Raw genomic sequence first — 144,179 nt, 5'->3', positions numbered from 1 at the left:
GTGTCCTATGAAGGAGAGACTCTCACCTGTCGCTCACCACCGAGTCGGGGGCTGCAGCCACTACCGCTGGTCCTCGATCCCAATCCGCTGTAGGTGCGGCGGGCCGCTCCGGGGGGCGCACGGTGGGCGGTGAGCCCTCCGAGCCGCTGGCCGCTCCGGGGAACGCAAGGTGGGCGATGCAGCCTCGCCGTCCGGCCACCAGAGGGAGACGGCGCGCCGACGCCGGACGCTGGGGTCCGAGCGAAGGAGGCAGGACGGCGCCCCCCACACCGGTTCAGAGCCGCCCCCGGGCGCTGAGGCCCGGGTGGGAGCTCCGGATTCGCCGAGGGTAGGAAGGATGCCGGCCCGTGGGTGCCTCCTGAGAAGCTGGGTGCGGGGGGCAGCGGGCTGAGGGCTGGACGGGTTCAATGCGGCCACATCCGCCCGCCGAGCCCAGGGACCGCAGCTGCAGCGCGTTTGGTTGATTGTCCCGGGAATACCCGTCGTGAAACTGCCTTCCGTCCGAGGAGCGCGAGTCTCCCACACGTGCGTGCCTTTACTTTCTGAAACCCCCCGCCTTCCACACCCGCGGCGAGGGGGGGTGGCAAGTCGGGGAGGCGGCAGTGCCCAGGGTGTCCGCGGGGTGGCGCGATTGGATAAGAAAAGGCCGGCGGCGGGCGCCTTCCATACTGTCAGAGCAGTGGAGCTTGGACACCCGCGGACAGGAGCTGGGTGGGTGAGGCGTCCTTTACGCTAGGGTTGGGGCGTGCGGTGGGTGTGTCCACTTATTTGGGAGAAGGCAGGAAAGATTGCTCAGGCTTAATTCCAGAAACTTTAAAACTTTCTGCCCTTGATTCCAGTGAAGTTAAACTCTCTGCCCTTGAACTCGGCGCCTGGAGCTGTGATAGAAGAGTATATAGGTATATCCACCCAGCCCAGGCACTTTTTCCCTCCTCCGGGCTGCTGACGCCATCCCGGTGTCACCGCCACACCACAATCAGGACGCAGAACATTTCCATCACCCCCGAAGTGTTCCCTCCTGCGGGGATGTTTCTGAAAGACTTAGGGGAGAGGAAGCACCACCCCTTTGCTGCTGTTGCACCTTGTAGGGTGAATGGTGGGAAACCCGGTTCTCTGACCTCAGCCCCATTCCAGGAGGTCGTGGCAACCACCGTTTACTGAGTATCCGCTGCTGCCTACTTCGTGTTATACATCTTATACTGTTCTTCCTACATCGTCTTATCCGATTATCACCCCTAACCTGTGCTCCTGCAGATGAGGAAACTAGGTCCCCATGAAGTACCTACCCCTAGGAACCAGGCAGTGTCCTGGCAAAGAAGTGGTCCAGAGGGTGGAAGGAGGTGTAGCAGGTGCTTTGTGCTACTTCAGGAGAGGAGGGGTGGGGTGGGGGTGCCCGGAGGCTCCCTCCTGTTCTGCAGAAAATGGCTGGGTGGCAAGCTCCTCCACAAAGCAGAGTTTGGGGTTTCCAGCCCGCAGCCAGCCCTCAGGTCCCAGCCCCTTGACTCCCTCAGAGAAGCCAGCACTGCAGCTCCCTCCCTGGGGCCATCCTGGGCCAGCAAGTGTGCCCCAGGAACTGAGGGAGAACAGGCTGGGGGTCCTCCCTGTGAGTCTGTTCTCAGCTCCAGGCCTGTGGCCTGCTATCTCCCCAGTTCTGGTGACACAGCTCCCCTCTGCACACTGCGCACCCCCAGACTGATGAAGGGTACAAACGGCAATTGATTTTCAATTGCCGAAGGATCTTCTCTTTGGGTTTCCCTGATAGCTCAGTTGGTAAAGAATCCACCTGCAATGCAGGAGACCCCAGTTTGATTCCTGGGTCAGGAAAATCCCCTGGAGAAGGGATAGGCTACCCAGTCCAGTGTTCTTGGGCTTCCCTTGTGGCTCAGCTGGTAAAGAATCCACCTGCAATGTAGGAGACCTGGGTTCCATGCCTGGGTTGGGAAGATCCACTGGAGAAGGGAACAGCTACCCACTCCAGTATTCTAGCCTGGAGAATTTCATGGACTGTATAGTCCATGGGGTTGCAAAGAGTCAGGCAGGACTGAGCAACTTTCACTTTCATATTTGTATCTTTAAATGATTATTCATCTTTTACCTGATGTGTGGGAAACAGAAAATAAGTTATGTTCTGTGGTTCTGGTGCTGGTCTTAACCTGAGAAATTTACAAGAAGTATTAAAGGCATTTTACTTAAGTGTTTGCTTCCAGACCTCTCCATGTTTCTTTAGCTCTGCAAGCTGCAACATAAAGGAATGGCCTTGGCATATACCATAAAAAGTTGGGAGGATGGGGGTAGATATACAAGGCGAAGCCCAAGGAATCTGATTTTTGTTTCAGACACCAGATAGTTCAACTGTGAAAGCACCTTTCAGAAATGGCTGGCCCTTCTCCAGCAGTCATATAGCCAGCTCCTTCCAACCTGAAATGCTGCAGTTGAAGGTCCTGCTCTGGTGGGTCTGAATGGAGGGAGTGGCTCCAGGGACTGCTGCAGGTGCCAGCACCGCAGGTCACATGGGTGAGGCGTCCAGGTCATGTGGCAGGAAGAGCAGGAGAACGCTAGAGCCCAGGATGCCAGCCAGGCCTGGGGTCACCAGCTCCCCTCGGTGGTGGTCTACGCAAGAAATCAGCCCCCTTCCATCTCTCCCACCACTTCCTGATGGTCCTCCCAGGGCCTTCTCCCTTATTAACTATTTGCACATGAATCTTTGTCTCAGGGTCTAATTTAGGGGACCCCACACTGTGCTACCCTGGTGGCTCAGAGGGTAAAGCATCTGCCTGCAATTCGGGAGACCTGGATTCGATCCCTGGAAATAGAAACCCACTCTGGTACTCTTGCCTGGAAAATCCCATGAACGGAGAAGCCTGGTAGGCTATAGTCCATGGGGTCACAAAGAGTCAGACAGGACTGAGTGACTTCACTTTCACACTGCACTACACTTACTTGAGCTCTCAGGGTACCTTCGTTCTGGAACAGGCATTGGCCTCTCGGGACTACCCTTGACCTCTGACTCACCCCAGTGGACTCTTCCTTGGGGTGACCACTGCTTGTGCATCTTTCCATCCTAACTAGACGTTAGGATGCCACCTCTAGAGTTTGGGATGGCAAGAAAACTGTGAGCCAGGCAACTGTGTAACGAGGGACCTAGAGACTAGACACCAGCTGCCCAGTCACTCTGGCTCATCAAGGCCAAGCCCAGGGCAGCTGAGGAGAATGACAGCGCTTGTCCCCCTCAGGACCTATCTTCAAGACCAGCAACTCGGTCTCACCCATCAGAAAGCCTGACTCCCAGCGACTCTGAGCTCAGGCCACATTTCTGCCCCCACCCCACCCCCCCGAGAGGGGTCAGGGAGGTGCCCTGTAGTGTGCAGGGTACCCACTGGGCAGGTTCTGGGGCTAAAACACCCAAGAGGCAGTTGGCTTCCAGCCTTCATGGTGACTCTTGATCCAGGAGCACAGGACACCGGATGGCCACGTGTGGCAGAAGCCACTAAGATTCCCAAGACGGCTGTGCAGATGGACCAAATAGTGTCCCCAGATTTACATGTCGTCGTGGTCCCAACCCCCAGGCCTCAGGGCATGACTGTTTAGAGACTGGGTCTTAAAGAGATCGTTTTAAACATGAGATTGTTAGGGTGGGCACTCGTTCAATATGACTGCTGTCCTTATAGGAAGAGGAAGCCAGGATGCAGACATGTGCAGGGGGACAACCACGAAAAGGACGTGAGAGGGCGGCAGCAGACAGAGGCCTCTGAAGAAACCAGTGCTGCGGACCCCTTGATCTCAGAGCTGTAGCCTCCAGAGCTGAGAAGACAAGCTTCTGTTGTTCAACACACACGTCTGTGGGACGTTGTCACGGGGCCCGAGTGGCTGATCACAGAGTCTCAGCCTTGTCATCTTTCACTTTAAACTTCACTCTGCCTTCGTTAGACATTTTTATCCTGACTCCCACCTGGTCCTGTCTTCTAGGCTAAAATAGCCACTTTCGGAGGTTCTAATCTGATGGATTAGAACTGTCCAGCTCTTTTTTCCCACACATGGAAGACAGTGGGTCTCTCTAGGTCTCTGGAGGGCCCCAGGGGTGGTGTCTCCTGAGGCCGTTCAGTGCCTGGCAGCCACATTGCCCAGCATCCACCTGATTCCTGTGTATCCCACAGACCCAATTTCTGTCCACAACTTCACGGGCATCGCAGAGCCTCGGTGCACATGGGAAGGCCGCGCCCACCAGAGAGCTTCCGTGGCAGCGTTAATTAGATGGAAGAACGGGGCTGGGAGTGGATCCCAGAGCCCAAAGTGCTCTCTGTACATGTGCTCACGTTTTTGGGACAGATGTAGGAGGGCGTGGACTCCTGCACAGGGATGGGCTCAGACCCTGAGGGAACCCCCACTCCTGACTCCCTCCCCAGAGCCAAACTGGGAGGATTTGACAAGCTCCCTGTGTCCGCTTGGTCCCCTGGAGGCAGATTTCTGTTGAGTTGCATTTGTCCTTATCCTGGGGCATGGATGAGAGTTCTGCAGACTTTGAGAAAACCAATCCCCTGAGATTTGGAGAAATGCAGCTTCTGACTTGGCAGGTGGGCAGGCTCCAGGGGGAGGGAGACTGGAGCTGCTGCTGTAGGAAGTCCTGGGTGGGAGGCCTGGATGACAAGCCCAAGTGTGTCACCAGGTGAAAAGTGAAAAAGTCACTCAGTCATGTCCGACTCCCCCATGGACTATTCAGTCCATAGAATTCTCCAGGCCAAAATACTGGAGTGGGTAACCTTTCCCTTTTCCAGGGATCTTTCCAACCCAGGGATCGAACCCAGGTCTCCTGCATTGCAGGCGGATTCTTTAACAGCTGAGCTATTAGGAAAGCCCAAAGCCCCTATCAATTATCCATTATCCATTTATTATCCATTATCCAATTATTCCATTATCAACATGATGACCACTGGATGGGGGGGCCACCCCAAATACGAGGGCAGGAAATCTTAAAATAGTCTTTGAATCATTTGAGAAGAATAAAAAGTAATCCATATATGTAAAAAGTTAATCCAAAGTTTCTGTGGACCGAATGGAAGAAATGTTAGCCTCATTTTGTAGAAATTCCCTCCCTGGAATTTCAAGATGAGAAGCCGAGGCCCAAGGAGGGAAGCAGTCTGCCCCGTTGCACAGCCCAGGGGCAGTGCCCACACACTTCCCACCTCGATCCACACGGCCCTCGGGGGGCTCCCCGTCTTTCAAACCAGGACTGTGTGACTGTGACGCATACACAGACTGAGGAGCCTGGACCCAAAAGCAGGAGATGGCTGTGTCTGTGTGCAACTTCGGACAGGTTGGTTATTCTCTCAGGCCTGTTTCCCCCCCGATTACAGCTGACCTGCCCTTCTGAATCCAAAGGGCATCACAAGGAGGCTGTAAGGGTCATGCGTCATTTGAAAACAGTGGAGCTGGACACCTAGTGGGAGCCATCACATACAGCTCTTCATGCAAAGGACTTCAGCGAGGTGCAGGAGGGGAGGGTCAAACAAACACAGGAGTGAGGACCCTGAGAGTTTGGAGAGAAGAGGACAAAATGGACAGACAGGCCTGGGCTGGGCTCCAGATGAGCAGTGAACAGGGAAGATTCAGACCCTCCGTCTGGGGGGCTAAGTGGGCAGCGAGGGCAGTGCCCCCTGTCTGGCTCTCCAGTGTGGTTGTCACCAGCCCCATGTTGGCTGCCAAGCCCTGGGAGTAAAGCTAGTGAGTCTGCAGAACTGAGTTTTCCATTTTATTTAATTTTTACCAATTTAAGTTTAATCACATGTGGCCAGAGACTCCGTACAGGACCAGGAAGATCTGAACCACACCGATCTTCTGTTAGGAGGGAGCCGTACAGAGAAAAAAATATTTACCCCTTGATAAAATACTAATTAACACCTCTGCTCTCCTGAAACCTTCCGCTTGCTCTGAAATGAATGGCCGTGGCAGTAAGGGATGTGGAAGGGGTGAGGAAGGGATGGGCATGGAGTGGGAGTGAGGATGTGTGTTTATCCTTTCATACACTTTCTGCCTTCAGTCACAAAAGCTACAGGCTAGGTAAAATTCCATTAAAGAAAATAGAGGCTTTTAATATATATATACTAGGACAGTCTTGGTTGATTCCTAACTACATATTGGCTGGGGTGGGCTGGGCTGGGGTGGGCTGGGCTGGGGTGAGGACAGGATGGGGCACTCAGAATCCCCCATTCTTGCTTGGCTGGAGGGTGGGCTGGAGCCCCCACCCACAGGTTCCTGACCTTGTGTGGACCAAAGGCCCTTTGGACAGGCTTCAGAATCCTGTAGAACCTTTCTCAGAAGAATGAATTATATTGTAAAGGAAATTAGATTGGAATACAGTTCTGCGTCTCAGGGATGAGGAACTGCAAACAAAGAGCTCCTTAATTTAAGCCCTTTTCTTAGCCACCCCTTCTCTCCTACCAGCTGTCCTCTTCATCACCTCAGGGGGAATTAGGACGAGACTAGTCAGGATTGGCCTTCTTCCCTGGAAGGTGCATCTGGTGAGAGTGAGGGACAGCCTTGTCCCTGGCAGGATGGACGTGTGGGAGGGTGAGGGGCTCAGGGATGGGCTACAGACAGGGCTCCCTTGTCAGCCCCTCCCGACTCCAGGTTACTCCCTCTAGGGACATGATGTGTGCTGAAATGAGGTATGGGATCAGCCACAGGAGGGAATAACAAGGCAAACTGAAAGAGCACTCTTGATGCAAACATCCTTGCAAAGTTTACCACCCTGACCCCACGCAATTAGATAAAGCAATTATGAACACTGTTGTCAAGTGCCCCCAGCCTGGCCAGGAGAAGTGAAAGCTCTAATGGAGACTTGGGCAGTCCGGGTGGGGGCTCAAACCAAGTTGGAAGCTCCGTTAACTAATCCAGTGAGGAAATGGGATAAACATTCATCTTGCAACAGTAACCTAAAGCGAGGAAAGCAGAGGGTTGCAAGTACACAAGGCAACACTTTCTCCTCTGGATCGTTACTCCTAATGACTGAGTTGGAGGAAGAGCATGACAGAGTTCAGCCCTGCAACTGAGAAGTGGGAGGCGGCAGTGCTAATGGTGCTTTTGTGATGATCCCAGAATAATAAACCAGAGAAGACAAGGGCACCCCACTCCAGTACTCTTGCCTGGAAAATCCCATGGACGGAGGAGCCTGGTGGGCTACAGTTCATGGGGTCACTAAGAGTCCGACACGAGTGAGCAACTTCACTTTCACTTTTCACTTTCATGCATTGGAGAAGGAAATGGCAACCCACCCCAGTGTTCTTGCCTGGAGAATCCCAGGGACGGGGGAGCCTGGTGGGCTGCCGTCTATGGGGTCGCACAGAGTTGGACACGACTGAAGCGACTTAGCAGCAGCAGCAGCAGCAGCAACAGAATAATAAACAGGGAACGTGACATCCAACAGGAATTTTTCCATTCTTTGGGTTTTTTTTTTCTTTTTGTTCCCCCAGCATTTATACTATGCACATTGATGCCACAGTATAACCTTCATGGATTCTGATAAAGCTGGTCTTAAAAGCAAATTTATTTCTTTAAACATTCTAACGCCATATCAATTTCAAAGGTTCTTCAGATTTTACAAGGCATGAAAGTTATTCAAACAGAATTTACATGAATACTTTAATGTCTGTTTAGCAATGGTGGTGATGAAGCTGTTCACGGTTGTGTCAGGTGCTAAAAATCTACTTTTACATTAAATATCCACGTTGTAGAGCATTCTGCTGAAATTTTGATAAAGCCTGATCCTAAAAGCTATGATGGGTCACTCATGCTTAGTAAAACAACATATGCCATGTCATTTGTACACAATTCAATTTTTTTTTAAGCTTCACAATATGTACCCTTTCTAAGGAAATAGTTTTGATGTGGAACCAAAATCAGAGAGTGTCAAACATGGCAGGTTTGAGGAGGAGGACCAGGATATTTCAGCTTTTCTTTGCTCTCATCCCACCTTCAGCTAGGGTGGTGGTGACCCCGGACAGGAGCTAAAGCCCCAAAGGCCCTCCACAGTCTGTGGCTGCTGCTGAAATAAAATGAGAAAGTGCTGTGAAACCCACACAGCAGTGTGGGAATTGAAGGTGTTTGTTTAATGTCACTCTTACACAGATCTTTAGCCACTGTCGTGACAATGAATCCAGGATTTTTGCGGGTGACTCGGACTTCTTCCTGCATTGGTTTTGTCACCTAGCATGTATCTGTGAGAGCTCTGGTTTACCATGAACCTGAGGGAGAGACTGGGGCCAGCTCTCCTGCAGGAATCACTAGGGGTGAAAAGTGCAATCTTACAAAAATCTCTGGACCAGCTTTGTAAAAAACAAAATAGATTCATGGAAGCAACGTCAATGTCCCTGGACAGATAAATGAATAGAGAAGAGGCGGTACATGTATACAATGGAATATTACCTAGCCATTAAAAGGAACAAAATTGAGTCATCTGTAGAGAGATGGATGGACCTAGAGTCTGTCATACAGAATGCAGTGAGTCAGAAAGCGAAAAACAGATATCATATATTAATACATATATGTGCCATCTATTCATAGAAAAGTGGTACAGATGAGCCTGTTTACAGGGTAGGAACAGGGATGCAGAGGTAGAGAAAGGATTGTGGACACGGAGGGGAAGGAGAGGGTGGGACAAACTGAGGGAGTAGCATTGACGTACAGAGCAGGCGATGGCGACCCCACTCCAGCATTCTCGCCTGGAGAATCCCACGGACGCAGGAGCCTGGTGGGCTGCAGTCCATGGGGTCGCGGAGAGTCGGACACGACTGAGCAACTTCACTTTCCCTTTTCACTTTCATGCATTGGAGAAGGCAATGGCAGCCCACTCCAGTGTTCTTGCCTGGAGAATCCCAGGGACGGGGAAACCTGGTTGCTGTCTGTGGGGTTGCACAGCATTCTCGCCTGGAGAATCCCACGGACGCAGGAGCCTGGTGGGCTGCAGTCCATGGGGTCGCAGAGAGTCGGACACGACTGAGCAACTTCACTTTCCCTTTTCACTTTCATGCATTGGAGAAGGCAATGGCAGCCCACTCCAGTGTTCTTGCCTGGAGAATCCCAGGGACGGGGAAACCTGGTTGCTGTCTGTGGGGTTGCACAGCATTCTCGCCTGGAGAATCCCACGGACGCAGGAGCCTGGTGGGCTGCAGTCCATGGGGTCGCGGAGAGTCGGACACGACTGAGCAACTTCACTTTCCCTTTTCACTTTCATGCATTGGAGAAGGCAATGGCAGCCCACTCCAGTGTTCTTGCCTGGAGAATCCCAGGGACGGGGAAACCTGGTTGCTGTCTGTGGGGTTGCACAGCATTCTCGCCTGGAGAATCCCACGGACGCAGGAGCCTGGTGGGCTGCAGTCCATGGGGTCGCGGAGAGTCGGACACGACTGAGCAACTTCACTTTCCCTTTTCACTTTCATGCATTGGAGAAGGCAATGGCAACCCACTCCAGTGTTCTTGCCTGGAGAATCCCAGAGATGGGGGAGCCTGGTTGCTGTCTGTGGGGTCGCACAGAGTCAGACACGACTGAGGAGACTTAGCAGCAGCAGCACTGACATAAATACACTGCCATGCATAAAGTAGATAGCTCATGGGACGCTGCCGTGTGGCACAGGGAGCTCAGCTCAGTGCTCTGTGATGACCTAAGAGGGGTGAGATGGGGGGATGGTGGGAGGGATGCTCGAGGGCGAGGGGATATATGTATTCACGGATTATACAGCAGAAACTAACACAGCACTGTAAAGCAACTCACTCCAATAAGTAAAATGCACACGTTTGCCTGTGTCCCTCAAGGTCAGTACCCCAGTGGGTGTTCAAGCTGGTAACCAGGTTGGATGAGCCTTTGCTCATCTTGTTTTCCGGAATGAAGACAGCTTTAATGGAAGAAAACACTGCTGGGTTCCCCACAGCACTTTCCAAAGTCGCAATTTGGGATATTCTATGACAAGACATCTGTCAAATACAAAGTTCTTTTCCACACTGCTGTGATGCACTTGACAATACGCTAGTCTGTGATACGTCCACCAATCAAACAATGACACATTTTGTCAACAGGAAATGCCTTACTTTCAGGGAGAGTTTGGGAGCATTTCCATTTCCACCCGACCTAGATTCCTCCGAGGCGAACCTATCCCATCATCACAGAGTGATCAGCACCACCACGAGATGAACATCAGAACCAGACGTCCAACTACAGATTTTGCTTGGATTTCGCCACTTTTCCCACTAACATCCTTTTTCTGGCCCCAGACCGACTCCAGGATCCCACTTTCCATGTAGGTGCAAGGTCTCCAATCTGAGCAGCTGCTCAGCCTTTGTCTTTCATGACTTTGAAACTTTTAATTAAGAGTTCTGGCCAGGGACTTCCCTGGTGGTCCAGGTTAAGAATCTGCTTTGTTATGCAGGGGCTGTGGGTTTGACCCCTTTGTGTTGGTGTTACTCAGTCGGGTCACTCTTTGCAGCCCCGTGGACTGTAGCCTGTCAGGCTCCTCCGGCCATGAGATTTCCCAGGCAAGAATACTGGAGTGGGTTGCCGTTTCCTTCTCCAGAGGATCTTCCCAACCCAGGTATCAAATCCGGGTCTCCTGCATTGCAGACAGATTATTTACCATCTGAGCCACCAGGGGAGTCTCAGGGAACTAAGATCCCACATGTCACAGAGCAACTGAGCCTTCATGCCACAGCTAGAGAATTTAATTAAAAAAAAAGAGAGAGTACTTGTCATTTGCCTATGGGTGTCTTCCGGTTTGGGTTTATCTGATGTCTTCTCCTGAGACTGAAATTGTGCCCTTCGGGAAGCACATGGCAGAAGCGGAGCTGGGTTTCCTTCGATTCAGCATGTCAGGTCAGGGGGACAAGGAGTCGGTGTGTCTCATCACTAACGATGACCATCTGGGTGAAGTGGGGTCCTCCTGGTGTCTCTATGGCCGGGTTACCACCTTTCCATCTGTAATGAACAAGCATCTTATTGGGAGGGGAGTATGTAAACATTGCAGTTATCCTCCTCAAGCTTTTGCCAGCAGATTTTGTCATCCAGTGAAGGATCTTGCCTATGAAGATTTTTACTGCGATGCTGGCCTAGTGGTGATTTCGTATTTCTCTCATTCACCCTGGACACTTTTGCATGGATATGCAGATATCTCAGAACAGAGTTCTTGCACTTGGAGACCAAGTTCGGGGTGATCTCCAAAAGTACCTCCAAGGTCGGCTCTGGGAATCCCTTCCCCCTCCTCACCTGTGATCTCTCACGGTGGCAGTTTGGTCTTGATAAACCTAACGTTAAAGGCTACACCAAAGATGAAAGTCTATGAGAGTGACATGATGGCGGTGAGAGGGGCTGGAAGGAAGTGGAAAGCTGGGTGCTGGGTCACCCCCAGAATGCTCTCCCCTCCTCCAGCTTTTAAACGTTCTGGGGACACGTATGAGACGAGATAAATGAGATAAATGTAAAATATGCTGTTTGTATCTTCATTTGTGGGTATTTATCTTTGTGTTTATTGACTGGAAATTTATTTCAAAGCCTATAGCAGCTGGTCCTCAAAACAACTAAGAACGTGCCAAAGGTGGCCGCAGACTTCCGCTCTGCCCAGCTCCAGGATGGCTCCTGATACTCAGGCTCAAGGAGAAGACCTTAGTCTCTGGTTTCCCAGGAGAAATGTGGCCAAGGGGTGAGGGTCATTTCTTGGGACACAGGGGAAATATTTCCCCTGTTATTTCCACTTGGAAATAACAAAACTTTATAAGAAAGAATCCAAGTTACTCAAAACCCACAGGGAGAGTAAAGGTGGTTTTGATCTTCATGAGCTGATATTTGGAAAAGAAGCAGATTGAGAAAAGATTCACAACATGATCTGCCCAAGTCAGCTGAAATCCAAAGTCCTGATTTTGAAGCATCCTGTTGTTTCAGAGGGATCCTCACCTTGGCAAGGTGAGTTCTGGACATTGAAGAAGAGAAGTGATATGGGTGCTGATTTAAGCTTCTACATTGTGCAGGAGGCTGTGTCTTTTACTGTGTTTGTGAAGAAGGGTGGTGAGGTCACAAGTCAATTTTAGATGACAACAGTTAATCATTCTTTGAAAAAAAATAATAATTGTACTGCACATTTGTTAAGTATTTCCTATGTTCAGACCCAGGTCTCCCATATTGCAGGCAGATGCTTTAACCTCTGAGCCACCAGGGAAGCCCTCCAAGTGGTTAATAGGTATTAATTCATTTACTCCTCACTACATCCCTATGTGGGCTTCCCAGGTGGTGCTAGTGGTAAAGAACCCACCTGCTAATGCAGAAGACATAAGAGATGCAGGTTCAATCCCTGGGTCAGAAAGACCCCTGGGAGGAGGGCATGGCAACCCACTCCAGTATTCTTGCCTAGAGAATCCCATGGACAGAGGAGCCTGGCGGGCTACAGGCCATAGGGTCTCAAAGAGTCGGACACGACTGAAGCAACGTAGCATGCACACACACACATCCCTGTGTGGTTGGTACCACTTAGTGCACCCACTTACAGATGGGAAAACCGTATCGTGGGAATGTTTAAACTACTCACCTGAAATTGCATAGTAAAGGGCAGGTGTCAGTTTCAAACCTAAGAGCTGGTATCTTAGTCTTCCTGCTCTACTAGCCACAAAAGAAGTGGCTCATCAGGTCGTATCAAATAAAAGGCAAATATTATCTTTTACAATGTGAAGTATCAGAGAGGGATGCTCAGAAAAACCACCACCAGCACCGACTATCAATCAAAAGTCCAACCTAAGTTATTACAACTCTATCGCATAAGCATCACGCATGCCTCTTGGTGGGCTTCCCTGGTGGCTCAGATGGTAAAGAATCTGCCTGCCACAAGGGAGACCTGGGTTGAATCCCTGGGTCAGGAAGATCCCCCCTGGAGAAGGACATGGCAACGCACTCCAGTATTCTTACCTGAAGAATTCCACGGACAGAGGAGACCCTTCACTTTTCACACCTCTTGGTGGACGGCTCCTCTGGGCCACACTGAAGGCACGAAGCAAACGTACATTTCATACCTTCGTGCCAGCTCACCTGAAACATGACTCCAGTCCCCTCCCCCCCACCCCCGAAAACCCCACCGCCTTCCATGGAGGAGGGGGCATGGGGACCAGAAAGGATCCATTTGTCATCAGCAGCTCAGTGTCCTGATTGGCTCCAGACAAAACCAATCTAACCGAACACAAGGGCCATTCTAATGAAAGCAAACCTCAAAGCAGGCAAAAGTTCTTTTTTTATTTATTTAAATGTTATTGTTTTACTTTACAATACTATATTGGTTTTGCCATACATTAACATGAATCCATGAATCCACCACAGGTGTACATGAGTTCCCAACCCTGAACCCCCCTCCCACCACCCTCCCCATATCATCTCTCTGGGTCATCCCAGTGCACCAGCCCCAAGCACCCTGTATCCTGTATCAAATCTAGACTAGCGATTCATTTCTTACATGATAGTATACATGTTTCAGTGCCATTCTCCCAAATCATCCCACCCTCTCCCTCTCCCACAGAGTCCAAAAGTCTGTTCTTTACATCAGTCTGGGTCTCTATAGGGTTATCATTACCATCTTTCTAAATTCCATATATATGTGTTAGTATACTGTATTGGTGTTTTTCTTTCTGGCTTACTTCACTCTGTATAATCGGCTCCAGTTCCAATGAGGTGGATGAAACTGGAGCCGATTATACAAAAGTTCTTTTAATGCAATTATTCTGGAGGATAGTTGTGGGTAAGGGTGGGTTAAAGTGATGCTACCAGAAGTAACATGCATTCTTTACATGAGTCTGGAGTCTCTGGGAGGAATTTAATCGGCCCTGGCTGTGGCTAAGTGGGTTTTCCTGCAGGTGAATTCTGGATAGCAGCTGCAGCATTGCTGTCAGGGAGTCAGAACGGGAGGGCCCGTGTCCAAGGCAGGCTCCCAGCCCCAGGACCACCACCTGAGGGGCCCTCACCCTCTGGATGAGGAAAGCCCAGGCAGGGAAAACCCCACAAACCCCTGCTGAAGAAGGAACCACTGGAGTTTGCAAGGCATTGAAGTCCAGGACTCAGTGTCCTAGAGGACGAAGCAGGAGGGGAATGACAAAGGAGAGGCAGATAGAGGAGGAAAGCAGGTGGGGGGAGAGGTTGCCTGCCACCTCCTTCACAGGGTCCAACAAACATCAACTAGATTTCCACTCGTCCTCTAAAATGTTTTATTTTCCCCAGAGTAGCAGCTCTGAGTGTCAGGAGGAAAGCAGTATCATTGAAATAATTCATATCATGGACAGAACACCCACCACTGAGAGGACTCCAGTTCTCTCAAGACCCTGCCCTGGGCGGGCACTCCAGCCCCTGAGTTCCTACCTCTCTTCACAGGCTTCGTTCCACCTTATCAGCCCAGATTTCACTCTATGTGGACTATAAAAACAAACAGGGACTTCCCTGGTGGTCCAGTGGCTAAGACTCCATGCTCTGAATGCAGGGGACCTAGGTTCAATCCCTGGTAAGGAAACTAAATCCCACATACCACAACTAAGACTTGGCATAGCCAAGTAAACAAATGTTTTAAAACAAATGAATGCAAAGTAACAAAACAAACCAAGCCAAACAAAAACAAATATGTAGGTACAGAGTATAGAGCAGTGGCTCCCAGGGTTGGGGGGGGGGGTTGGGTAGATGTGGAGGAGGGTGAAATGAATAAAGGGGCCAATTGCATGGTGATGGACAGAAACTAAAATTTTGATGGAGAGTAGCTTAGAATGTATTGTTGTTGCTGTTTAGTCACTGAGTCATGTTGGACCCTTTTGTGACCCCATGGACTGTAGCCCACCAGGCTCCTCTGTCCATGGGATTTCCCAGGAAAGAATACTGGAGTAGGTTGCCATTCCCTTCTCCAGGGGATCTTCCTGACCCAGGGATTGAAACCGCATCTATAGAAGCACAAATATAATGCTATACCTGTGAAACATATAAGCCAGGGTTTCCTCAACAATAAAAAGACACATTGTGGGGCCCAAGTCCTTCTGATCGAGGCCCAGAAAAAAAAAAAAAAAGACACATTGTAAGTGTATGACTTGGTGAATTTCTAGAAGGTGAACACATCGATGAAACCAGTATCCAACCAACAAAGGGAACATTTCCAGCATCCCTGCAAGCTCCCTGGGCCCTCTCAGTCACTACCCACCCAAGGGTGCCCACTATCTTGTCCTCTAACAGCAAAGATTAGTCTTGCCCAGTTTTGTACTTTATATAAATAGAATTCTATGCTATGTATTTTCCTGGGTCTGGCTTCTTCCACTCAAGATTATAACTGTGGGGGATTCCCTGATGGTCCAGTGGTTAGGACTCCATGCTTTCACTGTGGGGGGCACAGGTTTGATTTTTTAAAAAAAAGATTGTAATTGTGAACTTCATCTGCATAGTTACACATGGTTGTGGTCCATCAGTTCCACTCAGCTCCAGACATTCACCCAGCAGATGATAATACCACCTCCCTTCTAAATGCAACACCTGTGTAAGGCTGCTCTCAGCAGCAGTGCTGGTAAGGACACTCTCAGTGCTCACCAGCAGGACCCTGGACAGCTCCTTAAAATGGACTATTACATGGCTTTAAAAAAATAAGAATGAAGAGGCTCCCTGTGAATTAACATGGAAATTCTGTAGGACACACAATGAAGTGTAAAAATGCAAGTTGAAGGACACCACAGAAGGAAGATATAATATTTGTTTGAATTTATATATCAGGTCATCACTAATGCCATAGACGTGAGTTTGAGAAAACGCCAGCAGATGGTGGGGGACAGGGAAGCCTGGCATGCTGCAGTCCATGGGGTCACAAAGAGTTGGGCACCACTGAGAGACTGAACAACAAATATATCAGGCCCACACAAGACACAGATAACCGTCCTGGACAGTGGGGAGGAAAATGTGGGGACTGGGAAAGGGGAGATGAGTGGAGAATGTTCACTAAATATTCCTTTTGGAATATTTATGACCCCCGTTGATTTATGAGGGGCAATGTTTATGAGCTAGGTAATATTTTCTGTTAAGAAAATAAAGTCCCCAATTTTTCCAATAAGATTACATTTCACACAAATAAACACTTCTGCTCCAGAAAGGAAAGAAGGAATGGAGAAAGCAAGAGAGATGGAGAAAGCAGGGCAGGGACAGTGTAGGGGCAAAGGAGTCAGAAGGAGAGACAGAGGGAGAAAGGACCAAAGGAAAAATGAAAGAGCAAGACCCAGAAATGAGTCCTTGCTCAGCCTTTGGAGCGGCCGTCCACATCCTGAGTACAGAGTGAGTTCTTGAAACAGGGACTACTTTGAAGACTGATAAAGCTACTATGAAAGCCTGTGCTTTTTTTTTTTTTTTTTTGGCACGCTTAGTCATTCAGTCACGTCCAAGTCTTTGCAACCCTTTGGACTGTAACTCGCCAGGCTCCTGTGCCCTTGGGATTCTCCAGGCAAGAATACTGGAGTCTGTTGCCATTTTCCTCCTCTAGGGACTCTTCCAAACCCAGGGATCGAACCTGAGTCTACTGTGCCTCTTGCTTTGCTTGCAGATTCTTTACCCACTGAGCCATCGGGGAAGCCTCACTAGGAAAGCACTGGCCTCACAAACCCCTCCACTGGTAATGGCCAGGGCAAACACAGCAATGCCATTTGCCAAGTGGCCAAAAAGGAAAAAGAAAAGGAATTTTCATTCATACTCCTATCCCACCGTCTGAAATTCATCCTCGCAGTCTCTGAGTGTAAGTCGTGTTGGCTCTGAGATGACGGTGCTCTCCAGTGCTGCCTGAGCCCAAAAGAGGTGCCTTGAGAGTATTTGTTGCTGCTGCTTCAGAGGCTCAGAGCAATATGGAAACATAACAACCAAGAGTAGGTTTGTCTGGGAAGGACAGAAAATTCCAAATGACCATAGCTTATATCGGATACAGATTTCTTTTTCTCCCTCATGAAATAAATCTGGAGGCAGACAGTACATGATGGCAGGGCTGCTCTGCACAGTCCTTGGGAGCCCAGGCTCTCTGCAGTTCTCTGTCCTTCTGTCCCTATAATGACCCTAGACCTCATGATCCAAGATGGCTGCTGGAAGGCCATCCATCACATCCATGTTCTAGGCCCACTGACAAAGTAAGGAACAGAGAAAGACGTGCCTCTGCTCTTGAAGAGACCTCACACAACACTTTTACTTTCAACTCATTGGCCCAAACCAAGTCATATGGCCATGCCCATGTGGAAAGTTGAAAAACATCACCTTTCAGTGGATCACAAATTTGTCCTAAGTAAAACTGAACTTCTATTATAAAGGAAGAAGGAAAGAAGAGGTCAGTGGTAGGTAAACAGCAGCCGTCTGCAGAAGTCAACAGATATGAAAAGTTTACAACAATTTTATCCTCAACACATATTTATTAATACCAATAGAATTAGTTATATATATATTTTTTAAAAAACTCTTTATGACCATGCTGTTTGGAAAAGATGCTTTTAATTGTTTTGCTCTTAAACTGAGTCTATAGAGTTGAAGCTAGGGAATTGTCTTCATAACAGTACTGATAACAGTGAAGCTCAATATCAGCAAAACCCTTATATCCCTCTACTGTCAAAGGCTCATGCAGGGAAATGTAGCTTTGAGATTAAGGTAATATTGCTTTGGTCATGACTATGGCTTTAGCTGGTGGCACTCGTGGTAAAGTGGCACTCTTGGTAAAGAAACCGCCTGCCAATGCAGGAGATGTAAGAGACAGAGGTTCAATCCCTGGGTTGAGAAGACCCCCTGGAGGAGGGCATGACAACCCACTGCAGTATTCTTGCCTGGAGAATCCCATGGACAGAAGAACCTGTCGGACTGCAGTCCATAGAGTTACACAGAGTCAGACAAGACTGAAGTGGCTTAGCACCCACCCACACATGACTTTAACTAGAACCCATTTTCTCCTTGTGACTCATATGGTAGTTGAACAAAAGCCTAAATCAAGAGTTTCTGATGCTTTTCTCTGGGAGGCAGCCCTTGGTTAGAGTTAGCTGTAGTTTACTTTCCAGTAGCAGTTATTTATGATTCTTCCTATTTATGTTATTCCTCTTCTAAACTCTACTATTTAAGCAAATTTACTTTCAACTCTCAACTGAGTTCACCAAAGACAAGTAATCCTTCTGCAACTGGCAGGGCTGAAGATTAAGCCACCCTGGGCAATTAAGCGTATCCCAAGGTTCAGCTGGTGTGCTGCAGTTTACATTAATGACAGGCATTTAGCAAGGTTCTGCAGCTTACACCCCTCTCTGAAGGGGGATTTGTAGCCTTCATTAGCATCCTGTACCCGGCTAGGAAGCTGTGGTATATGCCACCGCCAGGCTGTGTCACAGTATTATGAGATTAGGGCTGCAAACTTCACCCTTCTGCCACCAGTGGAACCCTCTAGTACTTGGCCTCTGAGAGCAGCTGTGCCAGTTTTTGAAGGCAAAGCCAAAGAGGGTGCCAAGAAGGAAGCGCAAACAACCAGGGTTGATTAACACAGTTATGAAATTTGAAAATGGGTTTTGAATTGGGACCCCAAATGGGTACAAATGAACATGACTTTCAGGATGTCCAATCTGGTGTTTCTAAAAGGAGACTGCAAGTATGGAAGCAGTATCAGTTAACTCTTACTGTGTAATAAATGTTCTCAGGGAAGTCTCAGTGGCATAAATAAGCACTCATTTAGCTCACAAATCTGCATCAACCAATCTAGCCTGGGTATGGCTAGATGACTCAGCTGCCCACAGGACTCTCATTCTCCCCCCGGGGACTGGGAAGGTAGCCTAGGCAGTTCCTTCTCCTGATGATGGTGGATGCAAAAGAGCAAGAGCTCACGAGTGCTATCCACGAGTTTGCTTGTATCACGTCTCCTGACATCCCATTGGCCAAATCAAGTCATCTGCCCAGAGCCAAGATACACGGAAGTACGTCCTGCCCTGCAGAGTTACATGGTGAAGAGCACGGAAACAAAAGGGGATAAAGAAAGGAATATAATGTACCAGAGAGGACAAAGAGACTGGAAAAGACATACCTGATTAATGACAAAGAAAGGAAATGAAAATTGAAGTCCTGCATTTAAAAAAAAATTACTGATAGAAGACTGGCAGCTATATTTAGGACCTAGAAGGTCATATAATGTACAGCTGGAACTTCATTAATTTAGAGTCATCTAAACCAGTGGTTCTTAGCTTTCCTTGGGTCTGGATTCTTCTTACACATGTGTAACAACATGTAACATTTTGTAAGCCTTCTGGGGACTATCTGAAAACCATCTGTAAGCTCCTGGACATCCATAAGCCTCGGTTAAAATTGCATTTTTAACCAGATCAAACCAGTCAATCCTAAAGGAAATCAGTCCTGAATATTCATTGGAAGGACTCATGCTGAAGTTGAAACTCCAATACTTTGGCCACCTGATACAAAGAACCGACTCATTGGAAAAGACCCTGATGCTGGGAAAGACTGAAAGCAGGAGGAGAAAGGGACAACAGAGGATGAGATAGTTGGACGGCATCACCGACTCGATGGACATGAGTTTGAGTAAACCCCGGGAGTTGGTGATGGACAGGGAGGCCTGGTGTGCTGTAGTCCATGGGGTCACAAAGAGTCAGACAGGACTGAGGGACTGAACTGAACTGATTCAAAATTGTATTTTAAGTCGTTTGTTAAGGAAACTGTCTCTTGTGACAGGTTGGCAAACTGAGTTACATTATTTATGCTTCAGAGAGATCGCTTAGCTGGTGTAAAATAGGTGCACTTGTTTGGATTTGCTTTAAAGCCTCCAGAGGCATTCCTTCACAGGATGTGAAATCCCACCCATTCCTGCGGGCCTCAGGGCCTCCGAGAGCTGATACTTGCCCGCCTCACAGCCTCACCTTCATCTCCTGTCCTCCCTACATCCAGCCACACCACCTTCCATCCTGTCTCCTGCACCTGCCAAGTCTGAGGCCTGTGCAGTTGATGTTCCCTTTGCCTGGATCACATGTTTCCTGCAGATCCACACTAAATGAAGCGCTCCCCTGCTTCATTTAAGATGCTGAACAGAGTCTGTCTCTAAATGCTTCATTTAAAGTGCCATCTCTCAATCACTCTTGCCTTATTTATAAGTCTAGTCATTCGTTGTTTCTCTCTCCATCTGGGGGTCAGATCTATTACCCTGTAAGTTAAACATCCACAGAGAAACCAAGAGAAAACATGCCAGAATACATTCCACAACCAAATTGTAAGAGGGAGAGTTAATAGAACCCGTTCTTATGAAGAAAGTGGAACCCTCCCTACTAGTCTTCTGGATGGTTTTCCTTTAAGAATTTCAAAGTTTAATATCAAAGCAAATAAGGACAATTCCTTAAATCAAACTATTAGCTGTAGCTGACTAGCCCTCTCAAGGATTCTACAGGGTTTTTATTGAATGTCTTGCTGGTACCAGTGGGAATGTTGTCTGAATAAAGGTTTAGGGTATCAACTTGTAACTGACACACCAAGGGGCATATTGATCCCCTTATGGGAGGGTCCCATACGGCTCCATCTCTTGTATGGTTTTCTTCTGGATTATCAATTTGAAATTTGAAGCAAATTATAAAACACCAAATAGACATGATGAGTTGGCTGTGAGGAGGTTAGAAGCTGTCCTCAGCAGTGATTTATGGGAGCTCCGACTTCAGAGGTTAACAAAGATTTGCTTTGGGTTTATATGCCGTTTTCCAAAGTCATTCTGAGCTGAAAGATGAATATGTAGCCCTCTTTGCTGGCGCCTTTTATAGGTCGGTGCAGCTGGGTGAAAATCAGCTACAAAGGAGATCCTGGTGTTATCATTAACGGTGACTTTGTGTAACAGATGTTGTCTACATATTAGAGGAGGCTGCTTAATTTGTCTCTTGCAAACATGAAGCCTCTTAAAACTATTATGTACTAAACATTGTCGGGAAAATTCCATTCTTTTGTAACACAGTCCTCCTTCAGGAAGAGCAGCAGTTGAGAATTACAAGAATAAAAGCGAGACTCAAATGAAGGTATACTGTGCCCATTACATTTGTGTTCATCGTGATTAGGGCAGAGAGAGACCAACGGGGGAAGAAAGGCATTATAGCATTGCCAAAGGAGAATACGTGTATTAAAAACAAAAGTCTAAATGAATAGGTCCTGGGCAAACGATGACAAATTAGGGCGGAAATGGGGTTTTGCCGCCTGCCATTTGCAGGGAGGCATTGCCATTGACTTCACTAGCTAAGGACAGAGTCATGACAAATACCTAGAAATCTTGTGCACAAATGGCAGGAAAGTGACTTCATCTCACTCACCATCTGGTCAGCTGAGCCTGTTTTTCAGGCAGAAGAGTACCCTCTTGTTAGGTACATTAAGCCCCAACTCTCCACACTGCCCACCATGCACGCACGTGGACACTGTTGTGATGGTCCTGTACCAAACTTCTCCACCTTTTCTTCTCTCTACAGGTATGTACAAATTCCACTTTGATTCGGGGGCTTCTCTGGGGGACGTATCATGCATATCATCAAACAAGTTGCTTTCACTCTTTTCTCAGTAAATAAAAGGAGACTTTCACGAGACCAACAAAAGAAGGTTGTAGATGGTAGACTTATATACTGATTCAACCACTTTGGAAAGAAATTTGGCAATTTTATCAAGGACCAAAAAGACTTCAGTTTATAAAGCTATTAAACCACTGTCATATACCTGAAACTAATATAATATTGTAAATCACTACTTCAGTAAAAAACAAAAAAAAACATAAAGACTTCAAACATTGTGCCCCAAAACTTCACTTCTGGGAATCTGATTTTAAATAATTTAAAATAATAAAAAGACATGTCACAAAAAATACGTTTTTATCACAGCAAAAGTGGTGTTTTTATAATATTAAACTTGGAAGCAAGTCTAAATCCTTACATTGCTGCTGCTGCTGCTAAGTCGCATCAGTCGTGTCCAACTCTGTGCGACCCCAGAGACGGCAGCCCACCAGGCTCCCTTGTCCCTGGGATTCTCCAGGCAAGAACACTGGAGTGGGTTGTCATTTCCTTCTCCAGTGCATGAAGGTGAAAAGTGAAAGTGACATTGCTCAATTGTGTCTGACTCTTAGCGACCCCATGGACTGCAGCCTACTAGGCTCCTTCATCCATGGGATTTTCCAGGCAAGAGTACTGGAGTGGGGTGCCATTGCCTTCTCCAAAATCCTTACATTAGGTTATATTTAATAAATTACACTAAATTACCTGACAAAATATTTTTCAGCAACACAATTATGGCCATCAAAATTAATAACATGGAAATATTTATGCTGGATATTAATTAAAAATTGACAGCCTTGTAAAATGTGAATACTAAAAAGACTCTAGGGAAATATACCATTAGGATAAACATTTTTGTAAAACCAAGAAAGATATACAAAGGAAGCAGGGTGCAATCTTAAGAGTAATTATTTTCCTCAGTAAGCACCAGCTAGTATCTATCTCAGAAACAGTTTCCTGCATATTAAACTACTTTATTGTCATTCCTGGCAACACTTCTCCCAGTGGCCATATCATAAGTGTAAACAAAGGAATAAATGTTTGTATTAACACTAATTTCAGCACTAAAAACAGCACATTTGTTTCTTCTCTTGACTTGGAGGGGAGCATGTAGAAGTCCTTCCATCCTATTCCCAAGGAAAACATCCAAGAGTCTCAGAATAAAGGCTTTCCTAATGGTTCATCGGTAAAAAATCCACCTGCAATGCAGCAGACACGTGTTTGATTCCTGGGTTGGGAAGATGCCCTGAAGAAGGGCATGGCAACTCACTGCAGTATTCTTGCCAGGAAAAGTCCCATGGACTGAGGAGCCTGGAGGGCTACACTTCATGGGGTTGCAAAGAGTCAGACGCCACTGAGTAACTGAGCACACGGGAGAGTTCAGGCAGTACACTGTCTTTCATGGTTTCACCTAATTCACTCCTCAGCATAATGATCTCAAGGTGTGCAACTGCACTATCTACTCAATAGTAAGGACCTTTCCACCCTGCAATACCTTTCAGCATTCTAAATAGAGAGGTTGGTTGTTTGAAGAGATTAATAAGACTTCCAGAGGATTTCCCTGGCAACACAGTGGATAAGAATCTGCCTATCAATGCAGGAGACACGGGTTCGATCCCTGGTCTGAGAAGATCCCACATGCCTCAGAGCCACTAAGCCCGTTAGCCATAGCTGCTGGGCCTGCACTCTAAAACCCATGCAACAAGGGAAGCCACCGCAAGGAGAGGCCCATGTACCACAAGAGTGCAGTGGCCCCCGCTCACTGCAACTAGAGGAAGCCTGAGCATGAAGACCAGCACAGCCAAAATTAAATAACTACATAATTTAAAAGAGGGGAAAAAGGGGCCTCCAGGACTGCTCACTCTTAGAGGGTCAATACAGAAACACCTGACACCCATGGGCCCTAACCATTAACATGGCTGCAAGGAGCGCCAGTGACAGAATATCTGTGGGCTCAGAGATGACAAGACTCCGAGTCAAACATAACCTTCTAAAATTATAAAGTAGCTTACTTCTTGTTGTTGCCAGTGTCAAGTACTGTAAATAGCTTAGCTGAGAAATGTATTTGTTTTATAATAACCTCTCCCACCTCAGAAGTCAGACCCTAGTTTAAAACGAACAAACAAAACCTGCATCAGCTACAGACTAAGTAGAAATTAAATACAGCCCAGAAAGTACGTGGGCAGAAGCCAGCTGGAGAATATCTCCTCCAGAAAGCACATGTCTGAAGGTCCTCTTCTATGTCCAGCACAGAGCTGGCCTCTGGCTGCTTCAAAAGCATTAGGATCACTCCCTGCCCTCAAGCACCTTAAAATCTGGTGGAGGGGTGTGATACATGAGTCACTGATGATGAAATTGTCCCTACTTGTAGGTCATGGAGAGAAATTGTTTTTTCTCCAGCCTCTGCTTCCAACCAGGCTGCATCAGATGCCCCTATTCTGGTCCTTAATGTCTTCAGTCCATCACAAAACTTCCCTAGTCCAGCCACTGTGGAAAACAGTACAAAGGTTCTTCAAAAAATTAAAAATAGAACTACCATATGATCCAAAGTCTCACTCTGGGTATATATCCAAGGGAAATGATAACAGGATATAGAAAAGATATCTGCACTCCCATGTTTATTGCCGCTTTATTCACAACAGCCAAGATATGGAAATGACTGAAGTGTCTGTCAACAGACGAATAAAGAAGATGAATAAAACAGATGAATAAAGAAGACGGGATACACATATGTGTGTGTGCGTGCTAGGTCGCTTCAGTGGTGTCCGACCCTTTGTGACCCTGTAGACTGTAGCCCACAAGGTTTTCTTGTCCATGGAATTCTCCAGGCAAGAGCACTGGAGTGGGTTGCCATGCCCTCCTGAAGGGGATTTTCCCAACCCAGGCACCAAGCCTGTACCTCTTATGTCTCCTGCATTGGCAGGCAGGTTCTTTACCACCAGTGCCACCTGGGAAGTTCCGATACATATGTACACAATGGAATATTATTCATTCATCGAAAAGAATAGGCTGCCATTTGCAAAAACATGGATGCATGTTGAGGGCATTATGTTAAGTGAGTTAAGTCAGGCTGAGAAAGACAAATATTGTATGATCTCCCTTATATGTGGAGATCTTATAAAGATCTAAATTTTTGGAATCTAAAAAAGCCAAACTTATAGAAACAGAGTAGAATGGTGATACCAGGAACTGAAGGTGGTGTGGGGGAATTGAGGAGATGTGGTTCAAAGATACAAACTTCCAAATATAAGAGGAATAACTTCTGGGACACAGTATTATAATTATCAGTTCAGTTCAGTTTATTTCAGTTGCTCATTCATGTCCAACTCTTTGCGACCCATAGACTGCAGCACACCAGGCCTCCCTGTCCATCACCAACTCCCAGAGTTTACTCAAACTCATGTCCATCAAGTCGGTGATGCCATCCACCATCTCATCCTCTGCCATCCCCTTCTCCTCCTGCCTTCAGTCTTTCCCAGCATCAGGGTCCTTTCCAATGACTCAGCATTCTTCAGAGCTGCTAAGAAGCTAGATCTTAAATGTTCTCTCCCCACAAAAAAATGATAATTATGTAATGTGATGGAGATGTTTAGTTGAAGCTACAATGGCAATCATGTTACAATATATAAATGGATGAAATCAATGCATCCTGCACCTTAAATTTAAACAACATTCTATGTCAATTATATCTCAATTGAAACAAAAAAAAACCTTTCCCAGTTGCTTCTATTAAACTCAGTACATATAATTCTATTGAAATTTCATTGTCCATGACAATTTCAGTTTTTTTATATTTGGCATTTGGTAAAATGCAAACATAATGTGCTGTATTTCTAATAAACCAAATCACGACACTTGCTGCTATGACAACAATAATGATAATACTGCAGTGAACAACCCTGTATTTCTGACTGAATTTTGGATAATTTGTCAGTAATCCTACTCTGGGTTCACATTGCCAAATCCTTTTCCAGATTATTTGTACCAGTTCACACTCCCACCAGCCATTATAAAAGCCCCAATCTTAAGTGAAACTGCTCAGTCTTCTGAGACTCTTACAATCCCATGGACTGTAGCTTATCAGGTTCTTCCGCCCATGGAATTTTCCAGATAAGAGTACTGGAGTGGGTTGCCATTTCCTTCTCCAGGGGAACCTCCTGACCCAGGGATCGAACCTGGGGCTTCCACATGGCAGGCAGACGCTTTACCCTCTGAGCCACCAGGGAAGCCCCAATCTTAACACAGCCTCAATAACATCATTGATTTTCAATCTTTCATAATTCCATCGGCAAAATGGTATCTCATAGCTGTTTTGATTGACATTTCATTACAGATGAGTCTGAATTCTTTCAAAAATTTATTTTTTACTTTTATTTTTTAATATTATCTATTCTTGTTCTTTAGCCATGAGTTTATTAAGATTCTACTGTATGAACTTTTTATAATTTAAAGTCATATTAGAATGTCATATTTTTTCATACATTTTGCTTACTTTTAGTATTTTATCATTTCTTAAGCATAGAGATTAAAATTTATAAACTCAAAAATACTGATATTTTCCCTTGTGACTTTTCATTATGTTTAGCAAATGGTCTTTTCTTCTAGAGATCAGTTACATATTTATCGATTTTTTCAAATACTATTACTTAATTTTCTTAAATATTTAATTATAAATTTATCTGAAATTTATACATAAAGTTTTGGTAGAGAAGGAGAATCTATATTTTCCTTTGCTATTTCTGAAAATAGCTTGTCAACCTTTTCAAACCACATATTGAATTATTCTTCTTATACCTACTGATCCATGATGCTTCTCTTATCAAATGTTGTTTTCAAGTACAATTACAATCATGTAGCTAGCTGTTCTGCTACACTCATCTATTTGAATGCCTTAACCACTCTGTTTCAAATAGCATAGCTTTAACACGCTCTTGTGGTCCACTGGAGAAGGGAATGGCAAACCATTCAGTATTCTTGCCTTGAGAACCCCATGAACAGCATGAAAAGGCAAAATGATAGGATATTGAAAGAGGAACTCCCCAGGTCAGTAGGTGCCCAATATGCTACTGGAGATCAGTGAAGAAATAACTCCAGAAAGAATGAAGGGATGGACCCAAAGCAAAAACAATACCCAGCTGTGGATGTGACTGGTGATAGAAGCAAGGTCCGATGCTGTAAAGAGCAATATTGCATAGGAACCTGGAATGTCACGTCCATGAATCAAGGCAAATTGGAAGTGGTCAAACAAGAGATGGCAAGAGTGAATGTCAACATTCTAGGAATCAGTGAACTAAAATGGACTGGAATGGGTGAATTTAACTCAGATGACTGTTATATCTACTACTGCGGGCAGGAATCCCTCAGAAGAAATGGAGTAGCCATCATGATCAACAAAAGAGTCTGAAATGCAGTACTTGGATGCAATCTCAAAAACAACAGAATGATCTCTGTTCGTCTCCAAGGCAAACCATCAATATCACGGTAATCCAAGTCTATGCCCCAACCAGTAATGCTGAAGAAGCTGAAGTTGAACGGTTCTATGAAGACCTACAAGACCTTTTAGAACTAACACCCAAAAAAGATGTCCTTTTCATTAGAGGGGACTGGAATGCAAAAGTAGGAAGTCAAGAAACACCTGGAGTAACAGGAAAATTTGGCCTTGGAATGCGGAATGAAGCAGGGCAAAGACTAATAGCGTTTTGCCAAGAAAATGCACTGGTCATAGGAAACACCCTCTTCCAACATCACAAGAGAAGACTCTACACATGGACATCACCAGATAGTCAACACCAAAATCAGACTGATTATATTCTTTGCAGCCAAAGATGGAGAAGCTCTATACAGTCAACAAAAGCAAGACCAGGAGCTGACTGTGGCTCAGATCATGAACTCCTTATTACCAAATTCAGACTCAAATTGAAGAAAGTGGGGAAAACCGCTAGACCATTCGGGTATGACCTAAATCAAATCCCTTATGATTATACAGTGGAAGTGAGAAATAGATTTAAGGGCCTAGATCTGATAGAGTGCCTGATGAACTATGGAATGAGGTTCGTGACATTGTACAGGAGACAGGGATCAAGACCATCCCCATGGAAAAGAAATGCAAAAAAGCAAAATGGCTGTCTGGGGAGGCCTTACAAATAGCTGTGAAAAGAAGAGAAGTGAAAAGCAAAGGAGAAAAGGAAAGATATAAGCATCTGAATGCAGAGTTCCAAAGAATAGCAAGAAGAGATAAGAAAGCCTTCTTCAGTGATCAATGCAAATAAATAGAGGAAAACAACAGAATGGGAAAGACTAGAGATCTCTTCAAGAAAATTAGAGATCCCAAGGGAACATTTCATGCAAAGATGTGCTCGATAAAGGACAGAAATGGTATGGACCTAACAGAGGCAGAAGATATTAAGAAGAGGTGGCAAGAATACACAGAAGAACTGTTCATGACCCAGATAATCACGATGGTGTGATCACTAATCTAGAGCCAGACATCTTGGAATGTGAAGTCAATTGGGCCTTAGAAAGCATCACTATGAACAAAGGTAGTAGAGGTGATGGAATTCTAGTTGAGCTATTTCAAATCCTAAAAGATGATGCTGTGAAAGTACTGCACTCAATATGCTAGCAAATTTGGAAAACTCAGCAGTGGCCACAGGACTGGAAAAGGTCAGTTTTCATTCCAATTCCAAAGAAAGGCAATGCCAAAGAAAGCTCAAACGACCGCACAATTGCACGCATCTCACATGCTAGTAAAGTAATGCTCAAAATTCTCCAAGCTAGGCTTCAGCAATACGTGAACTGTGAACTTCCTTATGTTCAAGCTGGTTTTAGAAAAGGCACAGGAACCAGAGATCAAATTGCCAACATCCGCTGGATCATCAAAAAAGCAAGAGAGTTCCAGAAAAACATCTATTTCTGCTTTATTGACTATGCCAAAGCCTTTGACTTTGTGGATCACAATAAACTGTGGAAAATTCTGAGAGAGATGGGAATACCAGACCACCTGACCTGCCTCTTGAGAAATCTGTATGCAGGTCAGGAAGCAACAGTTAGAACTGGACATGGAACAACAGACTGTTTCCCAATAGGAAAAGGAGTACATCAAGGCTGTATATTGTTACCCTGCTTATTTAACTTATATGCAGAGTACATCTTGAGAAATGTTGGACTGGAAGAAACACAAGCTGGAATCAAGATTGCTGGGAGAAATATCAATAACCTCAGATATGCAAATGACACCACCCTTATGGCAGAAAGTGAAGAGGAACTAAAAACCCTCTTGATGAAAGTGAAAGAGGAGAGTGAAAAAGTTGGCTTAAAGCTCAACATTCAGAAAATGAAGATCATGGCATCCGGTCCCAACACTTCATGGCAAATAGATGGGGAAACAGTGTCAGATTTCTTTTTTGGCCTCCAAAATCACTGCAGATGGTGACTGCAGCCATGAAATTAAAAGACACTTACTCCTTGGAAGAAAAGTTATGACCAACCTAGATAGCATATTCAAAAGCAGAAACATTACTTTGCCGACTAAGGTCCGTCTAGTCAAGGCTATGGTTTTTCCAGTAGTCATGTATGGATGTGAGAGTTGGGCTGTGAAGAAGGCTAAGCGCTGAAGAATTGATGCATTTGAACTGTGGTGTTGGAGAAGACTCTTGAGAGTCCCTTGGACTGCAAGGAGATCCAACCAGTCCATTCTGAAGGAGGTCAGCCCTGGGATTTCTTTGGAAGGACTGATGCTGAAGCTGAAACTCCAGTACTTTGGCCACCTCATGCGAAGAGTTGACTCATTGGAAGACTCTGATGCTGGGAGGGATTGGGGGTAGGAGGAGAAGGGGACTACAGAGGATGAGATGGCTGGATGCCATCACTGACTCGATGGACATGAGTCTGAGTGAACTCTGGGAGTTGGTGATGGACAGGGAGGCCTGGCGTGCTGCGACTCATGGGGTCGCAAAGAATCAGACACGACTGAGTGACTGAACTGAACTGAACTGAACACAAGCTTTTATATGGGATCGCCAATCACTGGCTTGACAATATCTTCCTTTTTATCTCTTTCAGATAAACTTTAGCGTTACTTCCTCAAGATCCTGAAAAACAGACCTTAGATCGCCTTAAATAAATGATCTAATTTGAGAAGAATTGTGTTTCATTACTCATGGCCACTCACCATCTTTCTCAGAAACAGTGTCTTCATTTATTTGAAGCTTTTTTAATATTTCCTTTTCATTACTGAGATTTCTTGTTAAGATTAGAGATTTATTTTTAAAATTAAGTATACTAATCCCATTATCTGCAATATTTTCAAATTAGATGTTATGTAAATAGGCTTGAAGCTTTAAAGGGTAAAATGATTTTCCTGGTTGGCTTGCATGTATGTGGTTCCATATTAATTTTAATAATGTAAACCTCTAATCATCTCTTTTGGATTCTATCTATACAGGCAAAATATAGTAAAGATGCAAATTGAAAACCAAAAGAAAATTTGCATGGATACTTCAGATAAAAGGGAAAGAAAGGAGAGTGCAACTATTTCAACTGGATCCTTGGTCCAGGTCTTGACTTAACTTTCCATACATAGACAAAGCTTATTCAAACATACACTACCGGAATTCCCCTGGGGTTCAGTGGTTAGGACTCCAGGCTTTCGTTGCCATGGCCTGCATTCAATCCCTGTTCAGGAAACTAAGATCCTGCAAGCCGTGTGGCAAAAAATAGAGAAAAAGATAGACTATTTAACTTTGCAGTGATTTTTCTAGCTTAATATTCATGTGTCTGTGTAGAATGTTATTTAACACAAAGTTAAATGTTCCAAGTGCTTGTTGAACATAACTTTTCTTCTGATGGCTTTAGGTTCCTGAAAATAATTCCTATACCACAAAGTTTCAAAAAACATTTGGGTTTTGCCTTATTTGAGCTGACTGAGACAAGTCTGAGTTAATTGGACTCTCTAATATTAAAGCTGCTGAAGAACACATTTCCTCCAAAATGCAGGGGTCCATGAGGAACTATAACACTGTATTATACGCTTGCCATTACTACTCTGTATTCATAGCCCCCCCCAAATAATTTTGCTTCAGGGAAGCAAATCCCCCCAGGGAAGCCCCTCAAACATTTTTTAACTCGAGAGGATATAATAATGTTTTTTTTTATATATCAGAAAACTTCCATTCTTCACATAGAAGAAACTGCTTTCCAAATGCAGGACACTTTCCATTTTGCTAAAGATGATGGCACATAAGAGAGAGTGTTTTATAGATAACACTGGTTTTTCATTCCACATGTTCGTAAGTTTGTGTAACTTAATATACATGGAGTTTAACTGCTGCAGGACCATGCTCCCACATGTCTCTTGATCTGCACTTGAATTTTCTACCTAGAGTTGCAGCACTTGCAACTCTTTCTTCAGTACTTGATCGTGGGGAGTGACTTTTGAGGTTTTTTAACGGTTTGCCTAAGTTTCCACTTCAGACACACCTCGAAAGACATCTGTATCAACTCTCCCCACTTCCCTGTGATGTTTTCTGAAGGACATTCACAAGTCTCAACCACAACTCTGCTCCAGAGATGGCTGAACATCAAGGTCATTGACCTAAACTCAGGAGATCTGGATGCTGCCCCATAGAGGTGAGTCCAATGATGGTATTTTTTTTTTTATCCAGAAGGCTAAGCAATTCTCTCAAAGAATTTTAAAGAGTCCAAGACACAAAGGTCTTCTTGTGAAGGCAGCTCTCAACCACATTGAAATTCCAAGTCATCTTTCTATTTGGCCATACTGCTAATACCGTTTTGAGTATCTATGACTAGTTCTTTGAATTTCCCCTTGATGAGGGTCTATTAGTTCATTTTCTTCTGAACCATCACCTTAGAGTCTACAGCAACTACCCCCTCTAGACAAATTTCTTCCCAATAAATAGTAGTGTTTGGTAGATGGCCAGGGCAAGTTCCATGCATGAAGCAGGGCTCCCAAAGCCGGTGCTCTGGGACAACCCAAACGGATAGGGTAGGGAGGGAAGTGAGAGGGGGGTTCATGGTCCGGGGGCACACATGCATACCTGTGGCCAATTCATGTTGCTGTATGGCAAAAACCATCACAATATTGTAAAGTAATTATCCTCCAATTAAAATAATTTTTTTAAAAGTACACATAATAAACAAGGGTATAGAGTATGCATGCTATCTTAAGGCCAGGAAACAGTTCTCTAATAATAGCATCTTCCTGATAGGATAATAGCCTGGCTTAAATGAATCGATTCATATAGCAGTACTAACCACAGGGTCTGATATGTCTTGAAGAATATTAATAGGTTTTTGTTTTATTCTACATAAATGTTTTTGAAGCAGCTGGGAATATTAAATAGTCAAAAGTCATTTCCTCAAATGACCTTATAACTACAAGTCAATCTATATACAATTCCAGAATGAAAACATCTTTTGAGATCTCTTACTCACCCAATGTCGTCATCATCAAAACCATCAACAAGACTCACAGACATCTGTGGTATGTTTCCTATGTGTCAGACCCTATGGTTAGTATTTATATAGATTAATTCATTTAAGCTACACTATTATCCTTTCAGGAAGATGCTATTATTTCCATTTTGCCAATGGGAGAAAGGTTGAGCTCTTGGCTGCACTTCTGGCAGGTAGGAAGCTAGAGGTGGGACATAAGTCCAGGTGGGTGAATACCTGAGTCCTCAGTCTTCATCACACATATACTGGCCAGCTTTCTGTCCTTGAGGTTCAGCCAGCAGCCAAACTTTGAATCTCCCTTTCCTCTGCCCCTCCTCTTCAATTACTCAAGCCCAATGGAGTCTAACCTGGCTCTCAAATCTCCATCCTCCCCTTGCTGGGCTCACCCTAGCTTTCAACAAATCTCTTGCATGGCTGCTATTGCCTCCTGCCTCAGTGTCCCCTGACTTGAGTTAATCCTTTGCATGGGCACAAAGCAAGGATGCAGTCAGCCCAGGTTCCACTTAACAAAGGCAGAGATGTGACGTGTTACTCCCCGCTGACGACAGAATCAGGTTTCAGACCCTGAGGTTGCCCTTTGGAGCTGTGTGTTCAGGTTCCAACACGACTTTCCTGTTGGATTTTCTACCACTTCTCCTGCCAGCCTCAGGTCTAGTGACCCGAAATTACCAATAATCACCCAGATGGGCCAGAGACTTCCCTGACTCCGTGCTTTTGCTTAAATCCATCCCTCTGTTTGGAATGTCCTTTTCCTCTCTCCTACCTCTAATCCTCAGTTTCTGCTAATCAAAGCCTATACCTTCCTCAAGGCCCTGGTCAGGTGCAGAGCCAGCCTTGACTCCTTGAGTTGGGAGGATTTGTTCTCACAGAACTGTTTACATAGGCGCCCCCCACCATTCCTTTATTCACAGTTCAGAAATGTAAAATACTTTGAAAGCCCCAAACTTCTTTTGATAACTTCCATGCAGACTTTTTTTGGTGGCCTCACCTAATCTGAGCTGACATGAGACTGTCATTTATAGTCAGTGTGAAATGTTACCTTTCTCTTTAGAAATGTTGGCTTCACTTTAGACATAGAAACTGGGCTGATTACCACGTGTTGCCCCAGATTCTGCTGGGAGTGGTATATAACACATGGTCTATGCACCATGCTTCCCTGTGTTCTGAACTCCATAGCACCTCTGGCCTCAGTGATTTCAGATGATGGATTGCAGACCTGTACTTAGTGCTTGCCACAGCATTTGGGATTAACAGTAGTTGTTACCACTCATCCTGCCAGCCACCTGCAGTTCCTCTTAACAGAACCAGGGACATGTGTGGCTGATGTCACCACATCCCTCATGTCCCCAGTGAGGGGCATCAGGAATGAGTCCCTGAACCTCCTGATGCAGCAACCCCCCACCTTTTCTTCCCTTCTGGTTTCACACTGCTGAGTTCCCACACCTGTCTAGGACCAGCTTCTTCAATCTGCATCTCCATCCCACTCCTTCTTTAGACTTGATGGCTCAAATTATCCCCTATTATTCCCTACATTACCTATCGAGTCTTTTCATTCCATCTCTAAGAAAATTCATGTCTGCCCACCTTCTTTCTAAAAACCTTCTTTATCCACACTCATATAAATAAGTTAATAGGAGCTCTCCTTTATAGCAACAAACCAACCAATAAATGCAGAAGGAATACATTTTTTTAGGAAAAAAAATCACATTTTATAACCATCATACTAATAACTGATTCAGGCAAAAGTCATCAATGAGGGGCTTCTCTGGTAGTCCACTGGCAAAGAATCCCCTGTCAATGCTGGGGACATGGATTCCATCCTTGGTCCACCATGTTTCCACATGGCGAGGGGCAGCTACTGAGCCCATGCCCTAGAGCCTGTGCTCACAATAGGAGAACAGCAACGAGCAGCCCACATGTGGCAACAAAGATTAACCCCCGCTCGCTGCAACTAGAGAAAGCACCAGCGCAGCAAGGAAGACCCAGCACAGCCAAAAATAAATAAATAAATATATCTTTAAAATATCATCAGTTCTGTTCAGTCACTCAGTCATGTCCAACTCTTTGCAACCCCATGAACCGCAGCAGACGAGGCCTCCCTGTCCATCACCAACTCCCAGAGTTTATCCAAACTCATGTCCATTGAGTCGGTGATGCCATCTAACCATCTCATCCTCTCTCGTCCCCTTCTCCTTCTGCCTTCTATCTTTCTCAGCCTCAGGGTCTTTTCAAATGAGTCAGCTCTTCACATCAAGTGGCCAAAATATTGGAGTTTCAGCTTCAACTTCAATCCTTCCAGTGAACACCCAGGACTGATTTCCTTTAGGATGGATAGCTTAGATCTCCTTGCATTCCAAGGGACTCTCAAGAGTCTTCTCCAACACCACAGTTCAAAAGCATCGATTCTTCAGTGCTCAGCCTTCTTTATAGTCCAACTCTCTCATCCATACATGACTACTGGAAAAACCATAGCCTTGACTAGACGGACCTTAGTTGGCAAAGTAACGTCTCTGCTTTTGAATATGCTGTCTAGGTGGGTCATAACTTTCCTTCCAAGGAGAAAGCATCTTTTAATTTCATGGCTGCAATCACCATCTGCAGTGATTTGGGGGCTCAAAAAAATAAAGTCAGCCACCATTTCCACTGTTTCCCCATCTATTTGCCATGAAGTTATGGGACCAGATGCCATGATCTTCATTTTCTGAATGTTGAGCTTTAAGCCAACTTTTTCATTCTCCTCTTTCACTATCATCAAGAGGCTCTTTAGTTCTTCTTCACTTTCTGCCATAAAGATGGTGTCATCTGCATATCTGAAGTTATTGATATTTCTCCCAGCAATCTTGATTCCAGCTTGTGCTTCCTCCAACCCAGTGTTTCTCATGATGTACTCTGCATATAAGTTAAATAAGCAGGGTGACAGTATACAGCCTTGATGTACTCCTTTTCCTATTGGGAACCAGTCTGTTGTTCCATGTCCAGTTCTAACTGTTGCTTTCTGATCTGCATACAGATTTCTCAAGAGGCAGGTCAGGTGGTCTGGTATTCCCATCTCTTGAAGAATTTTCCACAGTTTATTGTGATCCACACAGTCAAAGGCTTTGGCATAGTCGATAAAGCAGAAATAGATGTTTTTCTGGAACTCTCTTGCTTTTTCGATGATCCAGCGGATGTTGGCAATTTGATCTCTGGTTCCTCTGCCTTTTCTAAAACCAGCTTGAACATCAGGAAGTTCACGGTTCACATACTGCTGAAGCTTGGCTTGGAGATATAAGCATCTGAATGCAGAGTTCCAAAGAATAGCAAGAAGAGATAAGAAAGCCTTCTTCAGTGATCAATGCAAAGAAATAGAGGAAAACAACAGAATGGGAAAGACTAGAGATCTCTTCAAGAAAATTAGAGATCCCAAGGGAACATTTCATGCAAAGATGTGCTCGATAAAGGACAGAAATGGTATGGACCTAACAGAAGCAGAAGATATTAAGAAGAGGTAGCAAGAATACATAGAAGAACTGTACCAAAAAGATCTTCACGATCCAGATAATCATGATGGTATGATCACTAATCTAGAGCCAGACATCCTGGAATGTAAGTCAAGTGGGCCTTAGAAAGCATCACTATGAACAAAGGTAGTGGAGGTGATGGAATTCTAGGTGAGCTATTTCAAATCCTAAAGGATGATGCTGTGAAAGTACTGCACTCAATATGTCAGCAAATTTGGAAAACTCAGCAGTGGCCACAGGACTGGAAAAGGTCAGTTTTCATTCCAATTCCAAAGAAAGGCAATGCCAAAGAATGCTCAAACAACTGCACAATTGCACGCATCTCACATGCTAGTAAAGTAATGCTCAAAATTCTCCAAGCCAGGCTTCAGCAATACATGAACTGTTGACTTCCAGATGTTCAAGCTGGTTTTAGAAAAGGCACAGGAACCAGAGATCATATTGCCAACATCCGCTGGATCATTGAAACAGCAAGAGAGTTCCAGAAAAACATCTATTTCTGCTTTATTGACTATGCCAAAGCCTTTGACTTTGTGGATCACAATAAACTGTGGAAAATTCTTCAAGAGATGGGAATATCAGACCACCTGACCTGCCTCTTGAGAAATCTGTATGCAGGTCAGGAAGCAACAGTTAGAACTGGACATGGAACAACAGACTGTTTCCCAATAGGAAAAGGAGTACATCATGGCTGTATATTGTCACCCTGCTTATTTAACTTCTATGCAGAGTACATCTTGAGAAATGCTGGACTGGAAGAAACACAAGCTGGAATCAAAATTGCTGGGAGAAATATCAATAACTTCAGATATGCAGATGACACCACCCTTATGGCAGGAAGTGAAGAGGAGCTAAAAACCCTCTTGATGAAAGTGAAAGAGAGTGAAAAAGTTGGCTTAAAGCTCAACATTCAGAAAACGAAGATCATGGCATCCGGTCTCATCACTTCATGGCAAATAGATGGGGAAACAATGGAAACAGTGTCAGACTATATTTTTGGGCTCCAAAATCACTGCAGATGGTGACTGCAGCCATGAAATTAAAAGACACTTACTCCTTGGAAGAAAAGTTATGACCAACCTAGATAGTATATTCAAAAGCAGAGACATTACTTTGCCGACTAAGGTCCGTCTAGTCAAGGCTATGGTTTTTCCTGTGGTCATGTATGGATGTGAGAGTTGGACTGTGAAGAAGGCTGAGTGCTGAAGAATTGATGCTTTTGAACTGTGGTGTTGGAGAAGACTCTTGAGAGTCCCTTGGACTGCAAGGAGATCCAACCAGTCCATTCTGAAGGAGATCAGCCCTGGGATTTCTTTGGAAGGAATGATGCTAAAGCTGAAACTCCAGTACTTTGGCCACCTCATGCAAAGAGCTGACTCATTAGAAACGACTCTGATGCTGGGAGGGATTGGGGGTAGGAGGAGAAGGGGACTACAGAGGATGAGATGGCTGGATGGCATCACTGACTCGATGGACATGAGTCTGAGTGAACTCCGGGAGTTGGTGATGGACAGGGAGGCCTGGCGTGCTGCAATTCATGGGGTCACAAAGAATCGGACATGACTGAGCGACTGAACTGAACTGAACTTAATAGCGTGTGAGATGAGTGCAATTGTGCAGTTGTTTGGGCATTCTTTGGCATTGCCTTTCTTTGGGATTGGAATGAAAACTGACTTTTTCCAGTCCCGTGGCCACTGCTGAGTTTTCCAAATTTGCTGGCATATTGAGTGCAGCACTTTCACAGCATCCTCTTTTAGGATTTGAAATAGCTCAACTGGAATTCCATCATCTCCACTAGCTTTGTTCATAGTGATACTTCCTAAGGCCCACTTGACTTCACATTCCAGGATATCTGGCTCTAGGTGAGTGATCACATCACCGTGATTATCTGGGTTGTGAAGATCTTTTTTGCATAGTTCTTCTGTGTATTCTTGCCACTGCTTCTTAATATCCTCTGCTTCTGTTAGGTCCATATCATTTTTGTCCTTTATTGAGCCCATCTCAGTGAATACTAAACACTAATGGTAGGTGATTGTCTAATGAGGAGTAGGATATTTACATAGTCTCGAAGTATCTTTTCATAAATTACTCATTTTAAAAGGAAAATAGCTACTTCACAGTGGAGAAACATGGCAGACCATGCATTATCAAGTGATCAAAGATTCTGTCCCTGATAAGGGAATAAGACTTCATGTACCTCCTTATAGGATGTCATGAGAAAGACACATCGCTTCCGGGGCCATTCTAAAAAAATTAGAAAGCTTAATCAAGTCTTGAGGAAGCATAATCAAATCCACACTGAATGACATTCTATACAATAACCAGTCTGTACTCTTCAAAAAGTGTTAATGTCATGCAAGATAAGGAAAGGCTTAAGAACTCTTTCATTTCAAGGAAACCAAAAAGACATGACAACTCAATGAAATACACAATCCCGGCTTGGATCCAAATGAAAAAATAACTACAACAGGACTTCTTAGATACAGTTACTGAAATTTGAATATGGAATGTATGAAATTATTATTCTGGCCACTATTCTAATGGAAAGTAATGTCCTTATTCATAAGAAATCTACATTGAAATGTCATCTACTCCCACTGCTTCCTCCTAAGCAGATAATCCAGCCCTGGCTCTCTCCCAAATTTCAGAACCACGTTATCAATGGACTATGAGCTTCTCATGGATGTTCCAGACTTTACCAAATTGAATTTATTATCTCTCTCTTCAAACCTTCTTCTGCAGCCCATGTCTCAGTCACTAACATTCCTAAGCACTTCATCTCACTTGGAATGGCAAGGTGGCTGTAACTTCTCTTTCCCCTCTTCTATTGGGTCCCTCATTCTCTTTTCTCCTATGGCCACTTACGGTAGCTAGGCTTGGCCACCTAGACATCTGATGGAGCAGCTGGTTGTGGCCCAGATCCCTTAGCATGAGAGTCAAAGCACTTCCTAGTTCAGGTCAGCCTCTCTTCCAGCTTCATCTGCTCCCACCTCTACAGCCCTCCTTCTCCAGCTACACTCTGCCTCTCACTGGAACCAGGCATATCACATCATCTCGTTCCTTCACCCCTCCTCATGCTGTTTTTTCTTCTCTTCCCTAATCTTTCACCTGAGGATCCTACTCACCTGCCAAGGAGAGGCCAGTTTCAATACCAGCTCCATTACAAAGCCTACCTCTATCCCTCCCAGTTTGGTTGAAGCAGATTTAATTCTCTGAGTTCCCACAGCACTTGATTAGATGCTTGTTTTAGTGCCATCTGCAAACTAAAGTGTTGCTGATTGGTGGTATACATATCTGTCCATCCACATTCTAAACTCCCAGGAGAAGGCTATGTGTAAGTCACTTTTGGTTTCCAGTAACTCCCAAGCACACGGTAGGCTCCCCACAAGTGTTGGCAGGGACTCTTATGCCTGTTTGCGGCAATGATGGTAGCCTGTGAACATTTCTAACAAACGTCCGTGGATCTTACTTTGAAGCGCCTTTGTTGGGAGCCTGTTAGTCAATTAATTACAGCTCCTCAGTCCTTTCTCTTCTGCTCATTTTGGCTCCAGGCATAATCCTTGGCTTCCACTCTAGCTCCTACCCCTGCCCTGAATATCACTCAGGCTGATGGCCCACATGTCCTGATGTCCCATCTCCCTCTTTCCTGCCCTCTTCTCTGGAACCTGAGCTTCAGGAAGAGGTGGGGTTATAATTTGACTGGGAGGATGCATAGAAGTAACCATGCAATTCTCTTCAGAGACTTTCACTGTGTTCTTTTGTCCCCATAACCCAGTCCCTGCCAGGTGAGCTGTGTTCTGCTTTGGGTCACTCTGGGAACAGACATTGACTTTAAGCTCCCAGGAAGACCTCATGTAGCATCTGGTAGAAACCCTTCAACATGCAGATAAGAAAATTGAAACTCAGAGAGAGAAACAGACTCGGCTAAGGTCATCTAGGTAGTTGGCAGCAGTCTTTTGAGGGCATAGCTTTCCCCAATTTGCACCTGGGAAGAGGTTTACCTACCATTACTCGTGATTATGAAACAGTCTTCCCATAAAAGGCCATTTCACAGCACTGGCTCATTTTATTTAATACCAGGCAGTCATGTTCCAGTGTTTGATTGCTGAATATATTATATTTCTCTCTATTTGCTAAGTAGGTTTTCATGTATTGTAAATAACGTGGATGGACAAAGTCTCACGGATGGGAACTGACTAAATATTCGTCCTTATTTTGCCAGATAATTGTAAAATAATAACCACCTGGGAAAAAAATCAGATATAGTTTTCTATGCCATATTGTCTTCAATAACACTGGATTTGATTAACATGGGGAAAAAAAACCAAAGCTGAAATGAGAAAAATAAAGAGGGTTATTTACATCCTGCTTTGTTTGTGTGTCCTCAAAGAAGCTTTAATGCAGCACAATTTCAATGATTGTCAGAAAATTGGTAGTTCTCAGCAGCACCTAAGATTCTCCATTGACCTGATTGTTCCTAGGATTCATTATAAAAGAAAGATAAGGATAGTTTTCCTGGAATTGTTGTCAAGCATCTGATTGTATAAGCAACTACAATTTTCAGGTGTTTTGAGCCTAAAAGTACAACAAACAGAAGGCAGTGATTAAGATGAAATCCACAAAACCGTGTTATATTCAGACCGCCTTGTGTGTCTGTATTTGTCTTTAGAATTCAAAGAAGGCAGAAACTATTTATTTTCAGTTTCACTGATATTTAATACTACCTTTCCTGTAGCTTTTGTAAATGTTTTTTGTACTTGGCATGTACTAATTGCTTTTATGAAAATCTTCTAAACAATGCCTGAGCCATTTCCAAACTAAAATGTCTTCACCAGCACTTGAGTACATTCATTACAAATGGGAGTTTAATGATGCCCAGTATAAGTTTAATTACCCAACGGTTGGTGTGATGACTTGTCTTCCTCACTCTCCAGTAAGTGCCATTAAGTATCAATATTAACAAACATTTTGGTTTGGGTTCCTCCAGAAAGCGAAGTCCTGAGCTGAGGATTTTAGTGCAAGTGGTTTATTGGGGGGTGACCCCCGGAAGCACCTCTGGAAGTGGGAAAGTGATAGAGAAAAGAAGGAAGTAAAAAGAGGGTGTACTACTGAGTAGGTCACCACTATGGGCCTCTGGATTCAGTGCCACTGGGGACGTCTGGAATGCAATGTGGAATGTGCCTCACCCTTGTTCTCCTTGGAGATTTTCATACTAACCACCCCTATCTGGGTAGCTTGAGGGCAGCTGGGGCGGGGAGGCATTAACTAACTTTGCAGTATTTTTGTCCTGTGCCAAGTTGATTCAGTCATGTTTGACTCTGTGACCACATATTCTGTAGCCTGCAGGCTCCTCTGTCCATGGGATTCTCCAAGCAATACTGGAGAATACTGAAGTGGGTTGCCATGCCCTCCTCCAGGGGATCTTCCTGACCCAGGGATGGAATCTGCATTTCTTATGTCTCCAGGATTGGCAAGCAGGTTCTTTACCACTAGCACCATCTGGGAAGCCCCATTTATTTTGTCCTGAGGACAAATAAATCCTTCAGCAAAGAAGTCAAGATGCTGGTGTTTAGAAGCCAGTGTCAACATACACAGGGATGGTACAAGTGCAAAGGACATCTGGGCAGGGCACCCACAGCTGAGCTGTGATAGTTTATGCCTATTTAAAAAAATCAATGGATGTGTATTGAATAGGTAATACACACATGGTTAAACCTTTTTTTTTTTTTAAACTTAACCTTTTTCTTGAAGTATAGCTGATTTATAATACTGGGTTAGTTTCAGGTGTATAGCATAGTGATTTGCCTTTTGTTTTGTTTTGGAGGTTATATTCCATCATAGGTTATTACAAGATATTGGGTATAATTCCCTGTGCTATACAGTAAATCTTTATTGTTTATCTACCCTATGCCTGTTTTTCATCATCACTGCATCACCTACCAGACAGTGTGCCATGTGGTAGGTGCTCAATGTGAAAGAAAGGAAGGATGGAAGGAAGGAAGGAAAATGAGGGAGGGAGGGAGAAATAAATTGCCCTGCTAAATGCATATCCGATCTAAGTGTCACAATGAAACTGAATAATTGATGGATAGGCTGGAGAATCCCATGGATAGAGGAGCCTGGTGGGCTACAGTTCATGGGGTCACAAAGTAGGATGTGGCTGAACGACTAACACTTTTTTTTCCCCTCAACTGGAATGCTCATGGATGAGGCCACATCCTTCTCAGGGTATCACATTGGAGGCAAACAGTGTCGACCTGTCCCTTATTGGTGGACAGATGGCCAAGGCACTACCTGATTTCTCCGTTTTCCTTCACTGAAATAAACTTGGGTTTGTTTTTCACCTTCTAAGTGATAAGCAATCTGTGAGGTGATACATTAAGATCCTACAAACATACTACTCCTCATCAAAATTTCCCCTAGAGTTGGTACCCTTTGGTGATTCTTGTCTGACCCTATGTTTACTGTAACAGTTGAAAAACAATGAGGCTGGCAGTGGTGAGTGGCAACCGAAGAGAAGCTCCTGGAAGAGTCAGGCAGAGTCTCAGTAACAGGACTTCTAGGAGTCAGGGGCTTCTGTTTCTGTACATCCATCCATTCAGAGTCATAGAGGACCAAGGGCTGTGGCACAAAACCACGCTACTTCCCTGGAGCACAGGGCACTGGAGAAAGCTGCCACAGCTCAGTCACAGTCTGAGAGCTGCGCATGCCCATCAGCCACTTCCCCTGGGCTAGGTCTCAGGAGGAAGACAGAGGCCAAGCTATGGCAAGCATCCCCCACTCTGCTTCAGGACATTGAACTGGAACACAGTTGACCTTGTCCAAACATAAGTAAGGGATACACAAATCCATGTGGAGCTTATGAAGAAATACCATGACGAGAGGGAAAGAAAACTGCTTCTAAATGACCCGGAAGAAGATTCTTTCTCTGGGAATGACATAATTCAGTATACAGGGGAAAAAAAGGCTTTTAGTAATATTTTGTTACTGTGCAAGAATATATTACCTGTAGAGATGGTAGCAGAAATGTGTAAGGAAATAATAGGCTGAAATTAAAAGGCAACAGAAAGAGATGAAAAGACAGTGAAATAAAGTTTTAATAATGGCTGTCACTTATGGAGTATTTATGGAGTACACATTATCTGACTACTCCTAAAAAATAATCTCTACTCTAAAGACAGAGAGTTTGATAAGTAACTTGCTCAAGATCAAGCAGCTGTAAATATCAGAGTAGTGATCTGAACCCAGGTTTGTCTGTCTGACTCTAATGCCATGATATACAGGCTAACCAAAGGATAACTGCAAATAAATTATTAGAATTAATATATTCCGCAAATTTGTTGGATTTCTATATAGCTGTATTTCCATAATGAACAATCACTAGAAAATAAAAAATTTTGAATACTCCTTAAATAATACATTAAAAAATAATTTTCCTAGAATAAACCTAACAAAATATGTGCAAAAATCTTTACAAAATAAACTACTAAACATTGAGAAACCTAAACAAATGGAGAGATGTACTATATTTATAAACGGAAAACTTATCATAAATAAGTCAAGCTTTCTCTCCATTTAGTAGGCTGTCTTTTCTTTTTATGATATCCTTTGCTATGCAAAAGTATTTTATTCTGATGTAGTTCCACTTGTTTATTTTTTATTTTGTTGCATTTGCTTTTGGAACTAGGCCTAAAATAGTATTACCAAGACCAATGTCAAGGAGTTTACTGCCTTTGTGTTTTCTTCTTGAGGTCTTTTATATTTTAGATTATTTATTTTAAATTTACCAGTTGTAACAGAGTTCTCCAGAGGAAGAGAACCACTGGGATATATATAGAGAGGATATATATATATATATATATATATATAGAGAGAGAGAGAGAGAGAGAGAAGTTTATTTAAGGAATTGTCTCACAAGATTGTGGGGTTGGGGAAGAGCTGATGTTGCAGCCCTGAGCCAGAGTGCAGTCTGGAGGCAATATTTTTCTTCTGAGGACTTCAGTCTTTTCTCCTGAGGCTTTCAATTGACTGAAAGAGGCTCACCCACATTAAAAAGAGTAAAATGCTTAATAAAAGTCTACTGATTTAAATGCTAATCATATCTATTAAATAAAAAAATACCCTCTCCACAGGTATTTGACTGGAGTTTGACTAAATGATTGGGCACAATGGATTCGCCAAGACACATGAAATTGACCATGACACCAGTGGAGTTTTAGAATTTTAGAATAAAAGAGAATAGAATTAGTATGGATTCTATATACTAGAAACATACAAACATCGTGGTACTCCTAATTCCAGCCTCTCCAAGTGCTTTACTATGTCTTGCAATCACAAACTGAAATCTGATTCACTGATCAAGAGAAATCTGTGATTATTTACTAATATAGCAGTCCCTGAACAAGGCTTCATGATTTATTAAGAACTCATAAAAGGCAATAGAAACATTCTAATGGTGAGTGAGATAATATTAAATATTGCCATAGTATCTTATGGATTTAGGCATAAACTAGAACATCAAATAGTAATACTTGAAGATTATTATACCGTATTAAAGTTTAACATTTTAGACACCTTTTCTTGGAAGGTATTTCTGATTACACCTTTACAGCATTATTTCATTATCACATTAGTAGTATGCCTATTTTCATAGGGAGCAAGACATAGTCATCCTTCAATAATTGATGTGTAGTTATGCTGAATGTAATTTTCAGGGAAGATTATAATGGTTACATTGGTCATGTCATAGTGTAACTGCTGTAAGGATTGTATTGTACTTGCTCAAATTTTTCTGAGTTCAGAGCTTAGTGATTTAATTCCATTTGACTAAAGTAACAAATCTAATCCATGTTAATGTTGACAGCACAATCTCTTTGTATTTTACTCTCAAGTTTCTGGTTTACAGGGAGCAAACATCACTCTTTTGAATGGAAGATTTTTGTTCCATTTTAAGGAAAAATATACTCAACATTTTCCATGAAAACTCGACCAAGGACCCTTCCTATTTTTATTTTTTGAGGTTTCTATACTAACACTTTCTATATTTGTTAAATATGCCTAGTAAAAAATCCCTCACCTCAATGAACTTGATCTAACTGTGAAATTCCTGTTGATCTCTCATAAATCTCCAGAATTCCCACAAGCAGAAATGTGGAATTTAAAGGATTTATGCAGTGAAAGGCACTTCAGTAATACCTCAAAAAAAGTAAACTATTTGTACATACAATAAAAACCTAAGTTGGAAGCATGGATCAAAGAATTAAAGAAGATACAGTAGTATAAAAACAAAAGGAGAAGATACAAACTCTAAAAACAACTACAAATGGAATTCATGACAAGCTTTCACAGAAGGCAAAAATTAATTACATAGCATAGCATTAAATAGTGGGGGAGAAAGAGTAATACTTGGTTTTTCAGTTTTACCAACCAATCATGTGGGCCTTGAAAATTAGTATTGGACATAAAGCCCAATTTACCTCAGAACTAAATGTTCACAAACACATACATAACTAATCAAAATCAAAGAACCACTGAAATCAAATGGCCATTTATATTATCAACAGAAGCAAGAGTATCTAAGAAATAATCCACAATGTCAGTTGTGTATTGTTGAAAGTGCTTACCAAGAAAGCAGAAAATCTAAAAAGCAAGTCGTCAAGGGCAGTAACGGCTGTCTAAAGAGACAGAATGAAATTACTGACAATGATGAAGTGATTTCAGGAGGAAATGAGAAAATCACATATCAACAAATAGAATTTTTACAAAAGAAAATAGTTTATCCAAGCTTTGATACTCATCATACTAGAAATAAATGCATTGCTGACATCTGATTCATAGGATATTAGTAACTAAATCACCAAGTAATGGAAAAACTCAGGGCTGAGGCATTATCATCAGAGGAGTATAAGGTCATGTACATCAGTGTGGCTGAGGAAGTCATTTATTAATAAAATCTGTTTCAACATGAATATCTGGGCCATCAAGGAACCTGAGGTTAGATGTGATGAACACCCGCAACATGATTATCTGGAGTTCCAGACACACATTTTTAGCTTTCTAAAGGTATTTGGCTTGTTGACTATCTCCAGCTATCAGTAACTACAGAAAACACCTGAGTATGAACTAGAATTTTGTAGGGGTGAACTCTTGAATACACAAAGGTGCTCCCATCCTTCAGCACTTCCAGGAACCTAAGGATATGTAAATATAACTGTTCAGAGATTGGTGCTTACAATAACGATTGTGCCTTCTATCAGTTTTTAGGAGAAGGCAATGGCACCCCACTCCAGTACTCTTGCCTGGAGGATCCCGTGGATGGAGGAGCCTGGTAGGCTTCAGTCCATGGGGTCACTTTTAAGCCACTCCCCTCCCTCTGCTGAGGCTTAAATCACTCCAGACAGTGATTGCAGCCATGAAATTAAAAGATGCTTGATCCCTGGAAGAAAAGCAATGACAAACCTAAACAGCATATTAAAAAGTAGAGACATTACTATGCTTACAAAGGTCCGTATAGTCAAAGTTACGGTTTTTCCAGTAGTCATGTATAGATGTGAGAGCTGGACAATAAAAAAAGCTGAGCACCAAAGAATCGTTGACTTCGAATTGCGGTACTGGAAAAAACTCTTGAGAGTCCCTTGGACTGCAAGGAGATCCAACCAGTCCATCCTAAAGGAAATAGACCTGAATATTCATTGGAAGGACTGATGCTGAAGCTCCAATACTTTGGCCACCTGATGAGAAGAGTTGACTCACCAGAAAAGACCCTGATGCTGGGAAAGATTGAAGGCAGGAGGAGAAGGGGATGACAGTGGATGAGATGGTTGGATGGCATCACTGACTCAAAGGACACGAATTTGAGCAAACTCCAGGAGATAGTGAAAGACAGGGAAGCCTGGCATGCTGCAGTCTATGGGGGCACAAAGAGTAGGGAATGAACAACAACCACCTCCCTCTGTTGACACCAGAGAAAGACTTGAATCAGGCAAGGCCCTGCCCACATGTGGGAACCCTCTTCCCAGCCCCACCCCAGTCATGATAAACATGTATCTCCTTTCTTTACACTCTGGAGCCATTCTGGACCTCCTTGACTACCTGGCCTTGCTCTCCCTAGAGACCTCCTAATTAAGGACATAATTAAACTTTTCATACCCTCTTCATGTGTGTGTGCCACCAACAGTCTTAACAACTGAGACAAATTTTGAGAGAGTGTCCATTCTGTTTCTCAGAGTGGCTGTAATGGTGTTGTTCAGTTGCTGAGTCATATCCGACTCTTTGCAAACCCATGGACTACAGCATGCCAGGCTTCCCTGTCCTTCACCATCTCCTGGAGTTTGCTCAAACTCATGTCCATTGAGTTGGTGATACCATCCAACCATCTCATCTGACAGGGTGAGAAGGGGACAATAGAGGATGAAATGGTTGGTTGCAACAGTAATTAATAACACATTGCTTAGCCAGGTTTCTTTCCCATTATACAGAAAATTCTAGGCCAACTGGTTAGTGGTCTAAAATTATAAAGTTAGTACATATTTGGTCAAGGCTGGAAACAAAACATTAGTTCAACTTATTAACAAAAGAATCATAGGTTCTACCTTTCATTTACTTATGAAGCATTTGGGACGCTTGTATTAACTTTGTAGACACAATCAATGGCATCAAACTGGGCTCTTGGTTCTACTCAACTTCTCTGGAGCTCATGAGAGTCTGTTTCACCAGACCTGTAAAGAAGTGACTTTACACTCCCCTCCTCCATTCAGCCTTGGAAATCATGCTACAATATTCTTTCCTTTAATAAAACAGCTTCTCCATGCTTAAAAGATTTTTAAAAATTATTAGTGGCAATGCATGCATGAATGCTAAGTCACTTCAGTCATGTCTGACTCTTTTCAACCCTATGGACGATAGCCCGCCAGGCTCCTCTGTCCATGGGATTCTCCTGGCAAAAATACTGAAGTGGGTTGTTGTGCCCTTCTCCAGGAGATCTTCTGACCCAGGGATCAAATCTGAATCCCCTAAGTCTCCTGCATTGACAGGGAAGTTTTTTGCCACTAGCACCACCTGGGAAGCACCATTAATGGCAATAAATACAATTACATATTTTATAATCTATGCATAGGAAATGAGTGAAAAACGAGAAGCCACAAAAGAAAATACTGACACAGTTGGCTGTATACAAATTTAAAGTCCATTTAGCAAAAGACACTAGAATCAAAACTAAAAGACAAACAAACTGGGGGAAATACCTGCAATATACGCCATATACACACAAGACAAAGAGTTAATGCCTTTACCATATAAAGAACTCTTACAAATCAAAACAAAAAAGATGAACACTATAGTAAAAAAAAAAACCTGTTGTTGTTTAGTTGCTTAGTCGTGACCGACTCTTTGTGACCCTGGCTCCCCATCCATGGGATTTCCCAGGCAAGAATACTGGAGTAGATTGCCATTTCCTTCTCTGGGATAAAAAAAAGATATGAACAGGCAACTGACTATTACATATAAGAAATGATAACCAACCCCATTAATAAGCAAAGACATGCAAACTGAAATAATACTCTGTTTGCCCTAGTATAGGAACGGTCTGAGACAGATGAAAAAGAATGATGAAGCTCAATACTGGGAACAGTGACCCTTATGTACTGCTGGGGAGAGCGCCAATGGTGCTGTTTCTAAAGGGTGGTGTGTATCAACATATAAATGTTATTTGGTCCACCTCTAAGGATATACCCTAAGTCAGTCATCATCCAGGAGCACTGATGTGTACATAGAAGGATGTTCAAGGGAGTGTTGTTCACAATATCTGAAAATTGGGGCAATGTGAGCATCGGTCACTGAGGCTCTGGAGAAGCAAACCATGCTGTAATTATAGACTGGCATTCCATGCAGCCTACAAGATGAAAAATGCCATACACATAGGGGTGAATAAAGAAGACTATAGTCTGTAAGGTATCTATTACCCCATGTATGTTTGCTTTTCTTTTAAATGCGTAACATAATCTAGAAGACTACACACAACATTTTAAAATGGCTGACTCTGGGGGTCATGTCCCGGAAAGGACAAGAGACGGAGTGACTGAGGCCCTGGGATCATTTTCACACAGGGGCCTTCCTGGAAGACTGAAGTTTGAAAAGCGAAATGGAGTGATGAAGGCTGCAGATAAAAATCAGTTGCTTCACCTCCAGCCCTGAAGACTGCTGCTCCAAGTCTTGAGCCATTAGGGCAGAGGAAGGTGCCACCCAGCAACAGTGGCCCAGCAAACAAGGAACCAGGAGCATGGGAAGGGTGGGCAGCTGAGTCAGGAGGCTTAGCTGCATTTTCACTGACCACCACCCAGCTAGTTATTCCTGGCTATGCTGCCCTCAAGAAAAGGGAGATGAATGGGTCTGTTGTAGCTCTGGGGGGTATGGGGCTGCAAAGTGCTAAGGAGCTGGGGGTGCTGCAAAGTGCTAAGGAGTGCCGTGAACTGCCTGAGGCTGGCTTAATCAGTGGGCAGAGGGGATGGTGAGGAAGACTACCTACTTTATCAGGGAAGGGGGAAATGATGTTGAGAAAAGGGCAATGGCTTGCTTCTAGGGACATGTTGGGGCAGAGTCCCTTCGGAGGCTCGCTCTGTGAGCTGCCGACTGGAAGAAATGAGACAGGCTTTGGCAAGCAGGAAACAGCACAGTTTAGTGGAGGCAACCGAGTACCACTCACTGAAGGGGCAGTGAATGTCATTATCTGCCAGCCTAGCTACAACACTCTGGAACCTGGTGCTCAGCCATGGGCATGGAGCCATGTGGAAGGCCCCTACAGTCTGTGAGTGACCTTGCTCGTCCAGTGTCAAAGCAGAGGGGCATGTTTGCAAAGCTATAGAAAGACCACTCAATGGCAGTTATAGAACAAGAGCCATTGAGGAAAGCCCTTCCCCTCTCATTCCTCTCTTCAATACACATGGGGTCCCAGGAGTGAGGACGAACTTAGCCCCAAGACCCAGGAGGTGTATGGAGCACGGCTTTGAGTGGCTGGTGCTCTATCCTTTGCTTCTATACCCCCAACAACAGAGATAAAATCTACCTAAAGCTAAATATGGACTTGGAGAGAGAGTACTTCAGAAACAAAATACCTGATGAAATACAGCTCTTGTCAAGAAACCAAAGAAGTCTTGCTTTGAACGTAGGCAGGGGAGAAGCTGGGGCCCTCACATCTTGATGCAAGTGCTGCAGTTCAAACTCAGGCCAGAAAGACGGAGTGAGACAAAAACAGAGACTGGAGTTCAAAGAAAGAAATAGTTCTACCCTCTTTGTAATGTTTTACTCTTGAATACTTTTAATATTGAAACAGATTTTCTATAAACTAGAAAGTAATTATGGAACCAAAGACATATCTTAACCACATTAATGAATTTAAAAACTTTGAGAATTATCAATAAAACAGAAGTGAGAGCTCAGAAATTTTAGATATACACATATGTGGTGAATTAATTTTCAACAAAAACAGAAAGGCCATTCAACAGATGGTCTTCAAATAACTGAATATCCACTTGTGAAAGAAAGGAACAGAGAAAGGAGGGAGGGAGGGAGGAAGGAGAGAGAGGGGAAGAAGGGGAAGGAAGAAGGAAATAAGTAATTAGAGCCATACTTCCTCATATTCTCACAAGAGTATCATAGACCTAAAAGTAAAATCTAAATCTTTATAAGGCCACAGCTGATCTTTTTTTGGTTAATGGAAATATTCAATATTTTTATTGTAGTGGTGATTATGTGACTACGTGCTGCTGCTGCTAAGTCACTTTAGTCGTGTCTGACTCTGTGCGACCCCATAGATAGCAGCCCACTAGGCTCCCCCGTCCCTGGGATTCTCTAGGCAAGAACACTGGAGTGGGTTGCCATTTCCTTCTCCAATGCATGAAAGTAGAAAGTGAAAGTAAAGTCGCTCAGTCGTGTCCGACTCTTAGCCACCCCATGGACTACAGCCTTACCAGGCTCCTCCACCCATGGGATTTTCCAGGCAAGAGTACTGGAGTGGGGTGCCATTGCCTGCTCCAACGTGACTACATGACTACATGCATTTGTCAAACCTCACAGAATTGAACACTAAAAAGGGTGAATTTTAAGGTATCTTAATTATGCCTTAATTAAAATTTTTTTATAATTATGACTGCTAAGAGAGGATCAATTTAAGTAAAATCTATCAACTCTGCCACTAACTATCAAAAGTGACTTGCACAAAGCCCTAAATTTTCTGGGCTCAACTCTTCAGGAAATATACTGAAGTCAGCTTAAGTGGTTCCTGAAACATATAAATATGTTTACGAACATATCTGGGGTTGATTAAAGGAAAAAAAAACATAACTGTATATAAACTATACAAAATTCAGAAACATCATTATTTCAAAATGATTTTTCTCAGCCCTTGAAAACAACATTTAAAAGATTTGCTTTATTTTTTTAATATTTGGGAACATGATTGTTTCTTTAAAATAAAACAGTAAGTAGTAAAACAACCAACCAAGGTCTTTCTTTCCTTTTCATTAACAATACTGCTTTTAGTACAAAGGCAATACAAAATAGCTATATTGCACATAAGCTTTGTATTTTCAGCAAGCTTGCTACACACAGCAGTTTACAATGGAGTTTAGCAGTTTAGCAATGGAGATCACCTTTAAGACATCCTGAGCTTATCTCTTCCATGCACATGCTGCTGCTGCTGCTAAGTCACTTCAGTCGTGTTCCACTCTGTGCGACCCCATAGATAGCAGCCCACCAGGCTCCTCTGTCCCTGGGATTCTCCAGGCAAGAACACTGGAGTGGGTTGCCATTTCCTTCTCCAATGCATGAAAGTGAAAAGTGAAAGCAAAGTTGCTCAGTCATGTCTGACTCTTCCCCACGCCATGGACTGCAGCCCACCAGGCTCCTCCATCCATGGGATGTTCCAGGCAAGAACACTGGAGTGGGGTGCCACTGACCTCCTGCAAAAGGGGAAAGTCACTTCATAAGAGCTTGTGCACAGTGCACTTTCTCTGTCCTCTGCCTCACAGGCAACACGAGCAATGTCACCACAGCCCAGCACTGCTGGGTTCCATGCCTAACCCTTAGCAGCAAAGCTGGAATGGGGTTTAGGGCACTGAACATCAGCATCCTCTGTGCCATCACCATTAAAGGTTTGCAAATGGATTGAAACTCTAGTTAGACAAAACTTTGGAAGAGAAGTGGACTTCTCCCCTTTTAAAGGACACAGTGTCTGAGAAACAAAGAATCTCCCCATTGGAAGTTACATAGCGCCCCTTCTCATCCAAGATAGTTTATCTTTTATCATCAGCACCTGAAGAGTTGTCATTTAACTTCCGCTTTTACCTACTCACCTGGGGGAACAGAAAAAATTTAGTGGCATCCCCAAATCAATTCACAATTAGGAATGGATTTTAAAATTAGTAAACTGCCACCTAGTTTTCCCAAATTTTTCTTATGTTGAATAAGATCTGCGTACACACATAAAATTTCCACCAATAGATCTTAAAATTTTTAAAATTGAAGTATAGTTGATTAGCAATATCATATTAACCAAATAGATCTTTTGATGCTACTGATAACAAATCCAATCTCCCTTTTATAACTCTCTAAGTATTTTAAGACAGCTTTAATTTTATATTAAGCTTTTTTAATGTAAGCCGGTAATTTTCAGAACAAAGTGCTCAGCATATTTCACCTCTAAAAGTAAAGAGCTTACAAGTCATCATTCTCTTCTTTATAACAAGCAAAATCTGAACAAACTGAAATATCAGTGGCTTTTCTTAGACCCATTAGAGAACTGAGGATGCAAGGCTATCTGCTACCTTGAAATCTGGCAAGATGAGAGAGCCCTGGGAGTCACAGCTGAGATCCGTCTAACTGGACTACAAGTGCAAGAGCCATAAGCTGGTAGGGGCATACAAATGGCAAATGTGATGAATCGCTGGAGGCTGAGGGTAGAATAACATATGAGTAAGAATCTCGTGGGGTGCTCAGCCTTAGATGGGTCCACACTTCTGTGGGTTTTACCTCCAAGAACCCCAGGTTCTGATGATAAAAAGCCAAGAAAGATCCCCCAGGGTGGTAGGGGGAGGGGAAAAGCAGCCATTGTGAAATGCACCAAGAGCGTTGCCCTACAAATGCTCATTCTCCAAGGGCAAGACCTTAACTGGAGACCTCTGACCTGGGGGAAGGGCCCTTCTCCAGTCCCAGCCCTCTCTAGCTTTTTCGCCTCTCTACAGGCAGGGGAGAACTAAAACACACTTGTGAAAGTCACATCCAGGGACACAGCCCCACTGAAAGACTGAGATTTAATCATAAGATTATAGAACACTTCCCCCCGCCATGACTGACCACCACATCATAACTATTATGGTATAATAACAGTGGGATTGCAGTTGAAAGAGCTTTGAGACACAGGCTCTGTTTAAGAAAGTCCTTAATAAGGCCCTAAAACAACATGAGGGACAAAAAGTAAGGACATTGGAGAAATATGTCCTACAACTGCAGAAAACATTAAACACAGCACAACTCCTAACCAGATTATCATTAAAATAGAAATAGAAAAAAAAAAAAAAAAGGCCAGGGCAGCAACACTTGTATCACACAAAACAGACTAAGAAGAAGATATAACAATTGTAAATATATATGCACCCAACATAGGAGCACATAAACACATAAAGCAAATATTAACAGATATAAAGGGAAAAATTGACAGTAGCAGAAAATTAGTATAGGACTTTAACACTTCATTTACATCAATGGACAGATCATTCAAATGGAAATCAATAAGGAAATACTAGCCTTAATGACATATTAGACTGTATGGACTTAAAAGATATATATAGAAAATTCCATCTAAATGCAGCAGAATACAAATTGTTTTCAAGTGTACATGGAACATTCTCTAGGATAGATCACATGTTCGACCACAACACTATGAGACAAGAAATCAGGTACAAGAAAAAAAATGTAAAAAACACAAATATGTGGAGGTTAAACAATAGGCTACTAAACAACCAATGTATCACTGAATAAATCAAAGAGGAAATTTTTAAAAATCTGAAATAAATGAAAACACAATGATCCCAAAATCTATGGTACACACCAAAAGAAGTTCTAAGAGATTAACTTAGTGACACAAGTCTACTTCAGGAAATAAGAAAAATCTCAAACAAACAATCTAACTGTACACCTAAAGAAACTAGAAAAACAACCAACAAAACCCAAAGTTAACAGGAGGAAAGAACTCATGAAAATTAAAGCAGAAAAAAATGAAGCAGAGACTAAAAAATAATAGAAAAGATCAGCAAAATTAAGCTGGGTCTTTGAAAAGATAAAACAAACTTGATAAATCTTTAGCCAGATATATCAAGAAGGAAAAAGAGAGGGCTCAAATCAATAAGCTGAGAAATGTAAAAGAAGTTACAACTGACAGCACATAAATACAACAAATCATCAGATATTGCTAAAGGACAGGAATATGCCAACAGAATGGACAACCTAAAAGACGTGGACAAATTCCTACAAATGTACAATTCTCCAGGACTGAACCAGGAAGAAGGAGAAAGTAAGCACCTATCCTTCTCAAACTAATCCCAAAAATTTCAGGGGAAAGAATGCTTCTTTACTAACCCCATGTCACCTTGACACCAAAACCAGACAAAGATACTGCACACATAAAAAAATGACAGGCCAATATCACTGATAAGTACAAGTGCAAAAATCCTCAACAAAATGTTAACAAACTGAATCCAACAATACATTAAAAAGATTATGAACACAAAGATCAATAGAACAAAATTAGTTCAGTTCAGTCGCTCAGTTGTGTCCGACTCTGAGACCCCGTGGACTGCAGCATGCCAGGCCTCCCTGTCCATCACCAACTGCTGGAGTTTACCCAAACTCATGTCCGTCAAGTCGGTGATGCCATCCCACCATCTCATCCTCAGTCGTCCCATTCTCCTCCCGCCTTCAATCTTTCCCAGCTTCAGGGCCTTTTCAGATGAGTCAGTTCTTTGCATCAGGTGGCCAAAGCATTGGAGTTTCAGCTTCAGTATCAGTCTTTCCAATGAATATTCAGGACTGATCTCCTTCAGAATGCTCTGGTTGGATCTCCTTGCAGTCCAAGGGATTCTCAAGAGTCTTCTCCAACACCACAGTTCAAAAGCATCAATTCTTTGGCGCTCAGCTTTCTTTATAGTCCAACTCTCACATCCATACATGACTCCTGGAAAAACCATAGCTTGACTAGACGGACCTTTGTTGGCAAAGTGATGTCTCTGCTCTTTAATATGCTATCTAGGTTTTTCGTAACTTTTCTTCCAAGGAACAAGTGTCTTTTAATTTCATGATTGCAGTCATCATTTACAATGATTCTGAAGCCCCCCAAAATAAAGTCTCTCACTGTTTCCCCATCTATTTGCCATGAAGGGATGCGACCAGAATAGAGAACCCATAAGTAAACCCACACACTTATGTTCAATTCCTCTACAACAGAGGAGGCAAGAATATATAATGGAGAAAAGATAGTTTCTTCAAAAAGTGGTGCTTGGCAAACTGATTAGCTACATGTAAAAGAATGAAATTAGAACACTTCCGCACACCACACACAAGAATAAACCCAAAATGGATTGAAGACCTATACATAAGACCAGATACTATACAACTTCTAGAGGAAAATATAGGCAGAACACTCTTTGATATAAAGAGTAGCAATATCTTTGTGAAACCATCTGTTAAAGTAATAAAATAAAAACAAAAATAAACAAATGGGACCTAATTAAAAGGTTTTGCACATAAAATAAAAAGGGAACATACAGAATGGGAGAAAACACTTGCAAATGATGCAACTGACAAAGGGTTAATCTCCAAAATATACCAACAGCTCATATAGCTCAAAATCAAAAAGACAAAAATCCCAATCAAAAATGAGTAGATGACCTAAATCTTTTTCCAGGTAAGACATACAGATAGTCAAAAGGCACATGGAAACATGCTCAACATCAGTAATTATTCACACAGTTGTGTCCGACTCTTGCAACCCCATGGACTATATAGTCCATGGAACCTCCAGGCCAGAATACTGGAGTGGGTAGCTGTTTCCTTCTTCAGGGGATCTTTCCAAACCAGGGATGGAACCCAGGTCTCCTGCATTGCAGGCAGATTCTTTACCAGCTGAGTCACCAGAGAAGGCCAAGAATACTGGAGTGGTTAACCTATCCCTTCTCCAGCAGAGCTTCCCAACCTAGGAACTGAACTGAGATTTCCTGCATTGCAGGTGGATTCTTTACCAACTGAGCTACCACGGAAGCCCCAACAATTAATATTGGAGAAATGCAAATCAAAACTACAATGAGGTATCACCTCACACCAGTCAGAATGGACAGTACCAGAATCTCTACAAAATAATAAACCATTGGAGAGGGTGTGGAGAGAAAGGAACCTTCCTACACTGTTGGGGGGAATGTAAATTGGTACAGCTACTATGGGGAACAGTATGGACATTCCTGAAAAAACTAAAAATAGAGCTACCATATGATCCTACAATCCCACTCCGAGGCATATATCCAGAAAAACCAGAATTTGAAAAGGTATGTGAACCCATGTTCACTGCAGCACTATATACAACAGCCAAGACCCGAAGGCAACTTAAATGTCCATCGACAGATGAATGGATAAAGAAGACATGGTATATTTATACCATGGAACATTATTCATCCATAAAAAAGAATGAAATAATGCTACTGTAGCAACATGGATGGACCTAGAGGGTATCATGCTAACTGAAGCCAGAGAACAAGAAATACCATATTATATAATCTATATGCAGAATCTTTTAAAAAAAAAGATACAAATGAATTTATATACAGAACAGACATAGACACACAGACCTAGAAAACAAACTTGTTACCAAAGGGGAAAGGTGGGGAGGGATAAATTAGGAGTTTGGGATTAACATGTATACATTACTATATATAACACAGATAACCAACAAGGACCTACTCTATAGCACAGGAAACTATATAAATATTTTATAATAGCCTATAAGGGAAAAGAACCTGAAAAAACGTATCTATGTATGTATAACTGAATTACTTTAACTTCTGAAACAAACATAACATTGTAAATGAATAATACTTCAATAAAAAAAAATTTAAGTACTTCCTTTATGCCTTAAGAGTCATGCTTTCTCTAAAGGGGGGATAATGTTATTCAACATTTTGGCTATAGAATGTCATGGGACAAGAGAAGAACTGAAGGAGATACGTCAGGAGATGGTGAGAATACTCAGCCCTTAAGGGCATAAATATCTCCACAAGCCCATATCCGTTATTATACTAATGTTACTTCTCTTCTGTCTCCTTTGACATACTGTGGGTTGCCAACCTCTGCAATACTACATGTTGTTTTAGGAAATGTGTCTTTCTGTTGTTCTCAGAAAGAAAGCAGTGAGTAAGAGTAAAATAAAGGAAGCAAGAAATAAAGCAATTAAAGCAATAAAGAAATTCTAGGGAACAGCTATAATCAGTGATTTCATCTACTATTTAAACCTATTTAAGCTAACCTTCACATTTTTACAGCTGGGAAAACTAAGTTCAGAAAGTTTTAGTAAAATTTGCCATCAAATTTTACAGTTCAATAGAGTAGGAATCAACTGAAGTCTAATTCTAAAGCATGATTGCTTTTTACTATGCCATATTCCTCTCATAGAAAACTAATAAGAATGAAAATATGAATATATCAGAGCCCTAAGCTAAAGTTTCTAGCTTGAATATTTATTTAAGAGTGGTTATTTCTGAATGTTATTTCAAAGGACTTTCCCTTTGCACTTTATATATGTCTTGGTTAATTTTCTTTCCTTCTTTTGGTTTTTTAAATGAGCAATAGTAACTTAGTAAATAGAAGACTATTAAGGAAATACTAAGTTATGTATGTAAAACTGAACTAGACTGATTTAAAAACACACTTTTAAATAATCATCCAGTGTTGGTGAGAGACAAAAGGGTAAAAGGTTACATCGCACATGGCTGACATGTAAACTGATACAGGTTTTTGGGAGGGTAATTTGGCAACTTCTTCCAAAATGTATAATAAACTTATCCTTCCATCCAATTTTACATCTAGAAATCCATCCTGAGGAATTATTTGTATCAGTACACACAGATCTGCACGTACTCACTGCAGCACTGTTTGTAACAGTAAGAAACAAGTGAAAAGGGAAAGGTAGGGACAGAGAGAAGAGGAACGGAAGAAAGGACACTTATTAACATGAGACCCATGAAATAAAATACAGTAAAACTATCACGAACTATTAATAATTAGAAAGAGAACATCTACACGCACTGCCATTAAAGCACATATTTGTACTGACAAGGAACATACGTAAAAGTACTGATTTGTAAGCTGATATAAAATACAGTTAAGTGAAGAAATCAGAATATATATATAATGATGCCATTATATTTTTAAAGTGTGAATGCGTAAGTTATAGATACATAAAGAAATAGAACTACAGATATATGTGTATTCATACACACCTAGAAAAAACATACCCAGAAAACCCTCCATAGTGATTACTTCTAGAGATAGCTGTGGGACTGCATATTTGGAAAAATGACTTTGACTTTCACCTTGGCTGAGGTTGACCAACATTTTCTGTTAAAGTACCAGCAAGTAAATATTTTAGACTCATGGGCCATATGGTCTCTGTTACAACTACTGTACTCAACTCTGCCACTAATAAAGGTATGCTGCTCTGTTCAATAAAATTTTATTTATGAACACTGAAATTTAAACTTTATATAATTTTAATGTTGAGTTTCAAGACAGCTTTTTCACTCTCCTCTTTCATCCTCATCAAGAAGCTCTTTAGTTCCGCTTCACTTTCCACAATTACAGTCGTATCATCTGCATATCTGAGGTTGTTGATATTTCTCCCAGCAATCTTGACTCCAGTTTGTGTTCCATCCACCCCAGCATTTCACATGATCTTCTCTACATATATTAATAATATTAAATAAGCAGAATAACAATAGATAGCCTTGTTATACTCCTTTCCCAATTTGGAACCAGTCCATTGTTCTACATCTAGTTCTAACTGTTGCTTCTTGACCTGCATACAGGTTTCTCAGGAGACAAGTAAGGTGGTCTGGTATTCCCATCTCTTTTAAGAATTTTCCACAGTTTGTTGTGATCCACACAGTCAAAGGCTTCAGCATAGTTAATGAAGCAGAAGTTTCTCTGTAACTCCCTCACTTTCTCTATGATCCAAAGAATGCTGGCAATTTGGTTTCTGGTTCCTCTGCCTCTTCAAAACCCAGCTTGTGTATCAGGAAGTTTTCAGTTCATGTACTACTGAAGCCAAGCTTGAAGGATTTTGAGCATAACCTTGCTAGCATGTGAAATGAGCACAAGTATACGGTAGTTTGAACATTCTTTGGCATTCGCCTCTTTGGATACGGGAATGAAAACTGACTTTTTCCAGTCCTGTGACCACTGCTGAGCTTTTCAAATTTGCTGACATACTGAGCGCAGCACTTTAATAGCATCATCATTTAGGATTTTGAATAGTTCAGCTGGAATTCTGTCACCTCCACTAAATTTGTTCATACTAAAGGGTAATATGCTAAGTGAAATAAGTTAGAAAAAGACAAGTACTGTGTGAGCATTTACATTTATTCATTTACATGTGGAATGTAAAAAAAAAGAATCAACACAACAAAATATATAAACAGAGAACAAACATGTTTTCCAGAGTTAAGGGGAGTAACGGCAGGAAAAGAAATAGGTGAGGGAGATTAAGAGGTATAAACTGCCAATGGCAAAATAAGTGAGTCATGAATATGAAATGTACAATGTGGAGAATACAGTCAATAACTACGTAATGTCTTTGTGCATATTAAATAATATATCAAAGTTAGACTTATTAATCAGAGAAGGCAATGGCAACCCACTCCAGTACTCTTGCCTGAACATCCCATGGACGGAGGAGCCTGGTAGGCTGCAGTCCATGGGGTGGCTAAGAGTCGGACATGACTGAGCGACTTCACTTTCACTTTTCACTCTCATGCATTGGAGAAGGAAATGGCAACCCACTCCAGTATTCTTGCCTGGAGAATCCCATGGAGGGAGGAGCCTGGTAGGCTACAGTCCACAGGATAGAAAAGAGCTGGACACGGCTGAGCTACTTCACTTTCTTGTATACCTTAAACTTATACAGTGCTGTATGCCAATTATATCTCAATACAACTGGATGAAAAAAAGTATTTTTTTCACTTGAATCACTGTCAATGTTGATCACATTTTAAACTCCCTTCTACTGTAACAATCAAATGAGACAAGCACCTAGAGTTCACGCATGTATAAAGCACATTAGTAAAAGATGATTGTTAGTGGGCTATAGGATTTTAGCCTTATCTCCACCTTACAAGTCTTTCCTGTTAGCTCAGTTGGTAAAGAATCCACCAGCAACAAGTAGGATATGTTCTAAAAAGTTCATTAGTAAGTCAATTGTTTAGAACCTGGAATGTATACATGTATGTATACACATACATGTATACATAAGCATATGTTCATACATACATAAAACTTAAAATGATAAAGTAATACACACATATATACATATAATTTAAAAGTGCTCAGGACTGGAAAAGGTCAGTTTTCATTCCAATCCCAAAGAAAGGCAATGCCAAAGAATGCTCAAACTACCACAAAATTGCACTCATCTCACACACTAGTAAAGTAACGCTCAAAATTCTCCAAACCAGGCTTCAGCAATACACGAACCGTGAATTTCCAGATGTTCAAGCTGATTTAGAAAAGGCAGAGGAACCAGAGATCAAATTGCCAACATCTGCTGGATCATCGAAAAAGCAAGAGAGTTCCAGAAAAACATTTATTTTTGCTTTCTTGACTATGCCAAAGCCTTTGACTGTGTGGATCACAATAAACTGTGGAAAATTCTGAAAAAGATGGGAATACCAGACCACCTGACCTGCCTCTTGAGAAATCTGTATGCAGGTCAGGAAGTAACAGAACTGGACATGGAACAACAGACTGGTTCCCGATAGGAAAAGGAGTACGTCAAGGCTGTATATTGTTACCCTGCTTATTTAACTTATATGCAGAGTACATCATGAGAATTGCCGAGCTGGATGAAGCAGAAGCTGGAATCAAGATTGCCAGGAGAATTATCAATAATCTCAGATATGCAGATGATACCACCCTTATGGCAGAAAGTGAAGAAGAACTAAAGAGCCTCTTGATGAAAGTGAAAGAGGAGAGTGAAAAAGTTGGCTTAAAGCTCAACATTCAGAAAACTAAGATCATGGCATCTGTCCCATCACTTCATGGCAAATAGATGGGGAAACAGTGGCAACAGTGGCTGACTTTATTTTGGGGGGCTCCAAAATCACTGCAGATGGTGACTGCAGCCATGAAATTAAAAGACGCTTACCCCTTGGAAGGAAAGTTATGACCAACCTAGATAGCATATTAAAAAGAAGAGACATTACTTTGCCAACAAAGGTCCATCTAATCAAAGCTATGGTTTTTCCAGTAGTCATACATGAATGTGAGCTGGACTATAAAGAAAGCTGAGTGCCAAAGAACTGATGCTTTTGAACTGTTGTGTTGGAGAAGACTCTTGAGAGTCCCTTGGACTGCAAGGAGATCCAACCAGTCCATCCTAAAGGAGATCAGTCCTGAGTGTTCATTGGAAGGACTGATGTTGAAGCTGAAATCTCAATACTTTTGGCCACCTGATGCAAAAAGCTGACTCATTTGAAAAGACCTTAATCCTGGGAAAGATTGAAGGCAGGAGGAGAAGGGGACAACAGAGGACGAAATGGTTGGATGGCATCACTGACTCAATGGACATGAGTTTGAGTAAACTCCGGGAATTGGTGATGAACAGGGAGGCCAGGCATGCTGAGGTTCATAGGGTCGCAAACAGTCAGACACGACTAAGTGACAGAACTGAACTGAACCATTTCAAGATCAGGATAAGGATGACAAAATAAGTTTCCCCTTTCTGGTACCAGACAGGTTCCCTTTCCAATTTCCAGTTAAAGCACTCAGGGCACTTTTGATAATCACTTGATAAACAGTAATCACTTGATAAATTCTTGGGTAATAACTGTGTATGTTCATTACAGATGTTTTTGTTCTGGGGAATTTTTTTGTGAAGAGGAGAGACATGGTATGATAATATGATTAATATAATACCTTCTTATATTTAAAGAGCTTTATGGGAGGAAACCAAACTTACAATTTGGCATCAAAGTATTGAACTGGACCGATACCTGCAAGTTAGAGGGTCATAGCCTCAGTATAAGAACTTTGTAATAGGGAAAGCATAACAATGCTGTGGTTTTTACGAAACCTTCTTTGAAAGGTGTGGAGTTTATTCCTTGACCATCAGAAGGTTACACATCTGGACCAGGCTGCTTACTTTGCACCCACACCTTGGAGTTACCTTAGTTGAGCTGGTGTTGAGGTCTCAAATTGTTGACTAATAGCCACTATAACAAGCTAACTTTAGGAAATAACTCCATCTGCTAGAGAACTATTAATAATTTTATATTTAGTGTTTCCTATGTGAAGCCCCCATGAGGAATTTTTTTCAGAGCACAGTATTAGGAAGTCCTTCTTTTCCTGAGGAATCAGAGGAGGGGGGTTGCTCCACCACCACTCCCCCCCCCCGCCCCCCCACAAAAAAAAGTTTAATTGGCTTTTCAGCTGACCACTAGGAAGCTTACAACCAACACTGAGGCTCAACTATAGGAACTCAGTAGGTTTTATGGCCCATAGAGTTGATGCTTCTTTCAACCACATCTTAGCTTCTTACTTTCATGAGTATTTATCTATATTCATTTATTGCCTATGTACTTAAATGCAAGTACATATGGAATACTAAATAGGTAAAAGAGTCTCCATTTCTCCTGTTGAAACAGGTATAGAACAGATACTCTGATTTGATCATTTAAGATCCATGACCAAATCATCTCTTTATGCCACATAAATTTTTTTTTTCAAGAGCTGAGCACTTAAACAACGCTTATACCTACTAAACCTGGGTTTTATGTGAAAATGATTTCAGAGGGCACTGGAAACCCCAGATTTCTTTTCGATGCTCAGGTGTCTTTAGAAAGCAATTCCTAAAGCACCATTTCCATCACCCTTTTAATCTCTGCAAATTGTTCATAAGAGCTGCATCAGGCAGACTGTCATCAATTATGTTCATAGTGACAGCTCAATCATATATGCACTACCACAGATTATTCTCGGAGAAGGCAATGGCACCCCACTCCAGTACTCTTGCCTGGAAAATCCCATGGATGGAGGAGCCTGGAAGGCTGCAGTCCATGGGGTCGCTGAGGGTCAGACACGACCGAGCGACTTCACTTTCACTTTTCACTTTCATGCACTGGAAAAGGGAATGGCAACCCACTTCAGTGTTCTTGCCTGGAGAATCCCAGGGACGGTGGAGCCTGGTGGGCTGCCGTTTATGGGGTCACACAGAGTCGGACATGACTGAAGCGACTTAGCAGCAGCAGCACAGATTATTCTAAAGAAACAGTGCATTTAAGAGAATTAACTCCAGAAGAAATCTTCATACATATCAGACTATTTACAGAAAACTAAAACTTCATATGTGAAATAGTTCTCTTTCAGATCTTTGAGAGTATTTTATATGTTTATAATGGTAAGTACATAAAACAATCACCATGTTTTCCATCATCTAACTCCTAGAATGACTTATGCACTACATTCAAGCATAAACTACCCTTCACAGATCAACATTTATTTATCCCATTAAAAAGTGAGCTTTAAACAATTAAAAATTCTATTTTAAATTTCTTTTCCTTTGTAATTAAAAACAATCTTTTACTCACTAAAATTTGCCATTTTCTTATAGTTAAGATAGTTTTGTTAGCTTTTTAAACTATTTTGCATGTACACATATGCTTTTTTATTTTGGAAGAGATGATTTACTCCAAATTTTACTTATTTCTCATGTGGGAGAATTATTTATTTTTAAAGACTTGTTGTATACCAATGTTGCTTTCATTCAAGCTGTACTGATTTTCTCAAGTAATTCTTATGCGGCGTTTTTGGCCAAATTCCAATAGCTCTTGTCTCCTGATACTTGTTTCCAGTATTACCTCTGTAATTCCCTACACAGTTACAAGATCAAATTTAGGACTTAATTTTCAAATACTTAATAAACACTAGTTTTACTGAAGAGTCACCTCATTGTTAGTTTACTTTACAAACTGGGTATTTTGAGTCAATATTTAGTAATTATCAAGTTCATCTGACAGGTTTGTTATAATTTAAGACTCATTTTACTAGATTAAAAAAAATTTTTTTAAAGAAAACCTTACAAGGCAACTTTTATCAATTAGTTCTCTTCATGCTTCTCAGTGTCTCTTTGAAGCACATTAATAAAAAGTATTTCATATCAAGCTTCATAAATAATTGAACCAGAAACTAAACTGCTTAAAATGTACCAAAAACTGATTTTGATTTATGACATGAACACCAGCCTATTGCATCAAGCACAATTCTCAACCTAGAATGCAGAGACCTCCACAACATTTGTAGTACACAGAACAAACACAACAAAATTGGGCAACATTTTCTAATTATATTATTGTCATAGTTTTTTTTTTCTTTTAAAATATACATCTTGTTGTTTAGTTGCTCAGTCCTGTCCAACTCTTTACAACCCCATGGACTGCAGAATGCCAGGCTTCCCTGTCCTTCACTATCTACCAGAGTTTGCTCAAATTCAATTCATGTCCAAAAAATATACATAGTAAAACTTTGTTAATAAATGCAACAAATAGTTTATCAAAATACCCCAAACTGAAGTTTCTTTTTCAAGTAAGTGACAATAACAAATAATCTTAGTACCTGACTCAGGTGGAAAGACAGATATGTTCCTTGATAATCACAAATTAATTTGTAAACATAAGAAGATACATCTTTAATGGGACTTGTAGGACAGAAAGAGACTTTACAGTAAATTCAATGAACCTCTTAGATTTAGAAAAATTAAGTGCACATGAGAATAAAAGTTATAAAATTGTATTTTTTAAAAAGTTGTATGTAATCACTTAGGTTATGTGCAGAGATATAGTGCAAACTTAGACTAGCTCCTCACATAAAATAATAAATAAAAATATAATTTTGCTTAAAATCCAAGGAATTCTTTCTTCCTATAAAAGAACAATTCAATTACATTCTAAGACATGTAAAAATGTCAGATAATGTTCAATAGAAATGCTATTTTAAAGTTTAAACATTCTGTGTAAGCAAAATATACAAGTAAACTTGTTGCTGCAATAAAGAATATAATTCCATATTGCCTGCCCTTGTTTCCCGTATCATGTATTTAATGTTTACACTAAAAATAATTTTTAAAACACAGAAAAATTTAAATTTCTAGCCAAAGCTTGTAATCCTAGGGTAGGAGAGTTGTGCCCTAGTGGTCAATTTTCATATTTTTGAAAACTGACCAATATTTTTACACCTCTGATGTAGCATAACCTTATTCTCTACCTAGACTGTAAAAGTGAATATTACAATTTGACACTAAAAGGGAAGACTTCGTTTTTGTTTTTTAGGAATCATTTAATTGATCTCATTAGGATTCCAACAACAATCACATCTTTAACACCTACTACTCTTTCTCACATTGTACTAATAACCACTTTAATTTAAAATATATTCATTGATCAGAAAAATATTTTCAATCTAAAAATCTGATGATCAGGAAACACTGACTCAAAATTTTTTTAATAGAGGAGTTAAACTGCAAGAAATTTGCATTTGTGAAGAAATTATGGAAGAATGAGGTGGTGGGGAGGTGGTTCAAGTTCTCTAACTTCTTTTTGTCCTCCCTGGGCCTTAGCTGCATTTCAGGGCATCAGAGGGAGCAGAATTCAGGGTTAAGATGAGGAACCCTGGTGGGGAAGCACAAGGATTGAGGGTGGGGTAGAAACAACAGAGTCATTCTATTAATAACAAAGGGTAAAATCAACACAAGAGATTCATAATAATTGAAATGAACATTTAAAACAAAGAGTTTTTTAGGAGGAATAAAAAGAAATCAAATTTCAGAAATTGGTGAAATTCATAAACATTTACAATTTTTTAAAACTTTGTGTTTTATATCTATAGCAATTTTGTTTCCTCTTTATAATCTCAATATTGCTACAAAATATTAGTATCCTGACATATTCTTACTAGCATCCTGATATATTCTTTTTGTTCCTTCCCTACTGCAAAGGAGATATTTTAAAGGCACTTCCAAAGAGCAAGAATTTTATTAACAACTATTTTAAATTAATCACAAATGTGGCAAGTGTCTCATTTCTAAAAGGCATGGATCTTGAATATTAAGCAGAAAGTTGTATTTTCAAACATTATTTTCCTTTATAAGTAAATTCAGGACACACTAGATATCTACTTGCTACCTTAGAAAAACAACATTGCCCTTTAAGTAACTAACTGGTTTTGCAAGGTTTCTCAGGCCTTTTTCTCTGAGCTTCTCTTTGACAACAGCAAATCCCCTATTGGGGTAAGGCTCCTACCTCAGGACTGTTTTCCTAAATAACTGTGGCCCTAAGGTTAATTAATACATGAGAAATTTTCAACGAATACCACATTTTTGTCAGAAAGCCAAGAGATTCTATTGAATCTTTTTGTTTAGGTAATTTTTCTATGTCTGCCACAGTCCAATTATTAAGTTTTCAGTGATGTGGTATACAAACGTACAAAAACCTAAGCTGTGAAAAAACCAAGGTATCAAACCACATGCCACCTCCGGTGTGTAAAATGGCAGCATGTTTCAAGATGAATAGACTCACCCAGAAGAATCAGGTAACCGTGCCTCTGAGGGGGAAAGAGGAAGACGGAGGATGGGGAGGCAGGGCCATCTTTTTTCACCGTGTTCTCTTCGGTAGTATTGGTTGTTGTTGTTGTTGTTGTTGTTGTTGTTGTTTGCTGAATGCCAGCATTGTTTTTAAGAAAAGAAATAAACCACCAGGAAAACATTTCTCAGTAATGTATTTCCTGTGAAATCCAGTTTGGTCAACAGTATTTAACAATCTACTGAGTATTAATTTCCATACATAATTTAGGCAGACAATAATATGATGAAATGAATTTGATAAAAACCTTTAATGGAGTATCAATTGGATTAGTCTAATTTGCATCTGTATATACACATCCTCCAGAATACACGTTTTCAGAATCATCTGCACACATCCAGTGTTTTCAGCGCGAAGATATGCAATTTCTGGAACAAGACCCAAACAATTGAGAGGAAGAACTGTTGAAGATTGTGGATATTTTTCATAACTGTTTACCTCTAGTAAAGGAGTACTAATTAGGGTATCAAGTTTCCAAGCAGTCAGAAAGTGACAGTCTGCAGAAAGCCTCCAGACAGATAAGGTGCTTTCTTTATTCAAAGGTGTGAGCTTTCCAGATGTCATCGAACTTGTAGCAGGACCCACTACAGTTGAAAAACAAAATAAGCAACAACTTGTAGTTCAACCACTCAGGCGAACTGCTATCCTAGAGTTTATAAAAATATTACATGAGATGAAATGCATAGCCTGAAAACAGAACAAATAATAACTGTCTGGAAAAAACTAATGATAACTACTTTCACAGCTTGGATAACTAATCAATACAAAGACTATGATAATAGGTTTCATTTTTGAAACATGTTTGAACTTTAAAACATAATGGTTCACAAATGACTTTTTCTGTCCATGGATGTTAAAACAACTATTTTTACTTACCCTGTTATCTTTGAGGAAAGTTTGAAATGAAAGACTGTCTACTATTTTTTATTTAAGTGGATCAAGTAAACAATACATTTTGAATTAAACCAAAACTTAAAAACCAAAGTGCAGTTTTCAAGATTCTAGCAACTACTTAAATACATACATAAATGCTTCTCTGTAATTCATTAATTTAAAAAATTAAGTAAGTAATTCAACTGCAGGTAAGGATGAAGACGTAGTCCAAATGTTTCAAGCTCAGGAAAGACCTATAAAAGTGGCATGGTATTAAAACTGTAGCAATACTAATATTGCTAAGTAAATAACTGACATCTGCAAATAATCACAGTACCTTGTCTTTTGTTCCTTCAATATTTTAACATACTAATACTCTACACACTTGCCTGGTTGACACTTTCTTCCCATAGGTAAATACGGGTCCCTTCTCCCCCATCCCCTCACCCCTAGATTCTTTGCAAAACTCACTGAAATGAACAAAACAATGATTAAAACAATAAAAGCAAAACCATGGAAAACATTCCAATCAAAGTACTGAAACCAAACAAGAAAAGGAATAGGTAACTGTTCTTACCTTCAAGATGTGTACTATTAGATTTTATGTTCTAATAGGTTCAACTGGAATTGTTTTCTTACATCCTGTTCTTCTTCTGTTATAAACAATAAAATCTTGCTTAAGAAAGCACTCTCCCTGTTTTTCTTTCTCCTGCCCCAGTCTCCAGGAAACCTTTAAAAACTGCATCTTCTTTTTCCTGGCTGTTTTAAGTGAAGGACTTTTCAAATTTTAGTCAATATGCTTCACAGACTTCTTTTGTCATTGTCATATTCTTTGTCATGTTCAGCATTCATAGGAAAGTTCGCAATGTCTAAGTTCTTCTATGCTATGCAGGTAAATTTACAAATCAAAGGATGACAAAGTTTTTTTCTAAAAAAATCATTTATCTACAGTTGAGTATCTTTCAAGCGAAAGTACCATTTTCACCTGATTTCTGTATCCATTTCACATTTTTAAGCAGATTATATTTTTTGAACAATAAAAAGGCCCATTTCGAATAGCTAGAAATTTTGGACTTAAGAGGCTGTTTTTTGTTTTTTGATTAGTGGTAGGCCAGTAAACCCCAAGTTGGATATTTTCACTCGGGGGAGGGGGCCATGCGGGGGAAAAACGAAAGGGAAAGAAACCTGTACAGAACTTTACAGGTGCGAGCTGAACAGGAAACATTAGAACACATAAAAACCTAACCTCTTTCCCTTATCTAACCTCTATCCCCACAGAGCAAAAACAGAATACTTACAAATTAGCATCCGTGTATGTGTGTCTCTGTGTGTTTTCTCTTCTTTGGATTTGGATACTTTGAGCTAATTTGAAAGTGCCCGGTTGGTTGCCCACAAAATGATGCTTGAGACTCTAAAGACGCATAAATTAGAAACCCTACAAAGGCAGAGGACGGTCATTGTACCTCATCTCTTTATGCGCTCTTACGGTGGGACCCAAGAGCTTTTTTTTTTTTTTTTAACACTTTAGACGATGGAGCAAGTGAGAGGCTGATAGCTAGAGAGGACTAGGCGAAACCGCCATCCACTCTCAGCTTAGTACCATTCTGTCCACCTCCCCCCCATCTCCAGATACACTGGACTTTGCTACTAAATCACTTCAGGAAACTGGGGTCTGATGGGCAGACGCGCGGAGTCCTTCACATCCAGCCTCGACGCCAGCCTCAAGAGTTTGTTTCTGATGTTCCAGGGCTAGGGTAACAGGAAGTCTGGATGGAAGTAGGAAGGATGGAGAAAGCGAAGGGGGTGATCCTTTCAAGAAACATCCAACTGCCCCCTTTACTTTTCTTGCCTCCTCTATGGGGAGTGGGGGTGGGGTGGGGGTGTTGGCGAGAGAAAAAAGATGTCAAGGACCATTGTTTGCTCGTTTGGGATGTTGCTCCGCCCCCCGAGTCTGTCGTAAACCCGGCGCCGGACTAAAATAAACCCCAGATCCCGCAGCTGGGGGGCTCGCCGCGCCGCCGACTCCTGGTCACAGGCGCAGCCGCCGCGGCCGAGGTGGCGGCGACCCGCGCGCGCCCCGGGCCCCCCTACCTGGCCGCCCGCCGAGCCATGTCGTTGAGCCCCAAGCACACGACGCCCTTCTCCGTGTCCGACATCCTGAGCCCCATCGAGGAGACCTACAAGAAGTTCGGCGGCGCCATGGACGGCACGCCGCCCGGCCTGGGGGCACCCCTGGGGGCCGCCTACCGCGCGCCGCCGCCCGGGTCCTCCTCGCAGGCGGCGGCCGCGGCGGGCATGCAGCCCCCGCACGCCATGGCGGGCCACAACGCGGCGGCAGCGGCAGCGGCGGCGGCTGCAGCGGCGGCGGCCGCCACCTACCACATGCCGCCCGGCGTCTCGCAGTTCCCGCACGGCGCCGTGGGCGGCTATTGCAACGGCGGCCTGGGCAACGTGGGCGAGCTGCCCGCCTACACAGACGGCGTGCGGGGCGGCGCGGCCGCCGCGGCCACCGGCTGGTACGGCGCCAACCCGGACCCGCGCTACTCGTCAAGTGAGCGGGGCGAGGAGCGCGGGACTGAGGGCCGAGGACGGCGCGGGCGTTCCCCGCCGCAGCCCGGGGCGCGGGGAGCGCTTGGGAATCCGGCTTGGGGTGCGCGGGGCGTCCTGGGGCCCTGAGACACTGAGCGCGCGGGGTGTCCTGGGACCCTGACACACGGAGTGCGCGGGGTGTCCTGGGACCCTGACACACGGAGCGCGCGGAGTGTCCTGGGACCCTGACACACGGAGCGCGCGGGGTGTCCTGGGACCCTGACACACGGAGTGCGCGGGGCTTCCTGGGACCCTGGGACCCTGAGCGCGCGGGGCGTTCCGGGACCCAACTGGCCCTGCCGGCGTCGCGGCCGCCGCCGTGTGAAGAGAGCTGGGCGGCGGTTGCTGACCGGTCTTCCCCTTGGGCCCCTCCCCAGTCTCCAGGTTCATGGGGCCGTCGGCGGGCGTGAACGTGGCCGCCATGGGGTCGCTGACGGGCATAGCGGACACGGCCAAGTCGCTGGCACCTCTACACGCTGCGGCGGCGCCTCGGAGGAAGCGCCGCGTGCTGTTCTCGCAGGCGCAGGTGTACGAGCTGGAGCGGCGCTTCAAGCAGCAGAAGTACCTGTCGGCGCCCGAGCGCGAGCACCTGGCCAGCATGATCCACCTGACGCCCACGCAGGTGAAGATCTGGTTCCAGAACCACCGCTACAAGATGAAGCGCCAGGCCAAGGACAAGGCGGCGCAGCAGCTGCAGCAGGAGGCTGGCCTGGGCCCGCCGCCGCCGCCGTCGCCGCGCCGCGTGGCCGTGCCGGTGCTGGTCAAGGACGGCAAGCCCTGCCAAAACGGCGCGGCCACGCCGACGCCCCAGGCAGGCCCGCAGCCGCCCGCGCCGACGCCGGAGCTGGAGGAGCTGTCGCCCAGCCCGCCCGCGCTGCACGGGGCGGGGGCAGGCCTGGCGGGGCTGGACGCGGCTGCGGCGGGGGACTACGGCGGCGGCGCGCTGGGCGGCAACCTGCTCTACGGCCGGACGTGGTGACGGCGCGGCTGGCAGGGGGTCCCGCCGCCGCCCGAGGGTCTGCTCGCGCTGACGGCCGGGCCGCGGCTCGCGAGAGAACGGACGGATCGCGGAGAGGGGCGGGCGCCGGGCCTCCGCTGCGGGTGGGAACGCGACAAGCCCCAGGATCGAATCCTGAGATCGCGCCGGCCGGGAGGCTTTGAGGTGATTTCCTCCTTCCGGATGTTCCTAAATTGTGTAAAAAGCCGGCCGAGTCCACATCCACCACCACGTTCCTAACCAAAGCTCTCGGAGTTTCAAACGTTGGAGACTTAGGTGGTGTTTGTAGCTCTAAAAGTCAACCCAGCTTTAACAAGGTTTTCTTCTTGAAGTGGAACTTACCTTGGGAGATTAATTTTCGAACCCCCCCCTCACCGCTCCCCCTGCCCCCGCTTAAGTGCAATTTCATTAATGTTTGATGGAAAGTAAATTGAGTTGTAGCTCAAGGTGGATCATGCACATAGCAACATTACTGCAGAGGAGTTATTGCCATTTAGAGAAATGGAATAAACGTAATCAAAATATTGCTTATACGAATTGATATAGCTTTTTAAACTTAATGCTGTTTTTTAAATGTTTTGATCATGATTTGGCAATGAGTGTTTGTATATTAGTCTAAAAGAGGCTTTTCCTCCTAAGATGCAGCTCATCAAAAGAAAAGATTGTAAGCTACTTTTTATATGGAAACTGGTCTCACAAAATCAACGGACAAAATAAATTATACCCTATTCTACAGACATGTTATTTACTCTTTCTAAGGTATTTGATTATCTGAATTAAAGTACCTTGATAAAACACTAGAACAAGCAAGCAAAATTGCTAAGACAGACATCAATTAATCTCAAAGCATGTCAAGAAGGAAGAAAATAAGGTGACTAATTGAATGGTAATCAGTGTGTAAAGAATCAGTAAAATATTTATTATTTTCTCATATTTAGAAGTTAATAGGGGTTACACACCGATTTTGTTGGTGTTTTCTTGTGCAAATAATGTATTTAACTCTTTAATATGCTGATTTATATTTCCTATGTTTCAAAAGGATATTTAAATATAACTTAAAAGAATCTTTTAATTCCTTTTTTTGGTAAATGTCAAATGATCTTTTCTTTTTCACTATGTTGTATAGGCTTTTTTTTTTTACACTAGTTGGCATGATGTGACAACACAGCTCAGTTTATTCATGATTTAAAGAACTGGTAGTAGATTAAAAATGCTAAAAGAAAGCTGGAGAAAGTGAGTTCATGAAATGAAGAAAAATTAAAGACATAACATGGATAATGCATGTTTTACAAATGACCAAAACATTTCCCAGAGACCCTAAACCTCTTCTACATTTGAAATTTTAGAATTATAGTTTGCAGTGAAACATTTTATTTCATTTCATTGCTTGGGTATTTTTGTGAACTGTGCAAAGTGTTTTTAAAAGTTGCACTTTATTTTCTACAGTAAACAGTAATAACAAAAACTCCAGTTCCTTTCACAAAGAGGAAAAAAACACTAAAGCAAGTGAATCAATCTTTATCAATGCTGTGAATACATTTTTGTAAAATGACAACTGATTTTTAACACATTTTAAATTTGAGCAGAAAAAATATGAAATGATGCAGTACACTTTCAGAAAATTCTCCCAGTTTGAGTTTTTGCATACTAATAAAATTGATTTTCAAAATGCTAGCCAGGCTAGCATAACTATTACTGATGTGCCAGATTTTAAAATGCTTCTTTATATTGATTCCTTCAACTTCTGAAATTCTACTTCTAGAAAACATGTTATAAAAGTTCACATGGTTTGTATATATATATATATATATTTTTTCACAGCCCAATACTTAACAAAAACAGTAGCTAATGGAGTAAGGGTTCCGAGTAACATTTAAAGAAAATAAATCTTCATGCACAGTTTTTCCCTTGATAATTTTTGGAACAAAAAAATCCCTTAGACTAAGTAAACTATCAATCAAAAGGACCATTAAAAAGAAACAGCCTTCTTTATACAATATTTTCTGAAAGTGTATTTGGTACAGGCATATCTTTTTCCTTTCAGTGTTCCTTTAAATAGTAAGGGACTCAAGCCAGAGGTAATTGCCGCAGAGAGCTTAACATTCTGCACCCAGAAATGTACTGAGTTTATGTGTGCACATCCAGACATTAAGATAAGGTTTGCTTTTGAAACATTAAAATAGAAAATGTTTATACTGTAGAATTCCACATTCTGATTAATGTGAAACAAAAGCTTTTTTTTCTTCTTTTGCAATTAGTGCTTTGCAGATCTTTTATAAAAACACAAACGGCCAGACTAGGTGAAACTCATTAACTGAAGAGGAGGATAAGTGTCTTCACAACCAAGCGGGAGGTTGGCGCAGGGTCTAAGTGGGAACAAAGCCCCTCCAAAGTTTAGCAGAGGCCACAGCAAAACTCAGTTTGAGAAATGCTAACTGCGGATGTCACAGTTTCCTAAAGGTTTTTGGGGTTTTACAACACTCTAACCTATTTTTTCCCAGTTGAGGCACAGAAATCAAAATCCAGAATCCAAGTTGCAGAGAGGAACGGCGGAGATTGCAGGTACTTTTCTGAAATCTGTTTTGGGATGTAAATTGAAGTTGTGTGTGTGTGTGTGTGTGTGTGTGTGTATGCACGCCCAATGTTGAAAGATACAGGAAGGGTGTTTTGTACACGGACGGAAGAGGGGGTATAACCCAGTTGTCTTCTGTTTGAGGCTTTGCTTAGAACTAAAACCTAACAGTCAGAACAAGTAAGTCAATCAGACTTTTATCAACACAGATGTGTCCAAACTCCATTCTGCTATTGACTGTTTACTTTCAATTTAAAGCAAATCAGAGACAGAATCCTGTTCATTAAATGCAAGCACCTTCCAAAGACTTGCTTTGTTAGCTGCATTTTGTAATGATGACTTTTAGAAAGACTTTAAAGTTTGTGAACCATAATCACATAAAGACCCATGACTGGATTTTTAAATATGAATTTGTGCATAAAATAATGCACGGTGTAGTGGTGATAAAAGTTTCAGATGTAGTTGAGAATATGAATTATACCGCCCAACTATTTAATGTTAACATTAGTATGTGAATAAAACTCCGTATGTTAATTGCTCAAGTCCAGTTTTTAAAAATACTGCTACTTGCCATGCTCAAATCCAATGAAACAGGGCACTAGGATACATTTTATTAAAAATGAATTAAATAAGTAGACTTTTGCTGCTAGTGAAAATTGGTGAGCATCTGGAGAAGATTCAAAGAAGGCCTGAAGTCAGGAGTCGCTCTCTCCAGTAAGTATTGAGATCACTGTGATTTTAGGATCACTTTTATGTCATTATTTTTTGAGCAAGGAGGTTTGGAAGCTTCTGAGAGAGGTGTTTTGGTTTCTTTTGTTTTTGCTTTAGAACGTTGGAATGAAATGCCTTTTATTTCAGTTTCTAAATTTCCATGTAACCTCTTTCAGTAGTTGCTTAGGTGATTTCTAATAAAAGTTTAATCGCAAATGTTGCCTAAGTTTAAGTTGTAGAAACTGTTTTGCGGTAGTAAATGGTTCCATTCCCATTTCACACACACTAATTAAACCTTGTTACCTCTGGCCCTCGTGCCATATATGCGGTATCATATAACTAGCAATGCAGATATTTATCTCACCCAGAGTGGAGAAGAAATCCGCCGAGAATGGGCCACTTGCCAGTTGATTAGTTTTGGCGCTCGCGGGCCGAAGGCTAGCGGGTCTGCTCCAGGCAGCCGCGGGGCTGGACGAGCCGGATGCAGGCCACGCCCGGGACCGCGCCGCCTGCTAACCCGGCTTCCAGGTTACGTTGGAGAACGACTACATTCTGATTTCCAAGCCAAGCGAAATTAACTTACCCTCAGGCTTAGAACTGAAAAAAACAGCTGCCTCGGAGAAGACCCTTTCCGCTGCCTCCTTCCAGGGCCGATGATCGCATCCGTGCGGGGAGCCGAGACGACGCTGGCGGGCGGCGAAGCTGCGGCGCGGGGCCCAGGGAACCCAGGTGATGATGCCGCCGACGCGCGCCCCCCTGAGCCGCCCGCCCGGCTGTGGCTCAGGGTCAGCGTGCCGGTCACCTCCCCACCTGCTTCCCCGACGCCGCGCGGCCGGACAGCGTTCCGGGATGGACGGATGGCCGTGTGCTGCCCTCGACCTTACCGTGAAGACACGCTCACCACCGGCTCTCAGCGCCGCGATAAAGTCGGGCTGTTCCCAGGTTCTTAAATGCTTAAAAACCTTCAACATGAGACCTTGAAAAACTTGGCCCTACTCAAGCATAGTAAGGTGGAGTAAACTACACAAAATCGACCCGTTAGCTTTATTTACTCCTGAGTGTGGAGGGGGCTAGTTATAGCTTTAAACGCGCCATTGAAAGTTCTAAAAAGCCTTTGTTGAAATAACGGGGACTTTTTCTGGAAGATTCAAACGTGGGGACAGGTTGGAAAGAGATATCAGAGTAAGGAGAGAGAAGGAAGCGAGGGCTCACCACCTGCTGGAGGAAAGCTAGGGGTTTAATTTTCCCATCAGGCTTTGGCTTAGATGTCTTCAAAACGCTTAAAAACATTTTCAAACAATGTGTTTTGATCAGTTACATGCAATGGTGCAAAAAAACAAGTAAAAAACAATTACTTTAGATAGGCTCATGAAAACTTAAACTAGTAAAGATCTGAGAAATTTAGGTCCTTTAAAAGCGTGGCTATAGGGTACTTATGAAACTGTATACCCTAAGACATGAACATGGGCTCCTTTGGAATATGCAATACTTGATTCAGGTGTTACACATTGTTAATACTCAGAAGATAAACAGCATTATTCCTTCACTGTATTGTGATGGTAATATATAATGGTTAATTCCCAGCAGACTCTTTATCTCAACAATAAAGAACCCTGCTGTATTCACCCATCAGCAGCAATGAACTCAATAGCTTCAAAATACCTTCCTATCCAAGGTGGGATTTTTCCTGAGTAGATTTAAGATTAACAAGTTGCCTTTGTTGAATATTAAAGGAAAAATGTCAAAAGTCAGAAAGACAGAAACCTTATTTTACAATCTGAGGCTAGAATGCAAAAGTGGACAAGTCTTCATACATGTCTAAATTTGTTGTGGAAAATGAAAAACATATATGAAAGTGCTTGTGTGTGACCTACAAGCATACTTTTAAGGAATTAGTATACTTTGTAGCAAGGGAAAAAATGAGTACAAATTGGAATCTATTGTGAAATAATGCAAAAATATACCAAGGAGTATAGGCAATTTAGCTAGGAATTAAACTCTTCAGGTTTTCATTTTTAAATCCTGTATTTACTCATTTCTGGCTGTGCTGGATCTTCATTGCTGCGCTCTGGGTTTCTCCAGTTGTGATATGCGGGTTTTCCTTGTTGTTGAGCACAGGCTCTAGGGCAAGTGGCCTTCAGTAGTTGCAGTGCTGGGGCGTAGTTGCCCCGTGGCATGTGCAATCTTCTCGGACTGGGAATTGCATTGGCTGGCAGATTCTTAATCACTAGACCATTAAGGAAGTCCAAAACTTTTCAAGTTTTCTTCTTGCTGTTCTTCCATTGTGTGTGTTTTTTTTTTTCCCTACTAAAGTATAACTGACCTATAATACTGCATTAGTTCCAGGGACATAGACTGATTCCAGATTTCTATACATTACAAAATGATCACCACAATAAATCTAGTTACCCTCTGTCACCATACAAAAATAATATTATAATCTCCATGCTGTAAATTTCATCCTATGACTCATTTATTTTGTAACCAGAAGTTTATTTATACCACAATCTTCCTTACCTCTCTCACTCATCACCACCCCCTGAACTTTTCTCAAAGATTTTTCTCAAACTTTGAGAATTCTCAAAGATTTAAATCTTTAAAACTGCAGCACAAATATGTATGAAATTTGTAAAATGTAGATAATCTCACGAAGATTTTATAATTTGCCAAATTAGTAGTGGAAAGGCATACATGAATCAGATGGGCTGTCTTTCTGACCATATCCTCTTAAAATCTACTTCTTCTTTGATTTTCTTTTGACATCTAATTGTAGAAAATTCTGATATATTGATTAAAAAAAAACCATACACTTGCCAAGATTTTCAAAGTTTAAATACTGTAAAAGAACAACAACAAAAGAGACCAGAGTTCTAAGTTTTGCATTGTTTTTTACTAAAGTCCAGAAATTTCCATATGACAAGTACATCAATGAAATGTTCCCAAAGAAATACTGAACAATATACACTCTAGTTAGCTGAGGATTCCAGCTCAAGAGTTCATACTTAATTCTTGTGCATTAAAAATCAGCATGGATCTTAGATGATCTAGAATACACTGTGTTTTGAAATCCACAGCTGGTTTGATTTTTAACCATAATGAAAAACCAGTATTCCTATTCCATCAAATGTGTTTTACAAGCAATAATAAATTCAGATCCACTGTATTATGCAACACACATCTTTGGAAAGCAACATAAAACAGTGAGATCGGATCAGTAGAAATATACAGTTAAAAGAAATACACAAAGTACTGTAGTTTTATTAAAAACTACTACTTGAGAAAGAAATCTTTCCACAAATAGCATAAAACTGTAGAATGATGAAAGGATCTGGGAAAGCTTTACAAAAGCCTAATTCCAACTGTATCTTCCTGAGGGTGGTGGCAAAGGGTATTTCCTTCCTTCTCTGGGATATCCCTGAAGGAAAAAAAAAAAAGCAAAAGTTTACTTTGTGGATTAATCCTCCTGCAAAGAAATTAATCTTACTTCCGATGGAAAAACACACCAAAAAGAAAGGGACTATTTCTTATAGGTATATCACATGGATGGTCTCCATAAACACGTGTATTTGGTTTTCAGCCTTTTCCAAAGCTGCACGCGAGTGGAAATTAGCATAAATGCTATCACTGACAAATAACCAACTCAGCCTTAAGCACATAAGAAATTCCTTAAAATGTACACAAATGAAGGACAGTGAAGTGTCTCGTGTAAAACACTTGTCAGTCTCGCCCACCACCAGCCCCTCCCCCATCCCCATGGTATTTCAGGCCACACTGTAGGAAGGTGCCCATGTCATCCTCAGACACATTAGACTAGGAAAGCCATTTTGCTTAACCAAGGCAGGAGCTTGCTGCCTCAGCTGAAGCCTGCTGCTGCTAAGTTGCTTCAGTCGTGTCCGACTCTGTGCGACCCCGTTGACTGCAGCCTACCAGGCTCCTCCGTCCATGGGATTTTCCAGGCAAGAGTACTGGAGTGGGTTGCCATTGCCTTCTCCTAATGAACTATTAATTTTAGGCATTTTTGTTTGTTTAGCTATAAATAATAGTAGACCACATTAGGTTATTACATAATCAATTACAGGGAACTTTCATAACACTTCCTAGTATGCTTCCAAACACCATTTCAGTACAACCTAAAGATAAATGTGATGTGTCTGCCATCACAACTCCTCATTTCTAGGGAGGATTCTGAAATGGACCCCTTTCCCCATACTGAAGCTCAGAGCACTTTACTAGTTCTCCACTAAAAATATACTGAAAGTATAATTTTACTGGTTTTAACAGTGAACTTCTACAATTTAATAGTGCTTCAAAATTCTAATTGAAAAAGAAATCTCTGCAGAAAAAAGACTGAACAAGACATGTATTTCCTAAAGGTCCTAAACGATTTAGATCTCCTGAGTGAATAACAATTATACCTCCTGGAACAGCAGAAAGCTCCTCTAAAGGGAGGGTCTCCTTTAAAGGAGGCAAGAGAGCCACTGAACTGGGGTCAGAAGTTAACAGGCACCCCCAGCTCTGCTGCTGAATAACTGGAAATCTGAGGTTTCAATTCCTGACTTGGAAAATGAGGGGACTGGACTCAAATTTCTCCAGAGCAACTTCTAGTTGCAGGTACACCTTCCTTTCAATAATATTCACTGTTTCGGTTGCCTGGTGTCACCTTGACTCTAGCAGCATAAAGTCTCGACCTAAAGAACCTGCTGATATATAGCATCTGTCGAGATTCTGGGCAGACAGTATGTATGTAAAGTAATATTATACGTCTAAAGAACTGTTACAAAATTCTCTCAAAGGACAACTAAGATGGTTATTTTCTTGTAAAGTGAACTGAGACTTTTAAGAGTACGCCAAAAAAAGCGTGAAGAAAAGATTTTTCTTAGCTGGCAGGAGATTCTTCCCAGTTGTCAGGACAAAGGGACACATGGCAAGAACTTGAATTAGAAAATTAATATTTGAAGCACTGCAAAAGGCTGAGGTAACACAAGGTAAGCAATTTAATAACCACTTCACATCACTGCAGGTGCCAACTCCATGAACACTACACACTCTGAATCACTGCATTCAGACCCTGCTTTCTGGCAAGCACTGAATTAAAGAGCATGTAAATACTAGACAGGGTGTCAAATGGCTGAGGGACAGACTGAGGCAAACAGACCTCAGGCTTAAATGTTGCTACAACTGCATGTTATAAAGAGAAGGAAATAAAGCTTCCTCTTACTGAATTTGTCTAGGAATTACTATACTCATTCAATGTATAGCTGGTTTAAATTTAGTTTAAAAAAAAAAAAAAAAGTGGGAAATTAGGAGAGATTTCATCCCATGAAGACACAACAGATAAATCAAGACAGAAAACTCCTAAGGGGAATAAAGGTAACAGCTGAAAAGGTGAGAGATTACTTTCAGCTTCTATAAAATTACCATTCCTTTTGAGAGATCTAGTTTCTAATAAAACAAAAAGCAACATCATAAAGAGAAACAATATGTTTTGGTGCTGGACCATATTTGTGCTAAATATTGGACTGCTGTGATTAAAGGGGCTTTTGGTCTGAAAATTCTTCAGCATCTTCAAAGTACAACCTATTTAGTGAGGCAGATACTCATCCCATAAACATTTTTAATGAAAGATCCAAGGGCAACTGAGCTACTCTTAACAGTACTGACATAGATATATTTTAAAACAACCAACCAACCATTGAGTCCCAAGAGGTACGGTTAGGACAAAGTGAGCAGTAAGCTTTCCACCCCAAAGCCCACACCACATTCATCACCTGTCTCCCTCCACGATCGTCACGTCTGGGTGGATACCCGCCCGGACCAGCTAGCATCTGGTACTGGTTTGGCTGGAAGGCTGCATTTTGGGTTTGGAGCATCCGGTTCCATGGTAGCAGAGGTTCGGCCCCAACACCTCTGTGGAAAAGCATCACATTTACGTTAAAGGTCAAAATCTCACAGGTATCATTTCCAAATTTGGGACAATCCAATGTGCCTGGATTTGTCATATGGGATATATAGGATCAGAGTGGCCTTTAGGTCCCTCACAGCAAGTGTAGTGTAACATATTTCATTAAATATCAGCATTTGTTTAAAAGTCAGTTGAATCAGAAAGATATGACTTAAAAAAAAAAAAAAAACTGTTCATCTTCAATTGTAAAGTTTCCTTTTTAGTCACTCAAGTTTTGGACCCAACATCACCGAGTTGGCTACATTTTAAGATGCTATCCAAAGAGTAAACATGCATGAGACAAGAGAATGAAGCTTTATTTTTAAAAATGTCCAGGCTCGTTCTTCGAGTCTATTCTTTCTAGTTAATTGCACGCTGCAAATGAATTCTTACTGCTGAGTATTTTGAATCTAGGGTAGGGGACTTGGCTGTTTTTTCCCATCCATTATTCTGCTCAATATGTCAGAAGGTCTGATCGGGAGGAAACCTTTTCAAGTTCTATTGATGCGGCTTTCAATTGACCATGGTGACCTAGCAACATGAGCACTAATTGGCATGGACTGACTGGCATTTGGTGTACAGTTTACATGGGAACACAGATTCAAAAGCTATTATAACCCAGTTTGCTGGCCCGGATTACTGGTCAAAAGAAATGTTTTAATTGTTTTCAAGTGCCTATTTTAACTCTGCAGATACAAAACAACAGGTATGAAGTATTAAATCATAACAATTTAAAGCTGTCACATAAACAGTGTAGCAAAGATTTACCCTCTAAAGGCAATCACCCTGTATGACACAGCTTTCTTGAGGTATTTTCCTCAACTTCCATTTTATTCAACAGTCACTACCAAGAATAAACAGTAGCAAAATTCCCCAGTGTATTTCAGCAGTAGAAGCTTTGGGGGCTGTTACAGACATTGGGAGAAATTATAAGAAAACCTGAAATTTGCTAACACACCGAGTAGCTGGTATTAGCTATGACCACATCAGCATATGAATCTCACTGCCTAGGTCTTAGCGGGGAAAGCCCAAAGCTGGGCTCACTGGGTAATGCATTCTTCTCACAGCTATTCAAGCCTGAATCCATCCTCTCCACCCCCACTCTCCTTCCTTCACTTGGAGCTTGCCCTTTAAAAAAAAACAAAACCAGCAAAGAAAACTATGTTTGTGTGATGTCTCCAAGAACTGCTCTCTAAAGAATTCTAGAAAGGCCAGTGCTATTCTTCACAGTGGTGGGACCAGAACTCTAATAGTATAATCTGCTGTGAGTTGAAATAAACTGAAAGATCTATACCTCAGAAAGAATATGCATATATTTGGGGCTTTTAATTATTTTTGAATTCACTAATATAAATATATTTCAGCGAGAATGGCTCAACTGTGAAGCAGGAACAGCTCTGTTTGCAGAGAAGACACAGTCTCTTCCAGTTTCTGCAGGACTGAGCAGTTAAGCTTCGTGCTGTGACCAAGGAGGCTCGTGAAAATTGGGCCATTAATGCAAAACCTGCTTGTTTCACACACAGCTCATGTTTTCTCTACAGTTTTACAACAGTGAAACTCAGTCAACTGAGTTTCAGGAAAATCAGCTGGCATGGCTAAAATACATTATAAATGCACTTCTACATTATCTTATGACCTAAAGACAGGAACAAGGCCACAATGCAGAAGCACAAAGTTCTCCTTTTGGTTTAAAATGATTACCTAAAATGGTTTTTGACAAAAATATAAAAATAAAATTTAATCAAATAGTTACAAATATAATTAATTAAATGGAAAGAGTCATGTAAGCGGGACAAGTATGAACTACCCTCTTCTGCTTGGTAGTGGCAGAAAGGCCTTTATTATACATAAGTTAATCATATTTCTATACTAAATATATCAGTTTGCAAACACTTTTACAAACTGAAATCTGCCCTGGAAAATACATTCTAAATGTGAGACGGAAGTGCTGAGGCTGACACACATTTTTTTAAATGAGTAGCTACTGATTGAGGCAACTTATTTGAGGCATTCTGTACCGTGGATGGCAACAATATTCTTAAGTTTCTGAATTACTGTTTTGGAAAGTAGCTGGCAGTATGACATAATTATATACTACTCATTGGGATATTTTAAATTTATAAATACACACACACACACATATATATGTATATGACAAATCAGCTTTTAAAAATCTACAACTGAGCTTAGTGCCCATTAAGTTAAAAAACTAAATGGCCACTTTGGATAAGATATGGCCAGAAAAGAGACTCCCCCACTGGTAAGGACACAGACAATAGGGCAGCACCCAGGGGAGGAGGAGGCACGAGCTGGACCTCGATCACCATCATGATGACGGCTATCTTGAGGACACCATCAGGTTGTCCTTTTGCGGGGAGGCAAAGGTGGGAATGGGGTGCTCCTGTTGTAATTTAAGTGAAATGAATATATGAATTATAAATACTATCTCAAAGTAGGAATTAATTCAAGGAACAGGGTAGTTTATGTTAAAAATAAAAAAGTACACTTAAAAAATTTTCTTCTCTATTAGGGTTCTCAACCAAATACTTAACAGTGCAGTGGAAAAGTACTGAACTAATGATCAGTGAAATCTGGTTCTAGTAAGAATTCTACTTGCCAGTTGTGACATCTCAGCAAAGTCAAAGTGAGTTTGTATGTTCTCCTCTATGTTACGTAAGGTCAGCAAGGTTAGACTGACACAGGCTACAGAAATGAGTGATGTATCTGCTGAAAGGCTGGCTAATGGAGACGTTTAGGAGGCTAAATTCAAATTCTGTTTTCTTTAAGAATCAACTGTGTTTCTTAAATGACCACACTCTAAGACATAAGAAAGAATTCTATTAAGCTCACAAGTAACTTCTGCCTTATGGCACGGTTTTAGTTTCTGACTGAAAGTACACCAAAACTCCTACAGAACACATCTCAAATCTGTTGGGTTCACAGAGTCAATCAATGTTGACTAGGGCACAGATCATAGATCAAAGAAAACCCAATGGATGTCAGGACATAAGTGACGATCTTAGGGGGCTTAATGTGGAGAGGGAAGGAAACCTGTAGGACTGAAGAAAGGGTGCCTCAGAAGGGGAAGGACTTCTCTGAAGTCCCTGTGGCTTCACGGGACAGGATGCTCACAGCCAGTTTTCCAATGAGTTTTGCTTGGGTGAAAAGTTTCTTGGTAAAGAACAGTATGGAAGAGAGACCTCAGATAAGCTACTGAACTGTGGGCTTCAGTTTCCTCACCTATAAAAGTAATAACATCTACTTCAAAGGGGCGACAGGAGGAATAAATGAATTCATGTTTCTAAAAGTATATTAGCACAGTGCTGGCACTTTGGTGATTATTAATACCGGTGAGTATTCAATAACACGGGAAAAAGCAAGCAACAAAGTGGGGAAACCAAATCTTAAACAGCAAACGTGACAAACGTTCTGCAGAAGAAGGTTATCTAAGGAAAGATCAGTGTGAATGTGATAATATGTATTTAGAAAAATTCACCCCTCACTCATTTAGTGTGGCGATGGTGCCACTCTGAGGATGCTGAAGTGGCACATATCATGTGCCCTGAGCACTCACACTGAAAGCAGAACGTAAACACGGGCAAGAGCAGCTGTTCCAAATTAGAATGCAGCTTGCACTAAGTTGCTGATACTATTAATAAACAATTGAATAACATAATTTCTTTTATCTTCTTGAAGAAAATAATGAAATGAGGTTTTGGAGTCTCTAAAAAAAAGAACTTTCTTAAAGGGGGTAGAGGTTATAACCCTGTTCAAATAACACTTCATTCATTTCAGATGTGAACAGATCAGACTGCTAAAACGGCAGAGGAGAGGCAAACAAAACAGATCATGACTGGGAAGGCAAAGAAGGAAGCCGTGCTAGGAGGAGGCTTAAACTCGTCTCAGCATTTACTGATGCGGGCAAGACCAGCGTGAGACGACAGACTTTAAAGCTGCCCTTAAAAATTATTCTTCAGATGTTAATATAATTATTCATAACATGCCTGGCTGCCTTGTCGTACAGAGACCACCTGACTTAGGCGAGCACAACTTATCAATGAAAGAACACATGTCAAACATCCCTTGTTATTAAACCATGTCACATTCTTCCTCGTCGGTGGTACTTATTAGACTGCAGATCCCATAATCCTCTTCTGAGTCCCTTCTGCGTTTAATTCAGTTCAGTCTTAAGTAGTTGAAGAAACTGTTTTCAGTGGCAACTAATAACTACTGACCTACAGTGACACTGCACTACAATAAGCTTGTCAACCCTGAAAAAGTTGTACCAAAGAAGCTGATTAGGACTTCAAGAGGTCTGCAGCAAGAATCAATGGTTGGTCTGTACTGACACTGTGTTGCCGGCAAAGAAATGATAAAAGTGGAACCCCATTAGTTATGCCTCATTAAGCTGCACAACTCTTCTAAAAAGAAATTTGTTTAGCCTGACCAAAACCTAATACAATTTTAAGCTCTCCGTATTGCATTTTTCAGGGCACCTCAAAAGCATCAATATAGTAAAGGCTACGAACCAAGAAAAGCAGGAAACTATATAAATATGAATCTTTTACTTCAGTGTGTTAACCATGTATTTTCCTAAAGAACAGGCTCAAGAGAAATTCTTTAGAGGGGAGAAAGTACATTTCATACTACAGAGAAAGCCCAAACCTCAAATACTGGTGTGAAAAATTACTGAAAACTCATGTCTGCTTTAGTATTACCTGTCAAATCTTTGCTGCTGAAAAAGGGGAGGGGGACCTCGCCAGGAGTCCTGGGGCCTCACATCTGGAAGATAAACAGGAAAGGATTAAACAGCAGATTTTTTGTTTTTGAAAAGTAATTATTATTCAGCTACCCACATATAGTATAATTAACAATTCTTGGGAAAAACTGAGACCAAATATGATAACTAGCATAAATACATACCATGGAAAAGTGAAAAGATATGAGATCAACAAGCTCAAAATTATTTCTCCTTTGATAAGAAAACATAGCTTTTAGTTTTAGAAGGCTTTCTCATTAAACTCACACGTTTCTCTCTCCCTTGCTGTGTGTGCATGTGTATGCAAAGACATATGTATGTATTTTACACTCACATTTTAAGTGCTGTGCAAAACGATGGTATTTTGGCTTTATCCATAAACAAAAACTGAACAAACAGTAACTTTAATAGAAAGTCTAAAATCTGACCCTTAAACATGTCAACCGGAAAGCACCCTGACTTTCTGAGCTGTGCTGACAGGACTCAGACAGCACAGTCTCTCCAAAACAGGCCAGAGGATGCGCTCACAAGGGATCGCCTACTTCCCTGCTGTTTTCTGACAGTCAAACCTCTTCCCCTAACATGAAGCGAAGCCGGGAACACTGAATGAATGACAAGGAACAGATAAGTGGCTGCCGCCCTCTGTGTAAATGGGGTGCAGGGCACCCCCAGCGAGGCCCACAGTTGGTATCAACTATCCACTGCTCTGGCCCCCAGTCTTGGCCACCTCGGCCACCTTCTGGCAGGGTCTGAGTGTGACCAGCTGTTCCAGGAGTTGTCTAATGAGGTCTCCGTGTGAGGACAGTAAGGCCTCCAGACTCCCAAGGACAACAAGGCTTACCATAATGTATTCAAGCTCACATTTTAATAGAAACACAAACTAGAAACATGCTTTTCAAAATTACTTTCTTAAAGGAAAGAAGAAAGGAAAGCTTATCTCTGGTTACCAACCAAAAAGATGCAATCTGGGTTTACTTGAGGAGAAAAAGAAAGAGAAGTAGAACGGTGCTTTAAAACCTCCTGCTAAGGAGAATCAGGAACAAGTAAAGGCACCTGGCTGCTCACAAGGGTTCCAGCAGGAAGCACCTGGCTGTTTCCGCTTTGGAAGCAACATGGCCAAGGTGCTGGCCCAAAAAAAGCCTCCGAGGTGGACAAACCAGCTTAGGGGAGCAGCCCAGTCCTGGGCCAACGGCGCATGCGTGCATGAGGCCTCTACCTCCATCACTCCCAAGCAGCTTGCCATTCCAAACTGAAAGAGGGATGCATTTCCAGTCAATGTGAATCATGCCTCCCTGTCATCTCTTTAAAACCAAACTGCTGTTTAGTTGCTCAGTTGTGTCCGACTCTTTGTGACCCTATGGACTGTAGCCCACCAGCTCCTCTGTCCATGGGATTCTCCAGGTAAGAACACTGGAATGGGTTGCCATTTCCTTCTCCAGGAGATCTTCCCAACCAAGGGACTGAACCTGCATCTCCTGCACTGGCACTTACCACCCGCGAAGCCCTAAAAACCAAATTAGTAGCAGTCAAACCGGGAACAATGCTGATGATGTTTCTCTGTGGTCATTAGATATATTCAGACCTGAATGGAAACTCAGGAAGTTCATCACCACACAATTCACAGGAAGCAGGGCCAGGAACCCTAGTTCGGCCCAGAGTGATGTCCGAATCACTATGCACCATTAGGAAATCTAAATCAGAGGAGGTAAAACCAGAACTTCTTATAAGACAGCAATCATTTCATCTGTGTGGTTTATTCCTATAGAGAAATCTAAAATACCCCAAAACACTATGATTTTCAACGAATTACGAAAAAGGAATCTACCAACAGTAAAAACAACACTTGGGCCACTTTTTCTGATCATTACTTTCTTAAACTTGTAGTCCATAACTATTCAGATATTGTACCAAACTTAAGTTTGTGAAAACTGGTAAAATGTTCCCAGAAGCATTATAGTTTAGCATCTTATTTAAACAAAGTTAGCTAACATTAAGAAACATCACCATGGAACAGCTAAGCCCATGGGCCACAACTATAAGCCTGTGCTTGAGAGCCTGGGAACCGCAACTACTGAAGCTCACCTGCGCTCTGCAACAAGCGAAGCTACCGCAGTGAGAAGCCCACGCAGCAAGGAAGAATCAGTACAGCCAAAAAATGAATTAATATTTAAAAAAGATCAAAAGAAATACAGTAAATTTCATTCGGATCCCTAACTCTGTACTTCACACGTTCCAAAATCACTGTGGTCAGCCCAGAAACAGGCCTCCTTTTTAACACTTAATTCTGCGATTCAGGTTGCATGGTGTCTTTATACACAGTGTCATCGCAGAGTACGCACTCTCCACGGGACTGCCCCCTAATACAAGGAGAACTGAATGAAGATAATTTAAAAAATACACTCACATTAAGAAAAGCCTTCAGAAATGTTTATCCTAAGGTTTTATGAAAAATAAAGGTAGGAAAAAAAGCAGGTGTATCTCCTCCCAGGAACAACTGTAAGTAGAGGGAAAGTCCTCAACATCCTAGATTATTCACTACATCCGAATATGCCACGTCGTTAGATTAAGCACATCAATATTTCTAAGAAGAACCAGAATGTAAAGTTCACTGCGCACAAATGTTTTCTTTGGAGAGGCAGACCAGGAAAGAGGCCGGAGTTCCTACCCCACCAATTCTGGTATGCCAGATGCTTTCCTCTCTGTTTCTCGTTCACTATTTCTTACCACCAAGACAATCTTCTTTCCAAACTCAGCACATGCAAAAACTATCATTTTTTGTTAAAAACCTAAGCAAATTTTATAAGACTTTTAAAAATTCCATCACACGACTATTAAAATACCTCTTGCTCTCCATCAAAGAAGAAAACTAAAGAGGATCGACAAACTTCAAGGCTACCTTTAAACAAATCTCTTCATGTGGCTCTGAACAATATATATGGCCCTTAAGTGTTCATAAAGCAGAAATACTTCCTGGCTGAGAAGTAATGAAGTAGAATGTAAAACAAACTTATTATCATTCATTTGTATGGCTCTGACAGAAGATCCATTAGAGAGGGGGAAAAAAAATTCTGAGATACTGAATTGCACTTCAGAAAGGTAGAAGCACAAGAGAGAAAAAAAATGAGAGCTAATTTTCCCCCGTGATCTTTAAAAACACATCCGTTTTCTAGCGATCTACGGCTAGAAACCAAGGCTTTACCAACAGCTCCTCAAGTGACAATTTACCTAATCACCGTGGCAATCACAGAAAAGATTCCATGTTTACTGATTGCCACTAATCAAAAATCACTTTTCAAATGCAGATAATTGACAAGTTTACATGAAATGAAGAGAAGTGACATGCCACGTTCTCCAGGCTGCAGAAGCAAATGCTTTATTCATGCCGAGCACTCAAGGCTGCACTTGACTCCAACAGTCCCCGGACAATCACCCATCAGCCAAAAACTGACACATCAAAGACAAATCAAAGACCAACAGTGAGACGCCTGCAGCAGACACTTGACAGAAACTGGCTCTGTGACCAGTGGCTCTCCTTGATGGAACTCAGCACCACACGAAGAAACAGCTATGATACTACAAATATTTTAAAAGACTGACTAACCAGTTTAGATTTCAATTTTACTATAACTATTTCTAACCAAAACTTAAAGTTCAAAATTCTATGGATGAGGAACGCTATATAGAGGATCATTTATCACTTAATACTTTCATAGCACGCACCATGTGCCAGGTACTGGTTCAAGTACTTAATAACTTAAACTCATTTGCCATGGAATTTTGTGAGATGGGTATTCTCTGTACCATTTCAGAAATGAAACAGCGCTGAGTCCTGATCAAAGCCTGCCTGAGGTCACAGGCTGCCGAGGGGTGGAGGGGAAGCCAGGACCACGCCCACCGCACCACGCCACGCCACGGTCCACGTGCACTTGCGCTGTTGGCTGAGGTGAGTCTCATGTTATTTTATGTCAGAAGCACCAGGAGAGCTGCCTCCTCAACCCAAGACTCAGAAGCTCAGGATCTCCAGGAGGCAAGACTGAGGATCTGCATACTACTTTCAGTATTTTCGAAGTTTAGAATACACACATCTAATTAACATAGAAGAGGAAACAAGCACACTTCACACATGCACTCTGGGAGTGAGGGTCTTGACAACACAGACTCATGGGGAGAAAATAAGAAAAGATCTTATCACTGCTCTTCTTAAAAGGGTATCGCCACCCTAAAGCACTTGGTATTCAAAAAAGATATGAAAATGTAAAGGATCAGATACAAATCAGACAGGAAATATAGAGAGAGATACTGATGGACGGATGGATGGATGGACAGACAGATTGGTTGGCATACATGCAGGGATTAGGCCTGTCTGCATAAATAGAAATTGAGAGGTCACAAGAGGCCATGAGATAAATATGCCATAAAAATCTTAATGACAGTAAACTTAAAAAAAGAAAAGAAAGAAGAAAAGCCAAATCTTATGTTGAGCTATGTGTGAAGAGTATTGGTGAAACTTCGCAGGACATGGAATTTCCTTTCCTGACAGCTATAGCATTTGTCTGTGCTTACCGTACAAGTGTGACCACAGATGAGTGCAGACTTTCGCCTCTCTCCCTAACCAGAACCACCACCAAGCCTTTCCACAACCGAGTTGTACTTCTAGAAATGAGATGTAACTGTGCACTTTTCTCCTTTGAGAAGCTTTAAAAAGCTCTTGCAAAAAAAGAGACTCACACAAACCACTGAATTCTTGGAAGGATTAAGACATGACAACAATCTCACAGTAACCCTTACTAGAGAAATAAAAATGTAGGGAACACTTTGTAACTTGTTTTATGAGCCCAGAATGTGTGAAGCTGTAAACTTATCTCTCAAATCATAGACATGAATCAATATCCCACAAAATGCTAACACACACACACACACGCACGCACGCACGCACACACACACACACACGGATAAATCAACATTAGGCTCATTCCAGTAATGCCAGGTTAGTGTAACAGTCAAAAATCAGTCTGTGTTATTCACCATGTAACAGAAGGAGAAAAAATATAAAACAAAGAAACAAACATTGCCACCTCAAGAAATGGAGGAAAAGCAGTTGATAAAATCCAACACCCACTATAAACAAGGAATAGAAGGAAACTCCAACCTAACAAAGGTTATCTATACATTAAAATTTTTTAATTCTTAAAATATAAATTAAAAATTTACCTAAAAATTAAATTATAGCCAATATCATATTTAATGGTGAAATATTACAAGTCTTCCCCTGAAGACTGGGAATGAAACAAGAATGCCCAGCATTACCACTTATGTTGAATCACACTAGAGGTCCTGGGTAGTGCAATAAAGTAAAAAAGACCAAAGGCATTAAGATCAGAAAATGAATACATAAAACTGTCACTACTCACAGATGACATGAATGAAAAGGGCAAAATCCAAAAGAACAAACAGACAAGACTTCAGAGTAAATGAATTTTAGTGACACTGTCAGTCAATATTCAAAAATCAACTCTTTATATATATACAAGCAAGCAACAGGAAAATGATGTTTACAAGTCACCAGGCAGGGAGGGCCACCTGTTTCTTGCTCAAAGTGAATCCCTACTCTACAAAGCCTATTTCCTATTTTTAATTTTGATTTTAAAAATTTTATTTATCTTATTTTGGCTGCACCAGGTCTTAGCTGCAGCATGTGGGATCTTCCATCTTCGTTGGGGCATGTGGGATGTTTAGTTGCAACATGTGAGATCTAGTTCCCTGACCAGGAATCGAACTAGGCCCACTTATATAGATTCTCATTTGGGTCTGTGATGCCCTGATTAGAACTACTGACCTGGGTAATACTTCCCAAGTGTGTTGCATATCACAGGTGATATAAAAGATGGTTTATTAGAGGTCCATGAAAAAGCTTGTTATCATCGTGGCTGTATTCACTTGGATGAATATTTGAAAAAAGGACATCAAACCCAGAATGCACTGATTGATGATGGAAGGAAGCTGCTTAACATGGAGCCTGTGCTTTCTTTCACCTGTGCTACTCAAACCTCAGAAACTCTACTCGACACAGTAACCTGCGAAATTCCCCACAACCGTAGTCTTGAGAATGACTGACTAAACCAAGACACAGACATAGATGGATTACACCTGGGTCTAGTATTTGCATCTTATTTTGTTCTCCTCTTAGGAAGCCGTGGTAACAGCAGATAGAAGTAAATGGCCAAGAGCCACAGAAGAAAGGCAATGACGAGGAGCGTGTGAGTGAAGAGGAGGCTTTAACTATCCGCCGGAGGTGTCCTCACCCACTGGTGAGCTCTTGGGGCACAGACAGCTCTGTCAAACCGATTAGATGCTTCAGTTCTAGGGGGTACATCCTGATACATACACACAGATATAAATGGAAATGCTAAGAAACACTATTTGCTCAATTTTGGGGGAAAAGTAGCTAAAGAAACTACCGTACCAAGCAGCTCTCCACAGCCTATTAAACTCCATGCCCTCTGTGCTTCCTTCACTGAACAGCTCAAGTTCACAGACTTTACGATGGAGGCAACAACGCTCCATTCACTATCATCAGGACACACAGAGAAACACAGACAGACAGACAGAACACAGTGAAAACAGAACCCTGAGAGCCAGAGACTGTCAGAACTCCTTTCTTACAGGACTTCAGGTTAAAAATGCTTTTGTAAGTAAATTAGCATGAAATACTACTAAATACAGGGCATAAATATTTCCCAACAATCATCACTTTAATCTGGTTCTTTGACAGGTGTAACTTTGATTTTAAAAGAGTTCTAAGGGTTCTCTGCAATAGAGTAACCCCTCCTGCTTTTTCTAAATTTAATGTTTCTTTGAAACATTCAGAAGAAAACTTAAATGATACAACACTCGGACTTAACAAATGTCAGCATCTTGCCACACTGTCTCTTCCCCTGCCACCCAGGGGCTGACTGGTTGGGAAGCAATTAGACAACCAGGAATGGAGATGCAAAGGCTTCATGAAGAAAAGAGGCTTTGAGAACTTGGTACATGCCCTGTATTTTCTAGCAAATGAGCACAGCCATGGAGTGCAAACGTTAACATTAAATGGGGATATGAATTAAAATGAATGCAATTACGCTGTTAGGTCCACCCTTTTAGCAATGTGGATCAGAAACCACCCTTTGTAGCAGTACTTAAGCTAGGAGATAGAACCCATTATTGAAAACGTACTTGACATGAGCTTTGGAATCTGGGCTTGTCCTCGCAGAAGTGGCCGGTACATGTTCCCCTGGAAAGTTGGGGGTGGTGGTGCAGCATTGCTGTAGACGCCAGTTCCGGAGGAGCCTCTCGGCATAACATGGCTGTGAAAGGACCCCCACAGCCGAAACACAAGTTAGACACAGACATACCCATCACTATTATAATAAACAAATGCCAGCAGTCATCTCGTCACTACTAGATCTGACCAAGACAACGAGAAGTTGAAAGATTTATGATGAACAAAGTTCAAAACATTACGTGATGATGGAGACAGCAAATGTTCATTTGTTACACCAAAGCCTCCTGATAATCATGTAAATATTTAATACTTTATGCAAAAAAATCATTTCAGTCTATTTCTCTTTTTCTGCATTATACTTAGTTTTTCCCTTGAAGACCTATGCTGTTGCTATCACTATACAGTTGACCATTGAACAACACAGGTCCACTTACACGTGGAGTGTTTTCAACAGTAAATACCAGAGTCCTGCACAATCCACAGCTGCAGATTTTCAGTGGGTGAGTGTCCCTAATCCCACAGGTGTTCAGGGTTCACCTGTATATACTACTGCTCTATATTTTACTATTTTCAGTTTATTGCATCAAACATTTCTCTATACCTTTCACAGTCTTCCTAAGTGTAATGTGTATTAAGTATTACAGAATACTTACAAGTTAGTGTCTCATACATTACTAAACCTGTCCACTCATTTAGTACTAGTTAATACTAGTAGTATAGCCAGCAATGCCTAGAGACATGGGTGTATAACTAGGCTCCTCTAAAATATTTTCTCAGGATAAATTCTAAGAAGTAGGAATCTGGATCAAAAGTTCAGAGGATCTTCAGAACTTAACACTCTACTTAGAGATACTTCTTCATTGCTTTCCAAAGTGGCTGAAATAATGCAAAAAAGAAATGTAGAGAGTATTTTAGACTTGAATTTTTTTTTTAACTATTAAATGAAGACTTTCAAGCAACCTGCTGAATACCTCACATTTACACATCAGTTTAGAAACTATCCCAAGCAGTTAATCCCCACAACTTCACAAGGCTGATGTGATTACAACCTCCATTTCACACACAGGAAACAGAAGCAGAGAGAGGTTCTATAACTTTAATAAGAATATCCAGTGGTAGACAAAGTGTCTCATCCAGACACTCAGGACTCAAAGCCCATGACGCCACTGTCCCTTACTAGTCACTGCATAAAGTACATGCTACTGATGGTAACCTATTGCCTAAAGCCCACTTTGAATCTTAAAGCTTTCCTATGAACTGGAAATATCTATTTATGAGTTACCAACATCAATTCACAGATGATAACTCATTAATACATGCCCTAGCACTTTGCTCTTTTTATCTCAGCTTTATGTGTTTCTGCTTCAAAGCTCCCTCTTTTATAGCCAAGAAAAAAGAAAATTTGAAGCTAATGAAAGCAAAGAATAAAAAACAGAAATTCACAGCAGAAGAGATACAAAAGGCCAGCCGACACTTTGAGAGGCTTGACCTCACTAACACGGCAGGAGATACACTCAGGCATCACGGAGGTCTCAACACATGGGCACGAGGCCCAGGAGCTGGCGGCTCCTCACAGAGGGACTGTAACACCCAGAGGTTAACCCAGTCACAACTCTCTTGAGGGTAAAGAGCATGTTTCATGCTTTTGAAATAATGGTCAGAGACAGCAAAATCTCTTGAGAGAAAATAATGGAATTCTCAGGCAACACAAAGCAACAGATAAACCAAAGGCACAGAATTGAATTTAAAAAATGAAGAAAAGCATCAAAGTCATTAAAATAGCTGCAGAACAGTTGTATTTAATGATCTCGAATATCTGTGGTATAAGTGCTGACAATGCTCCATGGAAGATTCTGAACAATCAAAATACATAGACAGAAAAACCTACCACTCACCCCAAAGCCCTGAAGGCTGCGGGATCCAGGTGGACAGGCCGCCGGTCCCGGTTAAAGCCGAGCTGGGGCTTCCACTGCCGTCCGTTGCTGGATTTCTCCCAGTCGCTAGGTTTCAGGACCGGTGCGGGTTTTCTAACCATTTGAAAATACAATATTTAGTTACAGGGATGGATTTCACTTACACAAAATAAACTTGAAGAGCTTATATTTTCTAACTTGTACAGTTGTTACCTTGCTCCCGGAAGCATGACAGCTTTAAAAATGTAATCTTCAGCAAACTGTGGGTCTTTAAAATTGATACTAGAAGAGAACAAGAAACAATTTAATGATTTCACTAGATTAGCCTGCTTCACTACTACCATGTAAATTCAGGTACTTTTTTTTTGACATTTTAGTCAGCATTTTACTGATGTCCTTTCCTTCTACATTTCCAAGAAAAAGCCAGACTTATGTAGCTTTACTAATGTCCCTTTTTCTAGAAATAAAAGGATGTCGCTTAAATATGACAGTTTTAAATTTTTGGACATTATTCTGCCCATCTAGACCTGGAGAATTCATACCTAACATTCCCAAAATCACAACTTTAAGGAGGTGACGTTTGTGTAATTATGGCTGATTTGCATTTTTCTACAGCAGACACCAGCACAAGATTGTAGAGCAATTTTCCTCCAATTAAAGAATAAATTTTTTTAAAAGATAGGAAAAAATCACAACTTTTAATATATATGAAATAAAAAATATTCAGGTTATAGAAGATTTTAATATCAAAGTATAATTTACATGATTAAAAAGTTCTGATTTCTATACAAAGTAATCTACTTAGACAGTATAAGAAGCTGACAATGTATAATTTCTAAGTAACATCAAGTGATTTTATCTTCTCACATTGCAAATGAAATGTTAATGGCCTAAAAACTACACAATCTGCCACAGATGACAATAAGGAAGAGTAGCACATATCAACAAGTTATCAAATGTAACAAGTTCATATTTTCCTTGTTTGTGATCCCAAAACCAGCAGCATTTTCATCTCATCTGCTCTGTTCTTATGTATTTGGAAAGCAGGTGTTATCCATCCACCACATGAGCACTGTTCACCACACCAGCTGAAAGAGCCCAACCTGGCATTGCATTTGGAGCAGTAAAAGCTGCCCATCCATCACTCCCAACAAAGTGGATTCCATCCACTGTACAGGTTCAATGAAGTAAGATGTACACTGAGCCTGACTCCCTGTGGAAAGCATGGGGGACGGCATCATCCTCTTGTGGGCAAAAGATATAGGACTACTTCATTCATTATGATCCAAAATGCTAGACTGTCTAAATAAAGATCGCCTGCCCTTTCTACATTTTAGAGACCCCCATCTTTCAATCCTTGTGAAATGGCAGATGGGTCCACAGCAAAGAGTTCTCGAGGTAAGTTCTGCAATTCTGGATACTTCTCTGTAACCTTTTGTAAACGATATTGTTTATAAACTGCACTGGAGGTATCTACTTCACAGCCCATTGCCTGGTATAATTTCAGTTGCCACTCAAACCCCTCATTCATCTTGGCCTCTGGCTTGACAGTCTTAAGGTTTTCATAGGCTTTTTCAAAGGTGAGCTGGTCAGTCTTCATCCTAAAAGCGGCTATTACAGTCACACTTCGACTGGCCCCTGCATGGCAGTGCGCCAGCACCGCGTGGCCCTCGGCGCGAGCCTGGACAATGAAGGCCACACAGTGGTCCAGGTGACTGAACAGGTCAGTCTCGGGTTTGTCCAGTGCTGGCACGAAGAGACTCCGTAGACCCTCAACCCCAGCCCCCCGTTTTGAAGTTAGGCTCCTCTGAGTCCACTGTTAGCACTGCCGTGACGCCCACCTCCCTCAGGTGGTCTGGCTCCGTGACGGCCGCAGTTCCACCCAAGAACAGCCCCGGACGCACCTCCAGCATATACGTGGCAGAGCGGGCCTGGTTCTGGCTGCTGATCTGGAGCTCGTAGCCATGGCTCCCCAAATTCAGATACTTGTGACCTTTGTTTTATTTTTAAGGTTTTTTTATTTTTCTTTTTTTGGCTGTTCTGCATGGCTTGCAGATCTCCGTTCCCCAGCCAGGGACTGAACCCAAGCCACAGCAGTGAAAGCCTGGAATCCTAACCACTACACCACCAGGGAACTAGATACTGTGGCTCTTTAAACAGAATGACTACAATTCAGAAGTCTTCTCCCCAAATCTGAGTCAGCAGATTCTGCCAAACTGCCAAATGGCTGTACATCTTTCTCACCAAACTGCCACTAATCCCCAGGGTGGCCCTCGTGTAACTTTATGTGCAAAGTCATGTTCCACCTAATTGTAGGTGATCACAGAGAAAGAACAACAGACAAAGCCCAACTCTTGAGAAACTCCAGTATGATACCAAACACTGGTACAAGAGGTTTGCAACAACAAAAGTAAAAACCACCTTTCCTTTTGTTCGGGCCATGGCAAAGACCCTCCCTCGAACATCTTCAAGATCAGCGCTTGTTGCAAGAAACAGTAGAAACATTTGCAAAATCAAAAATAATGAACAGATAATCCACAGGGGAAAAAACACAAACCTTCCCTGTTGGAAGCCCCATATCCTGCTCGACTGATGTGTTTCTGTGAGAATGTAAAGAGTCACAACTTGAAACAATGTGATGGCTGTATATTCAGACTCAGACTTTTAATAAGTTGGGCCAAACCGCCTTTTTGAGTGTGTGGGGGTGGGTGTGTGGGTGTGGGTGGGTATGTGGGTGTGTCTGTGTGTATGTGTCTCATCCAAAGCACACAAGTCTTCCTTCTGACAAAGCAATGTCTCTTCTAGGACTCTGGATATGCACCTAGTTTACATCTAAGGATGCTCATAACATCAGGATTCATAATGCTGAAAAACTGTAAAACCTAAGTGTATGGGCGGATAGTGGACTGGTTAAAGAAACTATGGTTCTTTCTAAAAATGGTATCCTCAGAGACTTCCCTGGAGGTCCAGTGGTTAAGAATCTGTCTGCCAATGCTGGGGACGTGGGTTCCATCCCTGGTCCAGGAAGACCCCACATGCCGGAGGCAACCAAGCCTGTGCACCACAACTGCTGAGCCCACACGCCCTAAAGCCTGTGATCTGCAGCAAGAGAAGCCACCTCAATGAGATACCTGTGCAGCGAAACCAGAGAGCAGTCACTGCTCAGCACAACTAGAGAAAGCCCACGTGCAGCAAGGAAGACCCAGCGCAGCCAAAAATAAATTTTCAATTTTTAAAAAAATAATAAATAAATAGAAATTATATCCTCAATTGGCATTTCTTAAAATGTAGTAACAAAATACTTAATGACAAGGGGAAATACAGGCAACAGACTAGACACACATTCACCAGAAGGTTATTTGTACACGCAACCATTTCCAACCATGTCCTTTCCTTCTCTGTGCTTTTTTATATTCTCCAAAGATCCTCTGAAGATTACAGATTACAGTTGCAATCAGTGAAAAAGGGTTTTATTGAACTGGTTGATATTTTAGATAGCTAACTTTTTTTCTCTTCAAATAATGCCACTTAAAATAATTAGGGCCCATCTGTTACAGATAAATTTTTGTTAAGTGTATATTTTAAGTACATAAAAATGGTTCCATTTATAATAAAGATGCTATAAGCTCAAGACCAGCTGAACAGCACTTCATTGACTCAATCTGTTCCTCTTATAAACTCACTCTTCACCATGACTGTTTTTATCTCAGATGTTCTCTACTCCAGGTGACTTAGGGCAGGGCCAGGCAAAATAGGCAATGTGAAAGGTTTAAGAGGGTGAGAGACAAGGTGGTAGGTAGGTATGTGGATTTGTTGGGGCTTTCTAGACACAAAGTAAACAGGGAAAATTGGTAATAAAGCAAGGCCTGCAACTAAAGTATCTCAGAGCAGTTCTCTTAGTGTCCGCAGGCCTTTTCAGCAGTTTACCAAACAAAATTTTCAGCATGCCTACTGTATACATGGTCTCATGGTGGGCACAGAGGCACAAACAGTGCCCAACCATGGGGCCTGCCTCCTCTTCTAATAGGAGAGACAGACTGGAAAAGTTTAACAGTTTAGTAAGGAAGAAAGTGGAAAAGGCCACAACAGGCACAAGAAAGATGTTGATCAAAGCCTGTCACTTGCCTTCCACACAGGACCTTGTGAGTGTGGGCTAAATGCATGCATATGTGTGGCAGGGGGTCTTCATGGAGGGACCAACCTGGAGAGCAAGGAGGAGGCGTCCCTGCAGAGCTGTGGGGACCCAGATACACAGCACAGCTCCACCAAACTATGGCAGGAAACAAAGGTCTCCAAGGGGGGCAGTGGTTAAGAAAGATGAGAGAAGATTCAGTGGGAAGGTAGGTGGGATTTGGGGAAAAAAAAAAATCAGCTGGGAGAGCACTACAGTAATCCAGGAGAAGAGAATACAAACAGGCTCACTGGGAAAAGCCAGATATGAGAAATAATTGGAAAGAAAGATGGTTCCAGAGCAGTGGTATCAATACATGGAGTCATGTACCATGAGAAGTTGAAGTTCCTAAGTCTGGGCAACGGGGGAACAAGAGGTGAGGGAAAGATGGAGGGATGGTCAAGGAGGTGTGTGTGGGTGCAGGACACAGCAGCCAGTGTGGGCAGAGAGCCCAGGTGACACGGAGGGTGGCACTTGCTCCTCCAGATGGGAAGAAAACTGAGAATCAAACAGAGGTGTTATATATTTACAGTTACCAAAGAGCTACTGTAAAAATAGCAGGCCTGAGCAAGCTACAATGGTAGAAGAAGAGAAGGACGAGAGAAATTCAGGGAGATGGCTCAGCTCTACTCACAGTTAAACTACTACTATGTGGGAAGATTTATGGAATCAGAATTGAAAAAAAATTCCTAGGTCACAGTTGACTGTATGCTCTAAGAGTCCTTCCATGAGTTTAAGACACTTCAATAACTTCTATAATATATTTCCTCAACAACACAGGTAAGAACTAATGCGATGGGGACAGGAGGTAAGGGAAAGTCCACCAAAGTGGACTCAAGGAGACAGTTTCTCAAATACGGACTCCAACACCAGATGCATGCAAACAGAGAAGCGGGGGAATGCCAGGAGTCAACACAGACAGGAGTAACTGGCAGGGGGGACTGGAGGTTGCATGTTCAGATGTTTTGTTTATAAAGTAAGAACAACACTGGGATACAGAAGAAGCCCTGAAACAAACATCCAAAAAGCTAAAGTAAACTGCATCAGTCTCAGCATGACCCCTCAGAGAAAAGACTGAAAATGACCTCGTAAGAAAAGAGTTACTTTTGGTCTTTCAGGCATCTCCAGGAAATCAACTCAATTTTATTACAAAGTTATATTCAACATATACCTGAATATACAGCTGGATTTGAGATTTCTTTTATAAATTTAACAATCTTGTGAAAACAATGGATACCAAATAACACCAAAGGAAATTCAGGCTCAGAAATCACCATCACCATCATAACCAGGATTTGCCAACTCTGGAACTCTTCCTTGGGCAAGTCTCTGTCCTAATTAGAAAGTTAAGTAGAACTTACTATTTCTAGGGGGCTGCGAAGGAAGACCCTTGAAAACACACTGAGAAACTAAGGAGCACAGCAAACATGTGCCAATCCGGAGAGGACTGGTGACAGTAACCGGCCTGAAGGTCTGCTGCAACAGGGACCCAGGGGTTAAACACAGAGTCCACGCTGGCTCTGCCAGAATCAGACTGTTTGTGGCGGACACAGGAACCTAGCTTATGATTCTGAATCCCACCTTTAACAAAAGAGCCAAAAGACAAAGAGCCAGAACAGATTATACACCAAGATAAACAAAAACTGTGGGTAAAGATAAAGGGTAAAGCAACTATATGCCAGTACAAATTAAGTTAAAAAATGATTCACCGGAAATTTAAGAATGGGGGTGGTGAGAGATGAAGGCAATTAATCTAGCAAGATTTTTCAAATTCACAAAGGATTTCTATAAGTGAAAGCCTTCCTGGAATGGCAGCTGCTATCTAAATCCATTAAAGATGGGAAAATAAACATGCTTATACTTCACAATGAGAAATCTAAGTAAAATCCAAAATAGTCCCCAAGAGTGAGAGAAATAATAACATGGGAAAATAGTATTCAGGAATAGCTTTTTACAAAATCCTTGAGTTACTTGAACATTTGCCCTATTCTCATCTAAAGAGGAAGGGAAACAACAACATAAACCTTGCCGCCAAGATTAGGGATTCATACAGTAGTTACACAGATTCAGAGCAAATTTGCTGATTTTTATTCTAAAGAGCCATATTATGTTTTACACACTTGGCAGAAAATCCTGTCACCATTGAGAAAATGAAGTATGAGTTTTCCACGTAGCAGAAATAAGCCCTTTAAAAGTTGATAATTGTTGATTTAAAAAAATATTCCACAAATTCATTGTATCTCATCTTAACCAAAATAAAGTATATTAAGAGCTCTGTTTTTTAACTCTACAGGGCCACAAATATAAATACAATTTATATTATGTTACAATACCCTGAAGCCATGTGGGCCTCCAGGGTGCAGAGGTCTGTTTGAACCTACACAGCACACAACTCCTGGAAACTCCTACTTTCTACCTCCCACCTCTCTAATCCAGGAAGAATTAGAGGTTGTTAGGGGAAACCAGAAAGCAGAGAAGTAAGCCTGTTAAGTCAGTAACCTTAACAATATACATAATTTAAAGTCAAGAGGCTCTACTGGGAGGTCTGCAACACAGGGACTCTCCAAATATCAAAGACTTGCTGGAATAATAGTTACCATTTCCCTGTGAATCACAGGTCTATTCTTAAACTTATTTGCAAGTTCAGAGCTGTACTCTGGGCAAATGTCAGGAATTTGGGAAACTTACCTGATCACAGAGTTGTGTGTCAGATCCTTTAACACTGGAATAGGAGAACATACTACTCTAAAAAGAAACAAAAGAATAAGTTGTAACCTTTGGGAAAAGTGGAAACAAAGTGTTGCTATGTTTCTTGGGCTTTGAGAGAGAGAAATCACTAAACCAATAAAAAATAATATAATCATAGGTAACTTTTAAAAAGGGCCCCGGTTTGTAATTTCACTAATAGAAAACAATTATGAACAAGGGGTTTATATCAGAATTTGTAAAGAATTCTGGTATAAGAATTCTTTATATTCTATAAACCAAAAAGGGGGCAGTGGGGGAACAGATAACTGAATAGAAAAATAGAACAAGTATTTCATAAATAAGGAACACCAAACAGTTGAGAGACAGGTACACAACAAGGTACACGACATCCTGACACTTTAATAAGATTATGAAAGTAATTTTGACCTTGTGGATTGCCTCAAGAGCTGGGCTCTGACCCCAAGTCCAAGGGTTTTATGTTGTTTTTTCTCACTACTTTCTTATTATTTCTAGAAAATGAAACATTTAGGAAACAAAGTAGAAATGCTAACTAAACATCCTCCCACCCCCTCAATTATATACAATGATGCTTACTGATCTGGAAGAACAGCTTCCTCATCCAAAGAAAACTTCCCTTGGATCCCATGACATAGCTCAGGTGGTACATCCACTGACTGGGGGGGAAAAAAAAACAACCCACTCCTATTATACAGGTGAAAGAATGGAAAGCAGGAACTCAAACATGTTTGTTCACCAGTGGTCACAGGACTACCATTCTTAACACCCCAAAGGTAGAAACCACGCAAGTTCCCATCAAGAGATGAGTGGACTAATGAAATGTAGTGTATACACAAATGAAGTATTATTCAGCCATAAAAAAAAAAAGAAACACTGACATAAGATGGCTAAACCTTGAAAATTCTGCTAAATGAAGTGAGCCAGACATGGGAGGACAAATACTGTATGATGTGACCTAGGGGAGGTGTCAAAATTAGGCGACTCCATAAAATCAGCAAGTAGCAGAGACGTTCTGAGAGGCTGGGGGCAGGGAAGGATGTAGAGGAGTGTTTAATGCTGTCTGGCGGGTACAGAGTTTCTGATCAAGATGCACAACTTTGTAAATGGTCTTAATGCCACAAAATTACACACTTAAAAATGCTCTGAATGGTAAATTAGGTTTATATTTGGCCAACATTGTAAAAATGCATTCCTGATTAAATAATCAAATGAATACACTGTCAAGAAACACATCATGATGGAAAAGAAACCATACCTCTGTGGAACCTGTCTTGTACAGCTCTAAAATGAAGTCGTGCAGTGGGTGATGTTTCCCAACAAATAAGACGTCACCTCCAAGACTGTTTCTTCTGGCTGGGGGGGAACGCAGGACAAGATCAAACTTATATCCACAAGAGCAATTTTTATTATGAGACCAAAATTAGGAGATGCATCTAAATTTTTAAAGCTTTATTATAGGGACTTCCCTGGTGGACCAGTGGTTAAGAATCCAACTGCCAGTGCAGGGTGCGGGTTCGATCCCTGTTCGGGGAACTAAGCCTGAGTACCACAACTAGAGGGCCCAAGCGCTAGAGCAAAAGATCCTGCATAATGCAACCAAGACCCTATGCAGCCAAATAAATAAATGAATGCTTTTAAAAAAACTTAATTATAGAGTTTGTGAGAAAATAACAAGAAGAGGCCTAAATTTAGGTGATGTGCCTCTGCAGAAGAAAAAACACTTAGACAATAAGGTTTCAAAAATCAATGACTATCAAAAAAAAATTTAATCTCAAAAAAACTTTAAAAATCAATGACTATTAGGAAAAAAAGTCACTAAAAGATACCTGCACATAGAATTGCAAGATTTTATTTATGTAGAACTCAATTTCTTATAAGACATAAACATTCCCCAAGGAAATACAAATTGTATCATCTGAGAACAAAAATTATCCTAAGGATGGCTGATAAAATAATTTATATTGGTTTATTACACTGGTATTAAATTTTCCAGTTGAACCCAACCTTGCAATTTCCTAATATTTTAACTATCAGTATAATGACAAAAATCCCACTTGTTGCAAAAAATAACATTTCAAATTAACAATCTGAGAGTAAATGCCTGCAACTCATCTTAACCTTCAAGCAAAATTATTATAATCTGGGAGGTGGGGGAAGATGAAGGGAAGAGAGATGGAGGAAATCAAACACTTATAACTTAAAAACTTTCAATTTAATTTACTATTTAATTACTACTCAATGTACAGGTAGTATTAATTTTAAGAAACTAATTTTTGTTACAAAGAAGTAAAATCAATGATTTATGCCTCCTTTATGAAAAAATTGACAAATGAAAAAAAAAGGTCTCATTTATAAGCAAACGTGAAGCCTGTGTCACACAGACTGTGCCGCCCGGTGGGCACGGCCTTACTCTCTTCAGGGGTGAGGTCCGGGTACACCTCTTCCAGGGCAGCACGCAATCTCCGCTCGTCCACAAACGGCAACAGAGCCACACCTGGAGACACAAAAGCACACCAACCGCCCCAAGTATTAGAGTCACCTCAATGTCAACTGGTCCAAATGGACATTTCTAGTAGAATATTCCCACAAACATAAAAACATCTTGGAATTGAACTATTTAGTCAAAATTCAAATGTAGAAGAAAAAAACCTCCAATTTTCCATTCTTAAAATGGCTCATATGGAAAACCATCTTTGATCTTAACTCTATGATAATAAAAATTTTACGTTAAAAGAATACTTAAGATAGCAGCTTGTTCTCATCTTCCTTATAAGATGGCCTTGGGCAAGTCAGTCAATTCCCCAAAGGGCTTGGGCTTATCCTTTCATCATTCTAGAACCTTGGATTCTTTTATAAAACAAGATCATTCAACAAAAGTATATAGAAGTTCTATCACATTTTAAAACCTAATAATTAACTTACACAAAAATTTCAGAGATTTGTTTGCTTAAATAACTTGGGGATGGTAGAAGAGATGTTAATTTTCAGGCTAAAAATTGTCCTCTGGAGTGTGATAGAATTAAGGTCATTGTTTTAGCTAGACCATGTGCATCATCTCCAAAGAAGCACACCAGTAAATGCAGGATCCATTACTAGAAAAACATATGAAGCTTTTGAAGCATAGTAAGTTATGCTGTCTATAGTATAAATAGTATCTTTGACAAATAAAAAACTTAAATAGCAAAGAGAAATGCTAAATGAAGCTAAACAGTTTTGAAACTACTGCCATTCAAAACTGCTGCATTTATGATTATTCCCTTTAAAATGATTAGAAGTGGAAAGTTTCCAAAGTTGTCATTAATGATTTAGCTGCCATATTTTCAAAGTTAAGAAATGTGTTCAATTGTACCACCTACTAAGGAGAATACATATATATTTTTTTAAGTTAAAAAGAAACTAAGTTCTAGTGTGAATTTCATAGGGTCAAAAAGCTGATAAACACTTAGATGGAAAAAAACTTCTGAGAGTTGTTTGAGTTTAGGTAGCCACATACATAAGTTACCATGAAAAGCTAAAACACTACCTAGCTTTCATTTTCTACCTACTAGATTCAGGATCTAAACAAATTATGAGAGATTTTCCTACGATATCAACTCCAGAAGCAAATAGTAAGCAATTTGCAGTGCTAATGACAGCAATATGGTTAATAAGTAACAAACAAGACCTACTGGCCAGTGGAAGAAAGAATACTTTGCACCCAGGTATGAAGATGGTGGTGCTCGAGAATGAAATGATAGTAAAAACGACAGCAGTGGTGACTGTTTCCTGAGCACTTATATCCAATGGCTCATTTAATCGTCTCAACAGCCCAGAAGCAGTCCAAATGGCGATAGTATTTAGGTAAAAACAGTGGTCACACTTTCCAGGTTCTGATCTTACTTCTGACACTGTGTGACTCTGATCAAATAACTTATATTCTGTTCATATAAAAAACACATTTGAAATACCTGTTATATTATTACATATAGTATTTGTATGGTCAACAAATGTTGGAAATATACCCAGATAAGTTTTATCCTCTATCATTTTAGATGTACTCAATTTAGGCAAGAACTTAACTAAGTATTATCGTTACCTTCCATAAGTTTTAAACACATGTATGGAGAAAAAAACTATACCTCCTAATAGCAGTAAGTTTTACCTCAAGAAAGGTATATTCTTGGTACAGAGTCTACTAAGTGAAAATATTTATATAAGATAAAAAAATATTAAAGTCTGAGTTAAACCCATGCTGGGACTGCCCAAGTGGTGCAGTGGTAAAGAATCTGCCTGCTGATGCAGAAATGGGTTCGATCCCTGGGTTGGGAAGATCTCCTGGAGAAGGAAGGCAACCCACTCCAGTGTTCTTGCCAGGAGAATCCCATGGATAGAGGAGCCTGGTGGGCTACAGTCCAGAGGGGGGATCCCAAAGAGTTGGACATGATTGAGTATGCACACATACAAACCCACCCTAAAATTCATTTGGAATCTCAAGGGACTCAAAACAATCTTGACAAAGAAAAATAAGTTAGAGGACTCCAATCTTCTGATTTCAAAACTTACTGCAAAGGTACAGTAATTAAAACAGTATACGGTACTGGCATCAGACAGACAATGACCAATGGAACAGACAGCCCAGGAATAACTCCCCCACAAGACCACTGAGTGGGGAAAAAGCAGTCTTGTCAGCAACCAGCACTGGGAAAACGGATATCCACACACAGAAGAAAGAAGCTGGACTCTTACGTTTCACCATATACAAAAATAAACTCAAAATGGCTCAAATGTCCTAAATGTAAAGAGCCAGAACTATCAAGCTTTTAGAAGAAAACATACAGAGGAAGCTTCAATGACACAGGGCCAGGCAGTGATTTCTTAAGACACCAAAAGTAAAGGCAGGAACAACAAAACACTCCAACTAAAACTGGATGTCACCAAAATTAAGAATGTCTGTGCATCAGAGGACACTATCAACAGAAGGAAAAAAAACACACAGAATGGGAGAAAATATATGCAAATCATGTATTTGATAAAAGGTCAGAGTCTGGAACATACAAAAGACATCCACCATATAGTACCAAAAACCCAAGTCAAAAATGGGCCAAGGACTTGAACAGACAATTTTCCAAAAAAGATACAGGAATAGCTAATAAGCAAATGAAAACAATGATCAATATCACTAATCACTAGGAAAATGAAAATAAAAACCACAATGAGACACTGTTTCACACCCATCCAGATGGCTACTATCAAAGGAAACAGAAAGCTACTATCAGTAAGGATGTGGAGAAGCTGTAACTGATGCACACTGCCTGACCTTTCCTCTGGGTAATTTATACTATAGTAATAGCAGGTTGTCTGCATGTCTATGTATTTACTTACTTGTTTAACACACACTCACATAAATACACTTATATTTTTATTTACTATTTCCTATTCTCCTATGTCTCCTCTCCCTGTTACTCCTCCACAAAGCATCTTCAAAAGCAACCTAAATCCCAATCCATGTGTGTAACACAATATGCCCACACAGCACTACACCTGCACAGCCCCAAGCAATGGGCTGCATTTCCCAGTACCATTCTGTTCAAGTTAATAAGAAATTCCAGTTACTGCGCAAGTCAACTCTAAAATCTCATAAAATAATTATTTCAATTGGTAAATTATTACTTATTCCCCTTTGTTCCACAATTCTCTGAGTTATTTTATTGATCTTCTGCACCACAGAGAATAATCAAGGGAAAAGGTGTGAAAAATGGTAGTACTAAACACACTTATCATTTCAGAAAAATAATGGTGGAAGAAGAGGTTAAAACGACTTGTTGAAAGGGACTTTGATGGGAAACAACAGCTGGCTTAGTGTGTTTGAGACTTTCTTGTGTTCTACTGTTATTACACACATTTTTTGAATACTAAATTATCACCTTATATTTAATACTAATTTTTACTGCCCTTATTTCTACAAAGTCTGTGAACAGAAGGAATGAGAAAATAATATACAGACAAATAAACTTTAAGTGATGATCAATGTTAAACATTTAAACTAAAGTTTAATATATTTTTCAAAAGAGTGTAAGTAAATCTCTACATGGATACTCTTGAGTGTTTCTATTAATACATCACCAAGCAACTTCATAAGGCATCAATGACTAACAGGAGCCAAGTCTCAGGCTCCATTAATTAATTCAAAGAAGATAAAAGATAAAATGATTAATTTGTCTCAACCTGATTTACTATTTACCATAATGTGACTATTAAAATTACATTAAACATGGCTAATCCCAGTTTGGATGGCAAAATATAGAAAATTCTTTCATCCTGTAAGTCATTCAGTTCAGTTCAGTCATTCAGTCATGTCCGACTCTTTGTGACCCCATGGACTGTAGCACACCAGGCTTCCCGGTTCATCACCAACTCCCAAGCTTGGCTCAAACTCATGTCCATTGAGTTTGTGATGCCATTCCACCATCTCATCCTTTGTCGTCCCCTTCTCCTCCCACTTTCAATCTTTCGCAGCATCAGGGTCTTTTCAAATGAGTCAGTTCTTCGCATCAGGTGGCCTTCAGCATCAGTCCTTCCAATGAATATTCAGGACTGATTTCCTTTAGGATTGACTGATTTGATCTTCATGCAGTCCAAGGGATTCTCAAGAGTATTTTCCAACACCACAGTTCAAAAGCATCAATTCTTCAGTGCTCAGCTTTCTTTATGGTCCAACTCTCACATCCATTCGTGACTAGTGGAAAAACCGCAGCTTTGACTTTTGTTGGCAAAAACCTTTGTTGGCAAAGTAATGTCTCTGCTTTTTAATATGCTGTCTAGGTTTGTCATAGCTTTTCTTCCAAGGAGCAATTGTCTTTTAATTTCATGTAGTCACCATCTACAGTGATGGTTGTAGCCCAGCACTGGAGCACAAGAAAATAAAGTCTCTCACTGTTTCCATTGTTTCCCCATCTATTTGCCATGAAGTGATGGGGCCAGATGCCATGATCTTCGTTTTCTGAATGTTGAGCTTTAAGCCAACTTTCTCACTCTCCTCTTTCACTTTCATCAAGAGGCTCTTTAGTTCCTCTTCATTTTCTGCCATAAGGGTGGTGTCATCTGCGTACCTGAGGTTATTGATATTTCTCCCAGCAATCTTGATTCCAGCTTGTGCTTCATCCAGCCCAGGATTTTGCATGATGTACTCTACATGTAAGTTTAATAAGCAAGATGACAATATAAAGACTTGATGTACTCCTTTCTCAGTTTCGAACTAACTGTTGTTCCATCTGGCTGTAACTGTCGCTTCCTGACCTGCATACAGATTTCTCAAGAGGCAGGTAAGGTGGTCTGGTACTCCCATCTCTTGAAAAATTTTCCACAGTTTGTTGCGATCCACACAGTCAAAGGCTTTTGGCATAGTCAATGAAGAAGCAGCAGATGCTTTTCTGGAATAAGTCATGTTAGTATACAGTTTTATCAGAAAGAGAAAATTATCTTAACAAAAAGGAATACTGTCTAAATTTTACCTTGCCATGCATACTTCTTCCCATTCAAATCAATAGCAAAATCTTCAGGGTAGAAGTCAATTATACTAGAATCCTATAGCAGGGAGACAAATACAGATTCAAAAAGTGAAGTCACACATTTCTGTTATGAAAAATTTGATATAAACCTTTTGATCATGCTATCATGCCTGATAAGAAAACAAGCTTTCCTTTTAAAATAGTATTCTTTAAACAGCAGGTCCAGGGGGAAAAAAATCAACAATTTTAAAAGATAAAAATAAAAGATATTAACACAGAAGAATTTTAGAGTGGATGTCTGTGGATCCAGTGTAGAGTGAAGAATTTATAGAGAACCCTGTTTCCCAGCTGTGCCTCACTCCTCCTCACACACAAGATTAGCTAGGAGGGGATTCCAGGTGTGCCAGTCTTGGGTCTGGCAGCCACCACAAAGGCCGGAACAAACAAAAATAATGGCTTACAGGTAGGCGGAGAACAGAATAACTGTTTTAAGAATTTCTTCAAAATACAAATGCATTTTATTTACTAAGTAGGGTACTGACAGCCAAGAAAAGCAGAAAAAATTAATAAAGTAGTGAAAAATGTACAGAAGAACTCAAATACTTGCACTGTTTCTGTACTTCACTCTTTTAACTATGAAATGCAACTGTGACTCATGTTAGTAAAGTGTATGACAAAAACCCAGTTATACACTCAAAACACCAAGACTCATGGCAAATATATCTCAGAATATATCGGCTACATCATATTGAATTTAACATTAATACAGTAACATGTTGATAATATAGAATAATTTAAATTTGGCTAATTTTGTGAATAACTCCAAACATTTACTCTCTCAAGCCAGACAGCAAAGTTTCTGTATCATAAGAAAAAAAAACCATCACCAACACGAATCAAGAACAATTCTTAAGTTTACTATTTAGATATTAAGAAGTTTACTTATTTAGCAGGTTGAAGAAATAGAATGCACTTGTTATTTTGCAAAATAATAAACATGTCTAAGACTTGCGGGGGGGTGGTAGGGAGAGACTCACTGGATCACTCATGAGCTTCCGCCATGATGGAGGTAGAAAGTTACCACTAGCAGCTGGAAAAACCCCCATAAGTTGTTCCAGTGGTTTAAACTATTAAAAACAAAACAAACAAAAAACTTTAACATATGACACACAATTTTGATCTAAGCCAAAATTCTACAAATTTTATGGCTCTAAATAGCTCAGCTTACCGGTTTGGTACCCTTCTCAAAATCAGAAGGCATGTCTGCAATCCCTTCGAAGTCTGAAGCGAATGGTGCATAATGGAATGGGTAATACCACTTCCAGGACGCACAGCCCTGGAATCATTCAAAACAGCAAAGCCACAAATCTATGTTAATGATATACACAGAAAACCAAAAAATATTAGGCTATTAATCTATAATATTCTATTTATAAAACATATGATTTCTAGTAGATAGTCCATGTATTAATTTTTCCATGAGTTTTAAAAGTTATTTTGATTCAATTGAACCTTTCACTTCATATCAATGGCCCCTTTATTTTAAAAAATACTGCAAAACACCTTTAAAATCAGTAGTTAATACCAAATTTTATATTCACAAACATAATTTGGTGAAATTTTTGTCCTTCAAATGTCTTTGGTGGTATTTCTTTACAACTCTAGAGCTTCCAGTTAAAATGAAGAACAAAAGTGTAGCTGACACTGAGCCTACAGATGGAGAAGGGACATCACCGTGACTGACAACAAAACCAGCAAAAGCTTCATTTGAGAATTCCCTAGATTTTCAGTGACAACTTTCTTTTTCTTGTAAAAATATTCAATGATACGTATTTTGACTCTGTGCCTGGTGAATTAATCTTTGTAGGAGTAAAACACTATATTAAAATATTCTATAGTTGATACTTAACACATTAAATTACTTTCTACTAATTACAGATCACAACAAACTGAACTTTCTTCATTCTACAAACACAAAACCAGATACTAACTATGAGTTACAACCCCCATGTCTACCTAACTTCTCACCAATCTGACATCCCAATTACCAAACGCTTTAAGTCAGACTTCAAGTAACATCATTACTTTACATGGAGGAAATGGTATCATTCAAATTCCTTTCCAATTCTTACTAGTATTTTCCAGGCTTTCTCTTTTGTTCTGTAATTTAGTGACCATCTAATAGTTGCTCGGTTATTTTTTTTTCTTCCAATTCATTTAGTGACTACCTATTAGTTATTCAGTTGTTTTTTTATTCCAATTAAAAAAACACTAAACTGTAGTCATTTGCAAGACAAAGCATACTCAACAACACTCCTTTATGTTGAAATTCTTTAACAACAAAAATTAGTTCTGAATACACATTAATGAGCTTTGGAAACAAATACTAGGCTCAATAACACACATTATTACAAAAATTATCTTTCAAAAATGATCAGCTAGAAATTTAGAGGAAAATATCCTTTGTACCTGGTAATAATATCGTAGAACCCAGCAGAGTCCTTCAACGTAAGACTGAACAACTTTACGTCGGAATTTTTCATCTGCTGCATCAACATCAAATTTGTTCTTGTAGTATCGCTGTTTCCAACCAGCTTCCCATAACCTACAAACCAGGCAAGATCAGTTTATCCTGATATAGTAACTGTACACCTATTTATCACCCCGATCAACTTATATCTAATGTCCAGGTGAAATGTAAATAGAGTTCAGCAGTAACGCTAGCAAACACAGTTCATTTAACTATTTTCTAAAAACTCCACTTTCACAGGATTTATTACCAACTTAAAGAAGTTAAACATCAAAAATTCAAAACACTGATTCCAGTAAGATCATTCTAAAACTACATTTAAAAAAGGATCATCACTTATGCTAAAGTAGATATGTAACAGGGTTTCCTGGGTAGCTCAACTGGTAAAGAATCCGCCTGCAGTGCAGGAGACCCTGGTTTGATTCCTGGATCAGGAAGTTCCCCTGGAGAAGAGATAGGCTACCCACTCCAGCATTCCTGCCCGGAGAATCCCCGTGGACACAGGAGCTGGTGGGCTACAGTCCATGGGGTCACAAAGAATTGGGTATGACTGAGTGACTAAGCGCAGATACATAACACTTGTTTGCCTGAATTTTTATACTGTTTTACATGCTTTTGGACCATGGAATAATTCTAAAACTACATTTTAAGATTCAAATACTGAATATATTTTTATATAGTTCAAGTTCCTCAGTTTATCAGGATATATTTAAACTGCATAAAGAAAGTCAATTAAACTACTTTGAAAAAAAAGATTTGCTATGGGTAATTCTTTTAAAGGTAAAATACAATTTATAAAAGAATAATCTAGAAACCAGGCAGAAACTTGGTATAGCTAATCTATACTCTTTATGCTTGGGCATCTTAAAGCTAAGAGTTAAAGGGAAGGACATGCACGCACATGTACATATGTATATATGCATGTTCTGGTAAAACATAGAAGCAGGCCAATCAATTCACTAAGTTATCATTAATTACTAAACATACAATGAGAAGAACCACAAAGTACTGATTTCTCATTCTCTGAGAGATTAAAACATTTTCTTGAAAGAACACAAAGAAGCCAAAATCATTTTTCTTTTCATCAGGACAGATCTCAAGATGCTTCTACAGTAAGGCCACTTTCTACCATGTGCCAGACCTTACAAATTAACTGCAGTCATGTTTCAGAATACAGGTAAGCCCTTTCCAAAGTTCACTTTACACTACTTGGCTTGTGCAAAAGACCTCCATCAATGCCTGTTTTCCCTAAGTGAAAGAAGAGCAGAGACGATTTCATTTTTTTTAAAAAAGGCAGAAAGTAGGAATCTCATTTAGCCCGTTTGTTTTCAGGGTGCACCCTGGGAGTGGGAGCAGCCCTGCCAGCTCCTTCCTCAGGAGCCACACTCAGCGTCTGAGCATCAGTCGTCAGAGCTGTGAGCTGTGTCTGTGAGCAGCTGGGCCTGATCTCCATTTATTTTGTGCAGCAAAATGCGACCTGGGGTAACTGGTTCTTCACTATATGCCATTCTAGCTATGAAAGGTTTCATAGCTACACAAAGGATTCACAGAACATCAATCTGGAGAAATATCTCTATTCATGATATAGATTATCACTATTATACAAAAGACAGTAAGAAAATAAATGCTAAGAATCCCAAGCATTTCTTGATAGAAGCATTTCCATCATGATTATTCCCAGCACCAAAATTAAACAATAAAATACTAAATAAATCAAGTTTACTATTAAGCTAGCATTAATTAGTTTACTATTAAGCTAGCCAGATCATGATGACTTCATAGTAAGACAAAAAACACTCAAAGAGGAAAATCCATTGTTACAGTAGCAGAGGACAAAAACTCAGTAAGGTAAAAGTACGATGACACATCATCACAGACTGCAGTATCCGACATCAAAGGTTGTTTGGAAAATGCAGAACCACACATGACATTTGTGAGGTTTCTAATCATAAACACAAACACACCATCCATAATCTATATAAGAAGCATGAGCTTCTTTTGTGCATGCTTTTGGACCATTATTGTTCACTTAACTTTGGACTATATTATTTTGCTAAATTATTAATGAGTTACATTTATTGAGACTGTTGGCCTTTTGCACTTGGGAGTCTAGGATTCAAGCTTAGATTTAATTATAAAAGAGGTTATTTAATCTCTGATCTGAACAAATGAAAGAATCAAAGTTTCCCATCATAAATATTAAGTATACAGTTAAAGGGAAACCCCTCTGTCATGAAATAGAACTGTGCATATACAAATCTGTGGTTTTTAAAAAATACCTATTTCTTAACCAAACGATTTCTGCATATTTCATCCTGAGGAAGAAACTTTTCAACTGAGAAGATTAAAGGAAAGTATATCAAGTATCCAAGTGTTACTGAACTTTCTGGGTTAAGCAGCCTGAAAATTTAATCCCCACACAGTAACATTCAGAACACATAGTCAGAGCTAAGCACCTCATGCCTAGCCTATCTAGCGCCTGGTCTCAGAGGAAAAGTGGCTTGGAGGATGAGAACCTGCACGCATACTAATCTAGATACTTAGGTTTAACAGCTATAGCTTACATATCTCACTGGAATTTACTGACTATCCTAACCCTCCACATTAATTACTGGTGGATAAAAAGATCACAGGCAAGCAACTGAAGGCACTGCTTCTTTGAGCTAAATAGCATTAATTAGACCACCTCTATTTCAGCAATTTGCTAACAAACTGCTACCCAAAAATGGCCTCACCTGACGTTATCCTCTGGCTCAGGTTCACTGTCACTGTCCTCCACTTTTCGTTTAATTCCTCCTCTCGGAGATGGGGAGCCGTCAGAAGTGAAACTCGTATTAGGAGAGACTGAAGGACTCTGCAGACAATTATGACATTACAGAGGAAGGATTTGATTATTCCTTTCACAAAAGAAGCTACATCCCACTGCTTCTACCACCATGCTTCATGGTAATACCTTATTTAAAGCTGTTATTTTTTAAACCTGTTAAATAGATATGGTGAATATATTTAGAAAGCATAAAGACTGATTCTGGCCTATTGTACTTCTCCCCAAAAAGAGTAATATGGTACCAAGCTTCCTATGCTTAAATGAATTTGAACGTTCTTAGGACAAAAACTGCTTCAAAAGAAAAATTGAATTTTATAGATTTTTAAAATTATTACTTAAATATTTCTTGTCTTTGGTAATTCCCTGATCTTACAAATTCACAGTCACTTTCTACTAATCAAACGGCAAAACTGTAAAGGGGTGAAAAGATAAATATATAAATTAACAACATATAAAATAGCCAAGCAGGTGAAAATGAATTTAAATGTTATGTGTTCAACCTAGCATAGTATAACCACTCCAGAAAGCAACAGTTTAGTAATAAGACTCAGCCAGGTAACTATTAAATTATAAAATATTTTACATACACTGCTTTAAAATTCAATGTACAAATAAAAATCTATTGGTCATCTCAGAAAAATATACATTAGTATTTCAAAGACTTGGATACCAGTTTAAATTCAGTGTTCTCTTCTCTATGTACCTAACTCAATGAGGATAGGCATACCCTACAGTACTTTAATCTTTAACTAAAAATTAAAATCTTCTGCAACTTTAGTTTTAAGTGAACAAAAACATATGCAGCAGAAAAGGTTTTCACAGTAAAGGTTTTGTTAGTGAAAATCTATTAGATATTTTGAGTAAATTGAACTTTTTAAATTGAGAAGTTCAGGAGGCTATTTTGATGAAACTGTAAAATCTGAGCATAAAGGCAGTTCAAACCATAGGCTAAGAAAGTCCGTTACAACAAAGCAAAATTACATTTCACATGGAGTTTGTTTTAAAATGTAGAATATAATAACCCTTTGTTTTAAAATGTAGAATATCAACTTTACTCATGATACTGTATGGCCAGGTGTCACAGGTGACAGAGTTTAGACCTAACGCCTCCCTAATGTTAAGAAACAGCACTCCATCATCAACACAGTGCTGCCAGTCACGTTCAGGTCCACTCTGTGGGGACCGTAGCCACTGTGCTCTTCAACAACAAAGATCAGTTTCTTCTGTCCTACTCAACAGTCTCACTGCAATCCCTTTCACTGACCCTCCGCAGCTCACTGTTAATGGTGCAAGTAATAAGACAAGAAAACAAAGAGCAAAAGGAACAGATACATGTGTATGTATGTACAGCTGAATGTAACCAGAAACCAACACACTGTTAACCAACTATACTCCAATATAAAATAAAAATACTAAAAAAAATAAATAAATAAAAATAAAAAAAAACAAACCCACAACAGTAAGGCAAGCTTCTTCTCTTGGAAGATGCAAAACCTTATTTCTTCAATTTCAAATCTAAGGTCCTAAAACTTCTCATTGTGAATTAATAGGGATATAAATTCAGTCTCTTGACATGGCAAAATTTCCACATGTAGGATTGCCCCACAATAAAGAACTTGAACATCAACAGGATAACTAATAGGAATACTAAAACTTTAATATCCAAAGTTACACAATTTCCTTGAATTCATCATAGTAACAAGTTCTGTATCTTTTTTCCCTGTACAGAGTTCTCTTTCTCTCAGGCCTGCTAGACTGAAATAAGCAATAGCTTCGATCATCTGCTGTCTGTCTGTGTTAGCTCATGGTCTATTCCCTCATCCCTGCTTGCTGTCTTGCCACGTGCCCTGGGCTCTTGGGTCTTTTGTCAATACAACAGAAAGCTAATGGGCAGAGTACAGCCTTGCCAGCTGAGATGATCTGCTCCTGCAGTCTGGATTACAAAGTTCAAACATGGAGGGATATCACAAGGCAAATCAATTTAGTTCCTGAGTTTACAAACAGGGACCAACTAGAATTTCGATAGTGAGAGCTACCTTAAAATACTTGGATCTATTCCATGACTGAATCAGAGAGCAAGAGTTTAGGCAGTAATGAGCACCTGTACTTAACAGACTGAGGAATACCATTCTATAAAATGCCCACAACTGATCCCTGGAAGAAAGGGGAAATTAGGTAGCAAAACCCTCCCTCCTCTCTTGCCCCAGCTATGAGACGTGGATGTCCCGTCATGCTTCCATCACCATCACGCCTTGGGGAGGAGCTGGAAGCACTGAGGCCCATGTTCATTACAGAAACACTGCAGCCACTAAGCCATCTTATTTACATGCATTTTCGTTCCTTTCACATCATTTAGGTGTTTTCATATTTCATATTCACATTTAGATCATTTCATATTGATAAAGGCAGATTTAACAGAAATAAAAATATCCCAAGGCAAAAGACATTGAGAAAAGCTGTAAAACAAAAAACACCTCCAGGCTACATGATCAAATCCATACACAACTACAAGGGGCACCTGGTAAGCCACCACCCTTTCACGCTACATGAAAAGTGAGTCCCATACCAAATTATTCTGCATCCTCATTTCATAAGCTGCTTGTCTTGGATTACTGGCCACTTGAGATCCTGGTGAGCTTCTTGAACCAAGCGCATGAGGGGTTAATATTCCACCAGGAGAGAAAGATGGTTGATCTCTCTAAAATAAATGAAGACAAACGAATGTAGAAATTAAAATGAAACCACAACACAACTGCATGACAGGGAAAAAAAGAGGGCAATGGAAAGAGACCCCACTATAAGCATGTAAAAGATGAAATGTTCTGTTAACATTCAGGGTTGTTTACACTTTGATATGATGGTAACTCACCCTGTAAACAGTCTGATAGCAACTCTGCTCTAAAAGTACATATAATTCATTGTTCTGGTACATACATGTGACGTTTGAGAATAGCCATCATCACATTCAGTTCCACTCTATGGAACTATTCAAGTCTCAGGCTGTTCTACTACACTTACTTACAATTTCTCTACACGTTCAAGACATAATTCTAGTCGAATAAAAATAACAAATAACATTAACATTTTACCTTAATGGTTAAAAAAAAAGTCAAGAGTTTGATTTGTACTTAGAAAATACAGCTTTTATTCACTCTTCATCTTGCTAGAATTTAACTCTTTATTGCCAATCAGAGCTATGACAACAGCTATAATAGATGACAGCTATGACTGACAGATGTTTTAAAAACAAATACTGACTGAAAGAAAATAATCATACAGAGTATGGACTATTATGGATAGAATAAATAAGCTGCAAGGATATACTGTACACCACAGGGAACACAGCCAACATTTTATAATAACTGTAAATAGATTATAACCTTTAAAAACTGTGAATCATTATGCTGTACACCTGAAACTTACATAATATTGTATATCAACTATGAATGAGTGAGTGAAAGTCACCTAGTCGTGTCCAACTCTTTGTGACCCCATGGACTATACAGTCTATGGAATTCTCCAGGCCAGAAAATTGGAGTGGGTAAGCCTTTCCCTTCTTCAGTTATCAACTATACCTCAATTTAAAAAATTAAGAAAATAGAAAGCAGTAACCAAACAGGCTTCTCCCCAGATCTAAGTTGTTTGGAACTAATTCAGCAATAAATTACTCTTCTCCTTTCTAGGTTCCTGAAATTGATCAAACCCAATAAAATCTGAAAATAAAAGGCAGTCCCTCAACTCAATTGAGTTTAGAATCTAGGAAGGATGACAAGAATCACAAGAGGTAAAGGAAAGGCCTGCTCAACCCAGGCACCAGCCAGGCAGCAAGGGAAGCCATGGAGAAAGAAGGTGAAGTGTGCACAGATAGGAGGAGGAACCTTTGGACGAGCCAACAGGGGCCAGGCTTGGGGCAGGGGCAGCCTGGCTTGTTTAGAGGATGTTGAGACGACAGGAAGGGAGGAGCTGGCAGCAGGAACTTGACCAGACGCCAGTGCACTCTGCAAGCCAGACTGAGAATGGACTCTGAGGGGGACTAAAGAGTCACTGCTGATTTCTGAGCAGAGAAACAACAAAACTGCAGGTAGCTATCCTATTCTGCGGGCTTCCCAGATGGCACAGCAGTAAAGAATCCACTCGCCAGGCAAGAGATGTGAGTTCGATCCCTGGGTCAAGAAGATCCCCTGGAGAAAGGAATGGCGACCCAGTCCAGCACTCTTGCCTGGAAAATCCCATGGAAAGAGGAGCCTGGTGGTTACAATCCACAGAGCTGCAAAAAAATCGGATGCAACTGAGCATGCATGCATCCTATTCCAGGAAGATTAACCTGACGAAGTTAAAAGACAGAGCATAGTGACTTCAAGGGGTACCAAAGGTTGACTGCTTTTATTCAAAAAAAAAACAATAATAATAACTGATTATTGTAAAAAACTCAAATAACTAAGTACCACCTGCCCCTCCTGCCCATCAAGTATTCCCTTCAGACTCGAGACAGAGCTTAGATAGGACTCCTTTAAAATCAATACCAGGCAGGAAGGCAGTTGGGTGGGTACCATGTCTCTAACCAGATCCTACTGGGTAAAAAATAAAAAGCTACTGTAATGAACACCTTCCTCCCAAATTGTAAACTTATAGCACTGCCAGTCTCATGAGTTAAAACTCACCTTCATTCTCTTTCTTTTTTCTTTCTGTCGTCTTCTAAAACTGTCCTAAAAGTATAAAATCCACATATTCTGTCAAATAATTACACAAAAATGTAAGAGTTAAACATTACCAGGAATGATTCGAGAGACAATTAAAGTTTTAAAGGAAGACCCCAAAAACCTAGGTACATAATGAAACTAGGCAATAGACTGCATGTTCAAAGTGCTGCTTACCAGAACCGTACATGGCTAGAGGGCATTCTAAAATGGGTTTATATACGATTTAAATGGTTCCTCTTAATTTTTTTTCAGATAGTTTTTAATATCATTTCAGGGAAGAAGGTAAGAGTCATGACAAAGACCCTTGGTTTTACCCTGGAGTGAATAGGCTGGCAGTATAAAGAAGATACACATAAGTAAGAAAACAATTCTTTAAGTTGTAGCTGAATATAGTCCATAATCAAGATGAAAATTTTAAAAATTCAACAGGACAATTTAATAATGAGCCTCTATTACCTAAGAAGGGCTGGACAGTCCCTACCCTATCACATGCGTGGCATGTGATAAAGAGAACAGTGGGGCTCCAGGCAAACACTACCACTCAGATGCTCCCCGCAATGACCACCACCAAATAGACCCAATGAGAGAAGGAAGAAAAGACAAATGTCTGCACTGCTTATTCTGGGTCAGTTTAACTCACAGGAAAGGGTCCAATCTGCCTTGATTCTTCCCTCATTTTTGAAATCTAGCCATGGTTTCAACTAGACAGGATTTGGAGCCGACCTTGTTCCCACTAACCGAGTCATTCAAAGGTGTCCTTCCCCAGAAAGCATCCCTCCCATGCCCATGCCTGAGTGTCCAGGCATTGAAACAACAGCGAAGGTGCCCACAGCAGGTATTATAATGACCATCACCCTCCTCTTGGCACTTCCACCCTCCAAGGCAGTACTGCCACCCCAAGAGAACACTTAACAAGGTGGCACTTTCTGCCAGGAGGGGCTGAATGCCAGATACATGCTGACTGACCACTTAAAACCTCCTAAGATCCGAACACCACCAATTTCCCTAACCACGCTCTGCTTGCAGAGTTAATGAGCCGTCTCTTATCTGGCCGTGACTCCTCCTTCTGAAACCACGCTCTTCACCTCGCTGCCAGGACACCACACTCACCTGTTCTTTCACTCCTACTGCTGCCTTCACTCAGCCCTCCTTCCACCCTCTGAAAGCTGCTGCTCCCCTGGGCCCAACACCTGGACCTCCCCACTTCTCTGTTCTCATAACAATAATCACCTAGTCTCATGAGTCTCCAACCAGAGCCTCTCCCAACTCAACACCCCCACCTATGTGTCTCAACCTTGACATGTCCAAAACAGAATCGCCACCCCCATCTCTGCATTTCCCAGTCTTCTCTTCACAGCTACTCAGACCAGACCATTTTTCGGTTGTTCAGAAAAAAGTGCCTTGGAGTCATGCTTGATACCTTTCCTTCTCTCACACCTAGGATTTAATCCCTTAGCTGATCCCACTGGTTCTAGCTTCAAAGCCTATCCCAAATCCAACCATCTATTACCACCTTCACTGCCACCATGCTGGCTCCCGTAGCATACTGCAGAGGAGCCTCTTAATTGGGCTTGATGCTTCTGTCTCTGCCTCCACACAGCAGCTCGAGCTAATGTTTCCTAGTTCGTGTCAGACTTTGTCACTTCTATGCTTCAGTGATGCAGACTGAGAGCTGAAGTCCTGCTCATGATCGAGAGGGTTTTACCACATCCACCACCTTTCTGACCTCTTTTATTTCCTTCCCTTTGCATCCTCTGCTCCCACACAGGCTCCTCGCTGTTCTCAACATCCCATAAGTGCTCCAGACCAGAGCCTTTTGGTGGGTGATTCCCTGCGTCTGCAGCGCTCTTCCTGAAAATATCTGCATGGTCCACTCCCTGACATCAGCAAGGCCTTCTCCAGCCACCTTTCCTTGGGCTGCGACCTCCTCAGACACTTCGTCCCCTGCTTTAACTTCCTTCACGGCACGTGTCACTCTCTCACACCCTGCATACTACACTTCAGCTTTGTCTTAATTATCCATCTCCCCCAGAAGAATGTCAGTTCTACGAGCTCAGAAGTTCCATCTATTTTTTATTTTGTTTTTTTGTTGTATCACTAACCCTCAGAATACGAATACTATCTGGCACGTTGTAAACAGGAAATGTGTGCTGAATAAATGAACATTTGCAAGATAAAAGGCAAAAATCAAAGCTAATAAAAAAGACATTTCTGACCTAACTGTTCAATTTTAATAACAAATATCGATAGACTCCCATTCTACTATTTTGCTCTTTTTAAGGGAGGCAGCTACATAAGCAGATCAAATCTACCTGGACAGGACCTTACTGATATTTCATCTTTTTCTGTGTTATGAATTCCTTTGGAAATCTGTCAAAAGCCATGGACACACGTTCCTGGAAAATATATACACCCAGATACTTTTATGTTGAATTTCTGAGCGTTCATAAATTTGTCCAATACAATGCCCAACCATGCCAAAAAACATAACAAGTCACGGACACCAACAAAGACCCAGAGCTGTCAAACGCCCTCTCTGCCAGGCCAGCTGGAAACTATATGACTTACTGAAGCCTGAAGCACTTTGGTTTCTATCAAATCCTACACATCCCAGTCTAATGCCAAGTACCATCAATATTTAACACTGCAGAGTCTGCTAAAGTCACAGGAAAAGACCTTTCTAACACGCGATTTTATACAGTAACACACAATGTGTGTCGTTTATTTCTTCAGCTTGAACAGCAGCAGTGCAAGCGGAGCCGCCGTGACAGTTAAGACTCGTTACAAGTGGCTGTTCTGGTGGGTGTGTCATACCTCACAGTGAGTGAGTTCTGCTGTCTGAATTTTACATGTGAAGATTACCAAGTACCAAAGGCTTTGAAAAAATGCCTACAGTCCACCCACTGTTATACAAAATGGTACCCATGCTTCTAAAGAAGAGGCCATTAGCTAGAGTAACGCAAAGCTGAGGAAAACACAAAATTTTGTCAGATACAATAACATGTCTTAATCTTTAAGGAGATCAGGAAGTTATGAATCGATATTATGTTGCAATCTGCTCATAAAGATCTGTAACACTAAGAAGCTGAAGGGTCTCCTCCGCTTCCTTTTTGTTCCTCTCACCCACTGGTGGCCTCCCTCCAGCCCACTCTGCTCCAGGCTGCGGCCCCTCCCTCTAGCCTGAGGACCAGGGGCCCATCCATCCCACTCTGACAACCTGAGGTAGCACCAACAGCTTCGCCTCTCTCCAGGGGCTTCCTCCCCCAGCCTTACCTTCTCCTGAAACCTTCACACTCCCAGAGACCCCTGATGGAGGCACTTTCCCACTTTATAAGCTCCCAGGGATGTCAAGTTTCTGCTCAAGACAGGAACGATCTCCCATCTGCTCATGGTTCTCAAATCTCCTTCTGAAGGACTTCTGACCTGAGCTCCACATGGATCCATCCGACTGGTTTCACAGACTTCTCCTCTCTGGTGTCCTGTGACCCCTCAATCGCAGCACCTCCAAAACGCAACGCATTTCGACCTTATCTCCACCCCCTGGGGGCTCACTACCTGGGTGAATGGCTCCAGCAAACTCCCCACTGCCCATGCTAAGACTCACCCTATCACACGTAACTAATTCCAAAATGCTCTGTGACTTTATTTCCTTCTTTTACGCCCACATTCCTTACACCAGCTGCAACCCTCTACCTCAGCCAATGCAGTCAATCCATCCCAGATCCCCTATATTCTGGCACCAGAGTACAGAGTTGCAAAGTCCAGAGCATACACAGTGCCTATAAAACACGGCAGCCAGCAGTTCAATTCCAGCATTCTTCTAGCTTTGGAACCCTCATTTCACGGCCCACTGATTAGGCAGGTATTTGGATTTATATCTTACTTGAGATTAAAAAGAGAGAAGGTACAAAGCAACTCACACAGGGTGCAATACATAATTCCACACAGCAAGCATCACAGCCTTTATAAAATCGTCAGAGCACTGACCACTCGTGATCACACTGGTATTTGATACACTACATTGATTTAACAGCGCACTCAGAGAGGTTAAGAGGACAATCACAGGATCATCACAGCCTATGAGAGACAGGAGCAATTGAGCTACTGCAAGAGAAACACTTTACCTCATCATCCTTTCTTTTTTTAAAAATGCTATCCTCAACTTCACCAACTGCTAACATGATCATCTGTACTCTCTGCAGATTGACATAACCACTTTCTGTAAGGTAACCCTGTAAGTGATAAAATACATGTAAAATGACCTTCTTACAAAAGCAAACACTTCTGTTTTGAAATTATTCAAGAGTGAACTTACCCCGGTTTTGTGTACCACATTTTTGTATATGTTAACCAAGCGGTCAATGGCACCTTCCCTGCCACCAGGAAACAAACATCAAGCATTAGGACCAGACTGCATGGAGAGGCCAGAGGGCTAAACAGGAGCTTGAAGACACAAGCTCACACGCACACACCTAATCTCTAAGGATGGCAGGTGAGGAAGGAAGTCGTTTCCCACAAAGAAGCACATGAAGACCCAGTCGTCAATGCTCCTCTCGACGTCAAACGTGAACGGCAGGCTGGCCATGGTGAGCTCTCTTTCCAAATACTGCGACCAAAAAGGAATGCTGTTATTAAAGCCATCAAATAGCAGTTGGCTTACTATTAGCGCACCGATGCCAACGGTCACTGCCACATACCTCACGGAGAATGCTGAGACGAAGGAAGATAAACTCTCCTTCTGCACAAGGAAGGCTGTCTGCCAGTTCATCGTGCTGTAAGAAAGGGGGTGAAGACTCAACGTATCTACTCTGAATCTTGGAACTTTCTTCATTCAAACAAATAGCACAGCTTTTTCTAAAGGAAGACCCATTTTAACATTACAAGTATTAAATAAGAGCAGAATTTACCAAACCATTTTAAAAATAAAAATTACCCACAATCTCAATCACACCTAGACCAGGGGCTGAGTGTTCAGATGCATAGTCGTGTCTGAGTCTTTTGTGACCCCATGGGGCTTACTAGCTCCTTTGTCCATGGGATTTCCCAGGCAAGAACACTGAAGTGGACTGCCATTTCCTCCTCTAGATGACCCTCCCGACCCAGGGATTGAACCCATGTCTCCTGCGGGTCTACACTGGCAGGCAGATTCTTTACCACTGAGACACTGACTGAGCACACACTCGTTTTTAACAGAGGGCAAGACACTAAATATTTTAGCCTATGGGGGGAGACATGTATGGTTTCTGTTGCATATTCTTTCATGGTTTGTTTTATTTTTACAACCCTTTAAAAACAAAACACCCTCTTAACTCATAGGTCGGACCTGGAGAGGTGTAGTGTGCCAAACCCTGACCTACACCCAACCAACATTAACATTTTAATGTACATGCCTCACCCTTCTCTGTGAATATGTATACTTTTTACCAGTTTTCACTCAACACGTCTTTTAAAGAGGTACCATCTTCTTAAAACAGACATCCTTTAAAATGGATATAAATGGTTTAAATGGATATAACCAAGGGAACTCATAATAGGGAGAAACTAGGAGTTACTCAAAGATATCAAGAAGTTTAATGTACTTGATTTACAGTTCCTTTTAAGAAGAATAACCAAACAAATCACATACAATGGGCATTATTACCTATGAGACCTCAGCCTCATGTAGATGTAAGCTGTGCTAGGAAAGCAGGGAGGAGAAAGAATCTGACTGCATGCAAGGTTGTGAATGTGTGTTTATGGAGTTTGGAAAGATACATCTCTATGAGGGGTAACAGAGCAAGTAGATAAAAAAAATCAAACCAACCAGTCTTCTTTTTATCTATTTTTAAAATGAGGCATTTATATACTTAATGCCATTGAACTGCACATTTAAACATGGCTAAAAAGTGGTAGTTTGTTATGTATGTTTGATCACAAAAATAAAACTGAAAAATATTAAATGAGGCTACTACCATCCTGAAATTCTTACCTTTCCCTTCTTTTCTCTTGGCAAACCTTCACAGTCCTTGACATCATGTCCAAATTGATTACAAAGACCACAGGGTTTGGGTTTGTTTGGTTTGAATTCTTCTCTGATAATGGTAAAGTTGGGCTCATGTGTAGCAAGGCCAAGCATAATGAGATCAGCTATCAATCAACAACAACAAAATACCAAACAGTGAGCATTTCCAGAAGACCCTTACTGTAACCAAAGGCAAGATATCATAACACAAGACAGCAAGGCAAAGAAAAGCCCAAAGGATCACACAGAGAGCAAAGCTGAAAAGCCTAAAACTTCCTAGTGGCCAAGAACAGGACCTCCAGAAACATGGGCCTAGAGTGTAACTACCACTCAGAAGTCAACACCTGGAAACTTTCCATTTTAAAGATATACGACCATATTAAAAAGTTGAAAAAAGAATAAAAATAAAAAATCAGGATAGGTGAATATTAACCACAGATTAAATAACTCCATACTAGTTCTTTCTCAAACATAAAATAAGCATGGCATTTTAGAATTTCCAGGCAGCCATGAATAATTCATTACTACACACCAATCCATGGACTCGTTACTGTTTAACCCAAGAGATTCGGATCCTGGAGAAGAAACTTACCATCTGCTCCACATAAGCAGTGATGAGTGTTTGGGTCATGGTTAGGCTGGGCTAGAGAAAAGGGAAATATATACTTATGTAAACAGATTTCATACTACAGGAATATCACATTTTACCAAACATTTTCTACACAATGGCTTGTCTTTTTTTTTTTAATAGAACATATAATCAACTATTTATATATGAATTTTACCTCTTTGTCTTCTAATATAATCCATGATTTTATGTTCCCCTTCACCAGGAGCACTAGCATCAGATAAAATAACCTATAAAAAACAGTTTAAACATTTTTAGTTCATTCCCAGTTTTCAAGCTCAAAAATCAACAGAACTGAACATTTTAAATAAACTGGGATAATTCTATTAAAATAGTGTTACTAATTGGAAATTTTTCTTAATAAGGTGTGTGTTAGACATCAAAATTATTTCACTAGTTAACTGACTACTTGAAACAGAAAAAATGAAATTTTGGGGTCAAACTTAGCCATTAGAAAAACAGATCAGTTCACAAGTTTCTACTCTTCGCTGCTACTCAAGCATACAGCACTGAGCCACACAAGCCCTGAAAGTAATTGGTAAGAGATACCCATTCTAATTAACAGGGAAACAGGCTTATGAACCCAAGGTTATATAAACATTTTGCTTAAATTTTACTTAAATACTCAGGAGCACACAGCCATTCTTTAAAGGCAGCCCCATGACTTTTATCCTGCTGTATTCTGATTTCTAACAACAGAAATTACTTTCATATATATGTATTTTAAATCATGAGTCCCATCTTATGGCTTCACAGCGACGGTAAGAGGACAAAATTGGCACTGAGAGAAAATTCGGCTGCCAGTTACTGGACCATGCAAGGCACCCCATCTCTAATAACCCTAGAAGCTTCTCTTTCCTCTAACAGTCAACCAGCATTTCATGGGTGGAGAAAAAGACAAATAATATCAGTCCTATCAAAGGACATGACTTTGACATGACTCAAATTGTCACCCTCATCTTTTTGAAGTACCAAAATGTGAAACTTACTGTCAAATTTTTCCACCCAGGGTCATTATTTAAACGATCAGCTATGTAATAGCGAAGGCATTTAGCAAGATTGTCCATGAACTCAGTTCCCTAAAATGATAGAAAAAAATAAATTAACCTATCATTTAAGAGTTAGCAATAGCTAGCAAAGTATGAGACTACTTACTGGTGTAATACAGTTGCTGTCAAATCTTTCTTTTATTTCTTCTGGAGGAAGATAGCCACCTAGAGAAGAAGGGGCAATGCTTTGTTCTCCCCATAAACAGTGAGGTAAGTTACTCAATATTAGACCAGAACAACAAAAACAGAAAGTTGAAATATAAAGAAAGAGAAGTGTTGTCACCTGAGGAACAATGTTCCCCCTTTTCGAAGAAAATAAGATGCCTCCCCTCGAATTACATGAAGCTGCTTTAACATGACTGTCAAACAACACATGGTACACAGAATATACTCTATTGTTATGTAAAAACAATGACATTCTTTCTAATGACCTAGCATGCACACACGCGCGCACGCACACGCACACACGCACGCACACACACACGCACACACACACACACACACACACACACACACACACGGGGTAGAGGCTCTAATCCCAGTAACAGTTCTTAAGATGAAGGGGCCCAAGAAAAAACTAAAAAGCCAAGTTTATCACAGCTTTATATCATTAGAGCGATTTAGAAATTCTATTTTTTCCTCTGTATCACTGAAAAGCCTTTTCTTAAACTTCTTCTATCATCTTCAAGAAAAAAAGACATCTTTAGAAGCAAAGACAACCTGTTATAAATACAAACAGTAATGAGAATATTAATTACACGCTGTTAAAATATGTATGTACTTGCACACTTCCAGCAAATTAAAAAACATTAAATGCACTGTAACTACAAGCCTCAGACAACTACACTACACCTCTTTTTCCCACCTGCCAGACACAACATCCTGAACCAATAATGGTGGCTCTCCTAGTCTATCACTTTGCCTCAGGTAACACAACAGAGAATGAGATACCCTGCAGGCACTGAGCTTCACCTCACCTCACCCACAGGGGTCTTGGGAGAAGCAGTCCCAGCGTATTAGCACCCTGGTCTCCCTCCTCTCTGAGTCGCAGCCAACTCCTGCCTCTGGACCCATCAGGCCTTAGATGGACTGCAAAGATGACCCCATTCGACCCCACAATGGGGTCCTTCTTGAACTAAGGGAGCTCTGGGCACAGTGAGTGTGCACGATCCCAGGACAGCCTAGAAACATGGTGCCATCATCCCAGGCCTCTGCATACAGATTTGAGTGCTACGGAGAAGCAGCAAGCAAGCCACCAAGACTGATGGGAGGAAAACGCTTACAGTACTGCAGCTTCCTAACAGCCCCCACAGCAAAAGGCAATAAGAAGCACTTGATGTATTTCTAGTTTATAGACAGATGAAACTGAAGCGAAGGGCTGCACTCGCCCTGACAGAAGCTGACAATCTGCTCTCCCTACATAATTCCTTCCTTTTGTCCACAAGTTTCCCTGGTGGCTCAGCTGGTAAAGAATCTGCCTGCAATGTGGGAGACCTGGGTTCAATCTCTGGGTTTGGAAGATCCCCTGGAGAAGGGAAAGGCTACTCTCTCCAGTATTCTGGCCTGGAGAATTCCAGGGACTGTATAGTCCCATGGGTTCACAAGAGCTGGACACAACTGAGAGACTTTCACTTCCCTTTTACTACAGAGTTCAGAAACGAAAAGCTTATTAAAGGAATAAACTATTCTATTAACTACTTTTCCTCAACAGTAAACATAGACTTCTCCGATATATCCTGGGATCCTAATTAAATTAAAACCCTACCTACTTGTAAGGAGAAGGCACCAGCCCTGCCCCCTCCACACAGTTTGTGTAACACATCTAAGCCCAAGGTGCATGCTCTTTACCTTTCGCCAGTATCTCTTCCCTGACTCGCTGCTTCTCTATCGCTGCTTCCATGCCTTCTTTGGATGCTCGGAACCTCCTTGAACGCTGCTGGTTCATTTTAGCGCGCGGTGCCTGAAAATGGGTATTTCATATTCACATACTATTTCAAACATTTACAACTATATTTGTACATTATTTTGAACCAGCTACTCTTACAAAAATAGCACACTCAAATGGAAAAGCTAAGTAATACGTCCAAACAATCCTTTCACCACATACAGTAGAACCTGAGGGCTTAAATTTGGACCAAAACCCTTAAATGCAGTGCAGTCAGGTGAACGAGCGACGTGTCAATAAAAGACAAACCCCCTATGAGGCCACAGCACTGAAGGCCGCACAGCTCAAGGGCGGGCCCAGGACAGTTCCACTGGGCTGCAATACTTTCAGGCACCCCAGATGGAAAGCTCGCTTTACTCAGAGACTCAGCACAGAGAGGGAGTAGTTGCCACAGAGCCAGGATCAGGAATACCTTCTCTGAGCCCACACCTAAAAGGAAGAAAGGGCTCCAAATGGGATTCACAAGACCATAATTATCACCCTGTCTCTATAATAAAGCACAGCGGGTAGAAAGAGAACACTTTATCTTATATCACTCTAACCAAATGTAACTTCAATCGCACTGAACTGGGTTTGGAAGGGACTCTCAAGTCTCCTGTCTGCATAAGCTATTTCATATTCTCTTTAAACAGTTCCCTTTCCTGTAAAATGAGACCACCTAATCTAACTCTTTCAAGCACTACAGTCTACATTTATCATTAACAACAAAAAAAAGGGTTACAGACAAGAATGGGTACATATCTATAAACATTCAAATGTGCACATAACTTATCCTTGACCCAGCAGAAAAACACAATGGAGTACAGTGAAAGGGCTTCTGCAAGAAACTTAGCTAATGTGAGCTGCAATCTGCTCTAAGAAAGACAAACTCCTGCTTCCTTTACTTTTTTTTACTATACTTTACTTGTAGCTTAAGTTTTCAGGCAGCTAAGATTCTTTCCTTGAGTAAATAGAAAAGTTAATCTTCTCGGACCCAAAGCTTTCTGGATTTTCAAAATTATTTCATTCAATACTCTTTAACTTCTCAAAAATAAATAAATAAATGGGACAAAGGCACGCTCCTCTCTATTGCCTCACTGCTATGTAGCACTGCCCACTCCATGCCCCAATGCCCTGCATGAGCTGCTGATGCTCGGGAAGGCCCTGGGTAGCTCACCTAACCCATCTACCCCTGCCTCTGCCCCTGCAGTGGTGAGCCCTTTAAAGCCAGGGCAGCCACCAACACCCCCAGGACCTCACGGGCTCTGGCACAAAACAGGCACACTCACAAAACACAGCTGAATGAGAGGCTGAAAGATGAGGCTTTCTTTCTCAAACTCATTATCGTCAATCATTCTTCACTTAGCTGACTTTCATTCTAGACACTGGGAACACAGCAAAAACAAACACAGGGGAACTGATTTTAACTGATTGAGCACTTACCACTCCATCTATCGCCATGTAGAGAAGCCGTCTTGGTCTGACAATACTGAAGAGTCTGTCAATGTACTCAAAGATTGCAACCATCATTTCATCCTCGTTTTTTGGTGCTGGTCTACAATGACAAGCAAATAGTGTAATATCATATAGCACTCCTCTGTGACTTGTGCTATCAGCGACAAAAATGGGTTACGTACTTGTCTTCAGGATGCGTACAGGGGTGGATGATTCCATTCATATCCAAATACAGATTATCAAACTCCACATCATTGGGGTTAGGCTTACTGGCATCGACAGGAATCTTTACACCATTGCATTCTTTTGGCTATGAGGAAGTGATAATTAATAGTAGTTTGGTTTGACTGTTCAAGTCTGAAATTGACATATCCTAGGCTCAGTATGAACCTGTGCTTCATTTCTGAATTGGAAATAAAATACTTTTAGTCATCTTTAAGTTACAAGATAGGCTATTTTTACTCCTTAAAGCTTCCAGCACGACAAGCTACTCTTTACTATGTGGGGGATAGTGACCAAATTCCCAAGTCATTCAGCTGTGTAAGAGAGAGACCAGGGAGCCTTCCCAGAATTCTCTTCCTTACCGCCCATTTCAACTTAACCTGAGAGAAGCCTCTCCATGCCACATGTTCTCACTCCTGCTACCAGCATCAGGCATCACTTCTCACCCAAAAGACTGGCCTTTGGATGGACTGCCCCACTTCCGGGCTCTCTTTTCTCCAGCCCACCCTCTATGCTCTCAGTTTTCTTTCAGTACAAACGTGGCTGTGTCTTCTCTTGCCTGCGTCTTCCAGTGCCACCACAGCACGTGCAGATCCACAAGCCTGGCCCTTCCCAGCCCTCGGTCCTGCCACAACGCTGCTCAGGCCACCCCACCTCCCCTGCTCCCAGAAGATGCCCTTCCATCTCTCAACACCTCTGTTCCTCCTTCTCCCTCCTGACCAACACTCCTTCCTGACATCGTATTCATTTTCCAAAGTCTAGACTCAGACCGAATGCCACCGTGTTATCACAGCTGAACACAGCCCCCCAACAAATTAACTGTTCCTCTTCCATGTCCTCACAATTTTTCTTATTCTGTGTTTTTCTACTTGGTTTGTCATTCTAACCCCCAATTACACTGCAAGTTCTTCAAAAGGTAAGGACTGTGCTATACTCACTCCTGGAGGCTCTCAACTGTATTTTTGTGGTAAAGCATTATCTTTCTTTCTGCCAGAGCTTTAGCAAATGATAAGAGCTAGGCTTTTATTCTTAATAATAGTAAAGGCACTTTAAAAATAATACATGCAAAGTATCATTAAAAAAAAATTGTGAACTTAAAAACCCATCATATACATGCTACCTCATGGATGAACCTCAAAAACATTCTGCTAAATAAAAGCCAGTCACAAAAGACCACAAAAGATTCTATTTACAAGATTCAGAACAAACAAATCTTTAGAAAGAAACAGATTAGCTTCAATCTGCAGTGGGGGCGGACAGGAGGGGAGGAGATAGGAAGTGACTGAAAATAGTTACAACATTTCTTTTGGAAATGAGCAAACTGTTCTAAAATTAGGTAATGGTGCTGGTTGTACCACTGCATTCATACTAAAACGCACTGAACCATATCATTTTAACAGGTGAATTATATGATACATATCTCAATAAAGCTATTTTTAGAAGATATAAAAACAAAAAGTCAATGAGAAAAAAAAAACAGGGCCCACAAAAAGGATTGATGAAACCGTGGCACAACCGTAGAGCGGAATGTTTGACAAAAGTACATTCCAATGTACAAAAGTAACAATAAGTACAAATGTTACAAAAGTAACATCCAGCTGGATGGTCACCAGTATCTTAAGCCAAAAAAGCGAAGTAAAGAAAAACACATACTGTACACCACTTCCAGAAAATTATAAACGAACGAAACAGTGCTAGGCATTGTTCAGGGATGAACAGAAACCACAAAGAGCAGATGAAGGATGAACACCAATCTCAGGACAGTGGTGATCCTCAAGAGAGGGAAGGAATGAGACTGGGCTTCAATTTGCATTTCTAACCGGGAGAAGTGGGCGTCAAAGAAAGAGGCTATCAGAGTACTGTGCAGACACCCTGTGAATCAGGAAAGAGGGGCTTGATCAGAAGCAGTGAACCAGAAGGAAAGCGAGTCAATTTTAGAGGTCTATCAGGGAAGATCGTTTGATGACTCCCAAACAAAAACAAGCTCTATAAAGGCAGGAGGTTGTGCCGCTCCACTTGCTCTACACTCAAGATCCACACCTCCCTACCTCCTGAACCAAGCAGACACCACACTCAGGAGAATCCAGACCCACTTTCTTTATGATTCCCAAGAAGTCAGACAGTTAAGTATTTTTGACTTGTTGACTTATGACCTCAGTTGCAACGACTCATTTCTATCTTTATAAAATTAAAGCACCCCTAAACAATATGGACATGAATGAGTATAGGTGTATTCCAATAAAGGTTTATTTATAAAAAACAGTAGACTGCTGGCTTGCTAAATTGCAGCTTTTCAACAAATGCTGAGGGTAGCTGATGAGTTTCCACTTCCCCTGCCTAGAAAGCAGAGCCTAGGGAAGAAGGTGTAGGCAGGTCCTGATTTTGAGAAAAGAGCGCCAGGCATTCCCAACAAGAAAGACACACATTTTCCTCTTGGGAGTTCTAAGGATATCTTCAACACGTTAATTACATAAACCTAGAGTTTCTTTCTTCAGGAGAAGATTCTCAACAAAGGAACTCACTCTTCAAGAGCCTGGCCATTAAATACAATGTGAGTGTATCTGCTGCTGGATTCAAGAGATTCTTAATCAAAGAGTAGCTACAAGGAGAGCTACTCTGAACACGAAAACCAATTCATCTCAAATAGCTTTTCATTATCTTTGGGGGTTTCCAGTAATAAACTGAGTACACATCGCAGCCTTCCCTTTCCATCCCCAGGCCACGTAAAAGACTAAAAACATCCCACCACCACTACAGAGCTGTGCTGGAAAACCAAGAGAAGAACCGTCGGTGACTGGTAAATCACAGGGGATGCCCGAAATGTGGAAAACTGACCAGAGGGCATGCCTCAAATATGCAGATGTGGGAGAATCTGAAGGCACCGGGCCCACAAGGGGCTCACGTAAGAGCCTCTGGAAGATCCAGAAGCAGCAGCAGCAGGAACAGTCCAGCTGGTCAAACCTAGCACTCTCCCCTCCGCTCACCGTCTCAGGCCCCATGAGGACCAGGCACCTTGAGACTGTTATTCCCAAAAGACAAGGGTGCTTGCGGAGGAAGGGCAGTCAGCACCCTGGCTGATGGAAGGCTGGCTGTCACGCCAGTCCTACCCCGCAGGAAGCCCACTTCTCCACGGCCCATGCCACGAGGAGAGGAAGAGCTATCTGCATCCCAGACAAGGAGCTAAGAGATCAGCCTGTTTCTGCACAGGATGATAAAGAAGGTATGTGAAAAAGTAAAGATGGTCCACACACAAATAGTGACTATATAAAAATACACTCCACAGGTTTTAATGCAAAAGCCCTAAAATAAACTCCACACCAACCTGCTTTTCTAGTCAACGATATACAACTTTCTGGCACTTCACATGTAAGGTAGAAACCCCAACTATCAGTAATATTTAAGTAAATGCATTTTTTGTGTAACCCTGCACATATTTCACAGCAGCAAAAAGAACCACCCTGCAAGCCAGGAGACACAGGAGACGGAGGTTTGATCCCTGGGTCGGGAAGATGCCCTGGAGGAGGGCATGGCAACCCACCTCAGTTTATGGTCTGGAGAATCTCATGTACCAAGGAGACTGGTGGGCTACAGTCCAAAGCATCACGAACAGTTGGACACGACTGGGCAACTAAGCGTGCAACACACACCGACACAGAAAAATTGGACTCATGCCTGAGGTTCTGCTGCAATAAGAGCTCCCTCCATTTAATGAAACTGAAGTGAAATCAAAGCGGCTCAGTCGTGTCTGACTCTTTGCAACCCCATGGACTATATACAGTCCATGGAATTCTCCAGGCCAGAAAACTGGAGTGAGTAGCTGTTCCCTTCTCCAGGAGATCTTCCCAAACCAGGGATAGAACCCAGGTCTCCCACATGGCAGAAGATTCTTTACCAGCTGAGCCACAAGAGAAGCCCAAGAATACTGAAGTGGGTAGCCTACGCCTTCTCCAGGGGATCGTCCCAACCCAGGGATCCAACCCAGGTCTCCTGCATTACAGGCAGATTCTTTACCAGCTGAGCCCCAGGGGAAGTCCAAGAATACTGGAGTGGGTAGCCTATACCATCTCCAGCAGATCTTCCCAAAACAGGAATCGAACTGGGGTCTCCTGCATTGCAGGTGGATTCTTGACAGATAACATATTATAGAACTTGGTTTTAGATTTCCGTTAAAGCAGCTCAGAACTTCAGAAAAGACAAAACACAGGTGATATTTTGGGGAGAAAGGGTCACAAGGCTACTGAAAATTTTAAATTACAGTATTCTGGCTAAAAATTCAGGCCATAAATTTTGATGTAGTTGCCAAATAGAATGAATGGATGGAACCAAAGCAAGAACAATACCCAGCTGTGGATGTGACTGGTGATAGAAGCAAGGTCCGATGCTGTAAAGAGCAATATTGCATACGAACCTGGAATGACACGTCCATGAATCAAGGCAAATTGGAAGTGGTCAAACAAGAGATGGCAAGAGTGAACGTCGACATTTTAGGAATCAGTGAACTAAAATCGACTGGAATGGGTGAATTTAACTCAGATGACCTTTATATCTACTGTGGGCAGGAATCCCTCAGAAGAAATGTAGTAGCCATCATGGTCAACAAAAGAGTCTGAAATGCAGTACTTGGATGCAATCTCAAAAACTACAAAATGATCTCTGTTCGTCTCCAAGGCAAACCATTCAATATCACAGTAATCCAAATCTATACCCCAACCAGTAACGCTGAAAAAGCTGAAGTTGAACGGTTCTATGAAGACCTACAAGACCTTTTAGAACTAACACCCAAAAAAGATGTCCTTTTCATTAGAGGGGACTGGAATGCAAAAGTAGGAAGTCAAGAAACACCTGGAGTAACAGGAATATTTGGCCTTGGAATGCGGAATGAAGCAGGGCAAAGACAATAGAGTTTTGCCAAGAAAATGCACTGGTCATAGCAAACACCCTCTTCCAACATCACAAGAGAAGACTTTACACATGGACATCACCAGATGGTCAACACCGAAATCAGACTGATTATATTCTTTGCAGCCAAAGATGGAGAAGCTCTATACAGTCAACAAAAACAAGACCAGGAGCTGACTGTGGCTCAGCATGAACTCCTTATTGCCAAATTCAGACTTAAATTGAACAAAGTAGGGAAAACCACTAGACCATTCAGGTATGACCTAAATCTAATCCCTTATGATTATACAGTGGAAGTGAGAAATAGATTTAAGGGCCTAGATCTGATAGAGTGCCTGATGAACTATGGACAGAGGTTTGTGACACTGTATAGGAGACAGGGATGAAGACCATCCCCATGGAAAAGAAATGCAAAAAAGCAAAATGGCTGTCTGGGGAGGCCTTACAAAGAGCTGTGAAAAGAAGAGAAGTGAAAAGCAAAGGAAAAAAGGAAAGATACAAGCATCTGAATGCAGCGTTCCAAAGAATAGCAAGAAGAGATAAGAAAGCCTTCTTCAGCAATCAATGCAAAGAAATAGAGGAAAACAACAGATTGGGAAAGACAAGAGTTCTCTTCAAGAAAATCAGAGATCCCAAGGGAACATTTCATGCAAAGATGGGCTTGATAAAGGACAGAAATGGTATGGACCTAACAGAAGCAGAAGATATTAAGAAGAGGTGGCAAGAATACACAGAAGAACTGTACAAAAAGATCTTCAAGACCAAGATAATCACGATGGTGTAATCACTCACCTAGAGCCAGACATCTTGGAATGTGAAGTCAAGTGGGCCTTGGAAAGCATCACTATGAACAAAGCTAGTGGAGGTGATGAATTCCAATTGAGCTGTTTCAAATCCTGAAAGATGATGCTGTGAAAGTGCTGCACTCAATATGCCAGCAAATTTGGAAAACTCAGCAGGGGCCACAGGACTGGAAAAGGTCAGTTTTCATTCCAATTCCAAAGAAAGGCAATGCTAAAGAATGCTCAAACTACCACAAAATTGCACTCATCTCACACACTAGTAAAGTAACACTCAAAATTCTCCAAGCCAGGCTTCAGCAATACATGAACCGCGAACTTCCAAATGTTCAAGCTGATTTAGAAAAGGCAGAGGAACCAGAGATCAAATGCCAACATCCGCTGGATCATCGAAAAAGCTAGAGAGTTACAGAAAAACATCTATTTCTGCTTTATTGACTACCAAAGCCTTTGACTGTGTGGATCACAATAAACTGTGGAAAATTCTGACAGAGATGGGAATACTAGACCACCTGACCTGCCTCTTGAGAAACCTATATGCAGGTCAGGAAGCAACAGTTAGAACTGGACATGGAACAACAGACTGGTTCCAAATAGGAAAAGGAGTACATCAAGGCTGTATATTGTCACCCTGCTTATTTAACTTATATGAAGAGTACATCATGAGAAACGCTGGGCTGGAAGAGGCACAAGCTGGAATCAAGATTGCCGGGAGAAATATCAATAACCTCAGATATGCAGATGACACCACCCTTATGGCAGGAAGTGAAGAGGAGCTAAAAAGCCTCTTGATGAAAGTGAAAGAGGAGAGTGAAAAAGTTGGCTTAAACCTCAACATTCAGAAAATGAAGATCATGGCATCTGGTCCCATCACTTCATGGGAAATAGATGGGGAAACAGTGGAAACAGTGTCAGACTATTTTTTTGGACTCCAAAATCACTGCAGATGCTGACTGCAGACATGAAATTAAAAGACACTTACTCCTTGGAAGAAAAGTTATGACCAACCTAGACAGCATATTCGAAAGCAGAGACTTTACTTTGCCAACAAAGGTCCGTCTAGTCAAGGCTATGGTTTTTCCAGTGGTCATGTATGGATGTGAGAGTTGGACAGTGAAGAAAGCTGAGTGCCGAAGAATTGATGTTTTTGAACTGTGGTGTTGGAGAAGACTCTTGAGAGTCCCTTGGACTGCAAGGAGATCCAACCAGTCCATTCTGAAGGAGATCAGCCCTGGGATTTCTTTGGAAGGAATGATGCTAAAGCTGAAACTCCAGTACTTTAGCCACCTTATGCGAAGAGCTGACTCACTGGAAAAGACTCTGATGCTGGGAGGGATTGGGGGCAGGAGGAAAAGGGGACGACAGAGGATGAGATGGCTGGATGGCATCACTGATTCGATGGACATGGGTTTGGGTGAACTCCGGGAGTTGGTGATGGACAGGGAGGCCTGGCGTGCTGCAATTCATGGGGTCGCAAAGAGTGGGACACGACTTAGCGACTAAACTGAACTGAACTGAGTATTTTTTCACGTTGCATGTCAGCTCCATTTTTATAAGGTGTCAGTCAACAAGGACTACTAATTACCACCAACGTTTACAGAATACTTAAAATGGGACAGGCATTGTTCTCAGGGCTTTTACTCGTGGATTATTTTCCTCTCTCCTCACAACAACCCTGTGAGGTACAGAGCATCTCACTTACTAATGAGAACACAAATGCTTAGAGGGGTTAAGTGGCTTTCCAATGCCATACTTCTGTCAAGTTCAGAGACCAGGATTGAACTCATTGGAATTGATTAATTCCAATTTCACTAGATTCATCATGAACTTAATGAACACCTGTAACGTGCGTCAAGGACCACAGCCAGAACTATAGGGGACACATAGTATGCTGATGTGTAAACCTGATCTTCACTTGCCCAGAGAGCATATTGGTGAGTTGGGCTGCCAGCATGATGGCATGAGGACTTCTGCTCACCTCCTCTCCAGATGAACTAGTGAGCATCTTTTGAAAGAGACAGAAGCATTTAAATTTAAAGCCTTTGGAAACAGTCTGGAGGCAAAGAGAACCTAGTCAAGAAAACCTTTGAAAATTCAGAACTCACTTCATTTGTGGCAGAACGTGGAGAAATTCACACCCAAGGGCATTCTCAAGAACTGTGTAAGTTGTGGCGAAAAGGAACCGAGAAAAGAATCAGAGACCTAATGAAGATACAGCTTAGACCACAGACAGGCTAGTCTGTGGGAGAGAAGTGGGGTTTAAGAAAGCTGGGAGGAGCCGCCCTCCAGCTGGGGTTAGAACAGATACCAGACATTAATCTCAGAGGCTAAGCCTTGCAGGTGTCACTGCATTAGTCTATAACACTTCTGTGGATCACTCAACAGACTATATACATTCTCGACCGCATGTGCAACATTCTCTGGGATAGACCAATCACTGGGCCATGAAACAAGCCTCAATGAATTTACAAGCAAGAACGTAATACAAAGCATGTTTTTCAACCACAACAAAATAAATAAAATTAGAGCTCAATAAGTGGAGAAAAGTTGGCAAATTTGTAAACATGGGAAATTTAACAACATACTCACAAATAATCAATGAAGAAGAAATCAGAAGGGAACTCAGAAAGTGATTTAAGATGAATGAAAAACAAGATACGACATGAAAACTAATATTGTAAAGCCCAAAAGCAGTGTTCAGAGGAAAATTTATAGCTGTAAATGTCTGTATTAAGAAAGCTCTCAAGTCAATTACCTAACCTTCCAACTTGACACTGGAAGAGCAAAATAAAGCAAGCAGAAGGAAGAAAATAAATATGAGAGAAAATGACACAGAATAAAAAGGACAATTTTATTTAAAAAAATCTATGAAACTAGACTTCCCTGGTGGCACAGTGGATAACCCACCTGCCAATGCAGGGGACCTTCGAGCCCTTATCCCGGAAGATCCCACATGCCACAGAGCAACTAAGCCTGTGTGCCACAACTACTGAGCCTCTGCTCTAGAACCTGTGAGCTGCAAGTCTGAGCCCTTGTGCTGCAACTACTGAAGCCCATGTGCCAAAAGCCCAAGCTCTGCAATAGCAGAAGCCACTACAACGAGAAGCCCACACACCACAGCTCGACAAAGCCCTCACGAAGCATCAAGACCCAGTGCAGCCACAAGCAAATAATCTATGACATCAAAAGTCAGTTGTTTACAAGATCAATGAAATTGACAAGTCTGACCAAGAAAGAAAAAAGCAAGGTGGGAAACCTAGATTTCACTGCAGGCAAACAGCACAATTCTATACGACGCAATGCTAAGAACCAGACACAAAAATATCTCCACTTTTACTTGGATATATAAACTACCAAAATTAACTTATCAATCAGTGCAAGGCACTATTTGAAGCTGTTAACTTGGATTTACTGACTCAATCCACACAACCACCTTATGTGGCGCACATACAACTGGTCATCTTTATTCACGAATTCCAAATTTGCGAACTCATCTGCTCACTAAAATTTTGTTATACCCCAAATTAATATTGTTGCAATCTCGAGGTCATTCACAAACACAAGCAGAATGGAAAAATTTGAGTCCACCAACACACACACTCCCAACTGATGTTAAACAAGGCAGCACTCTGCCCTATGTCAGCTCTCATATAAAAATGACCAGAGCATAGACTGTAGGAATGAAGCTGTGAAATACAAGAAACTCCAGTTTGCTTATAAATATGGCATCTAAAGGTTTCCAAAATCCTGAAAAAAAAAAAAAGAAATTGATACATGCTGAACAAGGATGAATCCTAAAAACATTATGCAAAATGAAAAAGTGAAATACACCAGACACAAAATAACAAATATATGATTCCACTTACATTAGTTCTTAGAATAGGCAAATTCACAAGACAGAAAGTAGGTGGCAGGGGAGGCAGAGAATTGTTATTTAGGTGAGTAGAGAGTTTCCATCTGGAATGATGAAAAATTTCTAGATATGAATAGCAATAATTTGGCAAATTGACTCCCATGTATACAAAAAAATAGTACACCATGACCAGGTGGGGTTTATTTACCTGAAATACCAGACTCATGTTAACATTTAAAAATCAGTGTGATTCACCATTTAAAAAAAAAAAAAAACTAAAAAAGAGAAAGCACAGCATAAAGTATAATTTTATAACAGTATAGTTTTAAAAACTCTAAGAAAACATAAGAAAAATCTCAGTGACCTTAACTTTGACAAAGATTTCTTGAACATAACACAAAAAGCAGTAACACAGAGAAAAAAGAAACCGGGCTTTATTAAAACTAAAAACTTTTGCTCTTTTTTGCATGAAAAAGGAAATCACAGATTAAAAGAAAACGTTTATCAAAAAATTCAATATGTAAAAAAAGTCTCTAATTCAGTAAGACAATCCATCCAACTTAACAATGTGCAAAAGGGACTTCGCTGGTAGGACTCTCTGCTTTCACTGCTGCATGTCTGGGTTCAATACCTGGTTGGGGAACTAAGATTCCTCAAGTCTCATAAAAGGAAAAAAAAAAAAAAGTCCTTGCTCTTAAAAAGGGGGGAGGAAGGGAGATGTGAACATATACCCAACTCAAGAAGATTTATGGAAGGCAAATAAGCACCTAAAGAGATGCTCAGCATCTGTCATCAGGGAAATGCAAACTGAATTCTCACTGCAATAACACTGCACTAGAATGGCTAGAACCAGAAAGACTAACCACACTCAGTGCTGACAAGGAAGTGCAACAACCAGACCTCTCATACACTGCTGTTGCCAATAAAACAGTACAGCCTCTTTAGAAAACAGTCTGGCTAGTTTTTTCTTTTTAAATAATCAAACACCAACATACAATGCAACCACTTCTCTAAAGAAATGAAAGCATGTCCACACAAAGATCTGTATACCAGTGCTCACCGTTTTTCTTAATAGCCACAAACTGGAAATAATCCAAATGTTCACCAATTGGGTGAATGAAAACCAATCCGACGAACGAAAATCAAAATGTAATATATGCACAACATAGAATACAATACCAAAATAAGAAACTATTGATACAAGTAGCAACATGGAAGACTTTCAAAATAATTATTCTGAATGAAAGTAACCAAGTTAACTGAGTCAGGTTTTTAAAAAAAAGTACCGATTGTATAATTCCATTTATATAAAATTTTAGAAAATGAAAACATCAATAGAAATAAATCAGTGGTTGCCCAAAGATGGACAGGAGGAAGGAGCTGGGGGAACAAAAAAGGAGCAGAAGGAATGTCTCAGAGGTGATGTTCATTACTTTGATTGTGGTGATGAGTCCATGGACAGACACATGTCAAAATGTATTAAATTGTACACTTTAAAAAAGTGCAGTGTGTTCTAGGTCAATTATACCTCGGGGGAGGAGAGAGAAAAGAAAAATAACTCAACTAGGAGGACCAGAATTCAGAGTTCAGAGGACGAAGTAAAAGGAAAACTAAAAAAGCATTCCCCATAACTACAGAACACAAGCCTCCAGACTCACAGTCAGCCAAGCACTGATGAAAAAGAATTAAAAATTTTTAAAAAAAATCTGTAACTAAGTACGCAGTCACACAAGCTTGTATTATCAAGGATAAAGCTCTTTTTAAAATTCAGAAAGAAAAACAGATCAACTACAAAAGAGTGAAAGCAAAAGAACATAGAAATTAAGAGCATGGGCTTCCTGGTTTTGACACAGGCTCTGACATGCATTAACCACATGACCATGAGTACATTATGTAAGCCCCCTGTGCTTCAGCTTTCTCATCCGTAATAAGAAGCAAGGGGAGGAGAAGAAGAAATAGTTACATGGTTGTTATGGGGATTTAATAAATTCATCTGTGAAATGCCTGCTGCTGCTAAGCCGCGTCGGTCGTGTCTGACTCTGTGCAACCCCATAGACGGCAGCCCAACCAGCTCCTCTGTCCCTGGGATTCTCCAGGCAAGAATACTGGAGTGGGTTGCCATTTCCTTCTCCAGTGCATGAAAGTGAAAAGTAAAAGTGAAGTCACTCAGTCATGTCCGACTCTCAGCGACCCATGGACTGTAGCCTACCAGGCTCCTCCATCCATGGGATTCTCCCAGCAAGAGTTGGAGTGGGTTGCCATTGCCTTCTCAGGTGAAATGCCTAGTACCTACTAAATATTGCATTTAAGTGTTAGCCAAATAAATAAACTGCATTAACATTCAACTTTTCATCAACAATTTTGGATGACAAAAATCAAAAGAACAATGCTTTCCAAGTTCTGAGGGAAGGCAATTTTCAAACTCAACCTCTGCCTAGCTAATGATTACTCATGATTAGGAGGGAAGAATGGACTTAGAAAACTCACATACTACAACAGCACTTCTTAAGAACTCAAGTAAGAACAAAAACCAAAAACGATGATTAAAAACAGTACCTCCAACTGCAGAAATTTTTAAAAATATCAAGAAGCAGCTTTCCAGCAAGGCTACATAACCAGGTGCCACAGCTGCAGAAATACAGACTTCAAGCAGTCTCCGATTAGAAAGAGGACTTGATAGAATATCTGATGTAAGAACTGGATGGGGAACCATGTACAGTGGAAAACAGACAACAGACAAAAAGACAAAAGTAGCAGAAAAGAAACAGAATCCTAGTACACAACCTAGATCTACACAGTGACAATAGTCACCAATACTACTTGATTATTCAGCTTTTAAAACAAACTTGTATAGCCAAAGCCCTGACAATTTAATCCTGGATGCCAACAAGGAAAAGAACACAGCCGACAAGCTTGGCATGAGGAGTAAGGACAGCAGGGGTAGAAAAGTTAATACCTAACCTCAGCATGTGAAGGGTCAAGCGGTACTCTGTACAGGAGACGAAAAAGGAAACAAAAACAAAATTACTTAACGCTATAGTTTATCAGTAGAAGAATAAAAGCACTGATTAGGGGGTGGCGTGGGGGGCGGGGGCCTGTACAAGTGACCACTCGTAACCCAGCTACAACTCAACAGATACATCCAAAAGTAATACATCAAACATAACCATGACACTCAGAGATAGAATCAAAAATAAGTTTAAAGCAGTTATCCCTTCAGAGCAGAAAGGAGGTAAGATATAAAGTTAATAAAAGTTTTAAACGCAAAGGACATGAGCATTGTTTCCACAGTTTTCTCTTTGAGAAAAACACAGGCGGTACTGGAAATTTCATCAGAACCATCAGTTTCGGTTTCTCCTCGGACAGGAACTAAGCAAGGTCAAGATCTCACACTGAGTGAAGCCTGGAGACCCATCTACCTGTCCAAAACAAACAAAAACTAAACTAACAACCTTTCCCCCTTCCCCCACAAAAACCCTCACTAGCCTAAGCAGAAAGTTCCCAGTGTCGACTGGGCATTTCGTTCTAAAACGGCATCGTGTGTCCCTGAACCTCCCCGATCTGGAAACTGAAAGCACGGGTACCAAATCGAAACCGGACGGAGAAACCTGGAAACGACCAATACGAAACGCCAAGAAACCAACAGCAAAGAGGCGTAGCACCGATCGAGCGCGCCCAGGAACCCTGAAAATGTCAAAGGCGGGCTTGGCCCAGCAGTCAGGCAACGAGGGAGGGGCCCTTCGCGAACTTGAGTGCTGTCCGAGATCTTCCCGAGGCACTGCTCTCCCCTCGCGACCCCTGACACGACAGCGATAGACTGCCTCTCCCCAAGCCGAAAGCCTCTCAGGCCGGCCGACCCGGGAGGAGACAAAGCCGTGGGCGGGGTCTGCCGCCCAGGAACCCGCGGGCAGCGCAGGGGCGGCCCTCGCACCGCCCGAGCCGCTCCCGGGCCGGGAGTGCGAGCGCCCGCGCCCCCGGCGGGCGTCGGCCCGCGGCGACCCGGGAGGCAGCGGGCGCGGGCCTCGCGGGCCCCCGGAGGACCGCGGCCTGCACGCGCGCCGGGGCAGAGGGGTGCTCTAGGCGTCGGCGTGGCGGCCGCCTGGCGCCCCCTCACCTTCTCTTCCACGCAGTTGACAATGATGGACGGGTACTTGCGGCTGAGCCAGCGGAAGAAGGCCGGGACTCCCATGGCGGCGGCGCAGCTGCGGGCAGCGGCCCGGCCAGCGAACGCGCGGTAACCAGAGAGACGAGCCGCGGCGGGCACCGGTTCTTCCGCCCACGTGCGCCCGGCGACCGGAACTTAGGTCACGGCGCCGCCGCCGAGGAGACAAGGAAGGAGGTGCCGGCCCGGTGGGGCGGGGCCGGAAAGGGGCGTGGCTAGTGAGCGGGTGGCCCGGAGCAGTGGCCCTCGTGGCTCGTCGTCCTCGGCCGCAGGGGACTCGGAGCTTCCCCAGCAACCGGCGACCCTCGGGCGGGAGCCCTGCGTTCCAGGCTGCTCCAGGGGAACCTTGGCGGACTGGTTTCCTCCTTCTCATCCACCTCGTTTCATGTATAATCTAATCATCCACACGCACTCGTTACTTCTGCTTCCTGCTTTCTCCCGATTTTATGCCACAGTATGAATCTGGGTTAGCAACCGTATTTTTTTTTTTTTAAGTATTTTGCACCGATGACGGCTGGTCTGCGTAAACAACTCACTTATCACTGGTTATAAAATGCAGTGTAGCATGTAATTCAACCTTCCAGCTACGTTTATGAGTGTAAAATAATTGCTCGTGTCACTCTCCAGCACTTATTTGCAAGTTTACACTGTGCTAAAGCATTGGCTAAGGCATTATCAAA

The 144,179-nt window shown here is 41.6% G+C and overlaps 2 protein-coding genes and 1 pseudogene across 3 annotated transcripts; 1 reads left to right on the top strand and 2 right to left on the bottom strand.

The window, feature by feature from the left end:
• On the top strand, window positions 69,343-70,938 carry NKX2-4 (NK2 homeobox 4). The gene is made up of 2 exons (XM_018056886.1): window positions 69,343-69,869; window positions 70,285-70,938. The coding sequence occupies exons 1-2, from the start codon at window positions 69,428-69,430 to the stop codon at window positions 70,884-70,886; spliced, it is 1,044 nt and encodes a 347-aa protein (XP_017912375.1). The 5' UTR covers window positions 69,343-69,427; the 3' UTR covers window positions 70,887-70,938.
• Window positions 77,056-143,628, bottom strand: XRN2 (5'-3' exoribonuclease 2). 2 transcript variants are annotated; one of them, XM_018057268.1, is made up of 30 exons: window positions 143,452-143,628; window positions 129,746-129,873; window positions 129,552-129,663; window positions 128,033-128,144; window positions 126,291-126,349; window positions 126,125-126,214; window positions 125,293-125,365; window positions 125,100-125,150; window positions 124,475-124,632; window positions 123,204-123,278; window positions 122,979-123,112; window positions 122,822-122,879; window positions 122,631-122,738; window positions 118,468-118,512; window positions 116,373-116,504; window positions 113,715-113,833; window positions 110,919-111,054; window positions 109,678-109,785; window positions 109,487-109,576; window positions 108,453-108,525; window positions 103,373-103,456; window positions 102,218-102,315; window positions 101,539-101,618; window positions 100,924-100,980; window positions 94,278-94,346; window positions 94,047-94,178; window positions 92,103-92,233; window positions 84,847-84,910; window positions 79,956-80,094; window positions 77,056-77,602 (listed from the first exon to the last, which is right to left on the bottom strand). In XM_018057268.1, exons 1-30 carry the CDS (start codon window positions 143,524-143,526, stop codon window positions 77,537-77,539), a joined length of 2,856 nt encoding a protein of 951 aa, XP_017912757.1. In that variant the 5' UTR covers window positions 143,527-143,628; the 3' UTR covers window positions 77,056-77,536. The 2 variants fall into 2 exon arrangements, with proteins under 2 accessions (XP_017912757.1, XP_017912758.1); XM_018057269.1 differs by lacking the exon at window positions 129,746-129,873 and having other exon boundaries at window positions 143,452-143,615.
• On the bottom strand, window positions 94,791-96,347 carry LOC102171257 (annotated as a pseudogene).

This window comes from Capra hircus, chromosome 13 (assembly GCF_001704415.2).
Source record: "Capra hircus breed San Clemente chromosome 13, ASM170441v1, whole genome shotgun sequence".
Lineage (NCBI taxonomy): Eukaryota > Metazoa > Chordata > Mammalia > Artiodactyla > Bovidae > Capra > Capra hircus.
This window is presented reverse-complemented; position numbering and strand designations above follow the sequence as displayed.

What these genes read in the sequence shown, in the direction of transcription:
- NKX2-4 (XM_018056886.1), top strand. Translation starts at nt 69,428, where the DNA reads ATGTCGTTGAGCCCCAAGCACACGACGCCCTTCTCCGTGTCCGACATC. An exon ending in GGACCCGCGCTACTCGTCAA is followed by an intron (nt 69,870 to 70,284) that starts GTGAGCGGGGCG and finishes GCCCCTCCCCAG; the next exon opens with TCTCCAGGTTCATGGGGCCG.
- XRN2 (XM_018057268.1), bottom strand. Translation starts at nt 143,526, where the DNA reads ATGGGAGTCCCGGCCTTCTTCCGCTGGCTCAGCCGCAAGTACCCGTCC. An exon ending in GGAAGAGATACTGGCGAAAG is followed by an intron (nt 126,350 to 128,032) that starts GTAAAGAGCATG and finishes CTTCTTCTCTAG; the next exon opens with GTGGCTATCTTCCTCCAGAA. An exon ending in GTCTCAGCATTCTCCGTGAG is followed by an intron (nt 123,113 to 123,203) that starts GTATGTGGCAGT and finishes TTTTGGTCGCAG; the next exon opens with TATTTGGAAAGAGAGCTCAC.